Source organism: Mytilus trossulus, chromosome 2 (genome assembly GCF_036588685.1).
Source record: "Mytilus trossulus isolate FHL-02 chromosome 2, PNRI_Mtr1.1.1.hap1, whole genome shotgun sequence".
Classification (NCBI taxonomy): domain Eukaryota; kingdom Metazoa; phylum Mollusca; class Bivalvia; order Mytilida; family Mytilidae; genus Mytilus; species Mytilus trossulus.
In genome coordinates this window covers 90,990,129-91,126,199 of record NC_086374.1, presented here as the reverse complement: position 1 = coordinate 91,126,199, position 136,071 = coordinate 90,990,129, and the positions used below count along the sequence as shown (strand labels likewise).

General features: G+C 31.7%; 4 protein-coding genes across 10 annotated transcripts in view; 1 reads left to right on the top strand and 3 right to left on the bottom strand.

The window, feature by feature from the left end:
• Nucleotides 1-31,409: 31,409 nt before the first annotated feature.
• LOC134708337 (uncharacterized) lies at nt 31,410-48,122 on the bottom strand. Of its 4 annotated transcripts, none has more exons than XM_063568789.1 (2): nt 47,767-48,122; nt 31,410-32,383 (listed from the first exon to the last, which is right to left on the bottom strand). In XM_063568789.1, the coding sequence occupies exon 2, from the start codon at nt 32,336-32,338 to the stop codon at nt 31,505-31,507; it is 834 nt and encodes a 277-aa protein (XP_063424859.1). In that variant the 5' UTR covers nt 32,339-32,383; nt 47,767-48,122; the 3' UTR covers nt 31,410-31,504. The 4 variants fall into 4 exon arrangements, with proteins under 4 accessions (XP_063424859.1, XP_063424860.1, XP_063424861.1 ...); XM_063568790.1 differs by lacking the exon at nt 47,767-48,122 and adding an exon at nt 42,720-42,799; XM_063568791.1 differs by lacking the exon at nt 47,767-48,122 and adding an exon at nt 37,740-37,827.
• Nucleotides 48,123-49,966: 1,844 nt separating this feature from the next.
• Nucleotides 49,967-75,844, bottom strand: LOC134708336 (uncharacterized). Its single transcript, XM_063568787.1, has 8 exons — nt 75,700-75,844; nt 71,249-71,471; nt 67,220-67,472; nt 63,203-63,327; nt 58,080-58,203; nt 57,239-57,424; nt 56,280-56,399; nt 49,967-55,614 (listed from the first exon to the last, which is right to left on the bottom strand). Exons 1-8 carry the CDS (start codon nt 75,722-75,724, stop codon nt 50,623-50,625), a joined length of 6,048 nt encoding a protein of 2,015 aa, XP_063424857.1. The 5' UTR covers nt 75,725-75,844; the 3' UTR covers nt 49,967-50,622.
• Nucleotides 75,845-83,815: 7,971 nt separating this feature from the next.
• Nucleotides 83,816-116,226, top strand: LOC134706089 (slit homolog 1 protein-like). The gene is made up of 16 exons (XM_063564798.1): nt 83,816-83,918; nt 88,366-88,570; nt 91,680-91,751; nt 94,415-94,486; nt 95,025-95,096; nt 97,886-97,957; nt 101,041-101,112; nt 101,654-101,725; nt 106,768-106,839; nt 107,071-107,142; nt 107,376-107,447; nt 107,978-108,049; nt 110,711-110,859; nt 111,890-112,060; nt 115,018-115,074; nt 115,552-116,226. The coding sequence occupies exons 2-15, from the start codon at nt 88,410-88,412 to the stop codon at nt 115,047-115,049; spliced, it is 1,233 nt and encodes a 410-aa protein (XP_063420868.1). The 5' UTR covers nt 83,816-83,918; nt 88,366-88,409; the 3' UTR covers nt 115,050-115,074; nt 115,552-116,226.
• Nucleotides 116,227-122,591: 6,365 nt separating this feature from the next.
• LOC134708335 (uncharacterized) overlaps nt 122,592-136,071 on the bottom strand; it is a 17,146-nt gene continuing 3,666 nt past the window's right edge. For 3 of the 4 annotated variants that reach the window (XM_063568784.1, XM_063568785.1, XM_063568783.1), the window contains 2 exons: nt 124,539-124,785; nt 122,592-123,526 (listed from right to left, as the gene is read on the bottom strand). In XM_063568784.1, coding sequence (XP_063424854.1) covers nt 122,909-123,526; nt 124,539-124,766 — 846 coding nt within the window. In that variant the 5' untranslated portion in view covers nt 124,767-124,785 and the 3' untranslated portion in view covers nt 122,592-122,908. Of the gene's footprint in view, nt 123,527-124,538; nt 124,786-132,086; nt 132,224-136,071 lie in introns of those variants that run through there. The other variant, XM_063568782.1, reaches the window with a different exon arrangement.

Below are 136,071 nucleotides of genomic sequence, written 5' to 3'. Positions count from 1 at the left end.
TCAAATTTATGTAGGGAGGCAGTTTGGATGAAACAAAATGGAAGATATTATTTTATCAATATATAAGTATTCATGAAATGTACTATCAATGTAACACCAATAGGTACAAACAATTAACAGATGTTTTTATTGTTTCGTCAAGGACACTCCTGATGATAGTCTGGGCAACAATCATTATAGCTTTCACATTCATCATCACAACAACATGAACTGCTTGTTACTCCACATAACCCACGACAGGATTCAGATATAGGTTCTGTTGAGAAAAAAATATAACTCTACAGCTCGTCTATTGAATTTTTTATTGATGTTTATGTGTGTTTATTTAATCTTGTTTTTGACACAGGATTGTTGCCTGAGGCATGGTTAATAGGAAATGTAATTCCATTGTTTAAAAACAAAGGCTCTGAAAGTGATCCACAAAACTATAGGCCTATAACGTTATTGTCTACTCTGGGTAAACTTTTTACCTCAATATTGAACACAAGATTATGTAATTATCTTGATGAATTGTGTATATTGAATGAAAACCAAGCAGGTTTCAGAAGGAATTATTCTACGACTGAACATATTTTTACTATACATATTTTATTTGAATTGTTAAAATTGGGAAAGAAAAAGTTACATTGTGCTTTTATCGACTTTGAAAAAGCGTTTGACTCTCTACAGCGAAATTTACTTCTGTTCAAATTATTGCAGAATGAAGTAAATGGGAAATTTTTTCGAGTTATTCAGAGTATGTATGATTATGCCAAATCGCGTATTATACATCAGGGTAAAAAATCTGATTTCTTTCCTTGTGAGATGGGGGTTCGGCAAGGGGAAAATCTTTCACCTGCTTTGTTTTCTATATTTTTAAATGATCTTCAAACTTTTTTTGAAAAGAAAAACATAACAGGCTTAAAATCTATATCACAAGAAATCGAAAATGAGCTGACAGTATTTTTGAAATTGTTTTTACTTTTATATGCAGATGACACTGTTTTATTAGCAGAAAATAGCACTGATCTACAATACATGTTAAATACATTTTACGAATATTGTGACGAATGGAAAATGAAAATAAATACAAATAAAACTAAAGTTTTGATCTTTTCGAGTGGCAGAATGCCAGCAAATCTCAAGTTCACAGTTAATTGTAACGACATTGAAATTGTAAAAGAATACAAATATTTAGGTATTTTATTTTCTAGAAGTGGATCCTTTTTATCAAATAAAAAATATTTAAAAGAACAAGCAACAAAAGCTATGTATAGCGTTTTAAAAAAAGGTAGACAAAACAATTTGTCAATAGAATGTCAACTTGATTTATTTGACAAAATGGTTGTACCAATATTGTTATATGGATCAGAAATATGGGGTTTTGAAAATATAGATATTCTTGAACGTGTACATTTACAATTTTGTAAAATGATTTTACATTTAAAACAGTCTACTTCAAATTTCATAGTGTATGCAGAACTTGGCAGATACCCTATTACTGTGACTGTAAAACTGCGAATGATTAATTTCTGGAGTAGACTTCTTAATGGAAAAGAAAGTAAAATTTGTGCTGTATTATATAAGCTTGTATTTTTATATTATAATGATTACGGAATAAACACTAAGTGGATATCATGTATTAAAAATATTTTTGATAATTGTGGTATGTCCAATATATGGAATGCACAGTTTGCTGATAAATGGGTGTTAAAATGTATTGAGCAAAAACTTAAAGATCAGTTTCAACAAGAATGCTTTGCATTTGTTGCCGAATCACCTAAAACTTTATGTTATCGTATTTTTAAAAATAATTTTCAATTGGAAAAATATTTTTCTGTTTTACCTTACAAATTCATTTATACATTATGCAAATATAGATGTGGTAGTCACCACTTGCCGATTGAGTCTGGAAGGTGGCAGGGTTTACAGAGAGAAGACAGAATCTGCCGTCTCTGTGACTCAAACGACATTGGTGACGAATACCATTATATTATGAATTGTGGATCTTTTATGTTTGAAAGAAAGAAATTTTTACCTACATACTGCTGGTCGAACCCTAATATCTATAAGTTTGATCAACTGTTTAATTCATGTAATATTGTAATATTAGAAAAACTATGTAAATTTATCAAAGTTATAAATGTGAAAGTCAGTCCTCCAAGTTAATTTCATTGTATTGTTCACACATGCTTGTAAAAATTGTACCTTATAGTTATATTTATGTATGTTCTCTATAACTATGTAATTGTAGTTTTATGAGAAATAAAGTATTCGTATTCGCAACGCAAATGTCATGAACGATACGAAACGCATATCAAAATAATTCTGGACTTTTATTTTTAAAAACAAATATTTAAGCAAAAAATCAGATGAACAAAAAATAATGCGTTATGGAACAAATTGTTGCAAAAGAATTGGAATAAACAATAGGTTGATGAATTTAATTTAGTCTAAAATGTCTTGACTTACCTACTTTTCAAAATAATCACAAATAACTCTAATTTTGCGTCCGAGATTATTTTTTTTAAGAAACAAGAACTCATTTTAGAACAAAAAGAAGGGGGTAAGGCAAACAGCATTGCTAAATAAAATACGAAAGCACAAATAGCCTTCCTTATCATAGTACACTACACATCTGGTCAAATAACGGTCTACAAAACAGAAGTTTAACCATTAACAACACAAACAATAGGTAGTTAAAGTCTAACTTTGAGGTTAAGAAATTAGAATAAAGCTTCACTTATTTTTATCCACATATGGAAAACGTTTAGGCGAGTCAAATCATTATAGGTTTTTCTCCTTTAGACAGACAGTGTTGTAAATTGACCCTTCAAACGTTGCTATATAATTTTTCATTACTAGTATTTTAAAATCTTTTCATGGCTTTCACTATCAAAAATTGTTTAGCCATTCTTAATTCGAGATGAAAAATATCTAATAATTGTATTCAAAATAAAATTGAGAATGGAAATGGGGAATGTGTCAAAGAGACAACAACCCGACCAAATAAAAAACAACAGCAGAAGGTCACCAACAGGTCTTCCATGTAGCGAGAAATTTTGTTTGTTTGTTTGTTTGTTTGTTACCTTAGCGAAATACAATTAATTCATAGTTACCGTATCCACTGATTTTTATACAGGTACATCAATTTCAATGTAAAAACAAATAATGACATTCGCAGATGAAACGTCATGAACACATCGCAATAATGAGTAGAAATCAGAAACCCTTAAACATCTATACATTTATTCTGGTTTTGCAATGGTTCATGTAGTTAAAGGACAGATAGTTATCAAAGGTACCAGGATTATAATTCAGTACGCCAGACGCGCGTTTCGTCTACATAAGACTCAGCAATGACGATCATATCAAAATATTTATAAAGCCAAACAAGTACAAAGTTGAAGAGCTTTCAGGATCCGAAATTCCAAAAAGTTGTGCCAGATGCGGCTAAGGTAACTTGTAAAATAATAAATCTTTTTCCGGGAAAAAAATCAATACTTATTCCATGACGCTGTGTATATTTGCTCCTAAATGATATGTTTACTGACGTCTATTTTTTCTGATACAAAGTTTACGTAGTCCCTGGTTGCGTTTTTTTTTCTCTCTCATTTCTTTTTAATCTTGAATGTTCAGAATGATACGTACGATGTTTGGTGTAAGAATCAGAAACGAAAATGGTAACAATGAATTTTACTCCAAATACACATAAAAATATAATGCAATCACCCGACTATACATAAACTAGATCATATAATGGAAGATTAAAATACATATTGACAGTGCAGTGTGAAGGCAAACGCAAATGAATAAAAGAACAAGCCAACAAGCAAAGGATCGCAGAATGTTCCCATTGGAATTTCGATTGTTGTTGAAAAATCTGTGCTCAAAACGTATCAAATATGTTGTCCATCAAGATATCAATCATCTTGATAATTTCAAATTAAGTAGATGTGATATTATTAACAATGAGACTAGTATACCCAAAAGATCAAATAAAGTTGATGTAAGCAATTACAGGCAACAATACGGCATCTTAAATAAGAAAAAACTTACTGTACAGTCGGCAAAAAATGGCCAGATGATCGTTTGTTTGCACTAGAGTGATTTTTTACAGTGTTTGAATGATCTTTATTATTTCATATACCTCACTGAATTGTACATCTAAATGATCATACTGTTAACATAGATAATTCAATAGAACAACTTTACAACGAATATACATGCTTTGCAAGTCAGAATATAGTTAAAAGAACGTTCCGTAATTTTTTTTTATGAAAATTCGAAAACAAAATCTACATCATGCTTTGGAAACTTTTTTTCTTGTCTCTTCTTTACACACTCCTGACAATGATAACAAATGCCTTCTCAAAGAATTTCACAGGACCATGCACAGATTCATTGTGGCAAAATATCGAAGCGCAAGTAATATATTTCTGTTGAACGAACACAAATATTAGTTAAACGTTATAAATAAAGGCTATAAAAAATAGTAGTATACTGCTGATTAAAATTCATGAATGTATTAAATTAAAAGCCTTGTACATTTGATAACTATTTACCTTACACCACTGGGTCGATGCCAGTGCTGGTGGACGTTTCTTCCCCGATGGTATCACCAGCACAGTAGTTAGCACTTCATGTTGACATGAATATCACTATTATATGGTCATTTATAAATTTCCTGTTTACAAAATTATGAATTTTTCATAATACTTAGGATTTTCTTATCCCAGCTATATAGTTATATACCTATATGGAGTTATTTTCTTTCAGAACGACAGGTCATTCTTTTTCAGAATCAACCCGGACGATACCATGTTTCAATGAAATATGCTCAAAGGCATACAATAATGACCTGTGTGAGGTCATTATTTTCCTTGATAAAAATGCAATCTATAATTTACCTCAAAATTGTATTCGTTTTTTTTTGCCGATTTGGAAATTTATATTTAAAAGTTCAATCGATTATAGATGTAAAAGCAACCTTCATTGCCCGCATTTCAATTTATCGCTACAATAAAGAAACATTATCATATATGAGCCAGTCCATGCGAAAATTTTCATATAGACTTTCATAAAGAAAAAGCAAGATTTAACGTATTCGTGTGTTAGATTTTGAAAATCTTATTGAGTCACACTGAATAGGTTGGTTGATTTTGGTTGCTTACTTAACGTCCAGTGGCAAATATTTCATGCATGTTCTGGACGATAAACGCTGAATAGGAAATCATACTGTGACCTACATGTAGTTATATTCGACTTTGTGTGAGTTCTTATTTTTTTTTAAATTGTGTATACCTTTTACTCTATCAAATGATCAACTAATAAGATAATCTTATATTCTACTAGAACACACCCGTGATATCGCGGGTCCCTGACTGAATTAAAGTATATAACTATGCGCAAGACTTATTTTTGTATTAGTATTGTCATCTGATAAAGTCATGCCGCCGGTTATAAGATAGTTATCACAGTTTTCTCTGCTTACAAATCTTTCTGTTTGAACCCGTCTAACTGGAACTTATCAATTATTGGTAATATTAATTATTTGGAAAACAAAAGGTCCTGGGATGGAGTATTTTTTTAATCAACAGCATTTTCCTATATTAGTTATAAATAAAGTTGAATTCTTTGATTCGCTGTTTTCATGACGTCATGCCCGCTAACAAATTAAAAACTGTACCTATACGCCTTATTTTTAGTCTTCGTATTGTTATCTTATAAAGTCTTACTGATTGAAATACTACAATAGGTAACAATTTGACAATTTAGTAGTGTCAACCCTGTGATTATGACCCGTGTATATAGCATATCCTGAATACACCGTTTGATGGTGCGCCTGCCAAATGCGGAACGTACAGATAAGGTAATAGGTAACAGATGAATATACTATTGGTATCGGTATCGGACTCGACCCGGAACTTCTTAATTATTGGCAATATTAATTACGTGGAAAACAAAAGGGCCTGGAGTGGTGTAATTTTTAATCTACACCTTTGTACTATATTAGTTATATATAAAGTTGAATTCTTTGATTCGTCGTTTTTACGTGATGACGGCTGACAAATTGGACCTCGTAATTTTAGTATTATAGATTGAATAACATTAACGTAACTCGGAAAAGGGTCGGATGCGGAGGGTATACAATTATATCCTGATTATCTGTTAATAAAATGTATTGCTATTCAAAAGACAATCTTTCTGAATTTTTCATTCGATTCAATTAAAATCGTTAAAATACGGTCGATCTTTCATTTGATCAATCCTGACACCCCTCGATTTGTTCTACGACAAGAAAAACCTTAAAATATGCATTATCTATAACATAACCGTAGCCGTATTTCGCCTACCGTTTTAAAATGTTTGGTCCTCCATGCTCTTCAACTTTATACTTTATAACTATTTTTATCTTATCATCACTGATGAGTCCTATTAAGACGAAATGCGCGTCTGTCGTATTAAATTATAAGCCTGGTACCTTTAAAATTTAAAACCGAGTGAAACAGATTAATTATAAGAGGCACAAACATACATAGAAGTGACCTATTCATTACAAGTTACATAAATTGCATTCGTAATACATTTTCGTTTCCAAATATTAACAAACTAAGTGTGATTGTTAATTGAACTTTCAAAAAATTATTTATAAAGTAAAATAAGAACAGGAAAACAGAAAACCCGTATTCTTTACAATTAAGAAAACAAGTTATTAAAAATTTCAAAACTAAGTTTCATAATTGCATAAATCGGTATTACCGAAACAACATTTTTTATGATGGCAGCATCCACGTGCAATAGTCAGTACTACTTCTCTAGACAAACACTTGTTTCTGCATTTTCCATTCAGAGCAGAACATCGTTTACCATGCGCTTCTATAAAAAAAATAAAAAATTTAAGAGGCCGCATGTTATTATTATGCGCATGTTATTGAAGGTACTAATTGCATGTAAGCGTCTTGTGATATACGATTTTACATATTTTTTGGAACTTTGAGCTTGTTTGGCTTTATAAGTATTTTGATATGAGCGTCACTGATGAGCCTAATATATACGAAAAGCGCGTCTGGCGTACTAAATTATTTGATAACCAATTACACACTTGTGTGTTTGAGGTATCCAAGATGTATTCCCGTCTTCATGACACTCCAGTTCCTACAGCGATAAAAAATCTTTTCGCCACTTATAGGTATAGATAGATTAGCGAAAGAGGGTTTAAAGGGTGGAGCACGGTTTTAAAAAACCCAAAAAACAATCATACGCATTTTATGTATAATCATATCTCAGTCTTGGTTGATCCAGACTTTAACAAAACTTTTGCTACAACTATAAAAAGTTAAAGAATATATCAAAAGTTTTATCGATATCGTCGTAAATATGATTTAAGGTGCTTACTGAATGAGACATTTTCGGAGCACATGAGATTACTCCTGGGTTTTGGTGGGTTTTCTTTTACTCGATCTTAAGTTTTCTATGCTGTGTTTAGAATACTGTTGTCGTTTTTTAATTTTTTGCCATGACGTTTCAGTATGTCATCAACCTATGATTTTGAATATGTACTTGATATCTTACGCCTCTCTTCAAGTGTTTCTCCTCCCTTTTTAAAACACATCATTTCACAGATTATTAAAATATGTAAAAATATCTTATTTTAAACCTCACCTTGTGAAATGAAAAGCAGAACAAACAGTATTGCCCAAGTGTTGTAATACATGTCTCCAGTCAGTCGAGTTTCAAGTGAACAAAATGGTATTCGTGTTACAGGTCGAGGGTAATTGATTTTTTTAATCACATTCATGTACTTTGTTTTCTTATAATTAGATTTGTATGAGTAAAACAACGGAAAAAGAAATCATTATAGTATTAGAATGAAATAAACATTGAATAAGCAGCCATTTAATTTTCCAAACAATTACACTCATTATATAGTTGCATCCGTAAAATCAATACTCATGTTATATGTGTTAAATAAAAGTGTCCAACATTTGTTAATTCTGATCGTAATAAAAAGTAATGCGTTTAATGCAAAAATCAACATATAATAGTTTGATTAAAAATTCATTAAGTATAACATTCCTACGTCTACTTTTATACCCATTATATAATTTCAATTTCAATTTATTATTATTTTAAAACCTCAAATCTGCTATGATTTAGATTTTAATGAAATAAGGTCATGACAGTGATTGTGACAAATTTTCATGCAATAGTTTTCATAATACACAATTGAAGCAACACAAATACTACTAAACGTTCACAACGTTCGTTAATATGTCAAATGTGCAGATATGCCATTTCCTTACTTTTTTTTAATAGTTGGTTATTCCTGCCATTGAACTTTTATTTTTGCTTGGAGTAGGGATTCTTGAGCTTGAGTCAGTTTAAAAAAGAATGTCAAATAGAGGGTATAAATATTTTTCTAATGAATCTTTACCTCCAAACATGTGGATAATATTGAGAATGGAAATGGGGAAAATATGTTGAAGTTACAACAACCCGACCATAGAGCAGATGTTTAGCATGAGGAGAAATATTTATTGATTTGGAGTCGCCAAAAATATGTTCTAATAGAATGATTAGGATTGTTATCTTGTGAAAAAAAGCTTGTTTGAATTTATATTCAGCATATCAGTCTTATTTATATGAAGCTGGTGTATGATTATTTCATAAACATGTAGAAATAGTAATATTTGTTGCTATACATTAGACGCAAATCAATCGTACGTTAATACAAATCAGTTGTATTAGAATTGGTATAATTAATGCCATTAATCCCGACAAAATAGTTCCGACCTGCCATATTTTTTACGTGCCAAACCCATATCTTGAGCCTATAATTCACTAAAAGTAGTGTGTTGCTTTGTATTAAAATTGTGTTTGTTCGTTGTTTTGTACATGAATAAGGTTCTTGATCTAATCAGTTTTTGGTTTTGTCCCAACGTTTAGTGTATAAACAGTAGGATGTTGATGCCTCTCTAAAATTGTTATAACTCCTTCGAAATTTGAATAATAAGTTTTTACCATTTTCTTCACGAAGGTGCAAAGAACAGAATATACATATATGCATGTTTTTCTTATCCAACTTATATCTATACTATTAAACGAGAAGACCTCATTTTTGGTGTCGCTTCTCTTCTTTCCCCAATAAATTAATCAACACGCCTCTGTGTCTTATAGGTACAGTGCATAGTGCCGTTTGTCATCCATTCATATGATTATTCAGATTTAGTTATTTTTGTCCCGTCATTGGACGAAATTTTAAGTCAGATTAGACTTCCGGTTTGCGTTTTTCTGTATACTTTGAACATACTTATACAGGAAATAAAGTGTATTTTCAGAATTCTATTTGCTATCAATTCAAGTTTACTATCCACGGCAGTCACAGAGTTTATTAAATAGAGAGGATATGTATACTATATCAATGACCACTATGGATCGATTAGTAAACTTCAAATTGAAAGTAAATACACTATATTTATATAGTAATGAATGTTCATAATATACAGATAAGCGCTAAAAATATTCATGTGAACTTTTGATACCTTTTCTGAAATTCTCCAGTCATTAAATCATTTACAAAATTCATTGATTACAAAAAAAACGAAGATGTGGTATGATTGCCATGTTGATACAACTCTCCACAAGAGACCAATATGACACAGATATTAACAACTATAGGTTACCGTACGACCTTCAACAACGAGAAAAGCCCATACCGCATACTCAGCTTTAAAAGGCCCCGAACTGACAATGTAAAACAATTCAAATCAGAAAACTAGCGGCCTTATTTATGTACCGTGAAAAAAATGAACGAAAAACAAATATGTAACACATAAACAAACAACAACCACTGAAATACAAGCTCCTTACTTGAATGTTCATAACATACTAAATGTATGTTCATATTGAAATTGATAGAAAACCAAAAAATGGGAATATTGGAAATAAAGGAGGCGGGATAAAAAAAAAAGCATTTTCCTGTCCCCAATAACCTATGACTTATGATACTTTTGATGAAATTCTCCAGTCATTCAATATTTTACAAAATTCTTCCAACAACACTTTACATACTTTAAACTACGCTCTGAATGCCCGCGATTTCGCGGGTGTGTTCTAGTATCTATATATTTTTAAAATTATATCACTGATCATTGTTGAAAAGGAGAAATACATGCTTTTTTTGGAGCTTCATTGTAAACCTATTCTTATCATCTGCATAATTTTTTTTTTTTAGCATATTCATCAGATCATCTCTAGACACAGTACTTTAACCCTTCATCTATGTCATTGAAAATATTTTAAAAAACGGAAATTTTGTACTTGAATCAAAACATGTGATCAATATTTTACATTAACTCTTAATACCTAAATATGTTGACTTTATATGTACTAAGATTTCCATTTTTTATTTGAATTATTTTACACAACAGTATTAAAGTAAAATCATGAGTAACGTATAGTTGTTTTGTATAAATTTGCAGTTTATAATTCAATGATAATGGATTATTATAGATGCGTAAAAGCTTACATGCATGGCTAACTGCTGAAATATAATAGAGAAAACAATTATTATCATGTGGTGAAGGGGGTTAGCTAGTGTCATAAAAAAAATTCTTATACAATGGAAGCGCTATCTACATATATGATTTACGAAATAAAGTGGTCAAAATATCACAAAGATTAAATTATTCAGTAAAAAGAGCATTTTCATATAAATATATATATTAAAAGTTATTTTAAAAAAAAATAGAAACACTCTGTTATTCGGACGTTCTCTAAATATTTTTTCTTGATGATATCTGATTTTATTGCATAGACAACATAATTGTGTACTTGTTCTGTTTCTTGGACACTCCTTTTGATTGATATAGGTAAAAGCTATTTGACATTCATTTTTTAAAATTAACTTTGCTTCCGTCAAACTCTTATTTGCTTTTATAAGTCTTTGGTTTGAGTGCCAAGGTTAGGTATTTAATAAATATGGAATAAGGTGTCTCGAAATTTTTGGTATAACCCCTTCAAAATATGTTAACTTAGCTTTTTACATTTGTTTTCCTGGAATATGCCTTGAATAGAATTTACAAGACATACGTATTTTGTTAATTAATATTTGTAGCTTTATTTAACTGATATCACGTATCATTATTATGGAGAAATGAATGCCTTCTTTAGATGTATTGTCTACCTGTAGTAATCTGCACCATCAGATATTTTTATTTCAGCAAATTTATCCGATTATTTCTATGTCTTCGCAATATATTATTTAAAGTACTTGAAAAGCATAAATTTTGTAGTTGAATGGAAACAATAAATCAATATCATACACTTATTCTTTTTAATATGACTTTTCTTAGCTTTATCATTGACAATTTTAAATTCTCAAAAACTATTAAAATATAATTACATTTATAAGACTTTTACAGATGGCTTATCATTATGCATGTAAAAGATTTATAAAAAGAAAAAGGGGGTCAATGGACCATTTTTTATAAGTCATTCAAATGGATAAAACCAGAGGATTCCGAAAATCTGACAAAAATCCAAAAACATGACAAGCCAACTTCCTTAACAAAACTTTACGATTTTTCAAAATGTTCAGAATTTTTAATCCTAGGAAGGATGACCTAGTCTGCTTTTGTAAAAAAAACTTTCTGAATTTGCGCCAACTATACTCTTTTAAATCGTATGTGCTTTAAATGACATTCTCTATTTATTTTCAGCGTCACTGATGAATATTTTGTAGATGAAACGCTCATATGGCGTATTTATGGTATCGATGATGAGTTTATATATACCTAAATGATAAAAGAGAAAAGAAATTATCACCATGTGTTAAAAGCTCTCAACTACTTCTTTTTACTAAAAAATTTAAGTTAATTGATAACAAGTATTCGATCTTTCAATTAATAACAATAACTGAAAATTATTTGCGATAACTATTTTTAGCATCTTTTGACTTTGGAGCATTTTGTATAAAAAAAATAGTTTTGCCTCAGAAAGTTTAAAACCGTTTAGCCTAAACAAATTAAAAAGTGTCTTCTAATTATGAATTGACACCACACTTAACTCCGAAACATGTTATTGAACCAAATTAAAATCACACATGACTAACAAAGACCATAGATATAGTAAGATATGGTGTGCATAGGTTCATTATCCTTTTTCGATACCAGCTGAGTTTTAAAGTTCATTAAAGTCGATTTTAAATAAAATAAATCCTTTTGAATAAAAGGAAAAGAAGGGTATGCAGAATAAAACCAACATCCTTGCAAAAGCTAACTCAACTTTTCGAAAAGAAGACAGAATAATATATATATAGAACTTTTATGTTATTATGCAAGGTTATCACCAGCCCATTAGTGAGTACATCCGTCTAGCATAAAATTACGAACATTGTTTGATTGTCGGGAGGTTTGGCATGCCACAAAACCAGGTTCAACCCACCATTTTTTCATTAAATGCCCTGTACCAAGTCATTGAAAAAGAGAAATAAATGTTTTTTTTCGAAGCTTCCTTGTATACCTAATATAATCATCACATATTTTTATTCCAGCATATTCATCCGATTATTTCTATGTCTTCGCAATATGTTATTTAAAATACTTGTAAAGCATAAATTTTGTAGTTGAATGGAAACAATAAATCAATATCATACAATTATTCTTTTTAATACATAAATACGTCGACCTTATATATAGATTTGCATGTTACATTTTGTAATGACAGTATAAAAGTCAGGATGTTTTCAGTATTTAAAAGTCTTGTATATTTGGTTTGTATAAATTACAGTTTAGAATCTAATGATTATGGATTATAATGGGTCATAATTATAAAATAACTTTTAACAAAACTGTACGATTTTTCAAAATGCTTAGAATTTTTAATCCTAGAAAGGATTAACTAGTCTGTTTTTGACTTTCGGAATTTGCGTCCACAATAATCTTTTAAATCATATGTGCTTTATATGACCTTCACTATTACTTTTTCAGCGTCACTGATTAGTATTTTGTAGATGAAACGCCAATATGACGTACTTATGGTATCGATGATGAGTTTATATATACCTAAATTATAAATGATGACAGAGAAAAGAAATTATTACCATGTGTTAAAAGCGATCAACTACTTTTTTTTAATATTTTTTTTTAATTAATTGAAACCTTTGTATACAGTATAATTATATACTCGAAAGAGTCACTTCATAACAAGTATTCAATTTTTCAATTTATAACTATATCTGAAAATTATTTGCGATAGTTATTTTTAGCATCTTTTGACTTTGGAGCATTTTGTTTTGTCTAAGAAATTTTTAAAACCGGGTTCATCGTCTAAACTGAAGTTCATGATAAGAAAACTAATGTCGATCTAATTTGTTTTTAATATTTGTTACAAACTTCAATATATACTTCCAAACCTTTTCATCTAGAATGATCCGTTTATAACCATTTAAGATAAAATGATAAGGTATCTGATCCTTTGATACAAATACCCAGAACGACAAGAGGGTGCAGTGCGGCCTTAAACAAAGAGTGAAACTGATATGGTATAGGTAGTTTATCTATAAGCTAATGGAAATGTTTGTTTATAATATATATGAAAATAACATACAAATGAGAGGTTTAGCATTTTTAGAAATTTCCTTGTAGTTCGATATTTTTAGAATTTAACCGGTTTCTGATGCAATTGAGATTGGAAGTGACCAAAGACAATAAAACTGTCAATGGTAACCAATGAGTTCCTTAACGCATCACGATACCACACTCTGAGATGAGTTTTAGTTTTACCCTAAACAAAATGAATATTGTATACTAAATCAAAGAAATGAACACAACACTTAAACTCCGAGCATGTAATTGAAACAAAATTAAAACCACACATTTTTAAAAGTTGATTGTAAAATCAACATCCTTCGAGTTAAAAAAAAAACTAAAATTAAATAGGACAAATTAGTTTGAAACATATATAGATTTCTTTAATCTCAATACTACTTCGGTGACAAGTTGAGACTATTTAATTTGAAATTATTGAGGTTCCAACACCGAGATCACTAATACAAATTCTGCCTTGGTTCAGGTAAATTTATTTGTAAATGGGTTGCACAGGCTTAAGTGTACCTAACTTCGTGAAAAGATGATTTCATTTTGATTATTGAATAAATCTTCTTCAAGGAACTTACTCGAAAGCATCAATCTTTTTTCTATGAATTGATAGTATGAAAGGTAAAAAGAAACCTCATTTAAGAAAACAGGATCATCATCTTATACACCACCACGCGTTTCGTATACATAAGTCCCACAAGTGATGCTCCAATCAAAGCAGTTGAATGGCTAGTTGAAGAGAATTGAAAAAAAACAAAGTTCCAATTTCTAACGAAGACAATTTATACTTAAGGTAGAAAACACATATGATTCGAACAGGAAATTTACTGACAATGATCCCATTTATGATACTTTGTGGCAGCACAGAGGGAAATAAACGTCCACCATCCTAGGCATCGGTTCAGGGTTTTAAAAAAATTATCTAGAAGATATATATCTTATACCTCTATGTTTACTGAAATAATAGCTGTTTCTGTGTTTAAAAGAATAACAACTATCAACATACAAAACTATAACTATTCTTTGAAAATTGAAGAAAAATATTCTGCGGATGTTTATAAAAAAAACAACCTCTGTTTTGATGAAATTTTCTGCATGATGATGATAATGATGATAATGATGTCTGGTTTTATTTTATTTTTTATTCATATTTGTTTCGTTTGTTGGACGTATCCTTTGACAGACATACACAGACAAAAGCAGGTCGACATGTACAAACGTTTTACACAGACAACTTGCGATTTCTTTTTTTATGCAATTTGCTGTTGGAAACTAAAATTATATGTATTTCGGTGCCTCGCAATTACTAGTTCTAGTTTTACTCCTATCAATATTTTGGTAGTTAACATTTCTGTCCTCAAGGGTGCCTTTCACAGCATTATTTACAAGCCATGCGTAGTTTGCTCATCAATTTGCTATTTTGTTTTAAATGGGTGTCACTTCACGTTATTCAAAAGGAACACTAAACGCGTTTTTTTTTAATTTGTAACCTACTGTAGCATATATTCTAGTTCCAGCAAATTCATCAGATTATTTCTAGACACAATAATGGTAGCCTTTGCCGTATATACTAGTTAAGATACTTAAAACAACATTCATTTTGTACATGTAAACACAAGAAGTCAATATTTCTCAACAATAATTGTAGATTTGCATAACATCGAAAAACACTTTGAATCAATAGTATTTCAGAAATGATGTTTCTATTATTCTAAAGTCTTGTATAGTTGGTTCTATCAAACTTTCAGCTTAAATTCAAAGAAATATGGATTGTTATACATACAAACTGACATATATAGATTATTGCTGAATAATAATTGAAAGAAAAATTATTCCAGAGTGGTGAAATTACTAAAATGATTTTCACAAATCATTAAACTTATAAGATTGTCAAGTAGTGAAATCCTACACTCAACACAGTCAATTCACAACTTATATATTATTTCAATTCATAACATTTGCATCAATTTAACTACTGATTGCTTAATGAAGAGAATATCGACTAATGTATTAACTTAGATGAATACGATATGGAAGTTAAGCAATAAAGGATAAAGAAATTGTGTAGACAAAATAAATAGGACTTTATTTTATTCCCAAAGGTTATCACCAGCCTATATCAATAGAAAGTACTTCCACTTTGGCTTGAAACTACGGGCATTATTTGATAAAAATCTGCTGTTTTAATTGTATGGAAATAATTAAAAGTTTCAATTAAATGCACTTCATTTTTTTGTTAAGTATATAAAGTATACAGTAATGAAGAACGGATATATTTTTACATAGTTCGAGAACAGAAGTGAAAATTCATAGTCATTAATCAAACACTTATATCAAAGCTGGTATATATATTAGAATAGAGAGGCGCTCATATCAAAAAATATATATAAAGCAAAACAGGTACAAAGTTGAAGAGCATTGAGGATTCCAAATTCCCCAAAATTGTGTCAAATACGGCTAAGGTAATCTATGCCTTGGATAAGAAAATCCTTAGTTTTTCGAAAAATTCAAAGCTTTGTAAACAGGACATTTATCAAAATGACCACATTATTGATATTCATGTCAACACTGCAGTATTGACAACTGGACTGTTGATATCCTCGGGGACGAAAAGTCGTCCACCAGTAATATCGACCCGTAAATTTTAGATAACAATTTAACACGAAAGTACGATTTAAGCGTACGATTTAAGCGTACTCAGAGTTACTGACAGCTAGTTTGAAGCCAAAAACAATAAATTATATAACAAAAATCGCATGCATCTCACTGATGTTACATATGGCAATATAAGGTCATAATACTATAGTGTGCAATTGACCTATTACGAGAATTTATCGGGTCAATAAAATTCATATCGAATTAGGAAAATTGCACACTGTGTAACGAATTTATCCTGATTTTGTTATATTACAAACTAGAACAAACCCGTGATATAGCGGGTCCGTGACTTAATTAAAGTATGAAACTATATGCGCAAGCCTTATTTTAGTAGTATCTTAAAAAGTCATGCCGATTATAAGATAAAATCTTTCTGTTTGAACCCGTCGAACCGGAACTTATAATCAATTATTGGTAATGTTAATTATTTGAAAAAAAAGGTCCTGGAATGAAGTATGTTTTAATCAACAGCATTGTCCTATATTAGTTATGAATAAAGTTGAATTCTTTGATTCGCTGTTTCACGTGATGCCCGCTAAAAAATTGAAAACTGTACCTATACGCCTTATTTTTAGTCCAGATTTTTAGTATTCGTATTTTTATCCCAGAAAGTAATTAAAATACTACAATAGGTAACAATTTGACAATTTAGTAGTGTCAACCCTATGACTATGACCCGTGTATATAGCATATTAATCCTGAATACACCGTTTGGTGGTGCGCTTGTCAGATGCGGAACGTACAGATTAGGTAATAGGTGACAGGTGAATATACTATTGGTATCGGTATCGGACTTTACCCGGAACTTCTTAATTATTGGCAATATTAATTACTAGTACGTGGAAAACAAAAGGGTCTGGAGTGGTGCAATTTTTAATCTACACCTTTGTACTATATTAGTTGTATATAAAATTGAATTTTTGATTCGTCGTTTTTACGTGATGACGGCTGACAAATTGGACCTCGTAACTTTAGTATTAAAGATTATTATATTCGAATTCAATATAAGGACAATATCAACCAATGTCATTGTTTTTAATCTGATTTAAAGTAATTTCTAGTAATTTGATTGGCAGATATTGTCCTTATAAATTTCAGGACAATTTTTATTACGTCAATTACAATTATCTCCTTTATTTATTACGTCATTTGGAATTGTCTCCTTTATACCATTGACCTAATAAAAAAGTTTATCTTTTTTTAGTTCTTTAATAGTCCTAATATTTTAAAGTTTTTCACAGTTTTAGATTAAATATCTTAATATATTTGATTGATATTGTCCTTATATTGAATTTGAATATAATAAGGTTTAGCTAGCTTTGAAAGCTAGCTTTAAAACCAGGTTCAATCCACACTTTTCTACATAAGAAAATGCCTGTACCAAGTCAGAAATATGACAGTTGTAATCCATTCGTTTGATGTGTTTAAACTTTTAAATTTGCTATTTGATTTGGGACTTTCCTTTTTGAGTTCCCTCGGAGTTCAGTATTTTTGTGTTTTTTTACTTTTTATTATATACACAGTGTGTAATTGACTTAATACAATATGCATGTCATTAACCCGATAAATTCTCGTATTAGGACAATTTATGCAATTGCACACTGTGTAAATAATATAACAGGAGTAAAGTTATTTAAGTTCAGATTGTGTCGTTTTTAGTTCTTGTAGTTGGAAATATAAAGAGTAAATATATCATTACTACATCTGTTTGATTCATATCTTTTTCAATGTCAAAAACCACCAATTATAGCTTTCTCACACCCCTATCACAAGTATCATTTAAAAAACAATATGAGACGACTTCATCAAGCCAGAAAAAAACTTTTATCGAAAGAGCATCACATCAGTTGCATGAATATATTTGTTACACAGTGTTGCAAAAACGTTTGAAATAAACAATTAGGTGAACTGATGGTAATCTTTTAAGAACGTTTCACCAACGTTTCAATATTGATTCTATGAATAAAACATACATAGGGGGAATTGATTTAACTTTTCTAGCACCAAAAAAAACCCATAAGTATAAACATAAGGAAATGTCTGTTCCAAGTCAAGAATATGACCATTGTTTTCAACTCGTTTGATGTGTTTGGTCTATTGGTTTTTCTATTTGATAAGGACTTTCCGTTTTGATTTTCCTTGGAGTTCGTTTTTTTTTTTTGCAAAAAGGTGACACAGATTCTAATACTTTTAAGCAGAAAAGAAGCTACGATATTCTCTTCTCAACTTTTTGTAAGAAAATGATTAGGAAATAAATCTAATGAATTGATGCCAACTTCTTAGAGTTGTTATCATTCATGCCAATGGTTTATTATATGGTCATTTTTATAAATTTTCTGTTTATAAAACTTTGAATTTTTCGAAAAACTAAGGATTTTCTTACCCCAGGAGTAGATTACCTTAGCCGTATTTGGCACAACTTTTTGGAATTTTGGGTCCTCAATGCTCTTCAACCTTGTATTTATTTGGCTTTTTTAACTATTTTGATCTGAGCGTCACTGATGAGTCTTATGTAGACGAAACGCGCGTCTGGCGTATACAATTATAATCCTGGTACTTTTGATAACTATTATCAAGATAGTCAACATATACCTAATTGGCTTTATTCCTGTTTGTATTTTTTTTCAAAATTCGAATGCACGCACAAAGTTATTGATCCCAGGATAGCGACAATAAATATCAAGTAATATGCATATACAAACAACGTATTTACAATATTCTTTTTGGAAGATCCATTATATTACGCTTTCACAATAAGACAGAAGTTGTAACTCTTTTAAACTTGAACAATATTTAACAATAAAAATATATGAACTTAAAGAAAGTAGTGTTTAAACGATAAAACTTTAGAAGTATCAATAAATCAACTCTTCACTGCGAGACAGGAATCAATAAACTGAACTAATATGGAAGTAATAGAAAACAAAATGTATAGAAATGACCACTTACTCAGATGCAATAAATCAGTCAGGACTGCATATGATGACATAACACTACTTCTTATTTCTTATACAATATAAAGTATAATGCATCTCCATATAAATGGTTCTAATGTTTCTTTTATGATTGCATCAAATTATGTATTTCTATCGATTTTATTTTTCTTCAAGATTTTAAAGCTGAACAGGGTACTTCAAACGATTCGCTGTTTTAGTAGTAATTATATTACAACGAACAATTGGAAAAGATAATTGAAAATGAAACACAATTAAGTTTATATACAATACAGTATTCTATAGACTCATGGAGGAGTTTAACCATAAACCACTGTATTTTCCATGTTTGTGGCTCAAAAACACTGTTAGCAGTCATGATTGAAAGAGAGTAATAAAAGACAAAATCGAATTAAAACTGCATTTTGATTTCATCAAAAAGTCTGTCCTTCTGTCGTTTTCTTTTAACGTGACGTTCTCGTTTACCCAAAATTTCCTGTTATGCATTAATATCCTAACATCACTAATACAAACAAAATAAAATTAAAGAATGCATGCTACTCTTTTTTAGATTCTTTTGCTGCAGTATATAAATGACTGTCACCTACGTTTGAGGTTCGGTTTCGTTAATAATGTCCAAAATCACACTATTCCGATGACTAATTGAAGCAGGATAGTGAAACTCGTTTAATTTCTGTAACTACCTATATTGGTTTTGTCTGTTAATTCGAATGACTTGATTCCGTTCGATTATGAAAAAAAGATTGATTTCTGATGATTTTTTTACGATATGATTTTTATAATTGATATGGGGAAAAACCATCTGCATTAGTAAGCATATATAGAATTTGGTATTATTCATAAAAGACATTACTTTAAGTAGCGTTCTATTTCATCTATACTTTTAAAGTTTATTATTGATATGTTATGATTTAATGTCCGAAAATTAACACTAATGACCTGTCATCAACCCAAATTATCGAAATTAACAAACATATATAATTAAGATATAGTATGAGACTACCACTGCCGAAGTCCGAAAAGAGCCGAGAGATACGATGTGAATATTCAAATCGCTTTTAGTCAATTGAGATATGTTCAGTCTAAAGTATGTTCAGATTGGTCAGTATTTGTTATCTACCTCTGTACATAACAACATAATATTGTATGGTCTGAAATGAAGAACTGCCAGCACATTGTCTACAAAGTACTGAAATAGCGGCAGTGCAGATATCTGAAAATTCATTAAAAGACGGAACATAACTATAAATATGTTGTTCAGACTTTCCAGCTGATGTTAAGATCCGACTTACCGTTTTAGACTTTAAGTCATTAACTTGTAAAGTCCACAAACACTACACAAATAACTGAAGATTACAAACACTAATCATACCAAAACGACAGAGTGCTATCTCAGGTGCTCCGGAAGGGTAGCAGATTTTGTTCAATAGGTTGCACTCACAATAATGCCCATGGTTAGTAAACAATTTGATTATAAAATTCAGTTATGTCACAATACAAAACATAAGATTGTGATTGCGGCTAATAAATAAGTTTTTGTTTGTATAAGATCACAATCTGATCCCTTTATGATATCGAACATCGTGCAAAAAATATGTTCTTCAAAGAGAAAACCATTGATGCTATAAAGTCAGTAAAATATAGTCAAGGTCAAGTGTGAAATAACATATTCTCAGAATAAGAGTAGGTTTTCCTAAAAGTATATATCAATTTTCCATGTGACATTATTATAGATATTTTCCCCCACCTTTCACAAATTAAAACGTGTTAAATATGAAATCATGTAATTTTTTAATGCATGCATACCAAGTTAATATTGTTTCTTCTGGGTCTAAATAGAGGCAACAGTTGTATACAGCTGTTCGAAATTCATAAATCGATTGAGAAAATCACAAATCAAGATAACCTACCAAACTGCGGGAAACGCATTATATATAAGACGAGAACTACGACACAACAGAAACACAACATTAAAATGTAATACATACATAAACAGTTCTATTATGAAACAATGGCCATTTTGTAACCCTGATTTGTTTATTCTTTAACGATTTACTACTGTTGCCTTTATCTACCATACAAATAAATGGGAAAACATATAAGACAGAGACATAGGAATAATAGCTTACAATAGGTACCAGGTTTAGAATTTAATACGCTAGACGCGCGATTCGTCCACGCAAGACCAACTAGTGACGCTCAGATGAAAAAAGTTCGAAAGGCAAAAGTACAAAGTCTGAGTGCAGTGAGGACCAAACGTTCCAAAAAGTTGTGCCCAATACGGCTAGGGTTTTATACCTAGAATAAGAATATCCTTATTATTTAGAATAAATCCAAACCCATCTACGCACAAAGTGACCTCGCATTTGAATTTCTAAAAATAGAATCCCCAAAATAAGATAAAATTAGGATAGAATTCAAGATTAGATTTGTAATACTGATATAAATGTGTTTTAAAATCAAATTTCATTGTCTTAATCCTGTGTATGTGATTAGAAGATGCGGTATACATGTCTTGTAACAACAAATATTGATAGACAATGGACCACTTTCGAGTTCATCCGTCACCGGAAGAAACTCGTAAATTATGCGCGCTTTTATGACGTCATTTACCAGATAGAGGAGCTCGCCTGTATCCCTGCACTATTAACGTCAAGCGTCTTAGTGATCGTCGTTGTGCAGGATGAACTATAAATAATGGTTGTGCTGTAGGTACTTAATGACAATTCCCTAATGACAGGAGTGCTGATTGTCAATTTTGAGAATTCAATTTGCCGAATAATTCGTACAATATAGAATTATAGTTTACCAACCACTCGCTCAACATTAGAATGGAAGTGACGACGCCCCTAAACGCACAAATGACGGAAATGCATCAAACTCGAAAGTTGTCTATTGAAGTATCATCCTGGCCATAGCTACCACTGAACAAAACATGAAATAAGAATTGCAATTAGAGGAAGGCTTCACTATCACAGATACTATAGAAATATGTGTAACTTGAAAGAATTTCAATATTATAAGGTTGAGAATGGAAACAGGGAGTGCTTCAAACAGACAACAACCTCAACAAAGAAGCAGAAACTGTCCAAGGCCACCAATTGGTCTTCAAAGCATCGAGAATTGTTTACTTTATATAAAAGGTAAAATAACAAAATAAGCGAACACTGAGGTAAATTCAAATTCAAAAAAAGTCCGTAATCAAATGGCAAAAATCAAAAGCTCAAATAGATCAAACGAGTGGATAACAGCTGTCATATTCCTGACTTGGTTCAGACATTCTCTTGAAAATGGTGGATAAAGCCTAGTTTTATATCTAGCGAAACCTCTCACTTGTATGACAGTCGTACAAAACTACATCATATGACCAACGATGTGTGAACAAAACAAACAGACGTAACAGGTAAAAACATCAAAAACTGTAGTACAGCAGTAAACATTGTGTTATAATCTTAATCACAATAAAAACAAACAAATATGTAGGATAGAAACACAATGAGGCATATAGACAAATCACACTATGAAAGACTTATACGAATATTTACCATAGCACAATTATATAACACAAGGACGGGATGCACAAGTACACAGCCACGTCATATGTATCAAAGAAACACAAACAGGCATCTAGAACAAGCAGATTAGCCAAAAAAAAACAAGAATACAAAAATTTATCAAAGCACAATAACACAATGACGGGTACAAGGCCACGTCAAATTGAAATCACTAAAAACAAATTTAAAGTAATATTTATGACGACAAATAAAAGAATACTATAACACATTATCAAGATGATAAACAATGTCAGTACCCAGAATATATGCTTCAAGACAATTGTGTATTATTTGAGAAGTTTACACGGAATATTTATCAACACGGATTGGTTCCTTCCGGTGAATATACTCATTGTTCATCAACTTCTACTCAGACACTAGTGACAATTTACAGAGTCGGAGTAGCAGCTGCAAGCTCTTAAATACAGAATAAGTTGGGAAATATATATCCCATATGCAGGTGAAGTTGGTATATCGCCACTAAGTTGGGCGAATTTGATAATTTCAGAAACAAAATCGCCTTGTTTGTCATGGATTCGTGTACTGGAATGATTGTGTATGTGTAATTCGGGATATAAGTCTTCTAACTGTTACATTTGTTATACAATTTTTTTATGTAGACATAACAATTTTATAAAAAAAAGCAACAAGGAAGACATGTCAACAACCAGTCATTTATGGAATTATAATTACATCTGTTCAATACCATGATAAAATCACATTACATTTTAATGTATACTTTTTAAATTTCGATACAATCTGAAGGTCAAATAGACCTCTAACGACAAACTGTCTAAGACAAGTTATTTGAATTAGTATGCATATCAGTTTAATAGATTTGATGTTTTTTTTAAACGAAGCTATAATTGTTTTTTTTTTCATATAAGAAAACAAATTTGCTGCGCAGAATATGTTTGGTTTTGAATCAAATTTCACTTCGTTTACTATATATGTTCAAAATTGTCTACAATCTTACATAATAATCGAAAATATTTGTTTTCTCTGTTTACAAACGTGGTCCATCAATCTTTTACTTATTTTGATTTAAAAATATTGGTTTAGCCCAATTATCTGTTTTTTAAAAAAACTATTTCTTGTTTTTAATTTAAATATCATTGTTTAATGTTTAAAACATACTTTTCGTAATGTTATTTTTGATTCCTTATTTTTGTTGAAAAGATATAGTTGAAATTATTTATTGAAAGCAATTAGAAAAGAAACCATACAATGACCCTTTTGTTGAAGTCGTATTATGACAGTAATTGCTAAAATGTGAAAAACTTAATAATAAAAAGTCTTCGTCTGTTTACCAACACTAAACTCGGCATTTAAATTGACGGAATTATATAACAGAGTAAAAGGAAAATTGGTTATTTCACAAAAATTTGACAAATGACTAAAAGAAATGAATTGGAGATATCGCACGGAGATATCATATATAAAATTAAATAATTCGGACGCTAATTTGTCTCATAACGTTCCTGTATAACGCCTTTTACAAATGATTGTCACTACTGGTACCTTTATAAGATTATTATTCACCAGATGACTACAACAGCTTCTAATGGCAAATATCACAGGCATATTAAGGACGAGAACTTGTTGATGAGATACGAATATACTAGTATTAACACGGTGTGTGCTAGTCCGATACGTTGAGTCAGTTTAAAGCGGGCTTGCTTACGAGATAACAGTATGAAGAAAAGACCCATCAACCTACTCAGCCCTTTAAAGGACATACGATACAGTTTTTATCCCGTATTTTTTCAAGTTGATGACAATATAGGCCTGATTAAATCAAATATGTAATAAAAAAATATACCTTCATGTGCTATTTTTAGAGTTAAATGAGGTCGACATTTTGTATATTTGCTCAAAATTAGCATTTGTGGCCGTATTTGGTTTTTTTGAAAGAAAGACATAACTTTTTGGTTTTAAAAGATAAACACAAATTGTTTTTAGTTAAATAATTTGTAATTTCGGTATTTTATAAGTATTCAAACAATTTGTTCATTTTTTGTTTAGAAATAACTCATATTTATCAAATGGTAATGAATTGAGAAAAAAACGTATTTTTGTGCTGTTTATTTATCAAAATTAAATAAATGCACTATTTACAGTTTTATAAAATTTGGTCCACATAATCTCTCTGCAAAACGAAACAAAATGTCGATTAAAAGAATGAGGGTCCATGCACTCGTTTTCAAATTAAATCAGTTTGAATGATAAAAATCAGTCGAAAAATTCATCTTTTCCCGATATGTCACAGTTTGACGTCGTGAAAATAACATTTTACGTTAGCAACGTAATTACCTCACCTGTAACTGTATCGTATGCTCTTAATCGGACTCCCAGAGAACACATTTTTCTTATGCAATTTGATTGGTAGAAGACAACAAATGCCATACAAAGGAATGCTAATCTGGCGGAAGCATAAATTATAAGAATAAAGCTATATATTTCAAATGATAAAACAAAGGGATAACAGTGTATAAAGATGCATTATTTAATGAAGTTTCCGTCTGTCCTTTATGTCACTTTCATGGTAAAGTGGTAAAGCGTTTGATATAGAAAAATTCTCCTTACTACGAGTAATAGGATGTTATGTCTATATTTGGTGTTAGGGGTCCTTGTGGGGTATTTTTGTCCGTCTAAAATGGTATACCTGACCTCGATCTCTTTTAAACATGGATCATTATTAAAGCGAAGTTTGGGTGATGTCTTTAGTTATTCTTTATCTTTCAATTTAAAATCCATCATAATAAGTAAAATGGGTTAAATATATCAGCATGTGCTCTCTTGCTTCTTCTTTTGTTTTGCCAACCAAAGTATTAAAACCAAAGACCCCGCAAAAGAATAGACAACAGAACTACGAAATCAATATAGTTCCTTTAAAAAATGCACGTTGAAATCAGGTTGAGATTTGATATCAAAGACATATAGCCCGATAATTCATTACAAAAGGCATCTTTATGTTTCTTAAATGAAACATTGTAGAAGTGCTTGCCATGTTTAAATTTTGTGACAATATTTGATGGTACACAGTTTAACGTGTAAAAAGTTATTTTATTGTGTTATCAGTAGGATATTAAGCCTTTCTATCTACTATTCAATCTGTCAGAGGTAAATTCCTTAAAAAATAAAGTAATACCTCCTTGAATTCTTACACATTTACCAAGCCTGTAAAGTGACATTTGTTTCTCAGTCGTTTAATGTGTTTGAGCTCATAATTTTGCTATTTGGTTAGGGAATTTCGGTTTTGACTTTTCTTAGGATTTTTTTTTTTACGTTTCACAAAGTGTGATGCTCAAGATACGTTGGTTAATTGTGTCATTCAAAATGTTTAATATTCTTCAATAATTCTTATTCTACTCAAGTTTTATTTGCATAGTTCAAAAGATTTATTCCGCTTGGTTTAGTCAAAAACATTGCCACTTTCAAATTACCATATTGTTTCCTGAAATTCGATTTTTTTTAAGGATTTGTAATTTTAAGAATTATATATTGAATTAAATTGTTACAACAAACGTGTACGTTATTGTTATCTTTTTTTCTTCTTCAAATGGACAGTTTTGATGCCGTTTTCATCTTAACTTTATTTTAAAAATTCATGCATGACTTTGTTATAGGTGATTGTTTTTAATGTGTCGATTGATATACGCATATTGAACTCTAGAATACCAAGTTGGGCTGTATCTGATATATCTGAAATATATATTACATAACTAATCGTTAATATTAAATAAACAAATAGTGTTCATTGTTGTCGTTTGTGCTTTTTAAGTTCCCAATGTATGATTTATTTCTAATTCTACTGTTTAGGCTCTGGGTTCTGTAAATATTGACATAGCAAGAAGACTACTTAAACATATAGAACAAAATGCTCTTCAACTTCGTACTTTATTTGGCCTTTTAAACTTTTTTTGGATTCGAGCGTCACTGATGAGTCTTTTCTAGACAAACGCGCGTCTGGAGTATATACAAAATTTAGTCCTGGTATCTATGATGAGTTTATTCGTAAACTAATTGCATCCATGCTTGTGTTGTAATGTAGCTCTTTTATTGTGATAACAATATTTCGATGACATGTATATAAGTTAAATCGAAAGATTTATTTTATGACGCACAACACTAAAAAAGTATTTGAATCTGTCATAATCTAACGTGTTAAAAGTGAATTAAATTTTTTACCAGTCTTAGGAACAATGCAATTTTTCTTCAATAGTTATCTACAATTTGTCAGTTATATTTCTATACCATATGTATATATTTGACAGATTTGTTTACAAAAAAAAATAACAATGTAAAATTTTAAAGTAATTGTTACAGTTTTCTGGTCGAAAAAATGCTTATTTATATACTATTTTGAATTTGATCTATGTATCATTCAATTTGGTTTTGGTTTTGTAAATTGTAATTAAAATTGTATAAACATAGTATGATAAAGGCTTCCGAATTAAGTGAATCGATGCTATATGAATACTTTACGTCTTTCATACCGATATTATGAGGTTAACAGCTTTTATTAACTTTCTGATAAACGCTATTTGTGTTCCTCTTTTAAATCCTCTGGACTCAAACGGGGGAGTACATGACCAGTACCCAGATTTAAGTTTAACTCTTACTATTGTAAATTAGTTTGTTCTAAGTCATGAACTTGTGAGTGAAGTCCAGTTATAGTTCCCCGTGTTTCCCTGTTAGGAATTCTATTTATTTATCAAATTGTTAGGTAGCGTATAATATGGTATCGATATTCTAACATTGTTTAATACAACATATTTTGTTGTGATTACTATGTTTTGTTGACTTCTGTCTCATTGACTAGTTGTTGTATAGATGTCTGTGTAATAACTCTTTGGTGTTGACTTATGTCTCATTGACTAGTTATCGTATAATGTCTATGTTTTAACTTTGTGTTGTTGACTGCTGTCTCGCTGATAAGTTGTATAAATGTATGTGTTAATATAACTTTGTTTTGTTAACTTCTGTTTCATTGACCTCTGTCTCATTGACTAGTTGTCGTATAAATGTATGTGTTTTAACTTTGTGTTGTTGACTGATGTCCCATTGACTAGTTGTCGTATAAATGTCTATGTTTTAACTTTTTGTTGTTGACTGATGTCCCAGTGACTAGTTGTCGTATAAATGTCTATGTTTTAACTTTGTGTTGTTGACTGCTGTCTCGCTGATAAGTTGTATAAATGTATGTGTTAATATAACTTTGTTTTGTTAACTTCTGTTTCATTGACTTCTGTCTCATTGACTAGTTGTCGTATAAATGTATGTGTTTTAACTTTGTGTTGTTGACTGATGTCCCATTGACTAGTTGTCGTATAAATGTCTATGTTTTAACTTTTTGTTGTTGACTGATGTCCCAGTGACTAGTTGTCGTATAAATGTCTATGTTTTAACTTTGTGTTGTTGACTGCTGTCGTGCTGATAAGTTGTATAAATGTATGTGTTAATATAACTTTGTTTTGTTAACTTCTGTTTCATTGACTTCTGTCTCATTGACTAGTTGTCGTATAAATGTATGTGTTTTAACTTTGTGTTGTTGACTGATGTCCCATTGACTAGTTGTCGTATAAATGTCTATGTTTTAATTTTTGGTGTTGACTGATGTCCCAGTGACTAGTTGTCGTATAAATGTACGTGTTTTAACTTTTTGTTGTTGACTGATGTCCCATTGACTAGTTGTCGTATAAATGTCTATGTTTTAACTTTGTGTTGTTGACTGCTGTCTCGCTGATAAGTTGTCGTAAAAATGTTTGTGTTTAAACTTTGTGTTGTTGACTGCTGTCTCGCTGATAAGTTGTCGTAAAAATGTATGTGTTATAACTTTGTGTTGCTGACTTCTGTTTCATTGACTTCTGTCTCATTGACTAGTTGTCGTATAAATGTATGTTACAACTTTGTGTTGTCGACAGCTGTCTCATTGACTTCTGTCTCATTGACTAGTTGTCGAATAAATAGATATTTTATAACTTTGTGTTGTTGACTTCTGTCTCATCTAACTGTTTTCGTACAGATGTCTGTGTAATAACTTTTTGTTGTTGACATCCGTCTCATTGACTATTTGTCATATAGATGTCTGTCTAATAACTTTTTGTTGTTGACGGCCGTCTCATTGACTATTTGTCATATAGATGTCTGTGTAATAACTCTTTGTTGTTGACGGCTGTCTCATTGACTATTTGTCATATAGATGTCTGTCTAATAACTTTTTGTTGTTGACGGCCGTCTCATTGACTATTTGTCATATAGATGTCTGTCTAATAACTTTTTGTTGTTGACGGCCGTCTCATTGACTATTTGTCATATAGATGTCTGTGTAATAACTTTTTGTTGTTGACGGCCGTCTCATTGACTATTTGTCATATAGATGTCTGTCTAATAACATTTTGTTGTTGACGGCTGTCTCATTGACTATTTGTCATATAGATGTCTGTCTAATAACTCTTTGTTGTTGACGGCCGTCTCATTGACTATTTGTCATATAGATGTCTGTGTAATAACTTTTTGTTGTTGACGGCTGTCTCGTAGACTATTTGTCATATAGATGTCTGTGTAATAACTTTTTGTTGTTGACGGCTGTCTCATTGACTATTTGTCATATAGATGTCTGTGTAATAACTTTTTGTTGTTGACGGCTGTCTCATTGACTATTTGTCATATAGATGTCTGTGTAATAACTTTTTGTTGTTGACGGCCGTCTCATTGACTATTTGTCATATAGATGTCTGTCTAATAACTTTTTGTTGTTGACGGCTGCCTCATTGACTGTTTGTCATATAGATGTCTGTCTAATAACTTTTTGTTGTTGACTGATGTCTCATTGACTAGTTATCGTATAAATGTCTGTGTTTTAACTTTGTGTTGTTGAATTCTGTTTCATTGACTTCTGTCTCATTGACTTCTGTCTCATTGACTAGTTGTCGTATAAATGTATGTAGTAAAACTTTGTGTTTTTGACTTCTGTCTCATTGAACTATTTTCATACAGATGTTTGTATAATAACTTTTTGTTGTTGACTACTGTCTCATTGACTAGTTGTCGTATAAATGTCTGTGATAAATTAGTTATTTGTCGTATAAATATGTCTAAGTTACAACTTTGTGTTCTTGACAGCCTTCTTATCGACTAGTTGTATCAAAACTGTATTTTTACCAAAAATATCTAACACAAACAATCCACCATTATCTGCTGTGTTTTTTGGAGTTGGAATTATGCCATGCATCTAATCAAACTACAGACTTCTATAAAGGAAAGTAGTTCCGATGATGTTTTTTTTACAGTTTCACATTCTTTTTAAATTTAATCATGCAGTTTATCATTTATGATTCTTTCCACTGGCTGGTGCACAAGGTTCGTAAGTTTAAAATTCTACAGCACATTGCAAAGTAATCGTTTAAGTTAATAAAATAAACAGGCATACGTTACAGTTGTATAATAAACAGGAGAATAAAATATGTTTGCCATATTTGTACTCGAGCGATTTCCTTTGCCTCCTACTATTGGGGCTTTGTGCTGGTTGCTATTTATTTACATTTTCCAACATCTTTCTCCTAAAATCTGGGTTCTTAATTCTGCTAACTTAAAAAAATTACGAACAAATTTGTTTCTGTAGTGCTTAACGATGTATTTCTGGCCACAGCACAATGAAATATTATGGTTCAATTCAATTTATAATAATAATATGAACAGGAAAGCGCATGTTAAAGGAATAGTGAAAAGAACTACATCTTATTTAAAGATGTATTTACTTGATTACTGTAGGTGACATTTTCCAAATAACGAAACTTATTACACTATCTACCCACATCCCACTAACTTTGTTAGCGTTCACGAATGCGCCGTATCTTCTTCGATTTATCATTTTTATAATTAAAAAAGTTTTTAAATTTTAACTCTTTTTATAATAAGGTTGTTTCTTATAAAATACTTTATATAATATGTAATGAAATGTTTTATAACACAGAAATACTAGTATCTCATGATCATTTGCATAACATATACTAATTGTCTGAAAAAATATGAAACCAAACATATACCCAGCCACGTCCGCTTGGATTTTTTTGGTCTATCTGATGAGGGAAGCTTTTTTCAACTGATTTTTATAGATCGTTGTTATGTTGTACTGTTATACCACTGTCCAAGGTTATGGGAGGATTGGGATCCCGCTAACATGTTTAACCCCGACACATTATTTATGTATGTGCCTGTCCCAAGTCAGGAGCCTGTACTTCAGTGGTTGTCGTTTGTTTATGTGTTATATATTTGTTTTTCGTTCATTTTTTTTACATAAATATGGCCGTTAGTTTTCTCGTTTGAATTGTTTTACATAGTCTTATCGGGGCCTTTTATAGCTGACTATGAGGTATGGGCTTTGATCATTGTTGAAGGCCACCTATAGTTGTTAATGTTTGTGTCATTTTGGTCTTTTGTGGATAGTTGTCTCATTGGCAATCATACCACATCTTCTTTTTTTTTTATATATATATTACCGATTACAAAGTTACATAATTTATTAACAGATTTTTGATTTAGAAAAATAACAAATATCTGTGCTGTTATGGTACTTTTTCAGTAGTGAAATAATTAAGTATAAATGTTTTGAAAACATAAATGTAGATTATACTGTAGATTACTTTTTTTTCAAGTGTTTGCATAAATGTTTGTGCAACTTTTTTATTTATGCACACACCGACATTTATCATTTTGAAATACAATATAAAATTCCGTGATATTAGTATGACCTTCACCGTTGAACCATCTGCTTTGTTTGTTGTATTGGAGGCAAAATTAATAACCCCTTCGTTTTCTCACGTAACACACTGTTATCTGGTACATCAATTGTGTTGTTTGTTTGTTCAGACAGACGATTTGTATTTATTGCAACTTGATGTTTCGAGTCACTTTGTATTTGATGTTCTTTTGATTTAATACGGTCTTCCTCTACCAAGTGTTTCGATGATTCGTCGGTTCTATCATTGTCATTTTTATCGGCATAATCTTTCCATATTCTTTTACTGTATGGATTTAGTATTCCTCTAATAGGAGGCAACATATTTCGTGTATTTTTGAATATGTCTTTGCTTTCTTGTAATACTGCAGGTTTTGGTTTCTGCACCTTCTCTTCGATGTCGTTTTTCCAATTTTTCTTAAAATACTGTTCTATCTTAAGAGGAACTTTCTTTGGATCTAATATTTTACCCTTTTCAATACTTTCTGTTAGTGCTTTTTCAGCTTGCTTCAATCGTCTTAAACGCGGATGCATGTCTGCGATAAACTTATCAATGTCACGGGAAAACGTATACAAAGGTTTCCCGCCATAAACACCTAAGTTTCTGTTTTTGATTATTTTAGGATCCCGTTTCATTTTCAAACATTGTTGAAGTACTCTCTGTTTTACAACCGCTCGTCTTATTGGAACAAACGATTTGTCGTATTTAACTCCAATTTCAAATTTCTCTCTTGAAATGCATTCATCAACGACATTGCACTGTGATCTCATTACTTCATTCAACATAAAAACGAATTTTCTTCGACTGTTTTCCTGGCGTCGAACGATTCCTAAGCGTCCTTCGTCCATCTCTCTCTATTATCTATGATTCAGCTTTCCTTTACAGTATGATAACTATTTAAAAGAAAGAAGATAAATGGCTGTAACAGTAGGCCTATATGGAATAGCAACATCATATTTTCGAAAAGAAAGACGAAATGCAAGGATCGGTATTTTTGTGCACTAGTGCAAATAAATCTTCATATTATCTACGTCATCAGTAATTGCAATACACCTTTAGTATATCATTGTAATGAAACTGTCAAGTTAATTCACTCTTTTTTATCATCATAAATAACCATTGTATATCAGATAAAATATATGCTAAAGAAATAATGATTTACATGTAGTTTTTGAATTAACAAATATTATTTATCAATTATAATTAATTTGTATGATTTTGCCAACGCGAGGCTAGTACGTCTTTAATATTGAAAAATATCAAAGGTTTTATTGATTTTGATAACACAAGCATAATCAAGTTGAAGTAGTATTATATATGTATTTCTTTCAAAATTTCTTGACCAGTAAAACATAATATCGAGAATGTATAAATGATTCTCTTTGTATGTATTTGGGTTAAATATTTCAAAGCAACCACTTTCTTTACATTCAAAGAATTATAATTCAATTTATTCAATGTATTATTTTACATATTATCTACTTTTTAGATGAGTTGTGTTAAGAATGATTTATATACAAAGAAGTTTTAAAGAGCTCACTGATCTGATATAAAATATATCCCCTACTCATTTCAGGCTAATAAAATATTTAACATGTATATATACACTTTTTATGACGTAAACAGGTCCGTCCGTTTAGACAATATTTACAGCCCTTAATTGTAAATTAAATGGCTGGTGCTTTAATTACCTAGTATGGACAGTATAAAATGACAAGGCCTTTGCTTCGATTATATGGATTGTTATAATCGTTAGCAAGGGGATGATTATATTATTCAACTTCAAATATTTATACTTTGATTGTCTCGTGTTCTTTTAATATTAAAACTTTTTTCTTTTCAGCCTTTGTTTTCTTGACAACTCTTAAATTCTATGATATATATATAGGTTTAAATCTATCGGCTTTGATTTATTTATATCATTTAGATATTATCTGGATAGTCCTTTTGATCTATTCCATCAAATTTAAGTAGGCGACCGATCACTTTTATAACTCAAAGGTATAAGTCGTATCTATATGAACAAATTAAGAAATAATTGATGCAAGCTATACTTTATTGTAGTTTTGACGTGGTTAGGCATTATATTCGTGATTGTTTTTGCCCGAGCGATAGTGAGGGCTAAATTAACACAAATATAATGCCTATCCATGTTAAAACTACAAAAAAGTATAGCTTGCATCAATTATTTCCATTCTGATTAGGACCATTAAGGTAATTTCTATGTCCGATGTGTATGAGTGTACAGCGTTTGTTTAGGCTCTTCCATGAACTTCCCTTTTTGTTTGTAAACAAGCAAACGACTGGCAATGTGATTTTTCAGAGTGAGAAGTTTTGAACAGCCAGCATGAACGGTTGTCGTATCTAGTATCAAATATGTCAATTTCGAATTGCAACACATTACAGTCATATTAAATAATCAGTAACAAAATGGGCGCCATTTAAGAGTTTGGAAGTGTTTTAAGTTAATTAAATATATCAAATGTATGCCAATTTGATAAAATTCATAATTTTACTGTAGTCAATATACGCATGTACAAACAAATTTTATTGGATTTAGAGCATGGGTTTATTTACAAAGCGAAAGAAGCACGTCATATTACAATATACAACAAAATTACCACAGCGCCATTCACTTCATCATATGATTTTCGTCCTTATGCAAGATATAATGCTTTCTTGTAGTTAATCTTTAACATTACTGGGATTAATTTTAGACAATGAATATATGAATCATGATGTAAGCATATGTAGTACCCTGGTGTTTCTTATCCAATTGAGAACATCTGTTGAAAAGTAACCACATACATAACGTCTACATGCAATAATATTGTAATTATTATCATCCTTTACGACAAACAAACAAAAGAAATAAAGCTGATTTGTAAAGGATCCCAACTAGATCCCACAATGCATCAAATATTGTGTTACATCCCTAGATAAAGACGACGCGGTTAACCATAACTCGACTATAACGAAATCTTAATTGTATTTAGTCTCTTGCTAAGTGTTCAATGGCAATGGATACAGTACAGACAACGTTGCCATGGTGACACTGAACTAGGAATTATATTCGCGCTGATGGAAGAACAAATGTCAGACGAAATAAAATTTGGTTCTTCCCTTGTACAACCTGGTGTATATGACAGAGAGAACAAAAACTAAAATAAACCAAAATCATGGAACAACGTAACATCTTTATCAATATTGTCAATACCAGAACGATCTGAGAGTACAATGACAGAAAAAAATACTTTGTTTGTGATTTGTTACTGTCATATCCTCAATTTACAAACATATTGAAATCGACAAACAAAATGAAGTTCTCTTTTACCATCATGGCGGTGCAATAAAGATTTGAAAATGCTTAACAACTAAATCAAATATGCAAAATGTGCAATATTTTAGTGGTAAATTCCTTAATAATAGATATTTTGAGAAGATTTACAAGTATTTGAAACCACAAAATACATGTGCGTTGGATCAAAAGGATTGGTCACTTGTTTAACAATAAAAGGACAAAATCAAACTAGCTTTTTAGAAAGCTGATGCTTATGTATCAAGCGCTAATTGACAGATATTATGAGATTCATTTTTGGAGAAGGCAATTACCAGGTTTTGTCACACGGATCATTTCACTAATTTACTTTAAAGTATGTTAATCCAAATGCATGTATGAATATTCATGATAATCAGTCACTATACAGTTAATGACATTTGCTATTAAACCTATTATACGAGGTATTTTTAATAGTTTTGCACTTCCTTTTCCATTTTATCGAAGGCAAACATTTTTAATGATGCTCTATGACAAAACACGTTTAAATGCATTAATTTACATTTTTTTTTAAACTTTTTTAAAGTATGAAATACCACACACACAAACAACGTTAAAATGATAAAAACTAAAACAAAAATCATAAAAAGCAATAGAAAAAAAATACGTTAATCTAAATAAAATGAAATCTCTAAACTATTCCCAGGACAAAATGTTTTTGAAAGTGGTCAAGTTCAAGCATAAATATTTACTTCGAAATTTTTTCCCCAGTTAACATGGTTTTGTGATTGTATAATGTTTTAAGTCCCTAAGTTTACCATCGATGAGAGAATCTACACTCCTTGACGCTCAAATGTTCAATATTTTATCTCTTCAAGCTTTTGGTTAACCGCTAAACTGGTGAATATTTTATTAGAAACACGTACAGTTTGGACGGATATCATCACAGTTTTGTATCAGCTTTCTTCACGAGTAGTTTTAGTCTTTTTAAATAAAACTTATAACACTTTTTGATAAACAAACGTTTGTTGTCTTTAACTCTCCATTGCAATGAATAATTATTCACCTTAACATGTTTTCTAATCTTAGATCCGATTCTGTGACAGGGTTTAACTTAACTTTTGGTCTATTTTTGTTTTATCATCTCTTCAACAGTTGTATCCTAATACTTTGTCTAAGAGCAACATTGAAGATACACTGATTTTCGAAATGTCATACTGAAACAGCAAAATTTGTATCGTAGATGTTTTCAAAGAAACAAAATAGAAGTAGATTGTGTCTAATGCATCTTGCTGTTATGTCGGAGAATGAAGAGGATATAAACACAATGCTACTAATTCAAATGCGAAAGACAACTCAACACGTGCTGATTGGTTAACCTCATCACGTATGCTGCAGACAAAGAGGTAGAACCAATTGCCTCCCGCTTGTTTCACTCACTGGATGGAAATATAAAAAGCAAAATCACAACAATTCTGAACTCCGAGGAAAATTCAAAGCGGAAAGTCCTAAGAGTTAACACATTTAACTGAAATTTGAATATTGAAGGGGTTGTATCAATCTGACAACTGAATTTTCTTCAACAATTTTGCATTTTTACATAAAATGTTATGTATTGCTAAATTGGATGTTTAATATATTTTATTCAATATTTGAAATGTTACTTGGTTTTGTACAATTAAAAGCATTATAAATATTCTTGCTATACATACTCCATATAAGTTAAAATCTGCGGTTATGTGAATCTTAAATTTTAGTGATTTTTTAAGAATTAAGCAAACTATGTTGTTCAACCTGAAATTTCCTAAATTGAGCTATAATATTATGGATTGGATAATCAAAAACATTTTTAGAGCGATCCTCGGTAAAATATTAGCCCTACCTCAATAAAAATTCAAATCATAAACAATAGTAAGCAAACATCAATCTAAATGAAATACGCTAGCTTTTCCAAGTTGAGACACAATCTAACTCCATAAACTTAAATAAAGGCAACAGTAGTATACCGCTGTTCGAAATTCATAAATAGATTGAGAAAAAAAACAAATCCGGGTTACAAACTAAAAATGAGGAAACATATCAAATATAAGAGTAGAACAACGACAAAACAGAAACAATAAATGCAACACACGAACTAGAAGATAATAATAACCATTTTCTTGACTTGGTACAGGACATTTTTTTTAGAAAAATGGTGGGTTGAGCCGGGTTTTGTTGCTAGCCAAACCTCCCGCTTTTAAATCAATGTTAAATATAACACTTATTGGCAACATTACATGACAAGACTACAATACAAATTCACTATTACAAATATTAATAAAAGTACCAAATACGGCAGTACTGTGAACCAAAGTCTATTAATCCACACGGAATATCGTCACTGGTAATACAAAATAAAGAAGGAAATGCGGGAAAAAAATAGATTTTGTCAAAACAAAAACGTTTCGAAATTTTTTGAAACTCTCAAATATTTAATTGAAGAACTGATACGAGCATCAGAAGCAAAGTGTACCTGTCAGTCGAGAGGCAATAACGTTTCAACATATATGAGTAAATCTTAATATCTATTCTCCTTTTTCAACATTTTCCACTTGGTCATACCATGAATATTAACATGGACAATCAACAGAATCATAACGGTACGAAAACAAATGTTTACAATTATAATGAAGCAAACAGAACACGAATATATATATATTTTTTTTAAATAACAGATAACTGAATTGTGTTAATACGCTGTCTTAATATTAACCAACATTCTAAAAAAAATAAAAAAATATTAAAGTATGTTAAATATGCCCTACCTTCTTGAAACATCATTCAAATCTTGTTCAACAAAATAAAGATATAAAAGTGTGACGGATAAACTACTAAGATCAATAAATTAACTCTTGACTGAAAGATAGATATCCATAAAATGTGTTAAATGACGATTTAATAGTGAAAAATAAGCTATGTTAAAGACTGTTTACCTGTATCGAATCAGCACGGATTTCATGCTGTGTCCTGATACGACTTTCAATTTAGTTTAAAAAATATCAATAACGATTTTCAGATTTCATTTATATAACTTCACTCAGACAATGGTTTCTTATTGATTTGGAATAAAAATAGAAGTTTAGATTATGAAGTCTGTCTACACAACAAGGTACCACTAATGAGGTATTACATGTATGTGTCCCATTTAACAATTATATGAAATTTGGACAAAGACAAGACAAGACAATATTTCATTTGAGTCTCACCTCTTATAAAACATTTACATAATATTACAATTCACATAAAAACCAGGGCCATTCTAAAAAGAGTTATGAAAATTGGATCATTTCCATATTTTGTTTTATTTTAATCACGTAAAGACCGTCATTTTAAGCATGCGCTCGAATCAAATCTTAATTGATTATGATTACAAGTTTTCCTACCGAAGATCGGTGGTTCAAAGGTCGTATGTTTTTCTCCTTGCAGTCTGGTTTCCTCCTGCAAAAAAAACCTGAACGCCACGAAATAGCACTAAAGTGCTGAAAGAAGCATTAGACACCTACAAATCTACAAATCTTGTAATCGTCTGAAGTCTATTTGATGAAAATGAGTCCAGTAAGATGAATTCCCAAACAGAGGACGAAAACAACATGTAGAGTGACAAATGAGTAGAACATAGATAACCACCGAATTTCTTTAGAAAGTGTTCGAGAAGAAACTCCTCTTTTTATTGTATTTCCTGTCTTTTTGGCTTACAGTGCTGTTTCGTCAAGATGTTTACACGACAGTAGCGTCTTATTGTACATTGGACGAACAGAGTTATAAAAAACAAATAAAGATATGACTATCATCGGACGAATTATTTATTTGGGGTATAATCTTATACATGTTTTTGTTTTATAAAACACGAACAATGCAAATATTACATAAACAAGTGCGTCAAACAAAATTCATTCATTCATTAATAGACATGCACGTGCCTCTATTTGTTGACGAAATGTGCAAAAATAAGCAAACGTTTAAAAAATCCCTTCGAGAAATTAAGCAGCAATAGTAATATAGTCTACACTTTTAGTTTAGGTTTCAAAGGAAGTTCGTTTCAAATTGAATTAAAAAAGGCTAACCTTCAGCTTTATAACTTAAATGACATAAACATTGTATACATGCTCTCAGGAGCATTTAACATAATATGGAAGACATTATACTTAAATTGCTTACTTATATGATAATTATAGTTAATTTAACATAACGTATTAAATAAAATGAGTTATTTAATGAAAAGGGTGATTAATGATTAGATTTCTGAAGGCCTATTCTAAATAGCAGATGACTTTTTTTTAAATTTTATTATTTATAGGCGTTTTTAAGGCCGAATATTTGGTCCGATTTCAATAATGCTAACCGAATTTCGATAAATTATTTTTTGCTCTATATTTTGTTTAAATTAAAATAAAATAAAATTACTTAACCTGACAGTGTATATGCATTATAACGTATAAGAACATACCCGAAAAAGAATTCATGTGAAGTTAGCTTCCAGCTAGAAATTATTTTTCTAATATTTTAAACATGCTTTTTTCTGTTATTTTTTGCGTACAAAATTAATCAAGGCAATTTTTTTTCTTCTAATTTTGCTTTGGCACTTCTAGTCTGAATATCTTATCAATGACAACGGGTGATAAGTGATTGTAATAGCTAACACTTGCTTTTTGGGTCATAAGTGCTGAAAATACATTTTTTCAAAGAATTTTCTCTATCGCGTTGGTATACACTCAAGGTTGAAAGACAGTTTATATGATAAACTAAACTGTTTCGATTTAACTGTTTTAATCTTTATTTATAGACGTGCATTTTGTGATAAATGTTGTTTTAAATGATTAAAACCGTATTTGTCAAGTTATGTTTCTATCGTTTATATAGTAACCACATGCAAAATAAACATATGCTATCAATCAATTTGAAACATTTCAAAATATTGATGCGGTGCACCAAAGAAATTATACAATTCCTAAAGTGCGCTAATATGTCTTGTTAAAAATAATTTAAGTGTTTTAAAAGACGATGTATTTAGAAGATGCATGATATTTGTCTTTGTGATTCTACCCATTCAATTAGTTTACCTGGATTGGGTGTACAGAAAAGAGAATAAAGGGGGGAATAAAAATTGAGAAAATTAGGTAACAAAAATAAAGAAAAGAGAATAATTGCATCGGTGCCTATATATAAAGATTAGTGAAAACAAATTAAGAATAGAGAAAAAGGTATCTTAAATTTAAAGAATAAAGATATCGTGGACCCCCTTCCCTCAGGCCCAATGTTGAAACTTTGTAACATGATAGTTATGTCAGACCAAAGATACAGAGCATAACAACGTCTTTACAAATACATGTACCTGCGATGTTCATTATTTTTTACCAGACCCAGTTTCTAATTTATCGTCTGTAGCGAGACGTTCGTATACATTTCTTTGCACATTACAATTGAAAGGGAAGTTGTATTGTTGATATACTTAAATATAATTAAAAGCTTGAATGAATAAGTTTTTATATTTAGTTAAAGGCTAAGAATGTGCGAAATCACACGAAGACACCGTCCTTTAATACTTGTTATGATTTAATTTAACAAATTAAAACCCAATTCAATCTTTAATGATATATTACTGCTGAAATACCACTATTAGTACTTAATATGTTTACGCAAAAATAGTACCAAAATGCGGTCGATACGGTACCTTTGCACTGTTAAACTGTTAGAAGGAAAAAGGTACCCCCCCCTTTTTCATTCTAATTGAGTTAATATTTCCTATCAGATTGATTAATTTTTGTTTGAGTTTCTAGCATGAGTGATTAAGGGATATTTTATAGGTGGAAAAATTCTAAAACGGAAATAACTATAGCTATATTTTGGTGGTCTGCCCTCGCTATATTTGAAAATAAGGAGATGTAGCATGATTGCCAATGCGGTTCCTAGTATTCAAATATTCAAACAAATATAGTATAAACTATTCCCCGTTACGTTCACAATTTTTTTTATCTTAAGTTTTAAAATCAAAGCGATCAATTGTAGACTTGGGTAGATAGGTGTGCCCAAGTGAAATGTTCCTAACTAATTCGTATATATTAAGTCGAAAAGAAGAGAAGATACCAAAGTAAAAATTCAAAAATAAAAACACGAAATTACAATAACAATTTACAAAACAAGTTGCAAATAAAACTTGAAAATAAACAACACGAATCCCATCAAAAACTAGGGGTGATCACAGATGCGTTAATTCCTGCTCCATATTTGAAACCCGTCGTTTTTCACATGGATAGTACAAACTCGGAGATACGTCTCATTTAATAATGTCTCAAGCTGTAAAAAGATTGCGGGATAGTATGTTATAAAAATTGTAACGTAAACGTTATCATCTGTCCCATATTGACAATATATTCCATAGCAGCGCGCCAAAAAGAAGCTTTAGACATTCCGTGCGTCAGACGCTTGCTATTTTGGATTTGTGAATTTCCCGCTATCAGGTACGCTGAAACCTAATCATTTGAAGCCATCGATGTATAAATACGCAGAAATATTAGAAGCTAGACGACTAAAAACATGTAAAACAATTTTAACCTTAGGGACCCTTGGATCGTTAGTTTTTTTGTAAGCAGCAATTGCAACCCTCTTTTGAGGGAATCATGATTAAAACATGTCATGTACTTTATTGTCATATCAGCTAAGAGATTTGCTCTATATATGCAGTTTTCTGCTGCAATGTTGCTAAAAATGGAAAGTCCACAATTGGAAAGCTAAAATAATTCTTTTCGTCGTAAGTTTTGTTCTCAACGAAGTATAATAATATAAAGTCAACATCTACGGCATATTTAACTGTATCTTTGATATAATTTATTACAAGATCGATGGAAAAGGTGCACTTAAAAAATTCACCAAACTTTGAGTTATTCAATGAAGGGATACCATCTATGTAGCGGAACATGTCTGAATATATAACGGAATCTCCATAAAAATACATTCGTGAATCAATATACTGTTCTTTTAGAAATCACAAAAGCGTTTATAAAGTTTTCTTTGGGGAATGACTTATACTATGCAAACAAGGCTTCTGGATTTACAACTAATTCATCTATTATGCCGCTATTGTGATATTAAACATAAAAATTGTTCAGATATTGTAAGAATATATAAATATTTGCATCTTCTGTGTAGGTAATATTATATTTAATCACAACCTTTAAAGAAGTAAGCAAACAAAGAATATTTAAATAATATGGTAACAATACAAAAGGGATTTTATGGATAAATAATTTATACACCATAAATACTATGTATTCTTTGAATGGACAAAGACGTGTTTGTCTACTCTTCTAACGTTAAATTAAAAGCTAAACAATTTTACAAATTATCTAGTAAAGGCTTCGTATGTTTAATTATGTATTAACTGAAGATTCCACGCCCTGTTGGTAACTTAATAAACCAGATAGTATTGTTAATATTAGTTGCATCTGCTCTCCATTATAAAAAGGTAAAGAACCATTATAGTTGTCTTGATTTCTGTTAAAATTCATTGAAGCAGATGTCAATGCATATCAAATGACTAGTCAAACATGATATTTTACACTATTTCTCACAGAACGTAACAATAAAAGTGACTATGAACGAATACTTTCACTTGTCAAATACTGTGCTCGCACTCGTTCTATATAAAGATCTACTCGGGATTTGAGTAGTCACCGATACTCATGTAATATTGTAATGTGAGCTCAAGCATTCTTAGGCTTAGGCTCTACTCCAATTCCTTCATTAAGTATATTTCTAAATGGTTATTTTTTGTACTTTCTATTTTAAACGAGACATTCTGATATGTTGCATTGAATTTTCAAATTTTCCATGAGAATATATCTGACAAGTTTTTGCAATACCGTGTCGTGTAAATAAGAGATAATTAAGAAAGAAGACAAAGCAAGCTGGCTTACCTTTCAATCGTACTGATACCAGTCGAATCAAAATAGGCATAAACAGTTGCTAAAATATAACGTCATCCCCACAATAAATAAAAACGGTTAAATTTAAATGATCAATTCTACTGGAAAGTTCATAGGGTCAAAACTTTTGAGACGAATTTTTATGCTCAGCAGAACAATTATACTTTATTTTTGAATGAACAAAAATTATAAGACTAAATTTTATTTTGATTTACTTACACGTTAATAGATTTCAAGATGAAATATTTGCATGGTAGAATATTTCTATAGACTTAAGTATTTCATAGTTAAATGTACTTGATTAATAAACACTCGTGTAGACCTGAAGTGGACAATTCAAAATATAATACATGTTTTAAATCAAAATGAAATAAAAGTACAAATTGATAATGGGTGTAATTTTCAAAGGGTCAACATCATGTCCTGCGTAACGGCTTATGACACGTGGTATTTTTCAATGATATTTAGTTTTCAAGAACATACTTGATATTGTCTTGGATATAACGCTCAGTGCATGGTACCCATACCGTGCACAGCGTAGCTGCTAATAGTAATAAGCTTCGTTTACATGTAAACCTTTCTACATAATTGTTGTCAACATAATTTAAATTGATTTAATGTATCTTGTCTTACATGCGACCCTTTCTTTGTCTTACAATCCGTTTTGTATCTAATATGGTTATTTGGTACACTTTACCGTGCACAGCGTAGCTGCTGATAATATAAGCTTTATGTAAACCTTTCTACATAATTGCTGTCAACATAATTCAGATTGATTTTATGTATCTTGTCTTACATGCAACCCTTTCTTTGTCTTACAATCCGTTTTGTATCTAATATTTGGTATCGACGTCAAATTGGTTACTTATTCCTTATTCCTTATTCGTTACTTATTCTGGTACTCTTTTTTTTTTTCTTTTTTTTTTTATATATTTACAAACATTGGTGTTACTAGACTTTCGGAACTGGTCCAAATCAAAGAAGCGCACAATGAGCAAGTAGTAATAATTAAAAAGCAAAAGAAAATAAACTCTTTCGGAATAAAGAAAATCTAATAAAAATAGGATTGCTAGTAACTCTAATATAAAAGCCGTCGTCGTAGCAGACATTCCTTATTAACGAAACGGTTTTCTAAAACTGATGCAGATAGCTTTATTTATTAACAACTGGAAAGTATTTTTGGGACAAACCTTTGATTTAAAGTAAAAATAACATTTTGTAACGTAAGTAGATTTTCACATAACATATTTTCTTGATAGCATATGTCATTTATACCTAAGTGTAATTGTTTGATATACACTCGTGTTTAGACCTGAAGTGGACAAACTAAAACACATTACTTTAAGTTAAATCTAAATAAAATAAAGTAAACACTGACAATGAATGTCTTTCATTAATTTTATAATAAAAAAGCACATACTCAGGCGGACATGGCGGTGCTCTACCTGCCTAATAATAGACAAATACTGTTGTTGACACAAAAAAAAAGAGGTAATTATCTGCATCGATTAAATCTGTGAAGCGCTAATACAGGGGAACATGGCGGTGCTTCCTTTGCTTAATATCAGACAAATAATATTTTTTACACCAAAAAATTTCTTCAATTATCTAAATGGGTTAACTCTGAAAAACTATAACATTAGAGTCAAGCCCTATAACCTCAAATTCTGCAGTCCACCTTTTGAAAGTGACTCTGATTGTGACGGTATCATGACATCTCATGAGCTGTTAATCTGACGCTGGATTGCAATAAGATATTGTGAAGTTGAATTCAGAAAATCATGTCGGACGTATAAACATCTACAAAGAGTTATTTTCATTTTGTTGATAATATCAAAATTTAGATCGTCGAATTTTAAGACTCATGTATTGCTACCGAGACTGATTATTTATCTGATAGTTCACCCACCTATCAACAGTCTACCATCAGCATTAGTGACCAGGCGCTAGAAAATAATGTTGTACTATAATTTTGGTGCGTCCAAATTTACAGCCCTTTCCTTGATTTACATACATAAGGAACGTCTCAATCGAATAATTTTGAAAGCCAAGGATGTATAAATACCCTAGCGTGTTAGAAGCTATATAATCAAAAGAGATCCAAGTAGAATAGCCAAATGCGTCTTAAATCGGGTTCTTTATCATGTAATAAGGTGATGACAGGCATATTGTTAGAATCACATATCCACTGATATATATATACATAGGACGGCTGCAGTACAGGCGATTTGGTGTCACGATATCACAGTAGCATGGGTTCGAATCCCGGTGAGGGAAGAACCAAAAATTTGCGAAAGCAAATTTACAGATTTAACATTGTTGGGTTGATGTTTAGACGAGTTGTATATATACTCAGACGTACTTATGTATATATATATATGTATATATATAGCACACGACATTTATTTAAACTTCGCTTAAAAAGTCATTTAACATTTAATGTTTTTCATATTCATCCTAGATACAGTGAAATTCGTTCATACTTTGTAAATGATAATGAAGTTAGTAAACTTTACAAATAAGAAAATAATATCTCCTATAAAGTCTAACTCTGCTGGGTCATTAGAGATAGTACATATATACCTAAGTTAAAAGGAAAATGTTACCGGAATGCAATATTTCTGTTATTTTATTTGGTAATTGTCATGCCTTTCGAGTTTTTAAAAGGCTGGGTTTAAATTTTATTCCTGTATATTTATCTGTGTTCTATAGAGTGGTATGCATTCTATTATTAGAAACCCGAGGATACAATTGAGAATAGAAATGGGGAATTTGTCAAAGGGACAACAACCCGACCATATAGCAGACAACATCCGAAGGACACCAACGGGTTTCCAATGCAGCGAGAAACTCCCCCACTCGGAGGCGACCTTCAGCTGGCCCCTAAACAAATATGTATACTAGTTCAGTGATGATGGACGTTATTCTAAACTCCGAATTATACATAAAAAATCATCAGAATTTAGATGACAATAAGTATGTCAATTTTTCAGATTCTTAATTTTATCACATGATATAGATGTCACTTACCCCGTCGACACTAAATGTGTCGCTCTGTTTGACGACCCCTTTTAGTTCTTAATTCGTCTTAGTTTTTATATTCGAAATGATTTAACGAGTTTGAAATATCCAAAAACTACTATGTTGAATATACATTAAAATCAAATTAAAAAAATATATTGTTATTAAATACCCAAGACACCATCATCATTTTATAATAATTAAAAGTTTATGAGCTGACAGAACATGCTAAGTCTTGTGTAATAAAATTTAAATTCACAACTGATTTGACACCCACAGAGTAAGTAACACAATATTTATGACGGACCTTATCTGACAATTGGTAGGGTTTTCTTATGAATACGTCATACATGTTATCAAATAACATCATCTGTAGGTATTGATTCTAGATAGTATATTGTGTTTTCCAAAATACTGTATCACAACGTTAAGGCCTTCAACAATGTGTAAACCATACCGCATAGCAATCCACAGAAAGCCCCCGAAATAACAAATACACAACAATTCAAATAAGAAAATTAACGGCCTGATTTTGGCTTTCGAACTTTTTTCATCTGAGCGTCACTGGTTAGTCTTGTGTGGACGAAACCGCACGTCTGGCGTATTAAATTAAAAACCGGGTATCTTTTGTTAAATATTATTCGTGTGTTTCTTTGTCCTATATGTTCTCTCATTTCTTTGTATTTTAGTTCTGTCATGTAATGTTGTCATTTTAATGTTATATTTAACATTGCAATAAAAGCGGGAGGGTTGGCATGCCACAAAACTAGGTTCAACCCACCATGTTTTTCCTAAAATGTCCTGTATCAAGTCAGTAACATGGCTATTATATTATAGTTCGTTTCTGTGTGTGCTACATTTTAATGTTGAGTTTCTGTTGTGTCGTTGTTCTCCTCGTATAATTGATGCGTTTCTTTCAGTTTTGGGTTGTAACCCGGATTATTTTTATTCTTAATCGATATATGAGTTTCGAACAGCGGTATACTACTGTTGTCTTTATTTATGTACATAAAAACAACAACAAACTACGATATACAGGAGTCATACATCAACCATTGAACTACAGACTCCTGAAATGGGCATTCAAATGCATAATGTGGTGGGGTTAAACGTGTTAGACCACACCTAACCCGGGACAGTGATGTAACAGTACACCAACAGAAAAAAAATCATATAAAAATCAACTATACAGGCATTAACATGTTAAATCGACACAGAGCACACAAAAACTAAACAAACTAAAAAAACACCTATTAAAACATACTCCACAAAGTACATATCTAAGAGAACTTTGCAGTAACTAAAAGTTAGTTGTAAGTCTATAGCGACCAATTGATAAAATAATCATTTTTCTAGACAAATATATCGACCAGTACACATCCAACATCCAATAAATATAGTGCAACTTATCAAATAAAGGCAACAGTAGTATACCGCTGTTCAAAACTCATAAATCCATGGACAAAAAACAAAATCGGGGTAACAAACCAAAACCGAGCGAAACGCATTAAATATAAGAGGAGAACAACGACACAACACCGAAACGCAACACACACAGAAACTGATCAATCATTAGACAAAACACCATGAGAATAACAAATATAACATGAAAACCAAATACATGAATTTGGGATAGACAAGTTCCGTGCCACGTCTTATCTCAATATCTCAAAAATAAGAGAAAACACAAACGACTCAACGTTAAAATGCAACACACAGAGAAACGAACAATAATATAACAATGACCATCTCCCTGACTTGGTACAGGACACTTTTAAAGGGGAATAAAATCAAAACGCCAATAACAGTTAGAGAAAATCATCACCTAGTGCAAAGTGAATGCTCTCTTAAATAAAACATTACTCATTATATAATTATTAAGAATATCTCTTATGTAATATTTAACAGAAAATAACAAATACATAATATATTCAACTCTTTCTACACATTTCATAAAAAATCTCAAATATCTTATTTGACAAACAAATTGACAGACGGTGATAAAATATGTACATACCTATCATAAGATGCACAACTACATTCGTTAAAACACAGATTGACTAAAGATAAACCTGTACGTTAACTAAGTTATAATATCCTGATAGAAGATCACCCCTTTCAACGTCTCCGAAACAGGATATTTAAACATATACATGTTAAATGCCAAACATAATGAAATTGTTAAATTACAAAAAAACAATCAACGAAAATGTCCTTTTAAATCTACATCGTGTCGTAATAAGAATACCGTTATAAGATTTTTTAGATTTTATAATCTTATATATCTTTTAACTACAAAATAAATCTGTAGAATTGCATTGTACTTTCATTTCATTTGTGGCCTGTAGACCTCTGGAAAGTTATTTCTAGATTCAATGTATTGGAGATAAAAAAATTGACGAACTTCCTATTAGTATAATATTTAAAAGATAAATTTCAACGTTCATTTAACGAATTTTACAAGTACACATTGATATTCCTGTATCACACAGGTTTTTTTCGCTTTTGTTTTTCCCCTATGAGGTTATAACTTTTTATATTATACAGATTTGTATTGTCCCTTTTGTATCATCTGCCTCTTTTATACACAAATAATGACTAAAGTGTAAAAATTGATTGATATATACGTTAATTTTCACACGGTTTCTTTTTTTTCTTGAATGTTCCTATTATACCTTTGTTTTCCTGGTTTAGTTGATGTGTTTCCCGTGATTTGTTTTCTCATAATCGATTATGTCTTTTTAACACCGATATACTACTGTTGCCTTTATTTACAGAGATGTGTTCTGATAGTTAAAGAAATGCGAGATATACCAGAGGGACATTCCAACACATAAGTCATAGATAAACAGACAACGCAAAAAAATCCCGAAAAAGACCAAGAGACAAACAATAGTGCACAATACACAAAATAGAAAATTAAAGACTTAGCATCACCAACCTGGAAATATTCCTTGAAAATGTGAAAAGTGTTTAACAGGGTGCAGAACATCTTAACTAGAGTAATATAATTGTCTTTCAAAAATGTGCACCGTCTACATAAACGTTTTAAGAGATTCATAACTTCGTTATTGATTCAAAAGGGAAAAGTTGATAAACGAAATACTTTAGATATATACAGTAAATGATTATGCATTTGTCAGTTGGAAAGGGAAATTGGTATCCAACGACAATCGAAAAGCTGACCTCTGCTTGACCCCATTTCGTTCAGCATTAATGGAAGTCCTGTAACGGCCAATAATGGTGCACAATTAATAGCCATTATAATACCGAATGTCTACTGATATATCAAGCCTCAGAACTGAACAAATATGTTGTCGTTCACATATGGTAAAATCTTCTGTGTATTTTGTTTTGGGAATCAGTTTGGTTATTCACAAAGTAAGATTTTAAATACAGAAAACAAGAAACTTATATTTACGTTTTATTTTTTTCGGTTTAATGGGACGATGTATTCGACTGAGTAGAAGTAGTTCAAAGCGTAGAAAAATTTCAAGCTTTGATAATACTGCAAATTTAAACAAATTTTGATTGAAGGTTTAAGATCTTTTCAAATTAAAATAATCCACATCTGATTGACACTGGCGGCTGAATATACCTCATCAGAATATTTCTGAAGATCATTTTACTGACAGAATAGTAATGAGAACTGAGAATAGTGTTCGACAATAGTGCAATATGTTGACGACCCGGGTATATATCGTTCTTTGAAATAATTATCACCAAGATCAGGTATTCAGTATAAAATAAGATACAGTGACGTTGTTATCAATTCATAGACGAAAACTAATGATTTTCTTACTTACCAGGAGATGGATTAACATAATTTTAATTATTATATTTAAGTTAAACCATACATGGACATGTATCCACACATTTGTGTTGTAACTGAACACCTTAAGCTTGTCATTTAGAATTTAATTTTGTAAATATTCTAATACGAATCTGAATTCGCCTTTTTAGAATCTAAAGGGCTATGGATAATCTCATTGTTCGTACACCAAAATGAAAATAACGTTACGTCATTGGTTGAATTTCAATTGTTTAGAACGTTTTTCACCAATCACAACGTTTTGGTATACGCTTTTGAAAATATTACCAAGAATGGATTAGGTTTTGAAACGGCGAATTCAACAATATTAACAATTCTCTTTTTTGTATGTATTTATATTCAAAAGAACTCTATACCTCTTTGCCTGCCTTATTGACTTCGTTGATTGTAATATTCATTTTTTATTTTCACTATAAAACAAACAAGTAGACATTTAATGAATTTCATGGAGAAAATATCGCTTTCGCACAATAAAAAGATAATAAAAGGTCTTCAATAAAAGGCAAGAGTTTATATGAGATGTCATGCACAAATTGAGTTTACATATTTGATCTAGTTAACGTAATCATCGAAAATCCTTAGACTGATCTGGCTATTTTTAAAATTCTACAGTGTAAAGCTGATAAGAGAACGTTCTAAAACACAATAACATTTACTGTTATGAAGCAAAATTCATTTCATTAACAGTAATGTATTTTATAATAATAAAACGTTTTTCAAGTATATGTTTTTCAATGTTTGTCTTTGGTCTATCCATCCCTTTTTACATATATTATAACTACAAAACAACATGCACAAATTATAAAGATTTTATGTAAAATGTCTCACTGTAAAAAAAGTATGAACCAGTATATAAATCTACTGTAATCGTACACAAGTATTTTAATTATATTTAGCATTTAGTTTGTGTATTTTATTTCTATTCACACTTTTTCTTACTTCATTGTTTCGTTAAGTCTGATATAACATAGCTTGCAATCTTCACTGATATAAACAAGTCAATTGTGTTTTGTAGGATCTGACAAAGTTCAGATTAAAGTTTTACACTTGCCATTTCCATAAAACTTCAGATTTCGGCAAGTTAGTTTTTGCTTTTGACAAACTTCCTAAAACTACCGTTTGATTTGAAGCCCGAAATTGTTGTCTTGGAGATGAAGATGGCGTCGACGGCAAGTTTGATAACTCAATTGCTTGTGTTCCCTTTTCTTTGATAATAAGTTCATGGGGAGATTGAATAGCATCTATCTTTTGCGTTGGAGTAGGAGTAGTTGTTATTAGTGCAAGCGGAACACGAGGCTGTTTCCGAAATGGATTTCGCAATAGTATGTTATTATTTTGTTTAACCACTTGATTTCGAACATTAGGTACGTCTATATTTGGAACTTGTGTTCCTCTTGCTTCTCCTAATCTTCGAGAAGAAAGCAGAGAGTTTACATCTGATCTACCATTTAGATAATGTGATGGATTAATTTGAATGACTAAGTTTCCTGGTAAACCACTTCTCATTAATTCCTGTCGTAATTGCTCCAAATTTACTGTATTCCCGACATTAATTGGACGTTTTTGTGAAAGCATTTCCAGTCCTTGTATCGGATTAAAGTTTTCATTGTTCTTTTGTCGTTTTGGATCCATTACTTGAGTTACTAACTTGTTTTCGTTTCCACGTGATTGGAATGTTTCCGTTATTTTTTGTGGAACAGATGAACTAGGTTTTGCAATTACTGACGTTTTTTGAGACGGCATATCGCGCACTTTTTCTGAAAAATTTGATTTTACAACAGACTTTACTTGTCTTTTAATTTCGTTTGTTAAGGCTGCTATCTGATTTGCATTTAGTTGCGGAAATCGATCTTTTAATATATTTGCAATGTTACCTGTTTGTTTACTGGTTTGTATCATTGGTTTGATGCCAGGTGTTGTCCTTTTGACAGTTATGTTTGTTTGCTTTGTGGTAGTCTCTTTTTGTTTTTCCAACGAAAGAGGCAAAGTAGAACTAATCTGAGATTGAAAATTCTGAAGTTGATTTAAAACTGAATTCATACTTAGATCGTTTGTATCTGTACCAAGCCTCAAATCTTCAAAAAGCAAACTGTTTAAAGAATTACTTGTTGGTGTCATTTCTTGAGTCGTTGAAAGTTTGTTCCCTTGTCTCTGAGCTAATTTATTTGGAATTGTCAACATTTCATTACCAATATTTTGTTCCATCCTTGCATCAGAAAGAATGCTATTGGCAGAACTTAAGCTGTCGAACTGTCTACGTTGTGCATTTCTAGATAAAGGCACTATCTGGTTAAACGTAGGTAGACTATTGTCGTTTATTCTTTCCAGAGACAACCGACGCTGAGCAATATTTCTATTCAACTGGTTATTTATCATCCCTTGTAACTGTGACATTTCATTAAGCTCTTTTCTCGTCAAACCGTTGGAACTGCCTAGAACCTGACGACTTAAAAGTCTTTCTAACAATGCAATCTGATTGTCTCGGCCTGTTATCTGGTTTTGCTGTTCTAACATACTTTGACGACTCATCAAATCATTTTGCATAATTCTTTTAGCATCAATATTTGGTTGAACACCCAAATTCCTAACCGGTTGCTGTCCCCTATTACTTTGCAGATCGTTCGATAGTAAGGTAATGTTGTTCAATGAGACCCGACCACTCTCTGTTGACTGTTGAGTGCCCATCGTGGGGTTTATTGGTTGTAATCCTAGCGCAGATGCTGTTGGAATTCCTTGAACTATACCAAGTTCAGTTACATCCAATTCAGCTCCTAGTTGTGGCAATTGATTTCTAAAAATTTGATTATTATTCAGCAGTGAAAATTTGTTCAAGTTATTTAACTCTGGTATAGATTGTCTTAGATTTTGCAATCTGTTTGCAAGTGGACGTCTTGAATTTCTTCTTGCTAAAAGATTGTTTTGGTTTGCACTTTGTTGTTGAGTTCGAAGTAAAGCTGTTTGAAGACTTGTTGCATCTAGTGTATTAATTGGAGGATTTTCAAGTAGGTCAGGAATCTGATTTAAAAAGGAATCACGCAGCTGATTTGTTTTTGGATTATTTTGTACAGACTTCTGTGAACGAGAGAAGCCTCCTCGCTGACGAGTCGCGTCTTCATTTCGCTGTAATACTAATGGCGATCTGTTTTCTAAAATATTATCTCGAGAAACCGTCAAACGATTCGCGTTCCCAGAACTAGATGGAAGTATGTTATTATTCCGAACTGCATTATCATTTCTGAGCCTGCTTCCTTGTCTTGCTTGCAGCACACGCATTTCGTTATTTTGAACAACATTTCCATTTCTTTGGCGCATTACACTATTCATTTGTGTAGGTCGGGTTGGATTGACATCTGCATTAGTTCTTCTATTATTAGCAGATTCGACAGACGGAAATGAGGCGGTGCTCTCGGGTGTACCATTACGTGATTGTGGTCTTGTTCGTGTCGATTGCCTATTTTGCAACTGTACTCTGTTTCGTAAACTAGCTGCTGTATTAGAGCTTACTTGGGTGCCTTGTCTAGCATTATTTGTTCTTTGATTTTGTAACTGTCGTCTATTTGTAATACGAATTGCATTAGCATTATTTTGCTGATCTTGTCTAATGTTTGTCGTTTGCCTTTGATTTTGCATTTGCATCGTGTTTAAAGTTGGGTCGACAGTATTTGACCCAGTCGGTTGATTTTGTCTAGCATTTGACACAGTCTGTTGATTTTGTCTAGCATTTGACCCAGTCTGTTGATTTTGTCGAGGATTTGTTCCTGTCTGTTGATTTTGTCTAGCATTTGACCCAGTCTGTTGATTTTGTCTAGCAATTGACCCAGTCTGTTGATTTTGTCTAGCATTTGACCCAGTCTGTTGATTTTGTCTAGCAATTGACCCAGTCTGTTGATTTTGTCTAGCATTTGACCCAGTCTGTTGATTTTGTCTAGCATTTGTCCTTTGTTGTAATCGTAATGCTTGTTGCAATCGAGGAGATGGGCCTTGTGTGACAGTCTGTCGTCGCCTAGCCTCTAGACGTCTTTGAGAATTAGGAACACCAGTTGGTCTAGGAGTTACAGCTAATCGTCTCCTAGCTCCAAAACGTCTTTGCAAATCTGAATTAGCAGGTGGGCTTGGTGTAACACTTATTCGTCTTGCTTCAATACGTCTTCCGCCGGTGTTAGATCCCTGTGGTTGCTGGACCGAACGTTCTCTACCCCCTACTGCAAAATTTGACACTATATTTAATAGAGAACTCAATACTGAACCAAATCCTGCCGGATTAGCACCATTTCCAACTTCTGTGGTTTGAAGAAGGGACCTTTTCCGAAAATGTGTATTGTAGTCAAAATTGTTGTTAGATCGTCGCATTCGTATGGTTTCTTTACTTTTATTGTTTTCTAACTTTAATTCTTGTTTCACTCCTGTCTTGCTTGTGTCACCGGATATTGAGTCTGACTGTGGCAACACTTTTCCGGACGATGTTTTCTTTGTAGATTCTTGTATTGATGATTGACCATTTTGTGGTGAATTTTGTCTTGAATTTTGTCTTGAATTTCGTCTTGATTTTTTTCTAGACTTTTTACTTGATGTTTTTCTTGATTTAGTGCTATCTGATATTTTCCTTGTTTTCGCAGATATATTTGATGTTTCTGTGGTAGCTGTCTCGGTATTTGACGATTTGAAACTTTTATTAGCAGTATCTAAACCATTTCCAGACGAATTTGATTTTATTTGAGCATCTGTATTTGGTACTTCCGTTTTCTTTAGTTCTGGTGTTACCGTTTTATTTTTGCTACTACTACTATCATCACCACCATTTGCGACCTTCAAAGAGGACGACTCTGTCATTGTTCTACCTTTAGTGTTGCCTTCCTTTAATGTACCCATTGTTTTTCCTGCCTCTGGCACACTATTTGTATGATTTTCCGTTATGTTGGGTGTTCTATCGACTGTATCCGTAACAGATCCGCTCACAGTGAGGGTAAGATTTTGTTGTTTACTATTTGCGTTCTTCAATAATTCTTCTGTATTTATCTGTTTTGAAATATTTTGACTTGTGTTTGTAATTTCTGTCTTGTTATTTGTTTCCTTATTATTTATATTTGTTGTTATAGACACTGATATATTAGTGTTATGTACGGTATTCTGAATACTACTACTGTTTTGAGTAGTTAATTGTGTAACGTTCTCCTTGTCGGTACTCTCTGTTTTCATTTCTGTTTCTTTTGTTTGAAAGCCATCTTGGTTCAAACTGGTTGAATTGACAGAGGATTGCTTGTTTAATATCTTAGATGTATCTTTAGTGTCGTTATTCCTTTGTATCTCTTCTGTACTTGATTTTGTTTCTTGAGACAGTTTGCTCGAAATTGCTTTCGTACCTTTCACGTCAGTATTTTCTTTAATTATTGCAAGTTCAGAATGTGTTTCTATTTTGTTTCTCTCTTCAAGGTTTTTCTCTTCAACCCTTTTCTCTAGTCCTTTGTTACTAATGTTAGTTGTAAGGGGTGACGTGGACGAATTTTTCGTACCTTTTAAAATCGTTTCTTTAGTTGATGTCGTTAATTGTTTGTCCTCTCCTACAATTACATTGTCTACAGATAGGTTTGCATTTTTATTTGCTTTAAGTTGTCCATTAGAAGTCGATGAGTGTGTTTTATTATCGTTAACCTTTGAATTTTCATTTGTCCTAGTGGGTGTCCTTAATACCATTGGTTTGACGGCTGGTAGTGGAGCTGATGACGTAACAGTGGGTGTCTTTAATACAATTGGTATGACGGCTGGTGGTGGACTTGATGACGTAACAGTGACGTCAGATGAAGCAGATGGAATAGGTGTGACTGTTTTCACGGAATTTGTCTCCGATATTGATGGTGGTTGAGATGTTTGTTGTTTGGTATTGACTCCTATTTTATCTTTTTCTGTTAGAATACGTTTGACCGTTGATATCATTGGATATTTAGAACCAGTCTTGCATGCCAAACCAGTGAAATCGTCTAATGCTAATGACCAAAACATTACACCACCAAATTTGTTCTGTTTTACCCAATTTGCCTGAAGAAAAAAAAATGGTGGTTTTCAATATATTGTTTTTACACAGCATATCATATTTTAACAAATCGTCAAATAGGTTGAATTCGAGTCAAATGTATAAATTGTTTTGATAAAATCATTTTAAGATAATATTCCTAAAAATTATAATTAAGGAAACCAGTTTCTCCTTTCATTTGCATAAGGATCGTCAGTAATATAAGCTAAAATTAAAACAACATACAGTTAACATGGTTAAAACAGAGAGGAGAATCGTTTGTTTTTATTTCTGATTTAGCTCTCATCACAGTCATGTTATTGAAAAAAAAAAATCAACAAAGGAGACCGAAAAGTTAAAAACAATATGGTTTGTTTTAGACAAATTTAAACCAAAATATCCTGGCATCTAAATATCACGTGACATTAGTAATTGTAATGCAATAAGTAGTAAGAAAACATATCGTCATGATTTCATCTCTGGTTTTGTAGGGTTCATGAGGGTTACTCTTTTTTTTATGTACAATGTTTTTGTAGTGTTGTCTGCTTTTTTTCATTTTGAACTTTTATTGCAATCTGAATATCAATTCAAAATAATTTTCAGAAAAAAAAAACCATGATAAATGCATGTTATTCAATTGTATGGCATCTATTGTATTCCGAATGTATGTAATTGTTAATGTGAGTAATACCTTTTCAGTAAAGCTTTCTTTATCATCGTAACCTATCCACTGGTCTCCCTGGACAAGATAAGGCACCTTCTGTTCAGTGTCTCTGTATACTTTAGCGCCATCAGCTATCATCTTGCAAACCTAAATAAATGAAATGTTGATTTTTATAGTTTGTAATTTTGGTATTTTAAGTTATAATCAAGTTTACTAGTATCTGGATATTATACGGTACTTATCAGGAAACTTTTCCATAAGATTTTTTGATCAGCTGTCCCTGCACCAAATATTCTAAGCTACATGTATTTCCACTGGGGTTCATAGCTCATTCGTGTTCATTCTCATGCAAACATTGCTCATTCGTGTTCATTCTCATGCAAACATTGCTCATTCGTGTTCATTCTCATGCAAACATTGCTCATTCGTGTTCATTCTCATGCAAACATTGCTCATTCGTGTTCATTCTCATGCAAACATTGCTCATTGGTGATCTGATCAATTTTATATTTTATTTTCTCTATTCACTCAATTCTTTATTTTCTCTATTCACTCAATTCTTTATTTTCTCTATTCACTCAATTCTTTGTTTTCTCTATTCACTCAATTCTTTATTTTCTCTATTCACTCAATTCTTTGTTTTCTCTATTCACTAAATTCTTTTTTTTACATAATCCCTATACAAGTTTCCATTTTCTATGTTACTTTAGTAAACTCTAACGTGTAACTGTTAACCAACGACGCATCATTAAAGTTACGACATTACATTCACATTACATTCACATGCAGATTTAAGTCGTTTACAGAAATGAACTTTATATACATTAAGATTTATTTTTCATCTTAATTTTCAAATTGCTAAGTTAAACATAGCTGCTTAGTATTCATCGTTTACGTTAAATGCATTAGTTTTTGTCTGTTATTGGAATAGTCATTAACTTCTTCAGTTTTCATGAAAGGTTAATTACTTTAAGAACGTTTTTTACCTCAAAATTAGCAATATATCCAACTTCACTAGTGTGAGGCCCTGCAATCGATCCACCGGTTGCACTAGATCCAATGTCATGGCTGTTCCGGTTTGTTAACGTAAAACCTCTGCCAAACAGAGGAAATCCAATAATAATTTTCGATCTTGGTGTACCTTTATTAAACCAATAATTTGAAACCCAGTTCTGAAATAAAAACATCACTAAGTTAGATTGAAGTATTTAGTTTTGCAAAATGTGACTGTTGTTGTTTGCTCTTTGGTCGGGTTGTTGTCTCTTTGTCACATTCCCCATTTCCATTCTCAATTTTATTCGTCCTTGTTTATTTGGAATTCGTCCAAGTCGGTCATGATACCGGTATCCGATTTTATGTCGGGAGCATTAATTTATCTGAGTTATATTATGTACACTTGGCAGACTTTGGAAGGTTAATGCAAAAAGGCACAGCCTTAATGGGACAATAAAGGGGACGACTCCGAGGAAACCCCTAGACAATAAGTCGAAAAAAAGTGTGAAATGAAACAAACAACTGCTCACAACTCTTAAATATTTTTAAGGATCATACAACAAAGCACAAAGTTTGCCAAAATCATTGGGGGAGTTACTAGAATTCTGGGGAAGGGTCAGCAGATCCTGCTCCGCTAGTGTGATATCTAGTGTTACTCAAGGCTAAAAAAAAACAATGACATTTCGCGTTCGATCCCGATAAATGTTAAAAACAATTATTTATGAAATCCAGCCATCTTACATGTTGAAACAATAATATCATTTCATTAAATGCAAAAGAATTATTCACTAATGATCAAATAACATATTAAAATCTGCTCTTAATTTCGCTTACAATGTTTTTCTGTGCTGCGTACCCACTATCTTTGATTCTAGGAAACAACGGACTGTTGTGGCCTGTTATTGGGTCCCATGCTCCGTGAAAATCATAGGTCATTATATTGATAAAATCTGAAGATCTGGAGAAAAAAGATACATGATAATTACAAACATGTATATACATTCTAACTTAAATTTCTATTTAAACAAGTTATCTGTTTCTCATTCTCCACTTAATAGTAAAATGAAGATTGCTTTTGAGAAAATTGCATACATTGGTAATGCTCGGGTTTCCAACAGCAGCACCAGCCCCACCATGGGTATACCAAATCCTAATGATGTTAAACAATATCTCTAATTCTTTAAGTGGTATGTCAACCGAGGTGAAAAGCCTATCTGTACGTGTAGCTAAGCTCGAAAACTCGAAGGATAATTACTCCAAAGATACGGTAGAAAATGTTAAAACGGTAAATTCAAAAGTAGATGATTTGAAACGTGAAAACGATGCAATAAAGATAGAAAATAAAAAACTTTTTGACACAATTACAAATCTTCGATGTCGAGGATACATTGACAACTTATTGTTTCACGGAATTCCTGAGACCGAGGATGATACGTCCGAAAATTTTATTGATACTGTAGCGAATATTTGTGATGACAAACTTGAACTTAATGATATTAAACATACAATACAAAAGCACATCGTCTTGGACAAAAGAAAGTGGGACAGGCAAGACCTATCATTGTTCGATTTAAGGACTCAAATGCTCGAAGTCAAGTTCGATCGAAAAGTTAAAAAATACTAATGTTGGAATTAGCCAACAGTACCCAAAAGACGTAAACGACCGCCGGAAACGCCTTGTATCGTTGTATAAGGAAGCGAAATTGCAAAAAAAGAAAGCCGTTCTTATTAATGACAAACTTTACGTAGACGGGGAAAGAGTTTTTGCGGAAGAAACAGTGAATGACAACAATGGCGACACTGAAGTCAAAGGCGTGTGGAACTAGGAACGACTAGAGAATGACAAAACTGTTTCCTCCACCAAAATCTTATCTTGGAACATAAACGGTGGTCTAGGTGAAAAACTTGAAAACGAACAATTTGTTAACTTCTTGAATACATATGATATAGTGTTTTTAAGTGAATGTTGGGTGAAGAAACAATTCAATTTTACCATGGATCAATTATGTTGTCCAGTCATTGTACCGCGTATGCGTTCGAAAAGTACTCAAGGTGGGGGAATGGTTTTCCTGTATAAAAAACATTTAGAACAGAAAATATCTGTGTTTGAAATTATAAAAGACTCTATAATAGTTATAAAAATCGACAGATCAATTTTTTGAAAAATGATGAAGATAGATACCTAGTATTTGTATATATTCCGCCGTATAAATCGGTTTTCTACAAACAATACGATGTAAATGATTTATTTGAAGATCTGGAATCCGTCTTAGAAAATTACTCAACAAAAGAAATTAGTTTTATTTGTGGGGACACTAATAGTCGGACAAGCACGTATGACGATTTCATAAAAGAAGACAACTTGCCGGATTCTCTTGTTGACCTTACTTCATATTCAGCCGATTCACAACTTTCTCTAAGAGTAAATCCTGACTTGAAAACTAACACATGGGGTTTAAAATTACTTTCTTTGTGCAAATCATCCGGATTTCGAATTGTTAATGGACGCCATAGCGAAGGCTACGCAAATGGTTTTACATACTGTGGTGCAAACGGAACTAGTGTGAATGACTATCTTATTACACAGGAACAAAATTTTGAATTGATTCGTAAGTTTATTGTATGTAGTTTTACGACATTTTCGGACCATGCTCCATTACACTTCGAATTTGACTCCGTACAAGCAACAACAGTAAATAGCAGATCTGCTGGTATACCAGAAAATGACGTATTAACAGTAATAAAGTGGAAAAACGAAAATAAATCCGAGATTCGTGAGGCTTTCCGTGTGAATCATGATCTACTAAACTCCTGCTTTGAAAATCGTGACTTATCATCATATGCCGATATAGACAGTTGTGTGACAAGTTTTTCGGAAGCAGTTGTGGCTATTGCTGAACCATTTTGTAAAGTTACTACAAGACATAAATCTGGGGACAAAAACGCAAAGCTGAATTTTGATTAACCGTGGTTTTCAGATGAGTTGAAAGCTTTACGTCGAAATTATATCAGGGCATTGAATGCGTTTAACAGCAACAGTTCTACAAATAATCATAAAACATTAAATGAGTGCAAGAAAACATACAAATTAAAGGAACGTTATCTGAAACGCCAATACATGAAACAAGAAGGTGACATGCTTAGTCAAATCCGCAAAACAAACAAAAAATTATTTTATGCAAAGTTTAAGCCAAAAAAGAAAACACTTAAGAGTAATCTGAAATTAGACGATTTCTATGAGCACTTCAAAAATCTTGGATTGGAAATGAATTTGGATTCGGACAATGCATCAACTGAAGAAACTAATTGTTGTGTTTTCGATGAACTAGATGCTGAAATAACAAACAATGAAGTTGAGAAGGTTATTAATCTATTGAAGCGAAGTAAAAGTCATGGTCTTGACTTCTTGCTAAACGAATATTTCATCGAACTTTGCGACTTTTTGCTTCCATTTATAGTAGAGTTATTTAACGCTGTTCTCGAGAATGGACACTTTCCAAAGTCTTGGTGCGAAGCAATAGTCATACCGGTATATAAAAATAAAGGGAACAACTTTACAAATAATTACAGAAGAATAAGCCTCTTGAGCAATTAAGCCAAATTGTTTACAGCTGTTTTAAACCAAAGACTACTAAAGTGGGCATGTGAAAACGACATTATCAGCGACGCACAATTTGGATTTAGACAAAGTCATGGCACGGCAGATGCAATTTTCGTATTGCATTCTCTTATAAATACGACATTATCTGACAAGAAACGACTGTACTGCTGTTTTGTGGACTACAAGAAAGCGTTTGATAGTATTAATCGTACAAAACTCTGGATGAAGCTTTCACGTGTAGGAATCCGTGGGAAGTTATTGACAGTTGTGCGCTCTATGTACGAAGTAACAAAGTCTTGTGTTCGTTTCAACGGTTCGTACTCTGAATTCTTCGAATGTCAAATCGGTTTGCCATAAGGCGAGGTTTTGTCGCCGATATTCTTCTCTCTATAAGTGAATGACTGTGAAATGTCCTTTTTAATCGATGGATGCATTCCGCTTGAGATGCGAGATTTAAGTCTTTTTCTTCTAATGTATGCTGATGATATGGTGCTATTTTCGAAAACCGTTCAAGGTCTGCAGTCAATGCTGGATTCTTTAAAACTATACACCGTGAAAAACGATTTAACAGTTAACATTGACAAAACTAAGGTAGTTGTGTTTCGAAACGGAGGAGTTATTAAGGATGATGAGAGATGGTTCTATAATAATGTGAGTTTAGAGACGGTCAATGACTTCTGTTACTTAGGATTTAATTTAAATTCAATGGAAAATTTCTATTTACACAGAAGAAGTTGGCAGAACAAGGTCGAAAATCAATGTTTGCCATGTTATCTACGTTAAGGAATTACCATTTAAATACTCAAACTAAACTGTTTCTATTTGATGTGTACGTAGGTAGTGTAATTTCTTATGCATGCGAATCTGGGGATTTTATAAAGGTGATGATGTCGAAAAAGTCCATTTGCATTTTTGCAAAAGACAACTTGGTGTTAAACCGTCTACAAATTCTGCAATGATATACATGGAACTAGGGAGACTTCCAATGATCGTTAAAAGGAAACTACAAATTTTTAAATATTTGTTCAAAATTATGTCAACAAATAACTGTATTTTAAGCTCCATATACAAAGAAATGTGTATCGATATTGATAGAAAAAGTTCAAAATTTGTAAATTGGGCAAAGTTAATCAGAGATGAACTAAACAACATTGGACTTGGAGATATGTGGATTAAACAATCAGACCTCGTATTTGAGATTGACTTCCCTCTTATTAAACAACGACTTTTAGATATTAAAAACAGGAGATGTATTCGCTACTTGATAACAGTAGCAAGTGCCGTATCTATAAATACATTATAAACAGTTTCGATTTACAGTTTTATTTGACAAAATATATTCCTATTGTGTACCGAAGAGCTCTTTCAAAAATAAGACGTTCTTCTCATTCTTTGGCAGTGGAAACTGGACGATACCAAAACATTGAGTTGTCACGTCGTATATGTACAATTTGCCGTCAGTGTATTGAAGACGAATTCCATTTCATCTTAGCGTGTCCGAAATATAAGGAATTTAGAGTAAAATTTATAAAGAAATACTACTGGTCTAGACCAAGTGTGTTTAAATTTATTGAACTTCTAAGTTTAAAGAATATCAAACAGTTAACCAATTTAGGAAAATACATTTTTAATGCATTTAAAATCAGAGACAATATTACATGAACATTCTCTGTCTGTTTACTTGTTTACTATGAAAATTTGTATTTACACCGATGAACTGTAAAGTTCAAGGTAATAAAGAATAGAATTGAAAAGAAAATTTGAAGAAAGTTATTTTCTAAAGACACATGCAAGTATAAAATAAAATGAAATAAAACAACGAACATAGGAAAATAACATACTTATTTAGAAACTGATGTGAATTTGCAGGTTTTGAAAATTATCTTCAGAATTAAATTTATCATCCGTGTGATATTTCCGATTCGAATAGAGAGTGGCAACGGGGAATGTGTCAAATTAACTAAATATAAAAGTAAAAATGCTAGTACCTTATAAATATAGAAACAAAGACATATTTTGTTACCGTTTTACTATTCTATAACTCTTGATACAACTGCTTAGAAAATGAGAATAACACTTTATGATTAAATTTCGTGTGTCCGAAGCGCTTTTCGAACTTTATTTTCATCAGGTTCCATGAAACTCAAATATTTCAAACCAAGGGATATATGAATTAGGAAAAATGTTAGTATCTATATAAAAATAACGGACCTTCAAATAATTTAGCTATGGTCAACTTCGCAAGAGGATTTGGAAAAATAACTTCTTATTTTTATTATTTATCAACAAATTATTCAAACGCACAAACGAACGAATATAATGCGTATCATTTCAAATTGAACATGTCATTACATACTTTGAAATAGCTTCTATGTCGTATCCATTTTTAATTTTCTCTTCGTCAGCTGGTACAGCTATTGTTAGTAACAAACGAGATTTTCCTGTTGATTTTGATTCCTCTTCAAACGCTTTTCTCATCTCCTAATAGGAAAAAAAATATTCGTGAAATACTAGTATAAATTGATGAAAATATAGTATTAGATAGCATACACACATATGATAGTTTTATGATATTCTTCAAATTGCTATATCTATACAAAGATCTTTTAAATGTTAATGAAAGTAAGAACACGATATGGGGCTGAAGTTAAATGCAAACTCCCCTTCTGGTCACAAGATCAGATCAAATATCTCCGATCACCATGCCTCTTATCAAATTTTAAAGTCTCGAGTTGCACTGTCTCTTCACACTATGTAGCATGACCACCGGATATGGTACCTCCCATCCCAAAAAGCAAATATTACCTATTCTAATCCTGTACAGTAAGCAGCAAAACGCCGCGATTCGTCGTACAGTTTATCCGCTTTATTTATATGACTTTCTATTCTGTAAACGATAGATTGTTTCGAAATACCGTATTCTCCAAGCTTAATTAAATGTGACATATCGTTGTTCTACAAACACGTTAAATGAATAGTTGAAGGATACATGTGTGTTAACAACTTTAACACGTTTCTTTGAACAGGTACCCAATTAAGATTCTGGCGATTCGAAGAGAGAGACATCCTGATCAGCCCTAAATAGTTGCTTCATTATTATAATTACTATTACAACACTTTAGTTGTTCGCAAGACATCTAATTTCACATTTGGACTTGTTTTTTTTCATAGATTTGGAGTAACCTATATTCTATGGTGATGCGGTTTTGGAGTAACCTATATTCTATGGTGATGCGGTTTTGGAGTAACCTATATTCGATGGTGATGTGGATTTGGTGTTACCTATATTCGATGGTGATGTGGATTTGGAGTTACCTATATTCGATGGTGATGCGGTTTTGGAGTTACCTTTATTCGATGGTGAGGCGGTTTTGGAGTTACCTTTATTCGATGGTGATGCAGTTTTGGAGTTACTTATATTCGATTGTGATGCGGTTTTGGAGTTACCTATATTCGATTGTGATGCGGTTTTGGAGTTAGCTATATTCGATTGTGATGCTACACAGTGTTAATATATTTGTCTTCTGAGACTTTGATGTTAATGGAAAGTGGTATCTGGTGTTTTCCCCTTACCTAGATGGTATCTGGTGCATTCCCCGTTCCAAGTAGGTATCTGGTGTATTCCCCGTACCTAGATTGTATCTGGTGCATTCCCCGTACCGAGTTCGTATCTGGTGTATTCCCCGTACCTAGATTGTATCTGGTGCATTCCCCCCGTACCGAGTTGGTATCTGGTGTATTCCCCATACCTAGATTGTATCTGGTGCATTCCCCGTACCGTACCGAGTTGGTATCTGGTGTATTTCCCGTACCTAGATTGTATCTGGTGCATTCCCCTTACCGAGTTGGTATCTGGTGTATTTTCTTTTCCGAGTTGGTATCGGTTGTATTCCCTTTACCGAGTTGGTATCAGGTGTATTCCCTTTACCGAGTTGGTATCGGGTGTACTCCCTTTACCGAGTTGGTATCTGGTGTATTCCCTTTACCAGGTGGTATCGGATGTATTCCCTGTATTCTGGCGGTATTTGGTGTAATTTCCAAACCAATACTCGAAAGTGAAGAAGTACAAGTATGGAGAATTTCATAAATCGTTTCAATGTTTTATCAAGACATTGTTATCATGTCACAGAGTTCGGTGTGGGCTATTTGAGAATATTACCCAGAATGCTTCAGATTCCAAAATATGGAACTTTAAGTCACAACTCGTTTTAACTTTTGGTCGATTTTGAGTTCGATAAAGATTGACTCCGTCTGTTGTTTGTGTCAGACCGAACAAAAAGACCTCTTCGGAAATTTTATCTTTATTATATATTAATTTTGACAGAGGACATATCTATATTCTGGGCTTGAAATACATATACATTCTAATATGACGTGCTTCTTTCGCTTTGCAAACAACACCGTGTGAAAATTCTCGATCTATCTATACTTAGCGCAGACTCAGAAATATACATAAAAATGGATGTTACAATACACCTCCCATGTAAATCCACAGGTATTTGAACCTATTTGCAAACGCATTGCCGATTTTATTGTATTAGAAATTGTAATAAAACAAAAGACAAAGAACTTTTATTCTTATTCGGATGCATAATAAAAAGAATTGTAATATACTGCAACTAGTTGTGTTTATTTCCTAAATATGGTAACAAAGCTATATTTTGTACAATGTCAATTATATCATGGAACACTTTTTCCATAATTAGGGGATGAAAATAAGCATGATATTTATGTTACGATTTTAAAAGCTATCAATGTAATACTTTAAGTTGCAGTTTAAAAACAATATTAATTTTTTTTGTAACCATCGAAGTTCGTATAATATTGTATTAAAATGTAATTCTTTGGTAGGTTTTGTTTTATTTTCTATTCTATTGCATTATTCGCATATTAACGATTTCAGCGAGTCAACCTGGCAGCTCCTTCGTTACGAAATGTCAATTTTGGTTTTGACGGTAGCTTACGAAAAAATATGTTAATTAAAAATCGCAAATATTGGGTTTGAGAATTAAACATATTTTTTCTAGCGGTTATTAACGAAATAATCAATGCAACCTAAAGATTTCTGAGAATATTTGAGCTTTACCAAACAAGGAGTAAAAAAAAAGAACAGTTCAGTACACACACGGCATACCCATCCTCGCTTCAGTATTTGAATTAACCTATTTGTCCTATTAGAATAGACATAATTCATGGAAGCCATAGATTTGTTTTAAATTTACACATGGCCTGGGCCGTGATATTTCCAACAAATTTATGGCAAACAAATGGAAGTTTTTAACGACCTTGACTGGCTATACAGCACTTGCACGGTCGGCTAAATTTATGGCTTCCATGAATTATTTCTTAAATATATGTACATTGTCGGAAAATATATTTTATATTTTCCGACATGATTGTTCATATATTGTTTTTATCCTAAAGTTTACTCCCAACACTTGAAGCTTTAGTTATTAACTCTAAATCATGGTCTCTAATTTGTCCAAAAAAATAATCGATATAGTGTAAACGCGGACCGCGAAGAGGGCCCCAAAATGAACTGGTATGCAAAAAGAATTATCCACATTGCTCAACATAGAAGTAGGATAACAAGAGACAAGTACAAATAAAGCAAAATATTATGTGTCACGTGTACCTGTTATTTGTAAAATACAAGGTTGATTGCAGGATAAAAAAATCATTGAGACAAACATCTTGTTTATTTGTGAATTGTTTGTGTGTTGTGAAGCAATATGGCAGCAAATATCATAAACCATCAATTTATGTAATTATATAAATATGAATATATAACTTATGTGACAAAGTAGATCTTACACAAGAGAAGATTAATTATTGATATGAGTTTATATATCATTAAATTATTAGATCTAATTCATAAAATACATATTTTGTGATTGATGGACCAAGTCATGATTATGTCCGAAACCATTCTTAAAAAATATGACATGTATACTAAAAGATCGCCAGAGTAATTTTATAAATTGTGTATGTAACTTTTGTAGATATTTAAGATAAATCAAGCAAAAAGGTAGAGATGAAGTCGTCATGAAAATATAAATGTCCTTTATATGAATCAAAATCTCGTAAATACAGAGAGAGAAAAAAATCTGTATTTACGAGATTTTGATTCATATTCAGGACTATAAGCTACGTAAGACGTGGAATATTGTAAATCTTACACTTAACACAAATAGCCAAAGACCAAAAAGAATGACATAGAATCCATAGGGGATGGGGCAATAAAAAATCATTCAATGAGAGAGAGAGAGAGAGAGAGAGAGAGAGAGAGAGAGAGAGAGAGAGAGAGAGAGAGAGAGAGAGAGAGAGAGAGAGAGAGAGAGCAATGATACCTCCCATATATATGTAGACTTACCTTCATTAATGAGGCTAAATTCATCTTGTCTTGTGGAGGCCCGCCCCGTGTTGCAGGGTACTCCCAGTCAATGTCTAGTCCGTCGAAATTTCTCTTCCGTAAGAACTCGATTGTTGAGTTTATAAATATTGATCTTCTACTTGGCTGAGAAGCCATATCACTAAAAGGTTTACTGCCAAAATTCCAGCCACCAACGGCCAGCAATGTTTTTAATGATGGATTTGACAATTTCAAATTGTTGAATCTTTCATACCTAAAATGTAAATAAAATTGTGAAAGAAAAAATAATAAAAAAAAGAACGGATAGTTGCATTAAACCTGAAAACTGGAGGCTTTTGAACGCTTAAATCCGTCAATGAGACAGCAAACAAACGACAAATCAACCAAAAGACATAAACACTATTCAAAATAACTTGTAATGAATTATTTAGTGTGCACCACATTTTCTGTTATTTTTTCATAGACAGAACAAATATAACACTCATACCTTAAATAAAGAATGCTCGCAACCTTTATCAGAGTTTTTGGTAATATGCATTGTAAGATTAATACTATTTGGGTGAAGCAATGGAGAACGAAAACCAATTTCGGGACGGACGGACAGACAAGGGTGAATCGTAATGCCTCTCTTGCTTGTGGTGCAGAATGTTCTGTTCCCATTTTGAGAGAATTTGTTTTTGTTAATTATATATATATATATAAAATTTCTGAATCCGAAAATGAAAACAAGCTATTAAATGCAGTCTTGAACAAATAATGTATGATAAAAACTAAAGGATCTAGAGGCCAAAGGGGAACTAATCTTAACATAACAACATGTCGATGTAAATTTCTTAATCATATTCATATAATGTTTAAATTGTTAATTGTTAGGCAGAGCTTACATTTTCATGTACATAAACTCATCATAGATACTAGTAGTAAAATTTTATATTAATCCAGATACATGTTTCGTCTACAAAAGACTCATCAGTGACGCTCGAATAAAAAAAATATCAAAAGGCCAAACGAAGTACGAACTTCAAGTTGAAAAGCATTTGGGATTGAAAATTTTTAAAAGTTTTGCTAAATACAGCTCTATTCCTGAGGAAGATGAAGGACATATGTGCATAAGTAAAATCTATGAAATATACTTGCAATTATACGAGAAAAGACCATATGGAAAATACATAAACGACATATTACATAATAAATTTGTATTTTACATGATTGATAATCATAATATGATTTGATATCACGACAGAAGTCACTTGTTGATAATCACTAAGATACATTATTAATTATGGCTGACAAGATAATAATTGCATGAACATGTTCCGGGATATGTCCTTACAATTTTTACCTTACACTTTATACTACGCTACAGACATGTACCAGGTCAATTCTAGGCCATCTGTTTACAATACAGACACGACCAACAACAGCCTGTCACATTTGGTTTTCGTAAATTATTATTTTTCTTGTTCAAATGTCTCACATTTTTTTCGGTAGGGCTTATATTTTGTTTGCCGACTATTTATTTTGCCATTATTTATGAATGTGCCTTTCCCAAGTCAGGAGCCTGTAATTCAGTGGTTGTCGTTTGTCTATGTGTTACATATTTGTTTTTTTGTTCATTTTTTTTAGATAATTAAAGCCGTTAGTTTTCTCGTCTGACTTGTTTTACATTGTCATATCGGGGCCTGACTATTCGGTATGGGATTTGCTCATTGTTGAAGGCCGTACGGTGACCTACAGTTGTTAATGTCTGTGTCATTTTGGTCTCATTTGCAATCATACCACATCTTCATTTTTATATATACGGTATGTTTTTTCTCTCTCTGAAATTGTCGAAGACCGTACAGTGGACTGTAATTGGTTTAATACTCATTCATTTGAACTATATTGTATAGTTGTCAAATTGATAATCATACCACATTAATCTTATTCTTATGAACTGTCATATACTTACAAGGGGAATTTCATAGACTGCATATAAAGATGTGAATAGAGTTTATAGAGTAGAGACTAAAAGGCAAAAATTACAGTATAAAGGACAAAAATTAAAGGAATAAAAAAGAGGCGAATATATTTTTTTAGAGAAAGTAGGGTGCTAACATATAAAGAATGGAGAGTATAAGACGCAAAATTTATAAAGAATAGAGAAAAAATTACTTAAAAAAATAAATAAATACAGAATTGAAGGAGCCCTTTTCAGACCATCGTAAAAAAAAATTAAAAAGAGCACTTGAAATAATAACTTTATATATGCATCTGGCAAATAAATGTTTTTGAAACTCTTAGTGTTTTATAAGGATGTAGCAAACACGTGATGTACATGTCTCTAAGGCGCTTCCAGGTCGGATATCGTATAAAAATTTCATAAATAAATTCAAAATTGGACGACAAACAACACTTCTATCCTATATATCATGATATATAACAAGCTATTTGTCCTTATTTCATCACATTATCAACTGAAAATGTTACACAGTTCGGCTCTTTAAATTAATTAAACAAGACAAGAAAATTCAAGGCAAACACGTTATTTATTTGTGTACATCATCCGTGTACAATGTATGTTATTTCAAGTACATTTTTTTTAATTTCACATTCCGGAATTTAAAAGGGGGAGAGTTACTTTCTTAAAAAAAATAGTTTAATCCCGGTACGTGTTCAGATGTTTGTACAAACAATTCATAGAGAAAACAGATTTTTGCTTGCATAATTATGCTTCCATAAATTCCTCAATTTATGCTTGTAGATTGAATCAGATATAATTTAAGAAGATGTGATATGAATGCCAATGAAACAAGTTAACTCTCATCCGAGTCACAATCTATAAAAGTAAACCACTATATGTAAAAGTATGGCCTTCAACACGGAGTATTGGCTCACACCGAACAGCAAGCGAGGAGGGGCTCACAAAATGACTAGTACAAAACAATTCAAACAGGAAAATCACGGTATAATCTATATAAAATTGCCGTTTGCTTAAACGTTTCAAGGATAAACATTGTAATTAAAGCATATAAATATATATCAACGATTGTTTAGAATATTAATGAACGTAAACAACTATAGAAATAGCACATAAGTGGTAATAAAGTTATTTTTTATCTAGACACACAAACAGTGGTTGTTGTTATAGTTGCTTACTGTCATGATTGTTTTTAATTTATAAGTTGACTTAAAGCTATGCGTTCTGCTCATTGTTGAGTGTTTTATGGCTTTGGCGACCTATAATTGCCCAAATCTATCTACCATTTGGACTCTATGGGATAGTTGTCTTAATACCAATCATACCACATTTCCTTGTTTTATAATTACAGATTATTCACTGAGGTCTCTACATAACAAATAAATCCATCGACAAAAACATGTTTTCTAATTGTCATATGATTCAATAAATGTCCAAATTGACATGTTTATAGAATGTTTCTATTGGTCAGTGTAAGACAGGAGTGTATTGGCCGTATTAACCTTTATGGATATTTTTATTACTTCCGCTATGTACACAAATAATTTAGCATTTTTTGTTTTATTGAAAAAGCGAATTCGATTGGTTGTATTAAAGTGAGTGACGCTGACTTAAAAGGCAAAGCGATATGAAAACGTAAATCAACCCCTTAATCTTTTTTTATACCACTCAACGGACCTGATTAATTTTATCCCAAATATGAAATGTGACCGGTTGATTACAAAGGAGACGACCATCCACTTGATTCCGAACGGTGTGAATGTAAGCAGCTATAAGTTACAGTTCGACCTTTAACAACGAGTAAAACTAATATCGTTAGAAGTCAGCTTTTATAACCCACGACATGACATAATAAAACAAAATACCAAGGCCGAAATCATGACAAACCAATTAATCAAAAGCAATATGATTAAGTTGAGTTTGTTCTGAATAACTTCAAATGAAAAAATGCTTTCCCAGTCGTTTCTCTAATTAACTCCTGATATATCTATCTCCTAGTATCTAGAGGCTTTAGAGAACCTGTGTCGCTCACCTACAAAATGTAGGTCTATGTGCATTTGTAAACTTACATTCCTTTGCTCCATGGCGTCGTATCATCATTCCACTCAACTGCTGCTAACTTATAGCCATCAAGTTTGGCGAATGCATAAATAAGATGCGTACACAGTTTAACATCAATGTCTTCTGGCACAAAACGAGCAATTCCTTTTCGGTACTGAGACCAGTTTGTATAATAACACACTCGTAAATATCCATGGCAACTCAGAATATTAATCACTAAATGCACAATACCTGCAAAGAGTCAGATGAAAATATAAACTTTTGATTACTTTTAAAATGAACAGCACGACAAGAAATAACTGAGTAAAAATTGTATCGCCGCAGAACAGTCTTCGATACAGCACATGCCCACTTTGTTCTTTTACTTATATGATGAATAAATAGACCTCATTCTTAGAAATACAAAAACCCGCATTAGAATTCATTTTAGGACAAGCAAACTATTTAAAGAAAATGAAAAAAAAAGTTCGCACCTGAAACACTGCGTTATATTTTATAATGTTTAGAATAATACAACATTTATATTTAACTTTGAAAGTTATGTTGTTCTTTTTGTCGCTTTTCAGTAAGATCCTGTGCCCTGGGTGTAGTTTGCACTTTTTCAGCGTTTTTAATGACTCTATTAACTTCATCATTGGACCTTCTAATATAATTTACAGAGAAGAGAAACGGATAAAGTGTCGTGTATTTCTAAGTAAGTTACATGTATAAATGGTCTACTTTGTCAGTGAAGAACAAAACGCATGTTCGAAAGAAAATTTCTGCAAAAGTCGAACAATTACTTGCAAACTCGATCCATTTAGCAAGAAACTCCTATACAATTGAGAATGGAAATAGGGAATGTGTCAAAGAGACAACAACCCGACCATATAAAAAACAGCAGCAGAAGGTCACCAATAGGTCTTCAATGTAGCGAGAAATTCCCGAACCTGGAGGCGTCCTTCAGCTGGCCCCTAAACAAATATATATAGTTTTACAGATATGACAAGTATTATAAATATTTTGATGTTCATTATTATCGTTATTATCTCAAAAGACCCACACTAAATTATATACGCCTCTTTGGCCAATAAAACAGAAGTCATCGGACATTTATTTAGGCGTGTGTTACTCTGAATGAAAATCCACAAACATTAAAGTCATATATATACATGTACACCTACTACAATTCAACGGAGTTCGTTAAGCTATACACCCACATGATCTTACAAAGTGCATGGAGGTTTACACACGACAGTAGAGAACTAACATATGCAAAGGCATTTCTTACCAACTAAAATATAAAGGTTAAACATTTAACTTCAATTAAAAAACTTGTACACGATTCAATTACAAAAAAGACAGACGTAAGATACCAAAACAAACTGACATTTCTATCGCAAAAAACAAACACAAAAAAGATAAAAAAGACAAACAACAGTATGCAAACTAAAAAACAATAGGTCTAAAGAAAACTAAAGACAACATGAAACGAATCCCGCCAAAAAACCGAGGTGGTCCAAGGTGTTCTATGGAAGAATATTAAGCAGACCTTGCTCCACATCGTGTCGCTAATTTCTTAGTGTAAACCCGTGATAAGTCTTAATCGTAAGGAAAATGGGACAAAGAGGACGGATTTGATTTAAACAATTGCAACATATCTTTCGTCATCTGTGAAACAGATTTTCCAGAACAGTCAACTAACTTGTGGTTGCGTCTGTAAAATTTTCGAAGTGATGATTTCAATTTCACCACTTGGAAGCCACAGTTAAATAGTTTCCTTATGAACAGCATCTCCCCATCAAAATGAAATACAAGCTGTAAAATGTCATATCAATTGGGAAGATATACACTCCACTTACAGGCAATGATGGAATATTGCTACATAGAAATGGACAGTTCACACTTTTGTGAGTCAGACTTAACTGTTTCTGGTGTATCCCTCATTTCAATTTTTATGGGAAAGATGCATTCAAAATAGTCACAAAATTTTAAACTATTTAGTGAGATAAAATCATCTAAAAAGCGAAATGGGAAGTTACGCGATAATTCTAGCTCTTTTTATCGTCATAAGAAGCTACAGTATTAAATAAGCATCAGATGAATAAATGAAGCATACTTGGTTCCCATGGCAAGGCCGATTGCTTGTTGAAAAATGGGATTCCAAACGTAAAGACTATGGTGTCAATCAAATAATTTATCATCTTGCTATTGTGATCCTGGACCAATTACCATTATTTTTGTTCAACAACGCCTCATCAATTCTTACAATTTTTCTTTTAGTTTGAAATTGGAAATATATGTGTAAGGAATAATAAATCAAATGTTTTAATACTATTGTGAGAAGAAATATACTTAAATTGTTTATACTTTAACAGATCTTTAGAATTTGATAGTATCCACATGATTCATATCGCCCTAGATGTAGGTGGTTTCACAATAACTTTGAAGCCCGGCTTTGGCTGCTGAAAAACTTAATGGTAATGATTTAGGGAGAGGTTTCGTGGAGCTCTTAAAAGATCGAGCAATACAATGTTGTTTGTAAGGACCCCAATGTAATTTAGGTTTTTCATTCAGTGAATGAAAAATTACTATCAACAAGAGAATAACCGCATAATCTACAACTTTAATTTAATTTTTGTTTTTCCAACGTACAAGTTTCAGCACTAAATAAAAAAGTTGTTATTCATGAAAATTAAATGTTTAATATTGATTTTGAAAATTGAACGAACAATAATTTAAATCAGGAATTGAATTTGCATGATCGTTTTAAAGCAAAACAGGAATGTTATAGACGATTCAATGACGAAAAAGAGAGGCGAAAGATACCAAAGGGGCGATCAAATTATTATCGTGTTGTTTTACCTATAACCTTTAATTTTTTATGTGTTTTTATGTTTTTATGTTTTTAACCTTTAAAGTCATAGTAGTGTTGCTTGACCTTTAACTCTGTAAAGTGTTGCTTGACCTTTAACTCTGTAAAGTGTTGCTTGAACTAAAACCCGTTATTGTGATCTTGACCTATTACCTTTTATTGTGTTGCTTGAACTTTAACCCTTTATTGTGTTGCTTGAACTTTAACCTTTTATTGTGTTGCATAACCTCTATGCTTGTATCGTCTTGCTTGATCTATAACTCATTATCGTCTTGTTTAACCTTTAATCCTTTTTCTTGTGGCCTGACATATAACTTATTATCGCATTACTTGAACCATAAGCCTGTATCGTGCCACTTGACCTATAACCCTTTTTCGTGTGGCTTGACATAAAACTTGTTATCGCAGTACTTTGAACTATAAGTCTGTATCGTGCCACTTGACCTATAACCCTTTTTCATGTTCCTTGACCTATAACCCTTGTTCGTTTTGCTTGACCTATAACTTTATGTCGTGTTGCTTGACCTATAACTTCATATCGTTATGCTCGACTTATAATAGTTATCAAAGGTACCAGGATTAAAATTTAGTACGCCAGACGCGCGTTTCGTCTACATAAGACTCGTCAGTGACGCTCATATCAATTTTTTTATAAAGCCAAACAAGTAAAAAGTTGAAGAGCATTGAGTATCCAAAATCCAAAAAAAATGGTGCCAAATACGGCTTAAGGTAATCTATGCCTGGAATAAGAAAATCCTTAAGTTTTTGGAAAAATTCCAAGTTTAGTTAACAGGAAATTTATAAAAATGACCACATTATTGATATTCATGTCAACACCAAAGTGCTTACTACAGGGCTGGTGATATATTCGGGGACGAAACGTCAACCAGCAGTGGCAACGACCCAGTGGTGCAAATAGTTATCAAAGGTATCAGGATTATAATTTAGTACGCCAGACACGTGTTTCATCTACATACGACTCATCAGTGACGCTCATATCAAAATATTTATAAAGCCAAACAAGTAAAAAGTTATAAAACTTAAATGAGTTGCTTGTATTATAAGATCATCGGTCGCCAGTAAGTTTTCATTGGTTTGAATCAAATGATGTCTACAAAGGTAAGCTTTACAATAATCAAATGATTAAATAGAACCGACAAACAATTGTTGCATGGTATAATTTTTCGAGCAATTTTTCAAAACATTTTGCACTTCAACAAAGCTTATGGTTCTCAGTTTCGACTTTTTCATTAGATTTTTAATTATATAATGCAGGATTCGTGATTACCTAAAGATGTTTATTTTTATAAATTTGATTTGTTGTATCATCGCTTCACTCAAGTTTGCCATATATGTCTTTTTATTCATATACGTTGTTACTTTTTCTAGCATAAAATCGTCAGTTCTATGAAATAAAGTGTCACGTCGCGTTATTCTATAACTTTTGCCTTCATATATTCATTCTTCGAAGGAAAATAGATAATTGTAGTTATATCAAATCATATTCAAGACTTTAAGTCTTTTTTCATATACATGTATACCAAACCGACGTACAGATTATATCATGAAGATCATTTCAATATCTAAATATTACAAAATACTTACACACATAAATTAACTTATAATCCATTTTACTGAATACGTATCTACACCATCTTCATTTTAAATTAAGAAATATGAAAAACATATCCATTGTTACTATCATGATAAACAAGTAAATGTTGTACTACTGGTATGGGATAATAAAACAATGTTATAGTACTCTGTGTGTCAGGTTTATTTCTGACATTAAGTGTGATGTATACCTTCACTAAACTGGACCGTCTTATTTGAGTGTTAAAAAAACAAGCATTTGTGGTTATTGGTTAAAACGGTAACTTATTCGACAAGAAAAAAAATGTTATGTTTTAACTTTATTGTTTTGTACAAAAATGTTTACTTCAAAACAACATCAACATTTTTCTCACAGTGTTACTTTATGTACATTTTGACTTTGTAGGGACAATTATCATAGGAAAGTGTTGATACAAACTCTTAAATATTCGAAAAATGGTGTTTCAACTTTAAATTAATGTTCGGCAACGGTCATACATTTACCAAACCATGAAAAAAACAAGCAGAATTTTGGACCAAACTCGGAAGTTATCTAACCTGAAATTATAAATTATTCAATATTCAAAGACGTGCGTTTTACAGAGATTCAAATAGTGATGTATACAATCATACCATAAAAAATCCAAGCATTAAAATTTTCAGCTTTCCCTGATCTTACTATGTATTACATGCCTGAACAAACCGTCAAATATCTTAACATATGCTAGATGTACATACTGGAAATGTGGTGAGCTGATTAAAACTGCTTAATATATTCTTCCAGACAACATTATGTCATTTTTTGCAATAATGTTTACAGACCAGTTGTTTGTATTTATATGGTAATCAATTGTAAACTATAAATTTATGAAAAAACCCAGATTACCAGTGTTTCTGTAATGGGACAGACATCATCAAGACATCTACAATGGGACAGGTTTCAACAAGACATATGCAATGGGACAGGTATCGTCTTGACATATGCAGTGGGACAGGCATCATCAATACATCTGCAATGGGGACAGGATAGGGGATAGGGACAATGCAGTTGATTGAAACATTTATCCTTGAGATATCAAAACGAATAAAAGAAAGTTGTGATGTATGAATTCCCTTCACATTATCTTTCGTGTGTAGATATAGGAAGATATGGTGTGAGTGCCAATGAGACAACTCTCCATCCAAGTAACAATTTAAAAAGTAAACCATTATAGCTTAAAGTACGGCCTTCAACATGGAGCCTTGGCTCACTCCGAACAACAAGCTATAAAGGACCCCAAAATTACTAGTGTAAAATCATTAAAACGGGAAAACCAACGGTCTAATCTATATAAACAAAACGAGAAACACGTATATATTACATAGACAAACGACAACTACTGTACATCAGATTCCTGACTTAGGACAGGTGCAAACATTTGCAGCGGGATTAAACGTTTTAATGGATCCAAACCTTCTCCCTTTTTCCTGAAACAATAGCATAACATCACAACATAGGAAAAAACAACACGATAAAATATCAATTGGCAGACTTAACTCAATCAAAAAAATATTTGTTTGAAAATTATTATTGTCATTATTATTATTATTATTTTTATTATGATTATTATGATTATTATTATTATTATTATTATTATTATTATTATTATTATTATTTTTTTAATTTTTTTATTATCATTATTATAATATTAATAATAATATTATTATTATGCTTATTATTATTATTATTATTATTATTATTATTATTATTATTATTATTATTATTATTATTATTATTATTGTCCACCTATGAAAACTACACACACTTATCATCACTTCATTCATGCATGAATTACCAACTATTATATAAAAAAACACATGTTGTATTCATCAACTTATACACTTATAATCGAAGTAAAAAAGATATTTGATAATGTTGTGTTTTCTAAATTGTGAAGCTGGTCGATCAAAAAACTTTCATCATTTTGATGAAATTTCTTGAAGGATGTAATTTTTCGAAGAAGTTCGTAATAGATTTATTTTGTTTGTACTTCTGTTTAAGTTACTTTGCAGTATGTTATTAGATACATGTATGTTTCCGCCTTGAATCACATTCGATGAATGGATCTGTCGTAGAGTCTTCACTTGTTTAGGCATACTCATTATATTGACTGGTTTGTGTTTGCTTTACGTCACATGAGTGCAAAAATCTATATCGCGGCGAGTGTACTCATTATATACATAGATCTATATAAATAAAGGCAACAGTAGTATACCGCTGTTCAAAACTCATAAATCCATGGACAAAAAACAAAATCGGGGTAACAAACCAAAACCGAGCGAAACGCATTAAATATAAGAGGAGAATAACGACACAACACCGAAACTGACCAATCATCAGACAAAACACCACGAGAATAACAAATATAACATGAAAACCAAATACATGAATTTGGGATAGACAAGAACCGTGCCACGTCTTATCTCAATATCTCAAAAATAAGAGAAAAAAAACCCGACTGAACGTTAAAATGCAACACACAGAGAAACGAACAATAATATAACAATGACCATCTTCCTGACTTGGTACAGGACACTTTTAAAGGGGAATAAAAGTGGTGGGTAAAACCTGGTTTTATGGCATGCCAAACCTCGCACTTTAATGGCAAAGTTAAATATAAAATTGAAATGACAACATAATATTACAGGACTACAATACAAATAAATAGGAGAACATATTAGACAAAGAGAAACATGATTAATATATAACAAAAAGCATCAGGTTTAAAATTCAATACGCCAAAAACGCGCCTTGTCCACACAAGACTCACCAGTGACGCCCAGATATAAAAGATCGAAAGTGAAAAAAGTACAAAGTTGTACAGCACTGAAGATCAAAAGTTGAAAAGGTTTCGCCAAATAAACAAGTCTAAATTGAAAAAATCTATTTTTTGCGTTGGATAAAAACCGCAATTTTTATACGTGCATGTAACAAATTTCGTTGGAGAAGGGTCTAAATCAACACAAACAATATTTTCAAAAGACCAAAAGAGTAAGAAAATAGATTTCAACAAAACGCATTTGACTAGCAGGTCGAACAACTGATGTTCTTAATCCCTGCTGACTGCCAAATAAACGGATCAAATGGTAAAACAAAATGAATTTCTATATTAGTTTTATTCATTTGATAAATACAATGTCTTGTATAACTCCTGACTATACAAGACAACTGATGTCTGATGATGTACCTAAAGTCCATCTGAATTCTGTATAAAACATTTGTATTATTTTTGCAGGTATTCCATAGTGTCTTAAAACCTCCATAAGTCCTCTGTGTATTCTGTCAAAGGCTTTTTCAAAGTTTATTAAGTTTACTTTCAGTTGCCTCTGCCATTCTTTGCACTCCTCGATAATGTTTCGTAGCACAACTATGTTGTCGCAACAACTCTTTTCTTTTCCAAAACTTGCCTGTTCTTTTATGAGTTTGTTGTTAATTGCTGTTTTAATTCTATCTATTAGTATTTTGATGAACATTTTACTTGTGATTGTTGATAAGGCGATTCCTTTTCAGTTATTGTAGCGTTGTGAGATCGCCTTTCTAAGCTAATCTTATGATGTTTCCTTCTGACCAGTTTTAGGTATCTTGATGTTTTGCCAAATGTTTTTTTGAATGTTGGGTGTAGAATGTTTCCTATTAAATAAAGGCAACAGTAGTATACCGCTGTTCAAAACTCATAAATCCATGGACAAAAACAAAATCGGTGTCACAAACTAAAACTGAGGGAAACGCAGAAATATAAGAGGAGAACAACGACACAACATTAAAATGTAACACACCCACACACACCCACCCACACACACACCCACACACACCAACACACCAACACACCAACACACACACACACACACACACACACACACACACACACACACACACACACACACACACACACACACACACACACACACACACACACACACACACACACACACACACACACACACACACACACACACACACACACACACACACACACACACACACACACACACACACACACACACACACACACACACACACATATAAGGCGTATTTGTTAGTGCAAAACCAGTTTTAGTTTTGTTAAACTTTCCATTTTTTAATGAGAACCAGTTTGAAACTAGTTTCGAACCTAAACTGGTTTGCCGTTTGTTATTCTCAAACCCAAACTGGTTCCAGAAACTATTCAAACCATGTCGAAGGGTGGTTTGTGGTTCCGGTTTAGGGTTTACAATGGCATCAATGATCATGCAGTGTAGTGGTCGCGAAAATTTGTATGCAGATTCTATGGTCAAATTGATCTTTTTAGTGGATTTTCAATATAATTTACTAGCATAACCTTTTTGAGTTTGGTGTTCTTCATATATCTGAACACTACATGTATTTGTTTGGTCATTTATTTGTTTCTGTTGTGATCTGTTATTGCTATTTTTCTCAGTCTGGCAGTTACCTTCTTGTAAAAATTGGCAATTAAAAGCAGCTTTGAATTGTTAATTTTTATTTGTTGTAAATTGGAAAATACTGAGATGACGATTCATGTTTATGAGATAACAATCAGATAAAAAAAAGTGTAAGCAATACTAGAATTCATAACTAAATTAAATTGAAATAGCCTATGAGAACAAAAGTGGTACCACGATTTCTAAGCAAAAATACACCTTTCTCTCTGCAGTGTCAAGGAGTATTCAACAAGTTTAAATTGATGCTAATTTTTAACGCCCTGTGACAAATATTTCATGCATGTTCAGGAAAACACGAGATTAAAAGTCAGGTATATAATGAAAGAATGAAGAGATGTGATATTATTGCTATTGAGGCAACTAACCAAATATGAAGTGGATGTAAGCAATTATAGGCAACCTTAAGGCCTTCAACAATGACGAAAACCAGATACTGTAAAGTCGTCTATAAAAGGCCATGAAAAAGAAACATTCAAATGAAAAAAACTATCGGCCTAACTATACAAAACAAAACAATTTACAAAATATCAAATATGAGTTGAGACATGAACCAACGACAACTACTAAACAAGTTCATAAAGAATATGGCAGGGGGTGATATCATAACGAAGATGTGGTATGATTGCCAATGAGACAAGTCTTTAAAGAGACCAAATGACACAGCATAGGTCACCATACAGCCCTCAACAATAAGCAAAGCTCATACCACATAGTCGGCTATAAAAGAATCAGAAATCACAAATGTAAAACCATTTTAAGGAGAAAACTAAAAGCCTAATAAATGTACAAAATAAAGTGAACGAACACAGTAACAAACGAAAACCACTGAATTGCAGGCTCCTGACTTGGGACAGACACACACATACAGAATGTGGCGGGTTCAAACATGTACAAAGCACTCAATCCTCCCTTAAGCTGAAACAGTAGTGTGGTAGTACAAAAAGAAAAGAAACCGGCCAACTAACATTAAGACAATAGACTCAAAGCATACAAATAAAAGTATTTGCAATTATTAGAAGTTTGTTCAAAGCTAGCTGCAAGTTGTACTGAAATAAATATTGTTCCCCCAGACTGAAGCGTCTGCTGTACGTTGTATCCTTACATATAAATTCATCTTATACATTCATAAAGTTTTACCATCGGATTTTTGCATAAGAAATAATAGTTAGAACTAGAAGATTTTCTTCTAGGACCATCAGAGAAACTTTCTGATAATTTTGCTTTATACAAAAAAAAAATCACTTCGGTTAATACTTGAAAATAAAATGGATAAACTAAGATGTCCTCAGTTTTTGATCAGTCATTTTCACAGGCACTTCTCTCAGTTTCATGTCATCGAACATAACCAAATTTTTTATTTTATTGATCTTCTGTAGAATATCTTCAGAAAAAGTCCAAATTCATTTTTTTTTATTCTTCGCCAAAAGACATTCTGGAGATGTACAGAAGAGACCAACGTGATGCCCCAGTAGTTTTGGCATCCTGTTTTTTAGATAAACTTATGATTTGTTGAAAAATATCTCAACCAAAACCAGTTTTGAAACCTAAACCAAAACCAATCAAAACCAGTTTTAAACCAAAACCTAAAACTAAAACCAGTTTTTCTGTAACAAATTCGCCTATAGAAACGGAGTAAGCATTAGAGAAAATTCCATGAGAATAACAAATAAGGCTGGATCTAATTTAGATAGTTTCGCTGCTTGTTTATTGTTTAAGGGGCTTTGTTGTTTTAAGGCTTTTAACTGCTCTGATAATATCAGATTTTGATTGAATTTATATGTTTACTTTGAGATAGTGTTCTGCTATGGCATGTTTGCTGTTGTTTCAGGTTCTGGCCTATTTTATACTTCTTTGAAAATTTCATTCCATCTACTCTCTTGTTCTCTTTCAAGTGCTATTAGATGAACCTGTTTGTCTTTTACTGGCATCTTAGTGTTTCTTTTGTGGGCACACAGTTTCTTTGTAATTTACTATACGTTCCCCTTCAATGGAATCTTTTATTTCTTTTCTAGTAGCTTTTTTAACTTCCTTATTACAGTGATGAGTATTGCCCCATTAATCTATCTTTCAGTCTATCAGAGTGTGTATGGTAGATCTTTTTCTTAAGTTCTTTCCTGTTGTCAATCAGATTCCTGGTCTCTGATTTGATCCATTCTTTATGTTTTTGTCGTTTGAAACTGGTCTTTTTAAACAGTTCTTCCACCCTTTGACAACAGTGTTCACCATTTGTCAATGGATTTATGAGTTTTGAACAGCGGTATACTACGGTTGCCTTTATTTATCAACTGTTTCACTTTCTTCCATGTTGTTACATTTATGATTTCCTAGAATATGGCAGCAATTCGTTAGTTCTAATTTGAAGTCATGGTAGGGTTTTAAATCTCTGAGTTTCCCTGTATCAAATCTCTGTACCCTGCAAGGTTCGGATTCTCTCAAAACTTTGAGTTTGATGTTTGCTGTATCAGCGCCTCGTCTCACTCTCATACTTTGTAAGAATCTCCTTCATTTGCCATTAATTGCTATGTGAATTAATTATATCTGATTTTTATCTCTGCCTTCTGGTGATACTCAAGGCAGTTATGAACTTCCTTGTGTGGGAACAATGTTCAACATATTACAAGATTGGTCAGCTCACAAAAGTCTACTAGAGGTTCCCCTTTTCGTTCATTATTCATTCCACATCCATGTTTTCCCTTTGTTATCTTAAAGCTATTGTTATTATGTCCTTCTTTACTTTTGAAATCTCCTATGATGTTTATTAGGTCTTTTTTTGGGGGATTTTCTCTATCTCAGCTCGGAGCATTTCATTGAATTCACTCTGTATGGCTTTATCAGCTTCATCTGTTGGAGAATAAACTTGAATGATTGATTTATAGGTTTTGATTTCAGTCTTGCTGTTATTATTCTTTCATTGTTTGGATTGTACTCAAAGAGTGATTTGTAGCCGATTTGCAAAGGATTATGACGACTCCTGTTGTTTGTTGTCTTTTCTTCCGGAGTAAAAGGCAAAACCTGTCCATCACTTATGTTTAGTATGTGCAGCTTGCTTTCGTTCATTTCATTTAATACTTAGGCTTGTTTTCCTGTCTCGAACATAGTACGGGCATTCCAAAATATAAAAAAGAAGATGTTGTTTGATTGCCAATGAGACAACTAAAAAAAGTCTATCCACATAAGACCAAAATGACACAAGCATTAACAACTATAGGTCAACGTACGGCCTTCATCAATGAACAAAGCCCATTTTAAGTTTTTGTTTACTTACATTAAAACAAAATACAAAATTTATTTCTGATTGGATGACCAACCTCCCATCCTCTTTTACTTGAGTGTTTCTGGTTACTAGTCGAAAAAATTTGAGCAATTCACCTCACCAGTGAAACCTCGAAAAATGTAGATTGAAACATTGTGTCTTATTTGATGAATTGACAATTTATTAAATTAATTGACAGATTTGAAGTCAATACGTGCTATCTTTAACAGTTATTTGCAAGATGTTATAGTCAATACATGCTGTCGTTAAATATCTTTACTTGATTACGCGTTAGTACGCTCGAAATCTTACTTAGTACAGGTGTACATAAAAATTAAAAAAAATACTCTTGATTAATCACTGAAACTGCAGAAAACATGTGTTACATGCCCAGACTCACTTTGATATCTACCAACGTGTTATTTACGAAATCTTCTTTCAAGTGTTCGGTTGTGATCAAATTTCTCAAGTTTTGATCATTTGGCAACTTTAATTTATTGTAAGTAAATAATTGTATTTAATATATCATATTATAATTTTACGCTATCTTCAGTAATTCTTAACTTTTTGCCTAAAATCATATTAGCTAATTAGATAATTAAAAAAATAACATAAAATCAACATATTGGTACGTTTATCTTACTAGCATGTTGACGCTTATGGGTGTGGTTCCAAAATGTTGTTGGTTCAGCAAAATTATATATTTTTCAATTTTGCCGGATTGATACCTATATCATTTCTAACTTACACATTAGTTTGAGAACTTTTTTAAACTTTCTACTTTGAAATCTGCCCAGGTTAAAAAAAAACAAAAAAATAAAGAGATAAAAGCGGTTACAGGCCATGAGTACAATATTTAACACTCATTTATGTCAAAGAACTGGAAGAAATTTGTCAGACGCAAAATCAAAAACAGAAAAAAGGGATGGAAGTCCATGTTCTGATGTACCTAGTGAGGATAAGTCAATTAACACTAATTCTGAGAATGAAATAGATGAACGAAATTACTGAATAGAAAGCTCGTCCAAAATATAAAAAGAAATATACAATTCACAATGACCTTCCATCCGTAAAGGGGTATATACTGCCGTTTTGTAATGTGAAAAACTTGAGTGCAAAGTCTTGTTTACATAAGGAGAAGCTATACAGATTTAAATGGTGGCGAAACAAATTTTAAATATATATATGTACAACAGACAATGTTTTATACGGAAGCCCATTTAGGACCTCCTAAAAGTAATTTGAATTTGAATTCAAAATCACAAATTAAATCGTTATCACGAATTGTACAATTCATTTTCTCTTATGTTTGTGCTATTTCATATTTCCTATCCGGTGTTATAAAAAAATATTTCTTCTCACTAGTGAAACACCTGTTCTCGTCAAATGATTGGTTGAAATATTATTTTGACGTTTAATTTTCTTGTTTTCTTCTGAATTTTCTTATTGTGACGTCATGAAAAAAATCGAGCATGCCTGATGAGGTCACACCAAAAGTACACAACTTTCCTTTAATCTTTGAATAGGATAAAAATCATTATAGAAACAGATGCACTGTTACTCGTGTATTATGATATTTTTCCACTCTCAATAGTTAAACTTTAAGTATTTAAAAAGCTCGGTAAGCCTCGCGCTTTAAATATTGAAAAGGAACTGTCTCGAGTGGCGAAATATCGTAATAAACATGTTGCAGTTGTTGAATCTATGTTTTTTCTATTTTTTGTGTTTTTTTCACATTTCCTGACCGGTGTGAGAAAATTATTTCTCATCAGAAGTGAAAAATCTGTTCTTGGCAAATGATTGATTTAAGTTTAATTGTGACGTTAAATTTTCTTGTTTTCTATTGAATTCTTTACTGTGACGTCATGAAAAAAGGCGACCATGCATTATGACGTCACATCAAAAGTACACAACTTTCCTAACATTTTTGAAAAGGAAGGATACAATTAGTTAGAGAAGCAGATTCCACGACTGTAACTCGTGTATTGCGATATTTCTCCACTCTCAACAGTTAAATTTCAATTGTTTAAAAAGCTCGACAAGCCTCGCGCTTTAAATATTAAAATTTAACTGTCTCGAATGGATAAATATCGTAATACATTTCACTTGTTGCAGTTGTGGATAACATATTAAATTCGTGATAACGAATTGGTGAAAATCGAGATAACAGATTTTGTAATTTGAAATAATGAATTAAATGCGTTATTGCACTTTTTTGGTAATTTGTTTCTATGAATTAAAATTGTAATCACGAACTGTATAACTGGTTATTACGGATTATTTTCGTGATAACGATTTTTTTGTATTAGTTATCAGAGTTTTTTTTTGTAATTTGGGATTCCAGATTTAAATTCATTATCACAGATTTTTTTCGCTCACCTGAACCACAGGGTTAAAGTGAGCTTTTTCCTCACTTTGCGTCTGTCGCTATTCATAAACTTTTTGTTAATGTTCTTCACTGAAACCTGTTGGTCAAATTGAAGAAACATGGTCATGTGTGAACAAGTTTTAAGTTTTAACGCATTTTATATGTCAAATTAACAAAAGGGATTTAACAAAAACTGAAAATATTTTGGTATATAATGATGAACAATATAGTATTTTTTTTTCTCTCAACATAAATTAATTGATAGAATCTACTGAAGGTGTAAGGTTATTATCATTTTAACATTACAGATATTGTTTCAAGTTTTGTTAAATTCATTTTGCTAATTTTACAAATAAAATGCGTTAAAAACTTAATTGTTCACACACGACCATTTTATGACATGTTGGTCGGTTCACAAAAGTCTACTTGAGGTTCCCCCTTTTCGTTCATTATTAATTCCACATCCATGTTTTCCCATTGTTATCTCCAAACCACTGTTATCATGTCCTACTTTAGTATTGAAATCTTCCATGATGATTGGTAGGTCTTTTGGGGGATTTTCTCTATCTCAGTTTGAAGCATTTCATAAAATTCAATCTACATTGCTTAATCAGCTTCATTTGTTGAGGATGATGACAACTCCTAGTGATTATTGTTTTTTTTGCCGGAGTATATGGCAAACCATGTCCATCACTTATCCCTAGTATGTGCAGTTTGCTTTCCTTCATTTCTCTTAATACTTGGGGTTGTTTTCCTGTCTCGAACATAGTACGGATATCCCAAAAGCCCATTTTAAGTTTTTGTTTACTAACATTAAAACAGAATATCAAATTTATTTCTGAATGGATGACCTACCTCCCATCCTCTTTTACTTTAGTGTTTCTGATTACTAGTAGAAATTCACTTCACTAGTGAAACCACGAACAATATAGATTGAAACAATTTGTCTTACTTGATGAATTGACAATTTATTAAATTGAATGACAAATTTGTAGTCAATACGTGCTATCTTTAACAGTTATTTGCAAGATGTTATATAGTCAATACATGCTGTCGTTAAATATCGTTACTTTAGTACGCTTTAGTACGCTCGAAATCTTTCATAGAACATGTGTACATAAAAAACCAAAACACTTGTTGAATCACTGAAACTGCAAAAATCATGAGCTACATGCCCAGACTCACTTTCATATCTTCCAACGTGTTATTTACGAAATCTTTTTTCAAGTATAAAAAAGAAGATGTGGTATGATTGCCAATTAGACAACTATCCACAAAAGACCAAAATGACACAAACATTATCAATTATAGGTCACCGTACGGCCTTCAACAATGAGCAAAGCCCATACCGCATATAGTCAGCTATCAAAGGCCCCGATAATACAATGTAAAACAATTCAAACTAGAAAACTAACGGCCTTATTTATGTAAAAAACATGAATGAATGTTCGGTTGTCATCAGATTTCTGAAGTTTTGATCATTTGTCAACTTTAATTATGTTAGTAAAGACTTGTATTTAATATATCATATTATAACTTTACGCTATCTTTAGGAATTCTGGACTCTTTGCCTCAAATCATATTAGCTAATTAGATAATTAACAAATAAAATAAAATCGACGTTACGTTACGTAAATCTTACTAGCGTTTTGACGCTTATGAGTGTGGTTTACGTATTTCAAAATGTTGTTGGTTCAGCAAAATTATAATTTTTTCAATTTTGCCGGATTGAAATTTCATTTCTAACGTACACATTATTTTGGAATTTTTTTAAACTATCTTCTTTGAAATTTGCCCAGGTTAAAAAAAACCCAAAGAGATGAAAGCGGTCACAGGCCACGAGTACAATATTTAGCACTCATTTATGACAAAAAACTGGAAGAAATTGTCAGACGCAAGATCAAAAACAGAAACAAAGAGATGGAAGCCCATATTCTGAAGAATTTAGTAAAGATTAGTCAAAAAGCACTAGTTCTTAGAATGAAATAGATGAACAAGACCACCGAGGAGTTCACACTCACAGTATTGCTAAGGCAGAGAATGACAATATGTTTGTTATTGAAGATAAGAAGGGTTTAATGTTTACTGAATAGAAAAACGGTCCCAAGATAAACAAAAATATACATTTCACTATGACCTTCCATCCGTAAAGGGGGAGATGCTGTCATTTGTTTATGTGAAAAGGTTGAGTGCAAAGTCTTGTTTATATATTTGCACACGTATAACTGGTGTCGAAACAAATTCTAAATACATATTTACCATACACATTGTTTAAGGTACAAAAACTATCTTCTCAATGTCAAAGCAACATTCTTATTGAAATACGAACATATATGTCAAAAGATTGTCGATGGCTTATTCAATAACAGCCAAAATGACTTTATATTTATAATAACCATCAAGAAAGAGGTGTGAAAGCTTCTTTTGAAAATGTATGATATTTGATTCCACGAACGAAAGGGAAATATATCTACCGGAGTGCGATAAAGAAAATCTTATGGTCATTGCTCTTATCTCGCTTGAAAATTCATAGATGACTGTCTTCTTTTGAAATTTATTCTTTTTTTTTTTAGTACAGACAACGTTAGGAAAACAAGGGAGGAGAGAATACCCTACGGGAAAATGTTGACCACAGTTACAGTTATTTTGTTTATTAGCTTATTAAAAGGGCATTTAGTTATTGGATGTGTAATACCTTGTGCATGTTCTGGTAGAGCAGTTGACTGTTCTTCAAAGAATTTAACAGAAATACCACCAAATATTCCCTCAAATACAACTGAATTGTAAGTACTCTAAATTACATTTACTGTTACCTAAAGTACTTGTGCATTCGTGATAAAAGCAAATCTATAAAAGTTCATCGGTCGCAAAAGTTATCATCTGTTATTCATCATTTTACATTAATCGATAATTAAACAAGTAAATATTAAAAATGCAGAAATCGATTGATTACTAAGGTAGCTAGATCTGGTGCGTTGACCAGTAAAAACAAAGGTTTCTGTTGCTTTTTATGACTTATTTTATTCAAGTTTATTCTTTAACTTGCAGATCTGCAATTGTGTGCTTTTCATCACTTCATTCACGCCTGAAAAACACGTATTTGCCAAAATAAAATATGTGTTATATTTTACTTTTTACGTTTGTCTAATTCTAAATTCTTTCTTTCATTAAATCAGTTTAATTATAGCCTATGCTTCTAATTTTTCTTAAAATGCCCTAAACTAAGTCAGGAAAATGACAGTTGTTATCTTATAGTTCGTTTCTGTGAGTGTTGAATTGTCGTTTTGGTGTTTTGTTGCACTTGAACAACAAATCGGAGGACTAACCTAGTTTGTATTGGATACCTAAACTTCCTAAAATTCCGTACAAACAACGGTACATTGCCGGCTCATCTGCATGTTCTACTAAAGAATTGTCCATTAGATTGACTAAAATTCTGTCCGCAATGAAAGAGGTTCTTCAGAAATACTGTGAAACTGTTTACTCGCGTAGTGGTATTAACCATATGTGGATTCATAGAAACTCTAAAGAACTCCTGGATAATTTTAAATATCGGTCTTTTTCTGAAATTAGTTTTATCAAAACTTTTGAGTTTTTAACCTTGTATATAAAATAAACTCACCATAGATACCAGGACTAAAATTTGTATATACGTATACCATTATTCCCCATGTGAAATTGAAAAACCGTCTAAAAGAAATAATCCACAATGCTTTTCATCATAAAAATGGTAGCATACGCTATAAATTCATTGCTTTGGGATACCATAAGGCAATTTTGTTAATAGTGAGCAAAAGGATAAAACATGCTACACAGAGGAACAAGTGATCAGTATGCTGGAGTTTCTTATTGACAACATATTTGTTGAACTTGGAGGTAGACTTTTTCAACAAATTGTCGGCATTCCTATGGGAATGTACTGCACGCCTCTCCTTGCTGACCTCATATTCATATGAATCGGAATTCCTTCAGACACTTGTCATATCAAGAAGATCAAAGAAGCCAGGTTATTTAATTTCACTTTCAGATATATTGATGATGTTCTTTCCATTAACAATCCGAACTTTTCTGATTGGGTTCCATTAATATATCCACTAGAACTAGAAATTAAAGAAACAACAGACACGGCTTCCTCCGCCTCATTTTTAGACTCTGACTCGAATTTGACATACACAGTCATCTCAGTACCAGAATCTATAACAAACGAGTCAATTTTGATTTTGAAATTATCAATATTCCCCACCTTAGTAGCAATATACCAACTTCACCTGCATATGAAATATACCTTTTCCAACTTATTCGGTATTCAAGAGCTTGCAGATCCTACTCATACTGTTTAAAACGTCACCAGTGTCTGAGCAAAAAGTTGACGAACCAGGGGTATAACAAAGAACGTCTCGTCCTTTTTCTAAAAAAAGTTCATCGGAAGGTACCAAGAACTTGTTGATAAATATTTCGTATCAACTTCACAAATAATACACAATGATCTTGAAGTATAGATTTTGCGTACTGACGATGTATATCATCTTAAAAACGTATCATATTATTCTTTTATTTGTCTTTATTAATATTACTTTTACTGTTTAGTCTTTTTTTTTAGATATCCATTTGACGTAACTCTGTGCTTATGTATCGTAGCCCATCATACTTTGAACGACAAAATTATTTAATGATGTGACTCTGTACCTATGTATCTTGCTTGTCATACTTTGAATGTCAAAATTATTTCATTCATTAATATTACTTTTACTGTTAAGTCTGTTTTTGTGATATACATTTGACGTGACTCTGTACTTAAGTATCCCGTCATTCTTTGAACCACACTATTATTTTATTTATAATTATTACTTTTACTGTTGTGTCTGTTTTTTTTGGTTATATCTATTTTACGTGACTATATGCATGTATCCGTCATACTTTGAACGACAAAATTATTTAAGTTTACCTGTGCGAATTTCTAACGCGCAATTTTACACCAGCACTTAAACCCTTCCATCCTTTAGGGATGCATTTTACATAGATAAATAAAATGGTATAATATAAGCAAAATGAGGATGTTAATTTTTATGTATGCTTTTTTTTTTTGCCTTTTCGTTACATTTGCTGTTTTATAGTGATTTAGATGATAACACAATGTTGACTGCTGTACCCCTATTTTTGACATTTTTACCTATTGTGTCTTTTTGTTTTGTTCCCGCATCGGTGACAATATAACGGAATTTGATGCGACTGTCATACAAGTGAGAGGTTTAGCTAGCTATAACACCAGGTTCAATCCACCATTTTCTACATAAGAAAATTCCTGTACCAAGTCAGGAATATGACAGTTGTTATCCATTCGTTTGATGTGTTTGAACTTTTGATTTTGCCATTTGATTAGGGACTTTCCATTTTGAATTTCCCTTGGAGTTCAGTACTTTTGTCATTTTACTTTTGAGTGTTTCTTTTGTTTTGTTGTTTTTCATTTATATTTGCTATAAAATTGAGAATGGAAATTGGGAATGTGTCAATGGGGATATGTTTACCTCAGTTTTAGTTTGTAATCTGGACTTGTTTTCTCTAAATCGATTTATGACTTCTTTTGAACAACGATATACTACTATTGCCTTCATTCATCTGTTGTCGATACTATCCTAAGATAAACTATTGATTTTCATTTTATACATTCAAATATTGTCCATCAATTTGTCAATTTATCCTGATACCGGTAACATTATATTATTTATAAATATACACTAAATATACACTAAATATATCTTCCTATATCTACTAAAAGATGATTATTTTTCAATTCATATTCGGAATAAGATCTAAATTTAATATGCATTGATTGCCTGATGTATCGTATCTTTTTTTCTTTCTATTCCACGTTTTGAATTTTTATACTTTCAGAAATCTTAGTGGAAATAACTTGACCTCATTATTACCGAATGATTTCTCTGATTTAACATCCCTTATGAGACTGTAAGTATAATCAAAGCATTATAATTTATACGAGCGTTGGACTTTAAGAAATCAACAAACAATTAATTATACGACTGAAACATTTTTGCATTCGTATAACGTTCTAATGTTGTCAGCGTCATCGCCTTCGTCGCCGTCGTCCAAAGATATTAATTTGGTTTCAAGAAAATATCGTGGATCTTCATGAAATTGTACCACAAGGTTTCATACCATAAACGAAAGCTTGGGATTGATTTTAGGGTTAATTACACTAATTGTTTAGGAATTACGGGTCAGAAAGTGTGTTTGTCTCTATGAAATTGTTCTACAAGGTTTTGTTCTTAAAAGGAAAGAAATGATATAAACCGTTAAGGAATTAATGCCAGAAATGAGCATAACAAACAAGGATTATTTTGGTTTCCGGAAAATAACTTTAGTATAAGTCTACGGATCTCAATGAAATTGTACAAAAAATTTCAAATTCCAAACCATAACAGAAAAGTTTGGATTAATTTGAAGGACCCTTACCGTTGAGGAAAAATGCTTAAATCAATAATTTTCTAATGCTTTGTAAAAATTGCTCATTTATTGAACTATTTTGTTGTGATTAAATTCAAAATCTTGAATCACTGCTGTTCACCTATATGCTGAATCTAACCATGTATTCATATTTGGTATTTTGAACCCCGGTTGTTTTTAATTGTTCCATATTAAGGTCCGAAGATTCCCAAATATGCTTTGTTTGATTTTATAAAAAAATTAAACTATCTGGGTCCTATAATATATTTTTTCAATTGGTCAACATTAAGATCTAAAGGTCTTAATTTAACTTTGGTGGATTCTAAAATATTAAATTCAAGGGATCATGCTTTGATATGCTGAATCTTATCATTTGTGTAGATTTTTATTCGCCTTTTTACGGGACGTATATGGTATACCGTTGTCCGTCTGTCCGCCTGGCTGTCCATCCGGCTGTCCATCCATCCGTCCATCCGCTCGTCCGTCCGTCTGTCGTCAATATGTCAGACAATTACTAAAAACGCTTTAACTAATTTGCATAAAACTTTGATGAATTGTTTATATCTATTGACGTGAGCTCCTTTTCTTTTTTTTTTTAATAAATTTTAGTCTTTACGTTTCCGAGTTATTGGGTTTTATTCATTTAAACAAGGGGGATTTTTCCAGTTTTCGGACAATAGCTGAAGAATGCTTTCACCAACTTGCAAAAAAATATGGTGAATTGTTTATATCCATTGACATGAGCTCCCTTTTGATTTTATATATTTTTGATTTTACGTTTCCGGTTTACGGGCTTTTATTAATAAAAAAAAAGGGACAATTTCCAGCTTTCGGACAAAAACTCAAAAATGCTTCCAGCAGTTTCTTTGAAAGAGGGATGAAAGATACCGAAGGAACAGTCAAATTCATAAATCGAAAATAAACTGACAACGTCATGGCTAAGAATAAAAGGACAAACAGACAAACAATAGTACACATAACACAACATAGAAATCAAAAGAATAAACAACTCGAATCGCAATTTTGGTGAATTGTTTAAATATATTGACGTAAGCTCCCTTAAGAATTTTATGAACTTTACATTTTACATTTTTGAGTTATGGGGTTTTATTCTTTTAAAAAGGGGAGATTTTCCAGTTTTTCCAGAGATTTTACAATAACTCAAAGATGCTGTCAGCAATTATCATGTAACTTTGGTGAATAGCTAACATCTATTGATGTAAGCTCACTTTTGATTTTCCTAGATTTCCAATATAACATTAAGATTTGATTGAACTTTTTATGGTCTGACAACATATTTAGTCATTATTGCACAAAAGCAAGAAATATTTACTTGAATATAAATTCAATTCAAATCAACAACTTCAAGTTCTTTGACTTAATCTATGCAGAAACCTTTAATATGTCAAATGTTTAAATACAATTCAAATTCAGACCTGTTTCAAGCTTACATATTGTGTCCTTTTTGCCCTAAATGTCCAGGGTTGGAACTCTGCGGGCGTATTTAGCATCGTTAAGCTTAGCATTTAATTGGTTTTTGGTCGTCAAGTTATCAAAATGGTCCAAATCGGGTTCAAAAGTAAACTTTGATTTTAAAACAATTAAAAAATATATGGGTTTTGTTTTATTTGCTGAATCAAATCGTATATTGAAATTTTGCTTTTGTAGTCCCATTTACAAATTGGTCTATATTGAGTTCCAAAGTATCCAAAACTAAACGTTTGTTTAAGTTAATAAAAAAAATTATTGAATGTTCAGTGATATGCTATTCTGACCATGTATTTTTTCGAATTTCGGTATATGGGGATTTAAATTTCTTTAAATTCGGGAACTCGTGATTTCATGATTTTAGCCCGGGGATTTCGGTATCCTACTCCCCCCTTATATATACATACATAATTTGTTACATACTTATGTACTATCTGCTTGAATACGTTAATTTATGTTCGTCAAAATATTTGAGTACCGTGAAATCAGAAAATTTCCATTATTCTATATTCTACCCACACCTCCTTTGTACATAATTTTACTATCTTATTAAATGTTTTAAGGCTGCCAGTTTACAGATATATATAGATCAATCCTTTGATTGCTACTTTTGAGAACTATTATCTTTGTTCAGTATTATCTCAGGTAATCATATTAATTATATATATTTATTTCAGAAAGTTAAATGATAACAACTTAGAAAGTTTACCCGATGGTCTTCTGTCAACAAACACAAAACTTCAAAGTTTGTAAGTGTAATTAATTATAGCTTTCACATTCTGTTTCTTATTGTATATTTATTTACGTACCTTTATAATATAACTTAAGTTTGTCAAAAAACTTGTGTACTAAGGCATCTTTACCATCATTCTATTTTCTACGCACACCTTTATCTATACACATATGCATTTTTTCTATCGTATTGACTGCTTTAGGAACTTTTTGGAACTTTGGATCTACAGTGCTCTTCAACTTTGTACTTGTTTGGCTTATAACTTTCAGCGTCACTGATGAGTCGTATGTAGACAAAACACGCGTCTCGCGTGCTTAATTATAATCCTAGTACCTTTGAGATTATTATTAGTGAGTATAAATGTATATAAATGTTGCATCAAGAATATAAATTAAAAAAAAAATTTTACAAGTTAAATACCTTGTCATGTTTTACGAATATGGTTAACTCGAAGTACATAGAGAGTTTAACCGCTGAAAATTTTGGTACGTTTAAGTATCAGTATTTTTTCATGTATATTCTAACATTATCATGTTTATTGGTTTTTGTTCTAGGGATTTAAGTGGTAACAACCTAATAAGCGTACCAGAAAATCTGTTGTCAATGACTACGGATCTTCGAGTGTTGTAAGTGTGATTGATGTCTTATCTTGGACTTAGTCTTATTATAGATGGCACTGTTCATTCAATTGAATATGCATCTTGACATATTGTAAGTGTATAAGTAGCACAGGGTGTAATTGTTCTAATACGGGAATTTATCGGGTAAATAAAATTCACATTGAACGAGGCAACGCTTAACCCGATATGAATATTATTGACCTGATAAATTCCGTATTAGGACAAGTATTGCCCACTGTGTTATGAATTCATCCTGATTTTGATTTGTCATCACTTATTATATTAAAAATTCAATTGTTAGGACATTATTGACCAAATATATTTAAATACTTGATCTTTATCTGTGAAAAATAATAGGATTATAAGGCAATTCAAGAATATCTTTTTTTATTAGTTCAATGGTGTAAGGGAGATAATTCCAATTGACTGAATAAAAAATTGGACAGAAATTTATTAAAACAGGCCAATCAAATGCGAGAATTACTCTCAATTAAGATAATGAAGAATGTCTTACTCAGAATTTATCATATTATAGATTGTATTGTATATTTTATTACGCAAACATATAAATATGTTCTTATACTTATATACCGAGATTTTTAAAAGGATTAACCGTATTCTATTTTCTACGCAAACTTTATTTCTACATGCTTCTTTAAAAAAAGTATAAACTTTAATCTCGTTCAAATCTAAATGGTTTCAATTGAAAGCTTTAAACAAATATCGGCTCAAAAACCTACAAAGTACGAAACACGAAATATTTTATTAAAGAAAGCTCAATTATGAACATAACCATTAATAGCATAGATACAACAAAGAATAACATTTAAACAATCTTAACTAAAATTAATACTACACAAGTATCAAAGTATATGTGTTCCAAGGGGAGTAACTCTAGTGTAAAAAATATAAATAATCATTTTACATTATAAGCAGCAAACAAATATTTCACAACCACATAAACTGAGAATCAATATTTGTGGAATTAGTAATGTTTTTATTTAAACAGTTGTAGATTAACTCCTTCCTTAAATGAGAAAATTTTTGACAACTTAATAAAAAATGTAACTCATCTTCAACCAAATTTATATTACAGTTCTTACAAATACTGTCATTTATAGGAGTTTATGGTATAGTGTATCTACCAATTTCAATATGAAGTTTATGGCTGCTGGCTCTGAACCTTCTCATACTTACTCTATCATAATCATTATTTACCACAGATAAATATTTTTCAAATTTAAAAAAATCCTAAATATTATTTATTTTGTCAACTTATCACTAGGTTTTAATAGCTGAGACCACTGTTTTTCAAATTTACACTTAAGACACTTTCTTAATACTAACAAAAAATTATTTTTAATAGATTTTGGATTCTTATAAAAGTGTGACAAGCCACATTCTTTCAAAATACATTTAATACAACTAAGCCAACATTGTTAGTTATTATCTATCATAGTAATGTTTTCAGCTAATGCTTCTAACAGTAAAGCATCTTTAGGTTTATCATTATATAATCTAATCCAGTACTTAACCATTGACATAATAATATCAATATATAATGGAAAACGGCCTAGCTCACCATACAATGCCAGTTTACATGTTTTTCTATTTACTTTCAGCAAATATCTGCACATATTAAGATTAATCTTTTCAATTGTTACAGTATCAAAAATCTAGTCAAATATATTTTCACTGTTATATTTATTACATTTTCTGGTGTCAAACATGCCTAAAATTTCAGAAGCATACAGTACAACTGGTTTTACAGTATGAATGTCACAAGGAGTATTTTTAAATATATTAGTCAATTTAAAAAATGCCTTCTGACCTCTAGAATTTAGGTCATCGAGGACACGTTTGAAACTCCCATTCAAACTAAATAGAACACCCAAATATCTATATTGATAAACAGACTCAATACTCTTGTCGTTTAAATAAAATTTTCTAGATATCATTCGTCCACTTTTATTAAATATCATTACTTTAGATTTATCATAATTTATTTCAAGCCCCCAATTTTCACAATAGTTATAAACCTTGTTCATACAATTCTGTAATTCTTCAACTGATTCTGATGCAAGAAGTAGATCATCTGCATACAATAAACTATTAAGGAACTGTGATCCAAGTGATACAGGACAAAATGAAGTATCAAATAACTTAGCTATGTCAATAATAAATACATTAAAAAGACTTGGACTAAGGTTGTCCCCCTGGAACACACCAACACTAGATGAAAAAGACCTCGGACAGTGAAGAATTCTCGAACTTAACTCTAAGCGATATATTGCCATACATGGATTTCCGTAAGGATAAAAAAAATCCACCCACCCCTGCTTTTATTAATTTGAATAACAGTGCAGGGTGTAGCCGAGATAAAGAAGTTTGCGTTTAATTTACTAATAAGGTAGATAGATCTTAATTTGATAAACATAGTATGTTCGTGTCAGATTTGCTCTAAATGCATTATATTTAGTGATATAAGTCTAAATTATTTATAGCTATGCCTATTCTGGATTTTTTTTAAAACTCTTATTTGTTTATCTAAGGAATGACTGTAATATTTTTTGTCTATGAAGAAATACTATAAAGAAAATGTGGTGCACACTGAATAACGCGCGTAGCGGGGTTTTCAACAGTGTGCACCACATTTTTTTTAGGTGTCACATGCCACATCATTCTATATCTATAACATATACATACTTATGCAGTGTTTCTATATATTCAATGTTTTTTTGTTAAGTTTAGTTACGTATATTCTTACATGATCATGTTAATTGATTTTCTTTCAGACAGCTAAGTGATAACAACATAATAAGTTTACCAGACGGTCTGTTATCAACAACTACGAACCTTAACTCTTTGTAAGTTTGATTGATGTCTTTATGAGTATCGTATTATAGACTGTATTTGTAAGTGTGATTGGTAATTAGTTTAGATTTCATCTTATTATTAATTGCTTTGTTTGGTTGATTACACAATATATATTAAATAAAATACATCAGTTTTCCTGACGAGTCCCAATAAAAGAATGAAATCAATAGAATGGAACTGTTAGCTTTTTACTTTTTTACTATTTTATTTAATGAATATATATATCTGCACATGTAAAATTTATTTTTACGCCTATATATGGAGTCTAACAATACAAAAAATAATGAAAAAAAACCCATTATAAATCAAACACTGTTTCTGATATCGCTTTCACTGTATCTCCTACGGTTCATCAGACAGAATTGTTATCGTTAACAGTAACGCCTTGTGATGTAGGAGACGCGATGTTCGATTTATAATGAGATTTTTTGTGTTTTTTATTCTCAAACTAAGGACTTTTTATTTATTGTCTGGATATTAGTAAACTATCTTTTCTACATGTCCCTTGGATAAATTATATAAACACCTAACAAGTGTATATAACAACACCAATATTTAAAAAAAGAACAGTAACTGTAATAACCTATAAATATTTCGAATAATATGATTATGATTTACAATGAATCATTTTAATCTATTCTGATAGAACTATAACAATCTTGAAATGTCTACTATTAAAACCGAATACAGCAATTCTATAATTTCAAATATGACGTAGTTTTTTTTTACAGAGACGGCATTGATATTCGTTAATGTAGTGAAATCGTACACTTTTGCCTACCCGGTTACCTGGATATTCGTTCGAACGACTAACCAGTTAACCGGGAGTTTAAGTGGATGGTTAAAGGCCTCATCTATAGTACCATACACATAGATATAAGAAGAGTTGGTATGAGTGTCAATGTGACAACTTTCCATACATTTACGTTTTTATAATACGATCAATTGAAATTTGTTCTTTGGCTTGTCTTTGAAGATTATTGGCGAAGTTTGACTTTTAAAAATCATTAACACCGTATCAGCTATGGCGTTTGTACTAACTGCAGTTTTGAAATCAATGCGGAGTGTTTCACTTTGAAATGATCCATATGACAAGACTTGTTACTCGGTCTATCAAGTATACACTGATAACATTCACATTGGTTTGCATTTCACAATTTTTAAGTTAGCATTTCGTTTAACGTATGACAAAGTCTAGGACGACGGAGATTGAACATTCAGATGTGACTTTACACAAATAAGAACAAAATTGAAATAATGAGGTAAATAGTAAAATTTAATCCTATTACTGATTTATAGTTACTGTTAAAAAACATGTTAATTACTAATTATGTTTACTTAAGATCTGGCCCGAGCTGAGAGACAAGTTCTATATACTGTACAATTAATCTGTAAAATCAATTAGCACGACGACAATTTTTAAAGAAAACAAAACTTTTTAATGATTTCAATACAAACTTATATAAATTTTTAAAAAGTCCGATTTTTGGTATTCGGTCGTTCAAACGGTTAACCGTTGACAACACTAGTATTTACTCATTTCATCTCATTATAGATTGTTTTGTATAGTTGATTACGTATGTATGTAACTGATATTTGTATTGTTTATTTGTGGATTTCTCTATCCTGAATGATTTTTCACTTATTTGTACTGAAGTCCTGTCATGACATGTTCTCATTTTAGTGTTTAACATTTGCATGAAAACGAGAGATTTTTCTAGCCACAAAAACAGGTTCAACCCATAATTTTTCCTTAGAATGTCCCGTACAAAGTCAGGAAAATGACAAGTTCTATCTGATAGTTCATTTCAGTGTGTGTTGTATTGTCGCTTGGTTTTTTGTTAATTTATACACTTTAGTAATTCTGTTGTTTCGCTGTTTTACCTCTTGTATTAGATATGTTTCCACCAGTTTTAGTTTGTTGCCCGGATTTGTGTTCTCTCAATAGATTTATGACTTTCGAATAGCGGTATGCTACTGTTGCCCTTATTCTTCAATATAGTTTTGAACCGATACCTCAACAGTTTTATCATCAATTTACATATTACTTATCAAACATGTCAAACTTTTAATCTCGTCTGATGTTTAATGGTTGCAGTTCAAAGCTATACACAAAGCGTTAAGAATATCAGCTAAAAACTATATACCAAGTCAGGAATATGCCAGTTATTGTCGATTCGTTTGATGTGTTTTATCATTTGATTTTGCCATTTGAATAAGGACTTTCCGTTTTGAATTTTCATCGGAATTTAGTATTTTTGGGATTTTACTTTTGAATACATGAAGACATTTGAAATCTTTGTAACTTGAGTAAAAGTATCTTATTTGAGTAAACATGTATTCTTGCATAAAAGTGATAATTAGTTTTCTTCCGAAGGTTTAAATTAACAAAGGGTTGGAACTCTGCGGGCGTATTTAGCATCGTTAAGCTTAGCATTTAATTGGTTTTTGGTCGTCAAGTTATCAAAATGGTCCAAATCGGGTTCAAAAGTAAACTTTGATTTTAAAACAATTGAATATATAGGTTTTGTTTTATTTGCTGAATCAAATCGTATATTGAAATTTTGCTTTTGTAGTCCCATTTACAAATTGGTCTATATTGAGTTCCAAAGTATCCAAAACTAAACGTTTGTTTAAGTTAATAAAAAAAATTATTGAATGTTCAGTGATATGCTATTCTGACCATGTATTTTTTCGAATTTCGGTATATGGGGATTTAAATTTCTTTAAATTCGGGAACTCGTGATTTCATGATTTTAGCCCGGGGATTTCGGTATCCTACTCCCCCCTTATATATACATACATAATTTGTTACATACTTATGTACTATCTGCTTGAATACGTTAATTTATGTTCGTCAAAATATTTGAGTACCGTGAAATCAGAAAATTTCCATTATTCTATATTCTACCCACACCTCCTTTGTACATAATTTTACTATCTTATTAAATGTTTTAAGGCTGCCAGTTTACAGATATATATAGATCAATCCTTTGATTGCTACTTTTGAGAACTATTATCTTTGTTCAGTATTATCTCAGGTAATCATATTAATTATATATATTTATTTCAGAAAGTTAAATGATAACAACTTAGAAAGTTTACCCGATGGTCTTCTGTCAACAAACACAAAACTTCAAAGTTTGTAAGTGTAATTAATTATAGCTTTCACATTCTGTTTCTTATTGTATATTTATTTACGTACCTTTATAATATAACTTAAGTTTGTCAAAAAACTTGTGTACTAAGGCATCTTTACCATCATTCTATTTTCTACGCACACCTTTATCTATACATACATATGCATTTTTTCTATCGTATTGACTGCTTTAGGAACTTTTTTGGAACTTTGGATCTACAGTGCTCTTCAACTTTGTACTTGTTTGGCTTATAACTTTCAGCGTCACTGATGAGTCGTATGTAGACAAAACACGCGTCTCGCGTGCTTAATTATAATCCTAGTACCTTTGAGATTATTATTAGTGAGTATAAATGTATATAAATGTTGCATCAAGAATATAAATTAAAAAAAAAAATTTACAAGTTAAATACCTTGTCATGTTTTACGAATATGGTTAACTCGAAGTACATAGAGAGTTTAACCGCTGAAAATTTTGGTACGTTTAAGTATCAGTATTTTTTCATGTATATTCTAACATTATCATGTTTATTGGTTTTTGTTCTAGGGATTTAAGTGGTAACAACCTAATAAGCGTTCCAGAAAATCTGTTGTCAATGACTACGGATCTTCGAGTGTTGTAAGTGTGATTGATGTCTTATCTTGGACTTAGTCTTATTATAGATGGCACTGTTCTTTCAATTGAATATGCATCTTGACATATTGTAAGTGTATAAGTAGCACAGGGTGTAATTGTTCTAATACGGGAATTTATCGGGTAAATAAAATTCACATTGAACGAGGCAACGCTTAACCCGATATGAATATTATTGACCTGATAAATTCCGTATTAGGACAAGTATTGCCCACTGTGTTATGAATTCATCCTGATTTTGATTTGTAATCACTTATTATATTAAAAATTCAATTGTTAGGACATTATTGACCAAATATATTTAAATACTTGATCTTTATCTGTGAAAAATAATAGGATTATAAGGCAATTCAAGAATATCTTTTTTTATTAGTTCAATGGTGTAAGGGAGATAATTCCAATTGACTGAATAAAAAATTGGACAGAAATTTATTAAAACAGGCCAATCAAATGCGAGAATTACTCTCAATTAAGATAATGAAGAATGTCTTACTCAGAATTTATCATATTATAGATTGTATTGTATATTTTATTACGCAAACATATAAATATGTTCTTATACTTATATACCGAGATTTTTAAAAGGATTAACCGTATTCTATTTTCTACGCAAACTTTATTTCTACATGCTTCTTTAAAAAAAGTATAAACTTTAATCTCGTTCAAATCTAAATGGTTTCAATTGAAAGCTTTAAACAAATATCGGCTCAAAAACCTACAAAGTACGAAACACGAAATATTTTATTAAAGAAAGCTCAATTATGAACATAACCATTAGTAGCATAGATACAACAAAGAATAACATTTAAACAATCTTAACTAAAATTAATACTACACAAGTATCAAAGTATATGTGTTCCAAAAGGAGTAACTCTAGTGTAAAAAATATAAATAATCATTTTACATTATAAGCAGCAAACAAATATTTCACAACCACATAAACTGAGAATCAATATTTGTGGAATTAGTAATGTTTTTATTTAAACAGTTGTAGATTAACTCCTTCCTTAAATGAGAAAATTTTTGACAACTTAATAAAAAATGTAACTCATCTTCAACCAAATTTATATTACAGTTCTTACAAATACTGTCATTTATAGGAGTTTATGGTATAGTGTATCTACCAATTTCAATATGAAGTTTATGGCTGCTGGCTCTGAACCTTCTCATACTTACTCTATCATAATCATTATTTACCACAGATAAATATTTTTCAAATTAAAAAAAATCCTAAATATTATTTATTTTGTCAACTTATCACTAGGTTTTAATAGCTGAGACCACTGTTTTTCAAATTTACACTTAAGACACTTTCTTAATACTAACAAAAAATTATTTTTAATAGATTTTGGATTCTTATAAAAGTGTGACAAGCCACATTCTTTCAAAATACATTTAATACAACTAAGCCAACATTGTTAGTTATTATCTATCATAGTAATGTTTTCAGCTAATGCTTCTAACAGTAAAGCATCTTTAGGTTTATCATTATATAATCTAATCCAGTACTTAACCATTGACATAATAATATCAATATATAATGGAAAACGGCCTAGCTCACCATACAATGCCAGTTTACATGTTTTTCTATTTACTTTCAGCAAATATCTGCACATATTAAGATTAATCTTTTCAATTGTTACAGTATCAAAAACTAGTCAAATATATTTTCACTGTTATATTCATTACATTTTCTGGTGTCAAACATGCCTAAAATTTCAGAAGCATACAGTACAACTGGTTTTACAGTATGAATGTCACAAGGAGTATTTTTAAATATATTAGTCAATTTAAAAAATGCCTTCTGACCTCTAGAATTTAGGTCATCGAGGACACGTTTGAAACTCCCATTCAAACTAAATAGAACACCCAAATATCTATATTGATAAACAGACTCAATACTCTTGTCGTTTAAATAAAATTTTCTAGATATCATTCGTCCACTTTTATTAAATATCATTACTTTAGATTTATCATAATTTATTTCAAGCCCCCAATTTTCACAATAGTTATAAACCTTGTTCATACAATTCTGTAATTCTTCAACTGATTCTGATGCAAGAAGTAGATCATCTGCATACAATAAACTATTAAGGAACTGTGATCCAAGTGATACAGGACAAAATGAAGTATCAAATAACTTAGCTATGTCAATAATAAATACATTAAAAAGACTTGGACTAAGGTTGTCCCCCTGGAACACACCAACACTAGATGAAAAAGACCTCGGACAGTGAAGAATTCTCGAACTTAACTCTAAGCGATATATTGCCATACATGGATTTCCGTAAGGATAAAAAAAATCCACCCACCCCTGCTTTTATTAATTTGAATAACAGTGCAGGGTGTAACCGTTGACAACACTAGTATTTACTCATTTCATCTCATTATAGATTGTTTTGTATAGTTGATTACGTATGTATGTAACTGATATTTGTATTGTTTATTTGTGGATTTCTCTATCCTGAATGATTTTTCACTTATTTGTACTGAAGTCCTGTCATGACATGTTCTCATTTTAGTGTTTAACATTTGCATGAAAACGAGAGATTTTTCTAGCCACAAAACCAGGTTCAACCCATAATTTTTCCTTAGAATGTCCCGTACAAAGTCAGGAAAATGACAAGTTCTATCTGATAGTTCATTTCAGTGTGTGTTGTATTGTCGCTTGGTTTTTTGTTAATTTATACACTTTAGTAATTCTGTTGTTTCGCTGTTTTACCTCTTGTATTAGATATGTTTCCACCAGTTTTAGTTTGTTGCCCGGATTTGTGTTCTCTCAATAGATTTATGACTTTCGAATAGCGGTATGCTACTGTTGCCCTTATTCTTCAATATAGTTTTGAACCGATACCTCAACAGTTTTATCATCAATTTACATATTACTTATCAAACATGTCAAACTTTTAATCTCGTCTGATGTTTAATGGTTGCAGTTCAAAGCTATACACAAAGCGTTAAGAATATCAGCTAAAAACTATATACCAAGTCAGGAATATGCCAGTTATTGTCGATTCGTTTGATGTGTTTTATCATTTGATTTTGCCATTTGAATAAGGACTTTCCGTTTTGAATTTTCATCGGAATTTAGTATTTTTGGGATTTTACTTTTGAATACATGAAGACATTTGAAATCTTTGTAACTTGAGTAAAAGTATCTTATTTGAGTAAACATGTATTCTTGCATAAAAGTGATAATTAGTTTTCTTCCGAAGGTTTAAATTAACAACTTAGAAAGTTTTCGTGAAGGTATGTTCTTTTCGAACACAAATATTTCTGATGTTTGAATTTGATTGAATTCGATCCCATGCCTCATATTAAAAGAAATTGCATGGTACATTTAAATACGTAAACATTTGAGGTTTTTTTTTGTCAAAATACTTTTGTATAAACGTTGCAAGTATCAAATTTACTCATGAGAAGTCTAAATCCAAAATCGCCTTCCTCGATACTTCAAGTTCGCTCACAGAGGGCATCATATCTACAGATTTATATTCTAAGCCTACTGACACTCATCAATATTTGTCCCCTAAAAGTTGCCATCCTGCTCATCTTACCAAGAGCATTCCATACAGTCAGGCACTTAGAGTCAAGCGAATATGCTCCAACACAGAAACAACTAAAAGACAACTGCGTAAACTTGAAACTCGCTTGAAGAAAAGGGGCTACAAACACAGAAATATCAAAAAAAGCTTTCAGAAAGCGGAGTCAATTCCGAGGAGTGAACTATTGGAATACAAAGTTAAAAAGAAAAGCAAAAGGACTCCATGTGTTCTAACTTATCACCCATCTCTCAAAAACAGCTTTGGTGTCATTCGTGAGCATTGGAAATCAGTTGAAAAGAATTCCAAACTGTCCAAGATTTTCCCTGAGCCTCCAATGATAGCTTTTAGGCAACCTAGTAGTCTACGGAACCTACTAGTGCGGGCTGAAGTGTCTGATAATAGAAGTACTCCTGGAGAATGTCGTTCGTGTGGAGAAAAACGCTGCAAATGCTGTTTACAGATGCAGCATTCGTCAACATTTCACAGTAAGGCAACCGAAAATAACTATAAGATATTTTGCAATGTTACCTGCAAAAGTATGAATGTTATTTACATACTAGAATGTTCGGTTTGTGGCCTCCAATATGTTGGTGAATCAAAGCAGCCTTTCCACAAACGCCTCAATGGCCATAGGAGTGATATATCTAAGAAGCCACTTCTTCCAGTCTCTCAGCACTTCAGACAGTCAGATCACAAACTTGATGACTTTAACCGCATGAAAATTCTAGTGATTGAACAGAACATTCACTGGAGTGATGCACAGCGACAGGTTCGGGAAAGCTTTTGGATAAAGGAACTTAATGTACATCACCCAAACGTCATCAATAAGAAATACTAACAGTTTTGTTTTCACTTATTTTTATTGTTAATATACACAGTCACGTATATTGATTTAAAGTGTTTTGTTTAAATTATGATATTCAGGATTAAAATCAATCGACCAAAACTTACCTGTATTATCACCTGATCTATTTTCACACCTTATACATTATGTATCAGTATTGTTAAAACTTGTGACACAAGAAGAAGGCCATTTGTTGAGCCGAAATATTTGTCAACACGATTTTATAACAACATTTTCGTTTAATAACACCTTATATCAGTACCGTTGTGCAAATCTTTAGACTGATATATATATATATATATATATATAAAACGTCTGTATAGTAGTCAACGATTTTCCCATATTGTATTGTATATTCAATCAAACATGATTCGAAAAGTATGGTAAGTGTGATCTGCATTTACTAATAAACGTTGCATCAAGAATAAATATATATTTAATAATTTTGGTACATATAAATAAATAAATAAAGGCAACAGAAGTATGCCGCTATTAAAAATTCATAAATCGATTGATAAAAAACCCAAATCCGGGTTAATAAATAAAGCGACTAACCTTTGAAACCGTTGGTACTTTAGATTATCAAAATTTTAATTAAGTATATTCTTTTATAATCATGTTAATTAATTTACTTCCAGATATTTACAGAATAACAAGTTAGAAAGTTTACCAGAAGGGTTGTTATCGACGACTACGGTTCTTCAGTTAATGTAAGTCTGACTGATGTCTGATCTCAAACTTAATCTAGTTATAGATTGTACTGTGTATTCATTCAATCGAAAGTGAAACTTGAATTATTGTAAGTAAGATTGATATCATTCTCATGATTTATCATACTAGAGATTGTAATGTATAATTGAAGACTTACATGATGTTCCTTTTGTATCAGTATCTTAACTATGTATATTCTTTTATGATCATGTTAATTAATTTTCTTCCAGATATTTACAGAATAACAAGTTAGAAAGTTTACCAGAAGGGTTGTTATCGACGACTACGGTTCTTCAGTTAATGTAAGTCTGACTGATGTCTGATCTCAAACTTAATCTAGTTATAGATTGTACTGTGTATTCATTCAATCGAAAGTAAATCTTTAATTATTGTAAGTAAGATTGATATCATTCTTATGATTTATCATACTAGAGATTGTAATGTATAATTGGAGACTTACATGATGTTCCTTTTGAATATCAGTATCTTAACTAAGTATATTCTTTTATAATCATGTTAATTGATTTTCTTTCAGAATTTTACAGAATAACAAGTTAGAAAGTTTACCAGAAGGGTTGTTATCGACGACTACGGTTCTTCAGGTCATGTAAGTCTGACTGATGTCTGATCTCAAACTTCATCTTTTTATAGATTGTACTGTGATTTCATTCAACTAAATGTGAATTGACATTAATGGTAATTTTCTCATATGCAATGAAATGTTATGTGAATATTTTTCTATAGTACTGGACAAAGTTAAACTTTACTCATGCCGAGTATTTCTTCATTTGAAATTTTAAACAAAGATAAATTTTGCACCAATTGAAAAGACTAATACGGGAATATCAATGGTGACATTACACCTTTATCAGGCTTAATCATGTTATAGATTGTAATTTAGATTTAATAACTCAAATCTATAGATATGTTCTTCAATATACTTATTCAACAGGATAACCATAATTCTATTTGTTCGAACCCTTCATTTCTAGATACTTATTTAATTTTGTTTCTTGTTAGATATTCAATGGTTGCAGTTCAAATCTATATATGCTTTAAGAATAGCGATTAACGAATTCATGAAGACTATAAATCAGGTATTCTCTTGCATAATTGTGATTAATAATTTTCTTCCAGAGATGTAAGTGATAACAACATAGAAAGTTTGCCAGAAGGTCTGTTATCGACGACTACGAGTCTTCAATTTATGTAAGTATGATGTCTATCTCAGTCTTTATTGTATTCTGGTGAACTTATGTCCGTTGCTATTCTGTGGTTTACATGTTGTAATGTAATATGTAATCTATCCATACATTTCTCTGTCATCAGTGTTTTTGTGTTTATCTGTACTGTATTACAGTCACGACTTGTTGTCATTTTAGCGGTAATTTTAGCATTGCCTTATAAGCGGGAGGTTTGACTAGCCCTAATTCCAGTTTCAACCCACGTTTTTGTCTTAAAATGTCCTGTACTAAAGCAAATGGCAGTTGTTATCAAAAAGTCCGTTTCTATGTATGTTGGCGTTTTGTTTTTATTTTGCAATTCAGTGTTACTGTTGTTCTATTGTTTTCTTCTTATAGTTGATGTTTTCCCCTCGATTTTGGTTTGTGGCCGGTATTTGTTTCAGTTTTCTCGATGTATGACTATTGAACTATGGTATTCTAATGTTGCAATTATTTATAGTATTGTATATTAAATTACGTACATATATAGCTGATGTATTAATCGATTACAGTTGACAGCAATCGTGCCAATCCCTGATTGGTAAACTACGGTTATTGTAAGTTTTTTTTATCATCAACATCGGTAATATACTATGAGTGTAATGTTATTTCTGTGAATATCGATAAAATACAGTGAGTGTAATGTTTTTATCGTGAATATCAGAAGTATAATGAGTGTAAAGTTTTAATCGTGATCATCGTTAATCATCTGTTGTAAGTTTATTTACGAAAACATATGTAATTTACTGGAATTTTAAATTTTATCATCGTTAACATTGATAATCTATTTTACAAGGGTTGCGTTCTACGTAGCTGATATCAATATATATGTAGAAACTATAGGCTCGCTACACGTTCAATAGACAAAAATCTACGTAGCACTACGTAGCAGCTATGATATTGAACGCGGCCCTGGTAATGTTATTATCGTGAACAACGTTGATCTACTGCAATTGTTATGTTAATATGACGTGGTAATTATTGAAATTGTCACTGCTACGTTCAGCCTTATCTTTTGATCATCTACTTTTTAGTTATTTGTCCCTCGACCGACGCGTTGTTCGGGACATAGACATACCAAGTGTCCGTCTGTCCGTCTGTCCGTCTGCTAATCTTCTTGATTAGCCAAATCACGTGTACAGTTCTTGTCAAAATTATATGAAAGTTCCTTTTCATGAATGTGACTTACCGAATTAAGACTATTTACCGGATTTTGTTATAACATGAGCAACACGACGGGAGCCACATGTGGAGCAAGATCTGCTTACCCTTCCGGAGCACCAGATCACACCCAGTTTTTGCTGTGGTTCTTATTGCTTATTCTTTAGTTTTATATGTTGTGTCATGTTTACTATTGTTTGCCTGTCTTTTTTTATTTTTAATCATGGCGTTGTCAGTTTATTTTAGATTTATGAATTTGACTGTCCCTCTGGTATCGTTCGTCCCTCTTTTACATTACATTTTTACATCAGCTAAGTCTTGGACGAGTTTGAAAATCAGTATCGATCAATAATCTTAAAAAAAGTTATGTCTCTTGGAAACATGGAAGAAAACTGCATCAATTGGAAAATTACCGTTGTATTGTGATATTTGTCTTTGACTATTTAAAAAATTAGTGCCGATCAGTTATCTATAAAGAGTTATATCAATTTGATTTATTGGAAAAAGAGTTTTCAGCAATACCATGTGTACATTAAAGTGCTAGATTTTTTTTAAACTTCTCTTATAGGTTTAAATCAGTAATGGCTTCAGTACTTTAAAAAACGGTCCTAGTTATTCCTCGTAGAAAAATTGATTATAGCGGAAATCGTATAGCATTTGGTCTTCAGTCTTCATTTCTCTAAGATATTAATAATTGATATAAAAAACGAAAGTTATTGCCCTTGTACCGTGGATAGATAAAATATGTGGAAAGCGGGGACATTTGAATCCTTTTTTGTTTAACATTAACAATTTATTTCTTAATGTGAACTTATCTGTAGAACAAATATTAACCAAAGTATATACGTATATTTGGTATTTATTAAGACCATAAGTTTGAATCAGGTATCACGTGATAAGTTTGTTTTGTAAATGTTATGCATAACATCAGTTTGTCTTTTGTAGTGAATGGCATTGATAACTGTCTCATTCAAAAGCACATTTTATATATATTTTGATTTGACGATTTGTGTATTTTTTAGCAAAAAATAAATGATAACTGTATAGTATTTTAAGTTTCGACGGCATCAATTTGTGAGTTGATGGCCGTACATTAAGTTTACTGGCGACTTATTAGGGTAAACGTCAACATGTATTTAATTGCGACCATCAAATTAACAATTCGAAGCTTAAAATAAAACCTTGCTGTTTCCATTCTAGTGAAACTGACAGAAAACAATGCAAAATTATCCAATTTAAATCTTTCTGTCGTCGTCTGTTCTTGCGCGAGCGTATTCCTAGCATAAAGTTTGAACGTAACAAACGATGTTGCGTTAGAAGTAGTTTTACTATGTTGTTAGTTCTTTCCATTTTTATAATGTTGTCATATTTTATATTTCTTATCATTGATATTTCAATTTGTTTCGCAATAAGTGGAATAAGTGAAATTGCAGACATGCAAATGTACAGAACTTAAGCATTAACTTTGTATAAAATATCATTTAAGGAATATCAGCGTTAACCCACTGAAATGCTGCCTGATGAAAAATGTAACAAAAAGGTTGACCACGATCGATTTTGTCTTAGGCTCCTGTGAGGATTTCAACACAACGACAGAGATTAAAAGTTTCAATACTTCAGACTGCAAAATACCAGGTTAGCAGTGAAATATATTTCCAAATAAATGACGAATTCACTCATGTTTTTCAAATTTATTCGTACATAACTTGGCCTCTGTAGCAACTCTGCGACAAGAACATATAGTTCTTTTTTCTTTCTTTGTATAAGAAGTAAAAATCTCTTTATCTTTGTCAATCATTTTGACGTTATCCAGATTAATAGACCGAAAAAAACCCGTCAATTATGCGCGCCATTATGACGTCATTTACCAGATAGAGGGATTCGCCTGTATCCTGCACTATAAACGTTTATCAAGCGTCTTAAGTGATCTTCATTGTGCAGGATAAAATAGAAATAGTATTTGTTCTGTAGGTACTTAATCACAGTTCACTAATGACAGCTGTGCTGATAGACAATTATGAGAATTCAATACGCCGAATAATTCGTACATAGCTTTATAGTTTTCCAACCGCTTCCTCGGCATTTGAACGGAAGTGAGGACGCTCCTAAACGCAAGAATGATTTTCACTAAAACCAAAGTTTTTTTACGGAAACGCATCGAATTCGAAAGTTGTCTACTAAATCCATTGGAAACATCAAACAATGCATGCGATGCTAACAAAATAACATAATTTTCGGCCTATAAGCGATCTAATTAAAATGCAACACAATCTTTAATAATTTTCAATAAGCATGTGACAACAATTTAATTATGACATTCTTACGATGTTACCTGGGTTGAGTTCAATATCGTAGCACCTACGTAGCGGCTACGTACCTGCTATCAATATATATGTAGCAGCTAGTCTATAGCGTCACGTTCAATAGTCAAAATATACGTAGCACTACGTAGCAGCTACGATATTGAACGCTGCCCTGTATTATATATTTTCATAGATAACCGTGTATCTGAACAATTCATCGTTTATCTTTTAATGTAATTGTAAAACAAGTTTAAAGTTAAACGATGAATATTACTCATGAATAAAGATTGAGCATGATTGTTTTGTTTGACAATGTTGTAAAATTGACTAATAATGAATAATTGTTCAATATATTTTAATAGTTGATGGAGGATGGAGTATTTGGTCCAACTCGTCATGCTCTGTATCTTGTGGAAATGGCGTCATTACCAAAACCAGAACATGTGACAACCCCACACCGTCTGACGGTGGACTCAATTGTATTGGTTCCGAAACTGAAACATCTTTTTGCAACTTAAGAAAATGTCATTCAAGTAAATTTAGTGAAAATCATATAATTCTTTAAAGGGACACTAGCTACAAGATATACAAATTTTTTAAATATGGTTTCTTTTTGATCAATGTTTAATGAAATTGAGATGGTGAAATACTAATTCAACTGCGAGTGAATAATTCTACCTCAATGAATCCGTTATCATGTGAACTTCAATTAAACCGTTTAGCTAGAGATAGATAACGCATGTAATGTGCGTGTTGGATTATTTAAACTAAAGGTAAAGATTGTCAACATTGAAAGTGACTGATTTGATCAAAAAAATATAATTCTTATACAGGTAAAAACCATGGTTATTAAAAAAAGAAATCTATAATATGAAATTGAACAGACCCAGAAAAATCAAAATGCACGAGTTCTTTCCAATAATATCTATATGTATTTCGATATCGCTAATATGACCATCGGTAGTATCCTGAGGTCACAACTTGATAGTTAGTTAGATGTTATCTAGACTAAAAAAAAAAGCACTAAACGAAGTTACTATTCCCGAGCCCATGCTTTGTAAATTGTTCATTTTACACTCTTCATAATATGGATAAATGTTTTACCTAGTTATAAATGAAATGTGAGAATTTTAGTCAAATCCTTCAACATGAATTTGACAGCTAGTGTCTTTTTAAAGTACATAATAAAACATTTATTTTAAATATGAAATATTTGAATGGTTAATCTATTTTATCTTTAACGTTGTCACATTGTGTTAGTGGTTTACGTGTTCAAACAAACTAGAGGCTCTTAAGAGCATGTGTCGCTTACCTTGGTATATGTGCATATTAAACAAAGGAAACAGATGAATTCATGACAAAATTGTGTTTTGGTGATGGTGATGTGTTTGTAGATCATACTTTACTGATCATTCTTGCTACTTACAATTTGCTCTATCTGTCATGAACTTGGCCCTTTAGTTATAGAGGAAAACATGTTTTAAAAACTTATCAAAATTTACCAAATTAATGGAAATTGTTAAAAATTTACTATACAGAGCAATAACTCCTTAAGGGGTCAACTGACCATTTTGGTCATGTTGACTTATTTGTAGGTCTTAATTTGCTTAATTTGCTAAACATTATTGTTGTTTACAGTTATTTTTATTTATAAAAGTATTCAAGATAATAACCAAAAAAAGGCTAAATTGGGGGCATCAACCTATCAACCAGTTGTCAATTTCATCTGAAAATTTCAGGGCAGATAGATATTTATCCTTTGGGCCAGGTGAGCTAAAAAAACGGTGTACACCTGTCACTTTTCCAAACGGAACTATTGTTTTGATCAGTAATTACCATTTTCAAAAACCTTGTCCTCTGCAACTACTGGGCCAAATGAAACCAACCATTGCTTAAATCATTCATAGTGTATCTTGTTTGGAAAAAGTTGGCGATTACCCCGCCCATCAATCAAGATCAAGAACATGGGGTAAAATGCAGTTTTTTTGGCTTATAGCTCTGAACCAAAGCATTTAGAGCAAATCTTCCAGGGGTAAAAGTGTTCAAAAGCAACAGACAACCGGTTTTTGGGTTGCTGCCTCATAATTGATAATTTTCAGGAAATTTGGCAGATTTTGGTTATTATGTTGATTATTATAATAGATAGAATTAAACTGTAAACAGTAAAACTGTTAAGCAAAGTTAGATCTACAAAGAAGTCAAATAACCAAATTGGTCAATTGACCGTTTTAGGAGTAATTTTCCTTTAAAGTCAATTTTTCGCAATTTTTGTAATCATTTACAATAAACTCTCCTCTGAAAAGAAACATCATTTAGGTATCTAGTTAGAAAACATGTTTCAGATGACCCCGCCTTCCAACCAACATGGCAGACGTGGATAAAAATAGAATATCGAGTTACAATGCAAGTTTTTTCGTAACAAAATTAACCTTTATGATTAGAAAAGTTCTGAAAGGAACACATATGTTCATATAATGAGCTCTACCAATTGTCTATATATGTCAAAACTGTTAGACAATTCTTATAGGAGTTATTGCCCATAAGGGACAAACATTTTTTTTTCCATTTTTGTCTATTATCACGAAAACAATAAATATTTTATTTTCTATTATGCCTCATATGATTAAAATTATAATAGAAAAATAGTTTTTTTACATCACAAAAATTATCAGCAAGGCGAGATCTATTAATAAGTAAAAAAAAACTTAAAAGACTAAAAGATCGATAATACAAGATCAACAAAATTGAGATTTTAACGTGAAGTATATTCTCGTCTACAACGTTGGAAAGTGTGTTTCATGTTTGACATGCCTATAAACCAAGGTGAGCGACACAGGCTCTTAAGAGCCTCTAGCTAATTTTATGTGTGGAAACTATACACTTCTTTTATCACAAGGACAAATACACGAACAAAAGGAGGCGTGGGTCAAATAACTCGTTTTAGAGACCCGGCTTTAATCGACAAAATCCACTGAAGTGACGCCCCAATCAAAAATATTAGATACACCAAATGAATAATTAAAATGAAGAGTATTGAGACCATAAAATTCCGAAATGTGTTGCTAAATACAACTATGGTAACATATAATTCCTGGGGTCGAAAATCCTTAGTTATTCCAAAAGTTCAAAGTTTGGTAAATAGTTTACAGAAAACTATGAACATTCCAATGTTAATTCATGCTTATACAATAAGGTAGCATACCAAAAAACATGAACAACACACTTGTACAGGGCAACATATAGTATTTTAGACTAGAAAGGCATTGATGAAGTAGTTCCTGTTTTTTCGTTCCTAGTCTGTTAAAGTTGTCAATAGATTTAACAACAAAACACCAAAGATATACCATGAGCATTCAATTTTCGAAACAGAAAAAGTTGAATATTACTATTAAATAATAACGAATAGTCAAAATTAGTTTATAGAAATCTCGTTAAATGAAACCTTCAAACAATGAGATTATATATTGTATATACATGTATCTGTTTACAGAATCGTGCAGTCATTCAAAGAAAGCTAGATAGACCACTTCTCGGGAAAATATATCAGGTAATTTGTTTTCCCATTATGATTAAGCTAGGATAGGCCATTAATCAGGAACAGATTTCGACAACATATCACGTAATTTGTTTTCCCATTATAGTTATATTTAAGATAACGAGCAGGACATATGAACGACACGAACTATTTTTAATCCATTCAGAATATATTAATCACATGACAAGAACCTTTGTTAACCGCTTGACTTCCTGTCGCAATAAGACTAGAGGGGCAAAAGGAAACCCTGCTGTTAAAACAACAACAACCATACGAGTTCACACGCAATCAAAATATTACTGGCTCATAAGAAACAAAACAGTTTCATGGCATAATGATAAGCTCTAATAAATATCTTACAGCATTTTCAAGCTCATTACACTTTTCTAAATTGACTATTTATCATTGATAAAATGGAGACCAATAAAATAGAATGTTATAACTTGCAATAATTCAAGTAAATGTATCTCTTTATTACTTTTCTTTCAGGAAAAACAGCGCAAAAGGAAAGCTATGAAATGCTATAAAAAAGGGACAACCAACATCGATTGATAACTTGGAGAAATACTAAATGATTTATCATTGTCATTTTGTGGGAAAAGTAATCTTCATTTTGTGGGAAACGTCATCTTCGTCAATATTGTGGGAAAGGTCATCTTCGTCAATATTGTGGGAAAGTTCATCTTCGTCAATATTGTGGTAAAGTCATCTTCATTATTGTGTGAAAAGTCATCGTCATTATTGTGGGAACAGTCATCGTCATTATTGTGGGAACAGTCATCTTCATTATGTGTGAAAAGTCATCTTCGTCAATATTGTGGAAAAAGTCATTATCTGTCTTGTTGTTTTTGTCTGGCAAATACTCTGCTATCATTTTGTGTAGTTTACTTTAAAATTCTCTCGAGCGCAAACTTTGTTGTATGACGTTGTATTGAAACCATTTATTAGCTGATATGAGAATTAGAACCTTTATTACATTGCTTTTGTTTATGATATCATATTAGTGTATGACATAAATTAATGAAATAGTGTGCGATCAAACGATGACAAATTGAAGCATTTGCAGTTTTTATCATTTGATAATATTGTCTGGGTTTAACTTTATATTGTGGTTAACTTTCATTTTCAATTTTTTTATCATTTATGTATGCGACTTTTATCTTAATAAATGAGGGTAAAAATTCATCATTAGTTGTGTTGATTTTGTTGCCATAAATATGAAACGAACAAGGCTATGACGATCTAATAAAATGTATGTAGAATACATAACCATGCTCTGTAACTCTTAAGTAAAATTTCTGATGGATGCAGTAGAGACTGAATTAATTAGAACTAACCGATTTTAGATTTAGGAGTGCCCGTATATATGTAACCCTTTCAAAAATTAGATTGTATAAAAAAGAAGATGTAGTGTGATTGTGAATGGTTTGGTGTTTTTAACCAAATGTGTTTATGTTCTACGCTCAAGCAGAAAAAGCCTCTGACGTATTGTTCCCATATAAAAACATCATTAATTGGATTGTTAATAGTTGGAATATAATACTAACTTGATAATCAAACTCAGAAGTCGAAAACCAACTGACAATGTCATGGAAAAAAAGCATTTACTTTTTGGTATTCAAACGGCAGCATACAAAACAAAACATATAATCAAAAAGAATTGAGAAACATGAAACCAAAACCAAAACCAAAACCAAAACTAGCGTAATCCAGAAGGTCATGCAGGGGTCCTTATATCCTTACGTTTCGTCATGTACTTTACACTTCTACTACCCATGATTATTTGGATGATTGAGTACATCGACTAATAAAAGAGTTGTTTTTTTTAGGTTTTTTTACATAAAATGGGAATCATAGATATTCATTTCTTGTTTTGTGTGATAAAAAATCTTACCTTTAGAAAAACCTTACTTATTCTCAAAACATATTACCCGAAGAAAATATCATCAACATTATGGACTTTAGTTTTAATTTGATGGATTGATAATATAACAGAGGGTATTCCAATGGGAAAGGGCGGGGGTAGTTGTGCTGGACGATTCATCATAAAACTCACATAAAATATAACCCATTCAAAACATAATCAAAGAAAAAAAAAACATTATGTAAAGTTTTAAATACATTTGGTATATCTTATGGAAACTATAAAAATTAAAAGGTGCCGGTCTTAATTTCTTGATATGATAATATCTTTCAAGACGAAAGCATTCATTTATAAATTTAACGGATAGCATCACGTGTTGTTTGACCGTTATAGAATATTGTTTCACAGATGATAGCGGATATGTTCCTTATGTCGTGAATACAACCCTGCCTGCTTTTTATGATGTGACCTACATATGTACCAATGAATTATTGCCGGGTTTGTATAAAGATAAGCAACACGGCAGGTGCCACATGTGGAGCAGGATTTCCTTCACTTCCGGAGAACATGAAATCACTCCAGTTTTTGTGGGTTTCTTGTTGCACAGTCTTTTTTTTGGGTTATGTATTCTATTGTCTCTTGGTCTTTTGGCAATTTATTTTCAATGTACAGGTTTGAGTGTCCTTCTGCTATCTTTCGCCTCTCTTTTAGACAACATCTCCCTTATTTATTTACTAGAAAGAACAACTGAAATCGACACTTTATTAGTATTTCGGTCACCACCTAAATTAAGTTGACCGATACTATATGTTTGTGTTTCAACTGACTATCGTCAAGTTGATGTACTCTTGTATAAGTATATAAAAGTATAGTCATCTTGTTCGTTGCTTTATCATATGTGTACATATCCAATTGTGACATTATGACTGGACATGTATCTCGGGCAATATTCTTAAAGGAAAACATATGAAATTATTATATTACAGTTAAAAACTGACGTCACGTGGATCTCTTAACGTCCGCTTACTGATATAAAGCAAATGTATTTTTGTTATCTGCCACTGTGGTTGACAGTATTATATACCATAGTTTGCTAGATATATATATTTGATTGCTACTCATGTGAGTTGTTCCATAATTAATCATTAATATCGGCACAACATAGGCGTCGACCACTTAAAACCAAAACAGAAAGCAAAAAGAACAGCATGTCGGCCATTAAAGATCGACATTCTACCTTTTACATCACTACTTGAAGTGTGCCATTTCTGTGTGCACATTGTGATATTTTAATTGCATGACGACACAAAATGATGACTTTTGTTGGTCATAAGGTAAACCATATCCAAGTTAAATGGTCGTTTCCTTATTTATGGTAAGCCAACGTGGTCAAAATGCTAAGTCTCACAGTCGGAAATTCCGAAACCAAAGGAAACATGCATGTAAGCAATAGAAATAGACAAAATCTGCCATATATTCGCTCGATATATTAACATTATCATTAAACATATTATTGTGATTGACTATATATAGCTATATGAAAGAATTTGACGTTTATACAGAAAAATGGATCCAAAAAATAATGAAATCGTCAAGAATGTATTTGTTTGTGATTATGTCTTGTTAAATCGTAATTTGTATATCAACGAACGATGCATGTTATCTATAATTAAAGATCATTAAAGAAGAGTTGTGTATAGACTTTTCAACAGACGAATTCAATGCCTCGTTGTATGCCATCTAATTAGTGTACTGAGTTAATCGTTCGTCAGATTATGTGAAAAGGATACGGTATAAAGATAAGGATCAACAGAATTATCTAGTAAATAGTCAACTTATATTTGCGTTTTTATCGCCGTTGCAATACTATAGATTCAAGGTTAAGGAACAGCCAATGGGCACGAACGATCTCAGTGACTCTATTATTATATTATGTATCAATAACATATGTATTTGAAATTGGAGATTTGATGACCTTTAAGACAAATTTAAGAACTGTTTTGCATTTTTTATACAAATATTCACATATTTAAAAAAAATCAAAACGTCATATTCAAGTTATTAAATGAGATAATGCATTATATCCCCGTTTTTCATCTATGGTTAGACGTGGTATTCTTGACCTTAGCATTCGTGTACAGCAGATTTGAATCTCCGTTTGGTGTTTTATTTCTACATACAATACAATGAATTGTGCCCCGTCAAAATTTGATATTGTGTATTGTATCTCTGATCGGGAAAGAAAATTACTAAATGAATGTAAATTAGTTTTACAGGTAAAAGCTCGGATTTTGCTATATTTATTGTTGACCTTTCAATTTTTAAGGATATACCAACTAATTTGAAGGGGATATGTTTTTGTTTCTAAATAAATCTTCTGATTTCAACTTTAAAGAAAAAAAACAATTTTATCGAGGAGAAGGAACAAAAGTTCTTATTTATATTTTTTTCGAATTGCATGACGACACAAAATGGTGACTTTTGTTGTTCATAAGGGAAACCATACCCAATTCAAGTTAAAGGATCGTTTCCTTATTTATGGTAAGCCAACGGGGTCAAAATGCTAAAAGCGTAACTTGTCAGTTTTCAATGTGTAAATTGTCAATTGGTAAATTTTCAATTTGTAACTTGTAACTGTCTAACTTCAAAACCCTTAATTCGTAAATTGTTAATTTGATACTTGTATCTTTTTCATTTCAAAATTCTTTATTGATAAATTGTCATTATGTATATTGTTATTTTGTAACTTGTGTGGAGAGTTGTCTCATTGGCAATCATATGGTTTATTAACACATCTCCTTATTGTATTAACCTGAATAATCTAGTCGTTATCTTCCAACGACTATATCATTACCTCGCAATAGACCACTTTAGATTTCATCCGTCACCGGAAAAACTCGTCAATTATACGCGCCTTTATGACGTCGTCTACCAGATATAGGGGGTTGCCTGTATCCCTGCACTATTTACATTCATCAAGTGATCGTCATTGTGCAGGATAAACTAGAAATAATGGTTGTTCTGTAGGTTCTTAATGACAATATTCCCTAATGACAGCAATGTTGACTGTCAATTTTGAGAATTAAATTTGCCGATTAATTCTTACAATATAGAATTATAGTTTTCCAACCACTCGCTCAACATTGAAATGGAAGTGACGACGCCACTAAACGCAGAAATGACATTCACTAAAACCAGAGTTTTATACGGAAATGCATCGAACTCGAAAGTTGTCTATTAGGAGAGATCGATTACGTGGATAGGTTGAACTATTCGGGATGTATTTTTATATAGTTTCCATTCTCGAACGAAACGCCACGTCAGTAAACAAACTAAAACTGGAATCTTGTTAATATGCAATTTTTTGTTTTGCTTTCTTTTAGACGCATTTGCTGTACTTAAAATTGATAAAAATCACTTAGGTATATATATCCATATGGAGGTGGTCCTACTTACAGGAGGCTTATACACCGAAGAAGATACAGAGTGCCATCTGTTGTCATTATTTTCGTTTGGATAATAAAACAATAACATTTTACAAATCCACATTTCAAACAAAGACATTTAACGAATCGACATGTTACAAGTTATAAACCATCAATATAAAAATTGACAATTTACTTATCAAGAATTTTGAAATCATACAGATACTGGTACGCTTTACAAATTGACAGTTTTCAAGAATTTTGAAATTACAAAGATACAAGTTACAAATGGACAATTTACGAATTAAGAATCTAGAAATTACAATGATGCAAGTTACCCAACTGGGTCGATGCCACTGCTGTTGGACGTTTCGTCCCCGAGGGTATCACCAGCCTAGTAGTCAGCATTTCGGTGTTGACATTTATATCAATTATATTGTCATTTATATAAATTTCCTGTCACAAAACTTTGACTTTGGGGGAAAAACTAAGGATTTTCTTATCCCAGGAATAGATTACTTTAGCCGTATTTAATTTTGCACATTTTTTTTTAGAACTTTGGGTCCTCAATGCTCTTTTACTTTGTACCAGTTTGGTTTTATAACTACTGTGGATTCATTAGTATTCGTTGGATACCAATGTTCGTGGGTTTCGTGGGTACAGGTGAACTATGAATTCAAATGTCCAAGGAATATCATATTTTCAATAGGCTTTGTATACAGAGAGTGGCGAAACCACGAAATCAAATATCCACGAATATATAAGTTTTCAGTAATCCACGAAAATTTAAAACCCACGAAAATAAACGAATCTACAGTATTTTGATCTGAGCTTCACTGATGAATCTTATGTAGACGAGACGGGCGACTGGCGTATTAAATTATAATCCTAGTACCTTTGGCCAAGTCCGGATGGAACTCTAGTTCTGACTAGAGTTTCATATGAACGGTAAATAAATTTGAAGAGTAAGGTCTCTAGATTATTGGAAGTACAAGGCCCCTACTCTGAATATGTTTAAATTCAAATTTGATTATATGGACGTCATAACATCCGGGATATCGAGTCGATCTCTAGAAACCATACAACAACCCAGGGCTCCTCGAGTCCTAATGACGGGAAAGCTATATCCAATCATAACAGGTGTTATATATATATATAACTATTTACAAATTAACAATTTACGAGTTAAATATTTTGAAATTAACACATTGACAACTTACACATTGACAATTTACACATTAAGAATCTTGACCCCGTTGGCTTTCCATACCTTTTGACTTAAACATTGAAGTGACTATTTTCTTAATTACAAGACAATTGAAAAAAGTTAAACTATCACCTCATTCACTCGGCGTCGCACAAATACATGTACACACAAATGAACACACACATACATGTATAAGTTCATTTGCTAACATTCCTATTATGACATTATGTTAAATGTTGTTATTATACTTTACGTTATAATGCAAGATTTTTATTGGCCAATACGAGGTAGACAGTTTACTCTATTATACTTCACGTTAAAATGCCATATTTTCATAAATTGCCCTGTACCAAGTCGGGAAAATGGCCATTGTTACATTATAGTTCGTTTCTGTGTGTGTTACATTTCGGTGTTGTGTCGTAGTTCTCTTATATTTGATACGTTTCCCTCAGTTTAAGTTTGTAACCCGTATTTGTTTTTTCTCTATGGATTTATGATTTTTTTAACAGCAGTATACTACTGTTGGCTTTATTTGATTGGCTAATACAAGGGAGACAAATTACTCTCTCCCATGGCTGAGTGGGAGACTTTTTTTTTAATGTCACCCTCTCGTCAAGACCAATCAAAAATCGATTATTTAAATAACAATGAATTGAATTCACATCAAATAATCAGAGACAATGCTTAAGTTTTACGTTTTGACTCAAATTTTTTATTTGACTGTCATAATTACTAGACCATCTTTTGATTTTTCTAATACCCGTAACTTTCTTATGTACTTGACGTCATATCAAGTACAATGTACTTTTAAATGAAATTCATCTGTAAAAGACAATAAGGCTAAAACATGCGATATAACAACTTAAATTACACATAGGTAACAAATTAAACAACACATAGCTGAGAGATAATTGAGCAGATAGAGAAGATTGGTATCCCTCGTAAAAAGCTAGTAACAATCTGCTCTTAATAGTATACATAAGGTGTAAAACCCTCTCAACCTCTCAACCTAACAAAAACTCAAAAACAAAAATACTACTTTAAATTTATATACAATGCGTCATATAGACAAAAAGCACCAAGTACGTGTTTGACTAACATTTTAGCATTCTTCTATGAAATATTGTCATAAAACTGCTTTATCTCATCGTTTTTCTGAGGTAATTTCGGCCAATGGTATTGTCCCGTTTATCACGCCATGTTACCTTAAAATATATATGACACTAAATTTCGAATTTTGTATAGACAAATTCTAGCATTATTTGTCGTTTAAACAATTGAAAGCAGAAAATATTCTTTAAAAAAGTATAAGAATATATTTTTTTTTCTAAATTGATTGATGAATTATTTCTACGTATAGTACTGACTCATATAAGTCTCATTTTTAAACTTCAGAAAATCAACTCGTTTATAAACATTTGTATTTTGCTGTAACCACCATAGAGAGGTAGATTTTCTCAACAGTTTTGATTGCTCCTCGTCTTTGACAAATCCATTATTCTTCATCAAATTAACCACATAACTAGTGGGTTTATTATTAATATGACTCATTCCGCCCTGCCCTAGCACAGCCCAACTTAATATTATACCCTCCCGAGCATGTCTAAATATATTATCTAAATAAACACTCTCATACTGTTTAGGTATATGTTCGGCAACTTCTAACGACACAATCCAGTCATAAAGAGGTATTCCATATTGTGCAATAGTTAGATCCATATATTGAACTCTCCCTTCACTCGTTTCCTCACAAAATGGCGCTCCGTCATATGCATCGTAGGATTTGACTTGTCCTAATTTGAGTATTTCACGCTTGTAAACACCGGGTCCATCCCCAAAGCTACCTACGTTTTTCCCTTCAAGGAATCGCGATAAACCCTTTACAAGTTTGAAATCGGTTTTATGTTCTCCAGTTGCTTCCAAACTTAAATGCCTGCACCATCCACCATTTTTATTAACGTGTTGTCTCTTAAAAAAGAAATAAAGAATTACACAATGTGTTAACCTTAGAAATATGACCAAATATACAACTTATGGTTCAGCGAGTTTCAGATTCAGATTAAAAATACATCATCACAAATTAAGGCTCTAATACCGAAAATAAAACATAATTATGATTCCGAATGGAAACCTCTAACCCCTGCAATCGTACCGGCTAACTTCTCAGTTCAGAAGGTTAATCGTTGGCCATATATGTACTTGTAACTTTTCATTAAAGCAGGCAGCATTACAGAGAGCGGAGTCAAGCCTTATATGCTATGAGCCTTAAAAGAAGTGTACTGAAGAGTGACATGTTTTAAAGCTTTGTGAGATGTAAGTAAAACTCATGTTTAGGTTGGTTTCAAAGCAGTATTAGATTATACTCTTATAGAAATATTCACTTTATTGTTTTTTTAATAAATATGAGATATTTGCTACATGACATTAACTATCCATCAAGCAATTGAGTAATTACAAGCGAGAGTAAAATAAACATGGTAAAGACTATCCTGTAAAAAACATCTGTCGAAGTAATAAACATTGACATACACGAAGGAGCTTTACACGGAACGGTATAACCCTTCTCTTTACCTTGAACAATACGAGAAAAAAGTCACTGCGACTATTACCAGTAATATTACCAATTTGTTCACAAGGCAAATACATTTCGATTCAGGTCATGTATTAATTGTTGATATAAACAATTTACAAGCTAAAATTAAACAATCTATAATTATCTTTCTTTGAATAACTAACCAGCTAAAATTAAACAATCTATTATCTTTCTTAAATTAAGTGATTTTTAAAAGATATTCTGGGTCACTAACTCAATATAATAACCTGAAAGTTCGAATTACTAAATGAGTACATTATAACTAGTTAATAAGGCATTTTTAACACGCAATCCGTTTGAGCAAGTAGAGAAAATAAAAAATAAAATGTTTTAAGAGAGCCCTTTTAACAATGGTTCATCAAATAAATTAATAACTAGTGTACATACCTCGCATTCTATTTGTCCTAGTTTTTTGCTCATATCATTTAATTGTCTAGATAGTTCGTTTCTCCTTTTGGTTACTTCTGATGTTATTCCATCATTGCTTCCGACGCACTGAGCATGTGTGGATCCATATACCTGATATTGATCACCATACGTCTTTGGGTTGACTATATAAATGACCAGTAGTATGGCCGTGAGAATCGTTATAAAGAGTGCCTTTGTTCGTTGCATAATTCTTCACTTAGATCACCTAAAACACACCATTTAAAAATAACAAAGGATCTTTTAATAAATGCGTTAAATGGAATATTGCATGTTTACAGGTATGAAATACCTGTGTATACTGATCGACAAAAATAGGAAACTGCTGGGGCAGGAATGAAAATAATAATAAACATGTGACAGTATTGGTATCGTAAAACTTTAGGAAAAGGTTAATTCTAAAAACCATAACGGAGGCAAAAGATACCAATCGACTATTCAAACTCATAAATCGAAAACAAACTGTCAATTTCATGGTAAAAATGATAAAAACTATCAGAAGACAAACAGTATACAAAACACAACATAGCAAACTAAAGACTTAGTAAAAAAACACGTCAAAACAGGAAATGATAACCGGTGCTCCGAAATTGTAAGCATATCCTGCTATCTTTGTGAATGGCATCTACAATGTCATGTCAGTCGACTTAGATTGATAAATGTGTACAGTGTTAAGTTGCTTTCCAGACAGTCTTCAATGACGTACATTAAGCATGCATGCGTATCGCGTTTGGTAATGTAACTCTTTTGTCGTGTTTTATCTAAATCTTTATATTATTTGACAAAATAATTTAAATCAACAGTTTGTTTTCAAATGAAAAAGTTAAAACATAATTTACGCGTATCGTTTTCGTTCAGTATAGAAAGGGCTATTATTTGAGTATTTGTATGACAGCGATAAATCACAAAGGAGACAGGAAATTGTATTGATGTATGCACGACTATTAAAAACCAAAATCACATTGACAAACAGTCTCGAATATTGCCGATTTTGGTGTCATGTAATTTAAACGTACTTTTAATACCAGTATAATAGTACACATAACCCTTCTGTTTAAATTTGAAAATAATGACAAAACGTTTGTAACTTTGTACTCGAATAAAATTTCTTGAATTTGATTTCAAATTGAAGTTATATCAAAATTACGCATACAAATACTATGGATTTAATATTGATATGATATATATGAGTTTTATAGCGCTCAACCTTCCCTTGTTTATTCTATAGCAGTGGTTATTACAGAAAACGTAGAGTAAAATTTCAGTGAAGAACAAGCAACTATGTCTTTGGTATTGATGAATTTGACATGAAAAACAACAATGTTTTTTTTTATTGAGTTTAACCATTCCAATTGATATTTTATAGTGACTGTGTCTTTCTATGTTGTGATGTTACACTATTGAATCAGATACGGGATAAGGTTTGGTACCATTAACACGTTTAATCCTGCTGCAATTGTTTGCACCTGTGCTAAGTCATGAAACTGCTGGTCAGTAGTTGTCTTTTGTTCATGCAATTCATAAATGTTTCTCATTTCTGGGTTTTTATATAGATTATAGACCGTTTGTTTTCCCGTTTGAATGTTTTTACGCGTCATTGTTGGGGCCCTTTATAACTTCCTGTTCGTAAAGTTGACCTAGGCTCTGTGTTGAAGACCGTACGTTGTCCTATAATGATTAACTTTTATAAATTGTGACTTGGTTGGAGAGTTGTCTCATAGGCACTCATACCACATCTTCATACATCTATATACAAGTCAATAGACATGAGTTGTGAAATACAGCTTTAAATGTATTTTGTAACACTGCAGTGCCATTTTGTCTGTGTTCAAAGTTCCCTGCCACGAGATAGATCTAAGTTGTCATAGGTTTTTGAAAGATGCAAAATTAACGCATTTTTATAATAAAGGTTTTCAGTTTAAAAAAAAATTCGTAACCATACTATTTGTTAAACACTAGAAGGTAGTTTTTAGCTTCTTAAAATACAAGACAATATCGGCAAGAGTTTTTTTTCTATTTTAGTCCTACATTACTAGTACATTAAGATTGGGGTAAATAAAGTATCGTATAAAGTCTATCAAGAAATATCAATAATAGATATATGAAGATGTGGTATGAGTGCCAATGAGACAACTCTCCATCTTAGTCACAATTTGTAAAAGTAAACCATTGTTACAGGTCAAAATACAATGTAAATAAAAGTACATGTTGGGTATTCGTAATTTTTTTCTGAAATTTTTATACCCTCGAGCCTCATAAAGAATGGCATTAATTATTTTTAATAAGTTTACTTTTACAATGTGAAATGTGTATACTTAAGAAATAATTCATGGGGGCTTGAATATATCGTTATTTTACCACGGGTTGGCCCTTTATGACAAATATTTTACCCTGAGCGATAGCGAGGGGTAAAATATCGGCATAAAGGGACAACCCGTGGTAAAATCTAGATATATTCAAGCCCCCATGAATTATTTCGATTAATACGGCATTTTTTGTAGATCGAAGCGCTCTAGGCGGAGGCCATTATTTGCCGTTCCCATAAATTAACGCACTTTTAGATTGGCGTAAAAGAACGGAACAAACAGAATAAGTGACATGCTCAAACTATTCACAAAACTTATTTAGATAGATTTGGATGAATTTTAATGATAACTTACTTATATGTCTTCTATGTATATAAAAAATGGGCTTATACCACATTTTAGCATCGTTTGTTTACGTTTCCTTGTTGTGATGATTTTCGGTATCAAAAGCGTGTATTTTCCCGTAAAATGCTTAAATTATAACGTCATCATTCTATGACGTCGTGTACTTCATTCATGAAAAAACATATGACGTGGGAGTACGATCGGAACAGCCAATGCAATATATTCATATTTTACCACGGGTGTGTACTCAAAGCGTTTGAAGGACGTCATGTTAGAATGTATTATTGACCGTGAGACGTTAATAAATTATTATAGTATTGTATTGTATTCAGTATTGTACAGACCTTCTAAAATTAAAAACACAAAGCAGAAATAGAAAATAATCATACTAATTTAGTACAATTCTATAAAGATAACTCAGACTGCCATGTATAAATGTATAACGAAGAGTTCACACTTAATGAACTAAAAGATGCGATTAATGACACAAATAACAGTGCACCAGGAAAAGATAAAATTGGTTACAATATGTTCAAACACATGTCGAACAAATCCTTAAGTATTATATTATTATTTTTTAATAGAATATGGTTTTTACAGGAACTACCCAAAACATGGAAACATGCAATTATTATCCCACATATAAAACCTGGTAAACCCCACTCCGACCCCTTGTCATATAGATCAATCTCCTTAATTTCAAATTTCAATAAAATTATGGAGAAAATAGTTAATAATCGCTAAAAATGGTATTTAGAAAAAAATAAGTTGTATGCACCCACCCAGAGTGGGTTTAGAAAAAACAGAAGCACATTAGAACAGTGTATTAGATTAGACAATGACATTCAAAAGAGCTTTTTGAAAAAGTTAGTCACTATAGGTATATTTATTGACTTCCAGAAAGCATTTGATATGCTCTGGAAACATGGCTTGCTGAAAAAAAATGATTAAACTAGGAATTAAAGGAAACATGCTTGCTTATGTTAGTGATTATCTTACAAATCGAACTATACAAGTCAAAATTAATGACACTTTCTCAGAAATATATATACTTCAAAATGGAACGCCCCAAGGTAGCTGCATAATCCCTACTCTCTTTAATATTATGGTAAACGACCTCACTGACTGCATTAAAAATTTTGAAATGTCACAGTTTGCAGATGACGGAGCTATCTGGATATCGGGAAAATGTATTTCTTTTTTACAGAAAAAAATACAACATGATTTAAATAATATTTATAAATAATTACATTAGATGTATGTTTCATTATAATACGTTATTCTGATTGGTTAATTGCACATCAAATGTTATTCCGTAAGCAGTTGCATGAGACAATAATATTTCATTCATGATGACACGAGGTCCCACAATAAAGTGCACAGGTGAATTTAAAAATTTAACTTCATGAAAATCGTGTTTTTATAATCCTAGCTAAAAAATGTAATTATAAGTATTGACTGCTTCTTTTTGTAACTTTATAGGGTTGTAAAAGCGTTGACCGTGCGTACATTTTTAGAATGAAGCGCTTCCGCGCTTCATATATATATATACAAAATGTACTTCGGTCAACGCTTTTACACCCCAATAAATTTACAAAAAGAAGCATTCAATTCTTAAATGGTGTAACACTTGGGAATTTAATATATCCACCAATAAAACAGTGTGTATTATATTTAATAGAAAAAAGAATATTCCTGATATCAAATTTAAATTTGGAAACAATATATTGCAAATAGTTAAAGAAGTTAAATTTTTAGGGATTATATTTGATTGCATATTAACTTGGAATAAACACATTCAATACATACATACTAGATGCACAACAGTGTTGAACTGTATGAGGGTAATATCTGGGACCAAATGGGGTGCTAACAGTCACACACTACGAAATATATATGTAGCGTTAATAAGATCCAAAATAGATTATGGATGTCAAATTTATAATACCGCATCATACTCGACAAAAAAGATCCTAGATAGTTTACAAACGCAGGCCTTACGTACTTGTACAGGTGTCATCAAAGGGGCCTCACTTGCAAGTTTACAGGCCGAAATGGGTGACCCTCCCTACGAGGACAGAAGAAAATCTCTAATTACAAAAGCATATATAAATATTATGAGTTTTGATGATCTCCATCCAGCTAAAATTAGTTTACAAAACGATTTTGACTATCAATACTATCAAAACCGTATTAAACCGAAGCAAAAACAATTCTATTGCGTAGCACAAGATGTTATTCAAACATTTGATATTGATACAAAAGTTATATATAAACAGAGTGAATGCCCACAGCCTCCGTGGAACTTACTTAAACCAAATGTTAGCACCCAGTTACACAATATTATAACAAAAAAGGACCTCCCACATCTTATCAAAAGCGAGGGCGATATCCTCATTGATACTAATTATACAAATTATATAAAAACATATACTGACAGATCCAAAGAACCAGATAGTGGAAAAAGTAAATGTCGTGCTCGAATGGATTCCTAGCCATGTAGGTATCTGGGAAAATGAGTTAGCTGATATGCAAGCAAAAACATGCATTGAATTATGAAATTATATATGCAAATACACCACTATATAAAGAAGATATTAAAACTTTATGTACAAATATACTTAAAACTATGTGGCAAACTAACTGGGATTCCAACAAAAAGGGTAGACCTTTGTATGAAATAAAGGAAAAAATATCATTGAAGGTGTCCTTACCAAAAATGATAAGGCGCAAAGAAACTTAGAACTGGATATACTAAATTAAAAAAACATCTTTTTTAATATTCAAAATAGGAGTTAAAAATTCTGAAATGTGTGAAAATTGCGGTAGAGCACCTGAAACAGCAAAACACTTTCTGCTAGAGTGCACTACATATAGCGATAACAGAAATGTTATGTTACAAGAGTTAATAGCACAAGGAGTTACTAATTTTTCGATACAAAGTCTGCTTAGCGAAAAAGCACAATCAGTCCAACCCATAATTAATTTTGTTCATGCCACAAAAGGGGACATATAAACATATGACATTCGTATAAAACAATGCGTAAATTGCAATTAAATTCTGAAAAGAAAGAAACAAACAACAAAAACAAACAACAGAACTAGGTAGCAGGGATGGGGTAATCGTAATCTGTAATCGTAATCGATTGTAATTGATTACATTTTTTCAAGTAATCGACAGTGATCTGTAATCGAAGACATTATCGATTACATGTAATCGTAATTTAATCGATTACAGCAAAAAAATTGATGTAATCATCGATTACTTTTCGATTACATTTCGATTACTTATGTAAGAAAGTAGTTTGATGAAAAATAACCTTTTTCAGAGTAAAATATGTATGTTATCACTTTGTAGTACAAATAAAAAATTATGCATCAACAATACTTGAGAGTTTAGCAACTGCCTTAATTCTATCTATTGTCTCAAGCTGCATTATGAGTAACCAGATCTCCTATCTAAATTTACTTTATATCTAGCTTTTGAAACAAATGGATGGATGTGCTTGTCAATATTTTATAAAGAGCTTTAATATTTAAATAAGAAAATAGATTTGAAATAATAAAATAGATCTTTAAAAAAATTTGTATGTCTTTCGTTTAGTTCTGTACTACATTTTTTTAAAAGAAGTAAGCTCATTTGTATTAAATTTCCTGAAAACATCATTTTCAATCAGAGTTCAAATTAAAGCTTCGAATAGATCAACAGTTGATTTCTTAAATGTTATGATATACATGTATATAAATTAAAGAAACAAGAGGCTCTCAAGAGCCTGAATCGCTCACCTTAATTCTTTTGGTTAAATCTCTCATCAATGATTATTTTGGCTTTTCAATTTATTTAAATGTTCTTTGGATCGTCCTATTTTCTTCAAAAGCCAAAAAAATAATCATTTTCTCCTATGTTCTATTTTAGCCATAGGAGCTATGTTTCTTGACATACAAGGAAATAAAATATAAAATTTATACTAGATACTCTGAAACTCATTTAGCCTAAGTTTGGCTGAAATTGATAGCATGCAAAGACAAATATATATATACAAGTACACACCCGTGATATCGCAGGTCCGTGACTGATTTAAAGTATATAACTATGCCTAATTATGCCTAATTATATATATATATATAAGCCTTATTTTAGTAATTGGTATTGTCATCTGATAAAGTCATGTCGATTATAAGATACACAGTTTTCTCTGCTTTCAAATCTTTCTGTTTGAACCCGTCGACTTGGAACTTATCAATTATTGGTAATATTAATTATTTGGAAAACAAAAGGTTCTGGCTATCCAGGAATGGAGTATTTTTAATCAACAGCATTGTCCTATATTAGTTATCTTAGAAAATCTTGCTGATTGTTGAATAAAAATACAATAGGGAACAATTTGACAATGATTGAATTTAGTAGTGTCAGCCCTTTGATTATGACCCGTGTTTGTTGCAAAATCCTAAATACACCGTTTGGTGGTGCGCCTGTTTAATGCGGAACGTACAGATAAGGTAATAGGTAACCGATGAATATACTATTGGTATCGGTATCGGATTCGACCCGGAACTTGTTAATTATTGGCAATATTAATTGTTTGGAAAACAAAAGGGTCTTGAGTGGTGTAATTTTTAATCTACACCATTGTCCTATATTAGTTATATATATAGTCGAATTCTTTGATTTGTCGTTTTTACCCGATGACGGCTGACAAATTGGACCTCGTAATTTTAGTATTATAGATAAGATATATCTAAACATATTCATTTAAAGAATAATATCCGTAATAAAATTAAAAAAAAAAACTGGAAAAAGAAATAAGAATTATAAGAAAAACAGGTTAGAAAGTAAATATGAAAACACAAAACTTACCCAAGTTCTTCAATACCACCAATACCAACACGTGTTACAACACTAGTGCATACACACCCAGATACAAGGACGTGATTTATTAACAACACATTCAATCAAACACACCCACATTTTCCTTGCTTGATTGCATATGGAAACTAACAACAATACTACAAGGTCAAATAAATAGTTCAACTGAGAAATAAACAAACAGAAGATGTATTAAGATATGAGTGCCCTTAAGAACCTAAAGCTACAACTAACATAAAACAAAAAAAACAAAAAAAATTCTTACAAATAAAATTATCTAAAAGTCGTATGCATTACTTGTAGACATGTATGTAGATTAGCGGTGCCAACCAGTGGTCGCCCCCAGACATGGTAGTCGTGACATACAGGGTATGAAACTAAGTTAAAAGTTGAATCCAGTTTGACATGTACAAAGCTTAGAAAACAATGGAGCCAGCGTAAGGTACATCGATTGTACTAAAAAGACAAAAAAAGCCCGTACAATTAAAACTGGAACCCTTGTAATTAATTTAGAAGTAGTATGCCCCGTTTATTTTTATAAGTAATAATAATTTTATTTATTTAATTATTATTTTTTTTTTTTATTCTATCTATACAATTTGGATTTTCAGGGGGGTATATCATGAAACAGTTATTGCATTTCGGGAGTTAGACATGGGCTTGTTCTCTGCCAGACTGATCATCGATCAGAGCACACGACGATGCCTTGTTCCAGGTTGCAATTAACCTACACTATCATGGTTTGTATCTTCCGTGAGATAGTGCGTATACACGATTCTCACGGGACCACTGGCTGGGGCAACTGATCAAACATAGTCTACTTATAGTATTCAAGAAATACGACAAAGCAATATTGACTTTCATATTTAAAACAAACATAAATCAGTGACATAATACCTTATTTTTTACAATAACACTAACAACCTCAGATGGAGAAAAAACAAAAAAACATACAGTACTTGTTCTTCTAGTTAAAAATTAGATGAAAAAGTATAGGGAAAAAGCCGAAGTCTCAAAAACCAAATTTCACAATCCCTTATAAAAGTTTAAAAAAACAAAAAAAAACAAACATGCATTTGTTATATTAGTTTTATTTCTATTTAAATTTAATACAATAAGTTTAAACTAGTATAGGTTAATAAGGCGCACCACCTGTAAACAAAGAGAGTCGCCTTGAATATATATTTATCTTCTAATTTTTTTATTTAAATAGAATTATCTCCAAAGTAAAATATTACTATAATGGACTAATTCTTAATTTAGTCACCAGGGCGCAATTACCAGTTGGTAAGCCGTCCACCAAAAACATATAACCGTAACCGTTCATGTCATTCATTTTTAAGTATGGCTAATGCACAGTTAAATATACAGTTTGTTGAGAATCGTCTTGGTAAAGAAAACTTGGTCTACAATAACTACAAGTACAGAGTAAAGATTAAACGTGGAGACAGATGCTACTGGATATGTGTAAAGTCTGACTGCACAGCTACCATCAACACACTCAATAGAATACCTGTTACCATCAGAGATCTACATAATCATCCTTCAGATCCAGTTCAACTCAATGTTGATCAAGTACTCAAAAGAATGAAAGAAAGATGTCTTGTTGAAAGCACCTTTTACAGTTGGCCATCTTCTTTTTACCAGTTGTACTGCCTACACAGCTTTGTAGATGGGGCTATGTATCCACTCGTCTTTGCGTTACTACCAGGGAAAGACCAGGCAACCTACATCCGTTTCTTCCAACTACTCAAAGATTACTGTCAAAACAACCAACTGTAACTTCAACCAGAGACTATAGTACTAGACTATGAGACAGCAGCACACAATGCAGCATTTACAGTGTTTCCTGGCATCACCAAGAAAGGCTGTTTTTTTCACTACACCAAGTGTATCTGGCGCAAAACTCGAGTGTGGCCTGCAAGTTCCATATTCGAACAACGAGGACATCCACAGACTGGTGAGACGAGCAGCAGTTCTTCCAATGGTACCAACTGATGAGGTTGAGGACGTCTGGTTTCAGTCTCTCCAAGACTAAGAGAATGTAGATGCTGACATCAATACTGTAAGATTTACAGACTATGTGACAGAGTACTGGGTAGAAGGCAACCGTCACCTGTGGAACCATTACAACACTGTAGGACCCAGAACAACCAACAACTTACAGGGGTGGCACTCAAAGATCAAGAAAATCGTCCAGACTCCGCACCCAAATATCTACAAGTTGATCGAGCTGTTAATACAACGCTAAGAAGCTGCTTCTAGGTGTCAAATGCTGCAGTACGCCGCCGGTGGTAAACGTTTCAACAGAAAAAGAAAATACAGAGAAATTGAGACTAGACTCGGTAACCTGAAACAGCGACACGCCAACAGAGAGATGAAAACTTTACAGTTTGCAGACACGTATCTTCTACACTTGTAATAGACTATTAAATGTGAAAAGTGCGTGTTTAAACTATTCAACAATTATTATCAGATCAAATATGTAGTGCTTTTTGTCAATTTGCTAAATGTTTGCTTTTGTTATTTGTATTGTCTGCTGTGTGCACTGTGTACAAATAAATAATATATGGTTCAAAATAGATTTATTTCTCTTCTTTGTATGCTATAAAAAAGGAGTGAAAATATCTTCCACAACACAGTTTCAATATAATCCGTAAAAAAGAGTAACAAGAATTCTGATAGATGCGACTAAGCAGTTTCTTATGAATCACTTACAAAAAAAATGTAGAATAAAAACCAAGAAATGATCCTTAACAAATGAACAAAATAAAGAAAGTAATCCAACACAAGATACAAATTAAAAAACACAACTATCAATTGATGTGGGAGGATACATGTATTAGAGCACATACAACTATGAAAATATTGAAAAAAAATGCAACATCAAAGGTTGAAAGACTTTTTTTGTAAACTGGAATTCCTGACAATATATACATATTGAGTTTGTGATGCATCACTATTTAATGTTAGTTTTAAGAAAATCCATCCAGCAGTAACAGCAAAAAATGACTTTCAACAACTTGACAAATATGAATTAGATTTAGCTACCTGTAATTTACCTATCATGTTTAATTAGTGTGATTGTTTTGATAAGCATGCACTTTTGTTGTGATAACCACTTGCACCTATTCCTTGAACGCCAACATAATTTTACAGGTAGATTGTAGGTAGATCAAAGAATGTTGGCATTTAAGGAATAAACCCGGCGTTTTACGTTTCCGCAAATTGGCATTACTTTTCCGCGAAAAAAAGATGACGTTTCCGGAAAAAAAAGTTTACGTTTCCGCAAATAAATATTTTACTTTTCCGGAAAAAAAGTAACTATGCCGGAAAAAATAAATTATTACTTTTCCGCAAATAATTAAGGAATACCTATTGATCGAAAGCAAAGCCATAATAAAAAAAATAATATGCATTTAGTTAAAAGTCATCATAACATGTAAGTAAAAAAAACATTAAAATGTATGAAAACGTATGTTCAAAAATATCTTCATATGAGTTCATAAGTCAGTTCTGGCAAATATTTGTAGCCAACACGTCGTGCAAAGTCTATAGCAGCACATTCACCGTTTACAAGTTCTTTTTTTTTGTTCAGGAAGAAGTCCATCTTCTCCTTTTCATACTTCCGAACGAGTGATTTTACAGTTAGACTTCTCATCTTTATGTAAGATGTTGTCTTCAGTTTCAATAGCACATCGACAAAGATAATATGGTATGATGGCTAGCTTGAAACTGCTCGTTTAGGTAGGCACTAAAAGACTCGACACCATTCGTTGTTCTCTTTTCCTCTTGGTCAGGGGTGATGCCCAAATGCTTGGTGAAAATCTCAATTGCCATCCACATGAAATTCCAATATATTATCGGCAGACCTCATGCATTTATCGTCAGATCATGGAAATATTATATCGCCAATATAACACTACCATGGTCAAATGGAGCATCGGCAATTAATTCAACAAAGCTTTCTTTAACA

Coding starts and splice junctions, on each gene's coding strand:
- LOC134708336 (XM_063568787.1), bottom strand. CDS start 75,724: ATGGATTATAAGTTAATTTATGTGT. Junction 58,204..63,202: donor GACATAGAAGCTATTTCAAA/GTATGTAATGAC, acceptor TTTTTTCTCCAG/ATCTTCAGATTTTATCAATA. Junction 57,425..58,079: donor ACGCAGCACAGAAAAACATT/GTAAGCGAAATT, acceptor TTTTTATTTCAG/AACTGGGTTTCAAATTATTG.
- LOC134706089 (XM_063564798.1), top strand. CDS start 88,410: ATGTTGACCACAGTTACAGTTATTTTGTTTATTAGCTTATTAAAAGGG. Junction 88,571..91,679: donor CCCTCAAATACAACTGAATT/GTAAGTACTCTA, acceptor TTATACTTTCAG/AAATCTTAGTGGAAATAACT. Junction 91,752..94,414: donor TTAACATCCCTTATGAGACT/GTAAGTATAATC, acceptor TATTTATTTCAG/AAAGTTAAATGATAACAACT.
- LOC134708337 (XM_063568789.1), bottom strand. CDS start 32,338: ATGGACGAAGGACGCTTAGGAATCGTTCGACGCCAGGAAAACAGTCGA.